We start from the raw sequence: 144,179 nt of genomic DNA on the forward strand, positions 1-144,179 counted from the left end.
TTTACCTTTTCCTGTCATAGCCCCGACATTCAACGTCCCTACTCTCAGTCCTATACTCTTGGTGTTCCTCTTCTCTCTCTTCCTACGATCACACTTTCCTCCTCTTTTTCTTTGACGAACAGTAGTCTAATTTCCACCGGCACCCTGTAGGTCAACAGCGCCGATGGCGGTCGTTGTTAACCCGGGCCTCGACCGATCCGGTATGGAAGTCATAGGTTTGATAAGCATGTTTGATTTGGCAAAGGTTTTATGCTGGATGCCTTCCTGACACAACCCTCTGTATTTATCTGTGCTTGGGACCGGCACAATAAGACACTGGCTTGTGTCCTCTTGTGGCTACATTATTAATAAAAATATACACAATATGTATAATTATAATAAATAATATTACTATATAATATAAATTGAATATTTTCAATACATTTGCAATGACCATCTTCACATTTTCAACTTCACCAATTGTTAATTCAGTTTTATGCTGTATTGCTGCGCCATTAATAACGGATTAAGTATGGGCACTTTGTGTAACGCAGAACACTGAATTTTTCAAGAATAAACTGTGAACATAAAAGACTACTGTACAGCGCTGTCGTGTATACCCTGACGTGATTTTGAACGCAGGACTTGAGATTTGACAATATCATGATAACTGATTAACTTTGGCGTCTGATCCGACTGGCAGCAGCCGCTTCGCTCATTCAGAACGACTACGACTACGAAGCATACCCCCAATCCTACGTCATCACCGTGCGCCAGCTGTGTGACTCGCGCCATTCTCAGGAGCGTGTTTCCATCTCTCATTACATTGTCATTGGCAGAGGCTTGGTGGTTACTGTTGTAGGCACATACTGTGTTTTGCTACCGTCTGTCATTCACGTGAACGTGAGTCTGATTTCATTTTTTTTTTTCGAGACCGAGTTTCACGAATTCCGTTATTTCGCTCCCAGGATTCTGTCGGCCAGTGGTTTCACGTTGAATAAGTTTAGCTTGTTGGCTAGCCCAAACTTAGCTTTAATGTTTTGGGTATCCATTATTTTTCGCGTGTTTCGATGAGGCAGCATGACTGGGATAGTTAATTATGAGTTAATTAAAGGACTTAAATGTAGCCTCGATGGTGCACTTGCTGCTCCCTTAGACCCCTTCATAATGAGCTTGTTTTGGTTCTCTGCTCTTAAAAAAACAGACTAATGTCATGGACTTGTTTGTTATCACATGTGTGCATTTCATCGTGTCACAACATAACCACTACAACGTGTCTACCCGGTGAAAGGCCCGCCGTTAGACGTAGTGGCATCGTTATTATGTTTTTGACCCACGCAGAGGATAACGTGACTTTAGTTTATCTTGGTCAACATAAATATTGTATTTAGTATAGGTAACGCCTTTAGCTCACTTTAGCTCAAGACCTTTTGGCTGAATTGGATGACTCGTTGACGTTTGACAGCTAAGCTAACGTTAGCTACATTTGTAAAATATCCATCAGTTGTTACCAGTTTCCACATCTAAATACGATCAGTTTAAATAGTACAATAAAAGAGATATTGCCAGTTTCCACAAATAGTCTAACAATTATTTCATATGAGAAAAATCTCCAGTATATCCTGTGTCACCAGACAAGAAGTCTAGTCCAGAGGCTTTTTAGTTTGATAAATGCTAAAAGGTTAGATGTTTCTTTGTTCAGAAAATGCACAGTTCTATTGAAAATCTTCTTTACGTGAGTCTCTTTTGGATTTTGTATCAACGTGATTATTTTGTAATTTGACTTTTATGAATAAGCGTGATGTTAAAAAATCAAAATCTCTCTAAAATTTTGCCCGGGTTAGTTCCTGTCTAAAAGCATTAACTACTGAGGTCTAAATGTTTTGCTATTTGTAATCAAACAAAAAATTGCCTTGTCGGACCTTCATTTGCCAGGAAGTGCATCAGGGCATTATTCATGTAAGAATGGTGGAATACCTCAGTGGGTTAAAGCTTGGTTTATCCTCTCCACCCCTCAGGATAAAATTCATTAAGCAGAGTTACAAATGTAACAGTTACATCACGGTACTACAGTATTTTATTTAATTGTAAATTATAGATTGAAATTTAATAAGTAATGACTTACAAACAATTCAGTTTATGAACAGTGTCTCTAAACCGGTTGTGTTCATAGGTTGAGGACTACCGGTATCTTCAAACAAGACAATGGAAGAAAAAATGCATTTGTGTTTTACACATTATTTGAATATATGTATCTTATTTGCATATCTTGTTAGCATATAAATAATATTTAGGTTTATTTTTTTTTATATTTTACGGCAGCGTAGAGCTGCCACACCAAGAAAATAAAAACCGGGACGTGTCACGTTATTTCGTGATACGTATCACGTTATTTTGTGATAGTATCACGTTATTTTGTGATAGTATCTCGTTATTTCGTGATACGTATCACGTTATTTTGTGATAGTATCACGTTATTTTGTGATAGTATCTCGTTATTTCGTGATACGTATCACGTTATTTTGTGATAGTATCACGTTATTTTGTGATAGTATCTCGTTATTTCGTGATACGTATCGCGTTATTTTGTGATACGTATCACAAAATAACGTGATACGACTTTTTAAAGTGGTTTCATTTACTGTCTGCTGGCCATCAGTAAATCATGGCTCCTTTACATGATGCCATTGAATTATATTTCATGCTTGGCTTGAGACATGGTGAGATTTTACAGTTATTGGGCTCCGTGGATGACATTTATATAAGCATGCGTACCCTAAGACGACATTTGAAAAAGATGGGGCTATACCGGAGGAATAACGAGTGGGACCCTCTTGAGGTAGCGTCGTTCCTCATTGATGAGCTGGAGGTACACGGCCGGCTGCATGGATACAAGCTCCATCATCTCAACATAACATTCATTCATTCATCTTCTAAACCGCTTAATCCGCAAACGCAGGTCGCGGGTCAACATAACATTTTATCACGAAATAACGTGATACTATCATGAAATAACGAGATACGTATCACGAAATAACGTGATACTATCACGAAATAACGAGATACGTATCACGAAATAACGTGATACGTATCACGAAATAACGTGATACGTCCCGGTTTTTATTTTCTTGGTCTGGCAGCTCTACGCTTCCGTAATATTTTGCATGAAAAACCTCTAAGAAAATTTATATTTTTGCTCCACCACAGCACTGCATGCAATGAAGTTTGTGGATTGAAGTGCCAGCCTTCTGACAGATTGCAGCTTTAACCACATAAGCCAGAGTTGTCCGGCTTAAACTGTTGTGTTCACAACATTGTAAAATCCTTGCAGGAGAGTTATTGCAGTGGATGGAGAACAATCAGTCTCTTCTTCCTTTTAAGTCTGAATTTTAAGATTGTATTTATGCACTTGCAACCTGGCCAATATGTGACAAGAATTACAGGTGCGACATATTGGGCTTTGATCTGACCGGACAGTCTAAAATCTAACTACAGGCCTTTTTCACGCAGGGATTTATTGGAATCTTCTTTATGTACGTAAACCAGTAAAGAAAAACAACTGTTTGCTGAAAAGCTAAAGCTTCACTGAACTGTTGCCGTTTCAAGTTAAATGAATGCCCATAATGTATTTAAGATGTGGAACATTAAATTTGAAAGGGGTTTTGTTCTCAAATTAAAAGTTGATAAATTTATTAAGTATAGGAACAAAAATGGTTTGTGACCCGAATGCTCCCGATTATTAAATATGCACTAGGGTCATGACCGCCTTTGGTCCAATGAAAAACAAAATGATTTTATTTTTACAAGTTAAACCCGCAAATTGGTGTACGACAAGGCGAGGACGATCGATCGAAAGAAATTAAGAATCTAGTGTTATATAGTAGAGTTTGTGTTAAAATCCTAATTGAACAAGAAATGATGAATGCTGAGAGGGAGGGGGTAGGAGTGGTGACAGACCGATCAGAAGGTAAATGAAAGATATTATCAATACTTTTTTGTATTCTTAGACTTGTAATCCCTATGATCTGCAGAAATAACCAGCGATGCATGTAAATGTGTATTCACCTCGCTTGCTATTTTTCATGCCTTTTTAAATTGAAATGAAAAATCATATTATGGAATTAAAAAAAACAAAACTAAACTATGGCATACCAATGGTGTTGGTGGTGGTCAAAGTTAAAATGTCTTCTAGTCCAAGTAAAACTTACAAGTAAACATTGAGTAATATCAAGAATCAAATTTATTAAAGTCAAAGTGTGTGTGTGTGTGTGTGTGTGTGTGTGTGTGTGTGTGTGTGTGTGTGTGTGTGTGTGTGTGTGTGTGTGTGTGTGTGTGTGTGTGTGTGTGTGTGTGTGTGTGTGTGTGTGTCTCTGTGTGTGTCTCTGTCTGTGTGTGTGTGTGTGTGTCGGTGTATGTGTCTCTGTGTGTGTCTGTGTGTGTATCTCTGTGTGTGTGTGTGTTTTCAATTGTTGAATCTCACATTTATACCTGCATAAAGTAGGATAGACATAAAGATAGTTAAGCTTGAACAATTGATTTTTAGTGTATTTTTGTAGGTAAACTGAACAGAAGATTTTGCCCTCAGAATGCAGGAAAACAACCCCATTTTATAAAAAAAATTCCCAGGGGAGGCCCCCCGTACCCCACCTGTGGGGGCGTACCCCCCCCCCCCCGGACAAGCATTGGTTGTCAGCGCACTGCACCGCTGTCTTGGACACAGAATGTGGCTTACTCCATTATTTTACACTGAGCCACAGTGGCTTGGTCATACTACCTGCTAGTGCAAGCCCAGTTAAGTTGTAAGTGGAAGGACATAAGGGTAAAGATAGAAGAGTGTCCGATTTGCCTTCAATTTTCCAGCGCCACGTTAACTTTAGGTTACCTCACATTTTTGTGTTATCGTGTAGTGTTGATCCTCAGTTCATTATTAAGCTGGTGTGGGACTAGTTGAACTGTAGATTGATCACAGTCTAGGCGATCAATGAGAAACTGACCCTCTAGCATCCTTGGGGAAGCTGAATCCAGGCAAACATGATTTCAGCTTCTCAGTGTGGTGTTGAACACGTAGCACATGGAGAACTCAAGCAGATGTATCATCCCTTTGGATAGTTAATTTTGCATAAAATGAATGAAAGAAAAATCTTCTATATAAAGAATATAGCGTGTAGTTTGTATAATATACTGTACTAAAATTTAGTTGCTTGTTGCCACACACATTTCTGATGTTGGAACTGTGCTGGAAATGACCTTCCTCCCTATAGTGGCTTCTAAAACATGCTAGTTGGTTGAGTGCAGTGTTTTAACTTTGAAACATGACTAATTGTAAAGCTCTTCGTCTTTCCTTTCAGCTTTCCCCTTCAGGGGTCGCCACAGCGAATCAGTTGCCGCCATCTAACCCTGTCTTCTGCATCCTCTTCTCTCACACCAACTACCTTCATGTCCTCCTTCACTACATCCATAAACCTCCTCTTTGGTCTTCCTCTAGGCCTCCTGCCTGGCAATTCAAAACTCAGCATCCTTCTACCAATATATCCACCATCTCTCCTCTGGACATGTCCAAACCATCTCAGTCTGGCCTCTCTGACTTTATCTCCAAAACCTATAAAATGTGCTGCCCCTCTGATGTACTTATTCCTGATCCTATCCATCCAGGTCACTCCCAGAGAGAACCTCAGCATCTATATCTTTGCTACCTCTAGCTCTGTAAAGACATCATTACAAAAAACAAGTGTTAAATGAACAAATTCAACTGGAGTTACTGCACTCAGAAAAGTGTGACCAGTCACAGCCTACTGTTGGGTTCCCAAAGCTGGAACCTATGCTGGTACAGAGCCGTATGTTTTATTTACCGTCACTCACAAAAATGGAGCAAGGCATCTAGAATCCAGGATCTGCAGGCATTCACTGAATGACAATAACATTTTTTGATGTTGTCTTACTTATATGAGTTGTTAACCGAGTCTTAACTTTTATCAGGAGTACTAGAAAAAGTCTCCCCTCAGGTAGTTTGTAACTGCTGAGGACATTATTGCCAGAAAAAAAAATAGAATACAAGATTTTTATTACTGGATGTAAACATGAACTAAGCAGATTAATCATTAACTGATTGTGTAAAAACTTAACGGCAATACGTGATGCTAAAAACCAAAATGCTGGAGTTCATGTGCATTAAATACAAGTCCAGTTGTAGGTTCCATTAAATCTTAAAATAGACAAGTGTTTCAATAGTCTTTCTTATTGATTATTTTCTGAATCAATAATTCAAAGACTTTATCAAAAGAATTCATCCTGGCCAAAGAGCTGCTGCTGCGTTTTGTTTTTGTAGGGGCCAGAATGCACATTGTTAAACAGACACACACTGGATCACTCTTTTGAAGATTTATATGTGGGCTGTAGATGGCAGCCTTGCTTAGTGGTTTCTTCACAAACGCAACCTCACTTGCACCTCGTATCCTCTGCTGGCCTCACAGGTGACACTTTCTCCAAATAGCCGGTAGCTGGGTTGAAGACATTCTTTAATAGGATCATCTTACTTTTTTATGAAGAGATTTGACTTATGTCAGTGGTATGTTGACTAACAAACAATCAATTTGTTCTGTAGCTTTGTATTTCATGCTTGTGTTGACTGGCATCTTGATAGATGATTTACTAGTATTGCAAAAACCTCTGGGCTAAATAAATATATAGATACACTGGGCTTGCACGAGGAACTAGTATGACTAAGCCACTGTGGCTCAGTGTAAAAGAATTGAGTAAGCCACAAAAAGCCACACTCTGTGTCCAAGACAGTGGTGCAGCGCTTGGATGACCAACGCTCATCGTGGGGGGGATCCGGGGGGCCTCCCCCGGGAGATTTTTTAGAAAATGGGTTTGTTCTCCTGCATTCTGAGGGCAAAATCTTCTGTTCAGTTTACCTACAAAAATACAGTAAAGTCAACAGTTCGAGCTGAACTATCTTTATTTCTGTCCTGCTTTATGCAGGTATGAATGTGAGATTCGACAATTGAAAACTTCCATTCACTATGTGAATATACAGTCATACAAAATATTACTCAATGTTTACTTGTAAGTTTTACTTAGACTAGAAGACATTTTAACTTTGACCACCACCAACACCATTGGTATGCCATAGTTTATTTTTTTAATTCAATAACATTTTTCATTTCAATTTAAAAAGGCATGAAAAATAGCAAGCGAGGTTGATACACATTTACATGCATCGCTGGTTATTCCTGCTGGTCATAGGGATTACAAGTCTAAGACTACAAAAAAGTATTGATAATATCTTTCATTTACCTTCTGATCGGTCTGTCACCACTCCTCCCCCCTCTCAGCATTCACCATTTGTTTATTAATGAGGACTTTAACACAAACTACTATAAAACACTGTTGTACACCAATTCGCGGGTTCAGCTTGTAAAAATAGAATCATTTTTTCATTGGACGAAAGGAGGTCATGACACGAGTGCATATTTAATGATCGGGAGCGTTCGGCTCACTTCGGCTATTTCAGTCGGCATGCGGAAATAGCGGTGCTATTTTCGCTAGCGCTGCTCCTGCTCGATAGCGGAGGTAGCGCTAGCGCCGCTCGCCAGTGGAAGTTGCGGCGCCAGCGCCTCTCGCTAAAGGAAATAGCGGCGCTAGCACCGCTCGCTAGCGGAATTAGCCTAGCAGAAATAATGAGTGCCGCTAGCGAGCGAAAAAGTAAGTTTTAGCCTTTTTTCCGTAAAAATAAGAACGCTACTGTGGCTACACAGTATAAAAACCTTGTAGCCATCTGGAATTTACTTCGCCTATGGCAAAGTGGCGAATGGCTAGCACAAGCCCATACTTTATTAATAAATAACTCATAAGGAAGGTTTTTACTTCATTTTTGTAGTCAAAGATGTGACAGACTTGGCGTTTTTAATTTCAAATCAGAATAACACTTTTGGAGACAACAAACTTTTCTTTCGATATTTCTTTGTCAGTACAGTATATTTGACAGTGATTTTGATTCATCATAAACAGGCAGGCCAAAGTTAATCCTCGACAATGTTTTTTTAAAATTATTTTCTTGTAGACAAACTTAAATGTTTATCTACTGCTCATTCTTGTCAATGGAGCACATCTGTTTCTTCCTCCCCACCTGTCCCCCTTGTATCCCCCTGCAGTGATATCCAGGTATGGATATGGATGGTGCCAGTTCAGTGGTGCTGCAGGCCTTAACCCAGGCTACTAGTCAGGACACAGCTGTGCTGAAGCCTGCAGAGGAGCAGCTCCGACAGTGGGAGACCCAGCCAGGATTCTACTCTGTCCTTCTGGTGAGAGATGACATGAAATATTTGTAAAAAATACATTGGAGAAAACCTGTTAAAACCTTAATGACTAAATATTAACGGATGTCCTGAAACTTAGTTCAGACAAATAACGGAGATGTTTGTAGCATATGTATGTAGCATACAAATTAACAATATCAAATTGGGCTTTCTCAGAAGATGTGGTTCGGCTCTAGGAGTGGAGAGAGGAAGAGACTGAGACAGAGGTTTGAATTTGGTACCATATATTTAAAATAAAAATCATAGAACACAAAGAATGGCTATTCTCACAAAGGAAAAACAAATGACATTTCTAACTTAAATTAGCCTCAAGGAAAACAAAACAAAATCAATGCCGTCAAATGCATACATTCAAGTAATACATTCAAATCTGAAGTCCAATGAGCCCACTTAATTGGGTCTCAGTCCATGTGCGCATTACGCACAACAAAAGTTCAGGTTGTCCACAACACGGGGTTGTACCAGTGTTGACTCGAGCAGGATCTCCAGAGGGGTAGTGTGCAAAGTGAGGGAAGGGAATGTGTGAATGTGAGTGTGGGACAGACCGCAAAATTCAGTTCACAAGGATTTTGTTTTCCAAGTTCTTTCTTTTCTTAGCTCGCCATCCAAACCTGGCCTGAATAAAAAAGGAACAGGACCAGTTTCAGCTCGGTGTACACCAAATATATATATACACAGTATATATATATCAATCAATTAATCTAAATCAATAAATAATGCAGTTTGCATCACAATACTGTACAATATTTACTTTGTTCTTTTTTAAAGTGTATAACCAAAGATACTTAAATACACACATTCGGAGAAACGGGCATAGTTACGCTCGCTAACCCCATTGTATGCATACAGCCTAAAAGCTAACTTAGCGCAGCTCACCGGTTCCGCCGTTTCACGAATGTAGTCGCGCTGCAGTTGGCTCTCACAAGTTGACATTTAGGCAATACGTCAAAAACCTTTCAAGTGTTGTCACCGTGAAATGAAAACTATGAATTCGGCGTCCGTCTCCTCACGGCCCCTCTCGCATCACCCGACTCACTTCCTGGGACGCCGTTTTATGGGCACCGATAGGCTGCGTGGGGTCATGTGACGCCCCGACGGTCGCTAGGAGACGACTAGAAACGCCAAATAGATTGTTTCTTCACCTGGGTTACATGTTACTTTGTAGATCATTTTTATTAAGAGGAAATATATTTCATTCTGACTAACAAAATTAGATTAAATAAGATAAATTGGGAGATTGTGTAGCATAGACAGATCGCTTGGTATTAAAGAAATACAGTACACATATTTTCAGTTGAATAATTTTAGGATTAAATATTTTCCTTTTTTCCAAAGTCACAGATCAGTTGTGTACAGGTCAGTAGTAAAATCCAATATTTATTAGTGTGCAGTCATCCTCTCTGACCAGCTCTTAGCATTTGATATATATTCACCACAAAGTCTGTTTGGATAAAAAAACCCCAAACATTGTAGAAAATTGTTTTACTGTCGAGGTGTGGCTTACACAAGAAGATAGATTTAACCTTCAGTTCTGTGTATTCAGTAGAGAAATCGGCTGGGATGTGTTCTTCCTGGCCAAGCACAAACACTTATTCCATTCAATGGAAAATTTATTATTTTGTATATATTTACAATGAATACATTGTGGTGAAGAGTGATAATGAACTATAATTGGGGGCGGCAGCAGCTCAGTCAACTAAATCTTGGGCTGGGGACCGGAAGTTGCCAAATTCGAAACGCGAGTGGGGCAAAACAGTGTGAGCTGGCAAAGGGAAGCGTCAAGTCAACCCCCAGAGCACCGCCAAGGCGCAAAAATGGCAAGCCCCCCCCCCCACACACACACACAAAAACACACAAGCTGCTCATTAGGGCACACCTCAAAGTAGCTGCCCATCGCTCTGCCTCCTCTGTATGTAAATTGCATGCTTACAGGCCCCTTGTGTGTGTGTGTGTGTGTGTGTGTGTGTGTGTGTGTGTGTGTGTGTGTTTCTAAGGCCTGTACAAACACACACACACACATATATATGCATGTTTAAAAATTATAGCAAGAGTGAAAAAATAATTTCCCCATGGGGGCAGTAAAGTGCGTCTCTTCTCGTTCTTCTATAAATAGTCCTGTCTAAGGCTAAGTATGGCCCAGTAGATATTTTCCAATAAAATGAATGTGGATTGTGTTGCAATTTCTTAATCTGGCTTTTCTGGTAAACCACACAGTTTACATTTTCAATTACACAAGTAAAGGGGTTTGTCATGTACTTGAGTCTGGCTGTGCTCATGAGTCAGACCTCTGTTACGCATTGCAGTGAGAAATTCTAGATGGAGTTTTTAGCTGCTTGCATGTTTCTTTATTATGAAAGGTCCAGCGTGTAAAATTTAGGAGCATCTTGCAGTGAGATTGCGGTTTTCCAGCCTGTGATAATGCAGGAAATAGTAAAAGTGCTGTAGTTTTTGGTTTGTCATATTTGGGCTACTTAGAAATACAGTGTGGTGCAAAACGGTGGCAGGATTCTCGTATTAGTTTTACCCAGGAGTCAAATCAGCACCACAACAGGTACACAGCAGGAAAGGGGTCTCGTCAGGCCTCATGTAATATCCCTGTCCATAGGAAACATTAAGGCTAATTGTCTACGACAGCAGTGACCATAACAAGAGTCAGTGTGGAGGACAGTTAATACAGAATGAAAGGGAGAGATTTCCTGTTTGTCACCTTTTCATATACGAGGTTAAATGTCACAATAAGAAAACAGTACCTTATTCTTAGCCTCAGTTGTTTTTCCTACATTGTGATTGCAGTCCTGAGGCCCTAGAAAAAGATGTGCATCAGAGTGACTGTGTCTGTTTTCACGATTCTTGATAGTTCGTTTTAGAAACAATTAGTCATACGTTGTGGAGGAGATTGTTGTAAGTAGAACTGCAATAGATGTTGCTTTTAAATCAAGCCTGGGGAACAGCACTGATCGAGAAGTCACTCACTCCAATATCCTTGGGTTGTGCTTTGAGCAAATCAGATGTTCCCATCTCCAAGACCTTCATCTGAAGAATTGCTTCATCAAGTGAAGGCAGGGAGGTTTTTTTCTTTTCTTTTTTTAACCTCTACAGTCTACTGGCCATCACCTGAAACAGAGGGAGGATGTCTCAGAAAAAGGACAGTGTCACCTGAGGGTTTATGGGAGCTATGCTTCGAGATTTTCTGCCCATTTTTCATGAAATCCATCCTCACTGGACTCATTATTGCCATAATGTATATGTAAAAATGGAAAAATAACTGGAATTTATGCAGCGGAGATTTTTTTTTCAATGATTCTAAAAGATAATCCAAGTCCAAGTTCCTAAAACATTTGTGTTATGCCTAATTTCATTTAGCTTCATTTGCTGATGGGGTTCATGCTGGGCTTGCACTAGCAGGTAGTATGACTAAGCCACTGTGGCTCAGTGTAAAAGAATTGAGCAAGCCACAAAAAGCCACATTCTGTGTCCAAGACAGTGGTGAAGCGCACTGACGACCAACACTTGTCGCGGGGGGTGTAGGAGGGATACCCCCCCACATGTGGGGTACGAGGGGCCTCGTCCGGGAAATTTTTTTAGAAAATGGGGTTGTTTTCCTGCATTCTGAGGGCAAAATCTTCTGTTCAGTTTACCCACAAAAATACACTAGAGTCAACAGTTCAAGCTTAATTATCTTTATTTCTATCCTACTTTATGCAGGCATAAATGTGAGATTCAACAAAATATTACTCAATGTTTACTTGTAAGTTTTACTTGGACTAGAAGACATTTTAACTTTGACCACCACCAACACCATTGGTATGCCATAGTTTAGTTTTTTTAATTTGATAATATGATTTTTCATTTCAATTTAAAAAGGCATGATCAATGGCAAGCGAGGTGAATACACATTTACATGCATCGCTGGTTATTCCTGCAGGTCATAGGGATTACAAGTCTAAGACTACAAAAAAGTATTGATAATATCTTTCATTTACCTTCTGATCGGTCTGTCACCACTCCTCCCCCCTCTCAGCATTCACCTTTTGATGTTTAATTATGATTTTAACACAAACCCTACTATATAACACTAGATTCTTAATTTCTTTCGATCGATCGTCCTTGCCTTGTTGTACGCCAATTCGCGGGTTTAGCTTGTAAAAATAGAATCATTTTGTTTTTCATTGGACAAAAGGAGGTCATGACCCGAGTGCATATTTAATGATCGTGAGCGTTCGGGTAACTTCGGGCTATTTCCGTCAGCATGCTTCGCAATTTCCATTGGCTATTTCCATCGGCATGCTTCGGCTATTTCCGTTGGCATGCGCCCAGAGATTTTCGCGGGTCCAAAAAAGTTGTAAGTTTTAGCCTTTTTTTCATAAAAATAAGAACGCCACTGTGGCCACACAAGCTAAAAATCTTGTAGCCCTATGGAATTTACTTGACCTATGGCGACGTGGCGATGTCATTTAATTTAGGAGCATTGTATTGGCATACTTTGCCTCTTTGATGCACGGTAGGAGCACTCATTAAATTAAATTTCGATGGGGAAAGCTGAATTCAAGTGACACTGATATGTCTCAAAGGGTGGAAACACAGATTTGAGACAACAAGCAGACTTTGCGCTCAGTAAGTCATTCTGTTAATGTGTCCCCCTGCATCTCCAAAACAGGAAATCTTGGAGCCAAGATGCCGATCTCTGATAACTTTGAGCTGCTCTTTGGGGAGCTCCAGCGCAGAGACTAGAAGAATAATTTTGAGAAAACAGAGTTCTCAAAACTTCTGAAGTTATGCCTGGACTATAAAACTCAAGTGTTCGTATTTCAGACGTATTAAATTCTGTGCACAATTTAGATGCATTTTGTCATAAAAATCAGTTTGCTTTAAAGTTCCTGACGTCATAGACAATGACATTATCCTCCAGTTGGAGCTGGAGCTCATTTTCTCAGTCCTGTGTGCCCTGACACACTTTAAGCAAAGTTACATTGCAGCCCCGCTGTATGCAAACTGACTAGGAAGAAGAGAAATCACTCATTCACTGCCCAGCAAGCCAGCAGTGCGACACAAAAAATTAAAGGGTTGGAACAGTGTTCAAATGGAGCCAATGAAGCCAGGGTCCCAGTGACTTGCTGAATGTCTGGGTTTACAACTAAGAAGTACCAAAGCAACACTAATGATGTAGTTGATCATCTTAGTCATTGGAAACAAGTTTCTCATGTAGATTTGAAGCCTTGAGGTCAGACCATATGTTTTTAGTTTGCTGATATGCTCTTACATATCACGTTTGCTGATAAACGATGCATGTCTTTTTGTTTTCCTCCTGCAGAATATCTTCAATAATCACATGCTAGATGTGAACGTCCGGTGGCTGGCTGTGCTCTACTTCAAAAATGGCATTGACAGATATTGGAGGAGAGTAGCACCCCAGTAAGTATCTGCTCTCTTCTTAACTTGTTTTTGTGCTCTCTGCCCCTGTTCATTTTACTTTCATTGTCTCATTCAATCTATTCATCAGTTTTAATGTCTTTGCCTGTTTTGAGCTCCTTTTTCAGATTTGTAGTAATTTTTTTCTGTGAGGTTTATATTCACTGCCTTCATCTTCACAATTGTCTTTTTTAACCACTTCTCGCTTTTATCTGGAGATGTTCTTCCCTTCTTTTCCCACAGCTTTTCGCTTTTTTTTTGTCTTTCATTCTGATTATATTATTACGCTATGATTTTATGCTCAATTCATTCTTTTGTGTCTGCTTTTGTCTGGTTGATATTTCGGCTTTGATTATTCATATCCTACTGCCTGTCCTTGGCAACCTGTCTAGATGGCTTTTGTTCGATTTGAATTGAACATTTACTCTTAAATTTGCAGGACAGGGGTTTGCTGGATATAATTTCTTCTGCCTCAGCACTCCATAGCCACTTTTTACTCACTTCAAATTATTGCTATTCTTTCTTTTTAAAGTTTTGTGCTTTTTACTGAAGTTATTTCATTGTTTTCAGCAATAAACTGAATTTCATTTGCCAGACTGCTGTGCAAGGGGTTTGGTCTTTGGGTTGTTTATCTGATTTACTTCGGTCCATTGTCATTAATATAGGGGCTAGGTGTGTGGGACAGTACGATGCATGTGGTGTCACTGTACACCACACACACAGAGCAGAACAAAAGACATTACATAGCACTTTTATACAGTTGCTTATCATTCCTGTAATTCAGATTTTATTTCGTCACAAGAATTCATTAACGTAAAATACTGAAATATATCCAAAAACAAGTGGCTTGAATGTAGAACCCTTTTAAGTGTATTTTTTCATGACTCCACTGAAGGGGTAAAGGTAGTTTTTAATTGTTCTATGTCTGTTTTCAATAGAAAGTGGTCTGCTCTCATCTCAAACTGCTGGACAGAAGTGAATGACATTTCATGCAGGCTTTGCTTCTGCTCTAAATGTGTTCATCTTTAATGTTTTCCTCCATGTGCTTTTTTTTATTATTTTAACTTACTTTGAATTTGGACTGGTTTCTGCGTCAGCCTCTTCACAATAAGCTATGATGGAGGTTATGGTCTGTCCACATCAGCATAAATTGAGTTTTTCCACTAGCAGGGCCATCTGTCCTTGGGCACAAAACTTTTAGTTTCTTTTATATCTACGAGAAGCTTTTCAGGTGTAGCTGATATAACGATATTGATGGTTAATTAATTATATCCTGCTTTAAAGCGGTGATGTATTGTAATTGTCAGTGTTTGTGTGTGTCCGTCCGTTAGTCCACCAAATATATTTGCAACCGTTGCAGATATAAAGATGAAACAAAAAGCACATTACTCTGGCGGCAAAGGGGACAAAAATGAGAGGATGACCTTGACCTTGAGAAAACTAGGTAACGGTCAAATTTTAACTTTTGTACACTCAGGAACTGGATAAGATAGAAAGATGAGGGTGAAGGCCAGTGTGAGTAAGAATGTAGAGCTAAAGCTACTGCTTTGATCTATGAAAGTAGGTCAGAGCACTAGCTTTGATCTTTGACCTATGCAAGTAGATCATGGTAAAATTTTGAATTCAGGGGTGTTGCGGGATGTTGTAGTCTCTTGACAGCATTGGTTCTTGTTACTTTTGTTTTCTGCTGCAATAAGTATCAAAGGTTTTCTCTAAATTTTTAATTTAATTTTAATTTTGTATACTTTAGTAATCCCCGAAGGGAAATTAAGAGCACACTGTAGTTAGTCAAATCTAATCACATGCATAAATTAGTGTGTACAGGCCCTGAACAAACAAACACACACAGGGGGCCTGTACGCATGCAGAGGGAAGAAGGCAGGCAGCTCCTGCTTGGTGTGCCTCAAATGAGCAACTTGTAAGAGGGACAACGCCTTGCTCAAGGGCGCCTCGGCAGTTGTTTTTTTTTTTTGGGCAGGAGCAGGAATCGAACCGCCGATCTCAGAACTTTGGACGACCCGCTCTACCACACGCTTTACCACTCAGCCACTGCCGTTTTTCCAAGGAATACACTGAAATAGCTATTTCACAAGTTCAAGAATGCTGCCCATCAGGACTTTTTATTCGTTTTATCAAGGACTGTGCTCTTATACGTCATATTTGTCATGAAGCTGGAATTCTAAAAAAGTAATTTATTTTAAAATGATTTGGTTATGGATGTTCCTAAATAAGTTTAACCCATCCAACTGGCCTCAGTGTGTTTTGTATATATATACAGTACGCACGCACGTACGCATGCACACACAAACACACTCTTTTTCTTAATGTATGTGGTCATGTTGGGACCGAGGGTGCTTGACAGAGTTCCAGCAGGAAGAGACGTAGACACTGCATGGGGCGAAGCGGACAGTGTTGGTTCTCCTCGAAATGATAGATAGATAGATAGATACTTTAATAATCCCGGAGGAAATTGCACCAAGGAAATGGGCAACAAGTCTATTTTTGTAGCTTGACCTGATATGATTGACAAACTATGTTGTGGTGTTGTAGCATTGATTTCAGTTCATTATTTTAGATGGCGCACGCACCTTGGCTACTGACTAATGCCATGTTCCTGTCATTGACATGGGTTTACCAGTGTCTCATGCGTACAGGTCCAACCTGGAAGGGGTTTACTAGACACCACGAGTTTAAATAAACCAGGTTCAGTTTATAGGCATAGTTCTGTGAAAAGGCTAACAAGCATGATCTTTTGTTTGTGCTGGGGTGTCTTTGTCCTGAAAGTTTTTTCTCTACATTTCATTACATTGTTTTGAAAGGCCTGAAAATGATGACATCAATATAAACTTTGTCCTGCGTAATGGGTTAGTTAAGGGAACTACTGTAACTGCAAAGAATATACAGTATACTATGAAATTCACTCTGCCTGTGGTGTGAATATATTTTTCTGAATTATGTTGTATACTTATGTGTGTTTTGATTTTAAATGAATAATTGGGGAGTAAAAACTGCACAAAAAACAACCGGCTAACTTAAAATAGGATCTCTGATAAAACACGAGGGTCTAGCTATTTCCTCTTCTTTCATTCAGATAGTTTAGTCAATATGAACTGTTTTGCGATTGCTGGCAATGCAAACACATTGTACATCAGCTCAATATAAAATTCATGAAAATCTTATGACATTTGATTCAAAAAATCTTATTAGAGCTGTAACATAAACCGTCCATCATTGCTCACTGCGTTTTAGCCTTCCTCACCATCTATCACTTACACAAGCACTGTAATTCATGATTTTTTTTAAATATATAAACAAATTATATATAAACAAACCTGTATCAGCTGGTATAAATATTTAGTGTTGGTCCCTAGTGACTGCTTTGGTTTGCTTTTCCCCTCAGTCATGAGATTTTGCAGTTGCTTTTGCTTACAAACCAAAATGTGGTTTAAGCACACACTGACTTATGTTAATATATCATTTAATCTCTCATCCTTACTTCTGTAAAGTTTGGCTTCATCCCAGACTCCCAAAGTGTGTGTGTGTGTGTGTGTGTGTGTGTGTGTGTGTGTGTGTGTGTGTGTGTGTGTGTGTGTGTGTGTGTGTGTGTGTGTGTGTGTGTGTGTGTGTGTGTGTGTGTGTGTGTGTGTGTGTGTGTGTGTGTGTGTGTGTGTGTGTGTGTGTGTGTGTGCGCGCGCATCTTCTTTCAATAATTCCAACCCCCACCCAGTGATTTGTCTTGCTCCCATATCTTGTCTCTTTCTGTCCAAGGTTAGAGCATGATTCATTCCCCACATCAAACACTCTGCCACTCCATCTAACTTGAGCAGCAGTCGAAGTAGAACAGGGTAAAATGGGGGAAATGTATTTATTTATTTATTTTTGCAATCCAACTGTCAGTCTTTTGCACACACCTTTTGTTCATTCAACCATTCTCTTTGCAAAACCCTTGTACTCCTATTGTTGAGTACAAGATGTGTGACTGAAAAGAGCAAGAGGTTTATCATTCAGTTATTGATTAAATCTGGCAACTGCAAATGGTCTTTTATTATAGCATGTGGTTCAGGTATTCCATGTAGCCTATATGAACATATTTTTATCTAAAACACACACACACAGACACACATACACACAGACACACACACACACACACACACACACACACACACACACACAAACACACACATCATAATGCAACACGATAGCTCCGCGGATCTCTTGCTGTGCAGTCAGAGAGTCCTGCTTCCAAAGCCTGTTATTTTTATTTGTCAATAACTTGCACTGTGCCACCCTGCATTTCTGTTTCAATGCTCTCTGTCCTTTAGTCTTGTTTCTGTCTCTCTTTTTTGGAATGAAATATTTAATCCATTTTACAAAGCTAACCCGTGTAATTTACAGCTTTAACTGTGCAAACCAGACACAGGCGATGCTTGCAATGTTTTGTAGTGATATTTGATGCTTAACATTTTCATCAAGTCTAGTATTTGTAGCTATTGAAATTCTTTTTTATAAAGGTGTACTGGCTGATGTGGTTTAATTTGGTGTATCATTATTAAACCCAGATTTTGTGTTGCCTCCTTCTTCACACTTTTTCGGCCCATTCTCAGTTTTTCTGGTTGGTTTGTTCACAGTGCGTTATCAGAAGAGGAGAAGACGTCATTGCGTGCTGGTCTCATTACAAACTTCAATGAGCCTATAAATCAGGTTAGTGGTAAGAAGTCGAATGCACTGTGTCCTGATTTTGATTAATTTACTGAAATTCAATGCATATTATAGTCCATTTCATGTATAATTAACATTTTCTTTGCTGTATTTAGGTTGATAGACTTACAGCATAAAAATACTGTTGCAAAAGCTTTGAATGAGCTTAAGATTTGGTCATCCATCATACTGAGCGCTAGGTTTGCAATTGCTGCTATGAAAATTACCTTTAGTATCGCTTCGGTAATTACATTTATAATTCAAATTCAAACATTGCAAATAAATGAAAGTTTCTTTTGGATGTACAGTTTTAATCATACATCTCTAGTTATGGAACTAATTGTAATGAAAAAACTGCATTGCATAGGGGTCAAGACATGCTTTAAGAACGTTCAATTAATTTGTTGAACAGAGATTACAAATAACACACAGAAAAATCAGAGGTCTTTTATGTGCTAAGTTATAGACAACACAGAAATTGCGCTTCACCATTATTATACCTGTATCAATGTCAAACTGTATTGAATATTGGTCAGTATGCCTTTGTGTAATTTACACAAATGGATTCTTAAAAAAAGAGGTTGTGTTTCCTAGATTGCCTTTTTGTGCATTCAACTGTAAAGGAGAGAGACTTTTAGCAGTGTATTTTTTCCAATTACAGATGGATGGTAAGAGAGCTGATGTGAAATAAATTGGCAGCATTTTCAAAATCAGACCAGCTGTTCCAAACAAAAAGTCATCTCATCCCAGAGGAAGAGGGAAATAAAGTTGGCAGAATTTATTCCATCCATTCATCCATCTTCAACCGCTTGTCCGTGATCGGGTCGTGATGGCAACAGTCTCAGGAGGGATGCCCATACTTCCCTCTCCCCAGACATTTCCTCCATCTCCTCCGGGGGGATTCTGAGGCGTTCCCAGGCCAGCCGAGAGACATAGTCCCTCCAGCGTGTCCTAGGTCTTCCCCGATGTCTCCTCCCAGTAGGACATGCTTGGAACACCTCCCGAGGGAGGTGTCCAGGAGGCATCCGGAACAAATGCCTGAGCCACCTCAGCTGGCTCCGCTCGAGGCGGAGTAGCAGCGGCTCTACTCCGAGCTCCTCCCTGGTGACTGAGCTCCCCACCCTGTCTCTAAGGAAGCCACTCTACGGAAGAAACTCATTTCAGCCGCTTGTATCCAGGATCTTGTGTTTTCAGTCACGACCCAAAGCTCATGACCATAGGAGAGAGTGACCGATAAACCGAGAGCTTCGTTCGAGACTTGGCTCCTTCTTCACCACGACAGACCTATACAGCGACCGCATCCCTGCGGAAGCTGCATCAATCCGTCTGTGAATCTCACATTCCATCCTTCCCTCACTCGTGAACAAGACCCCAAGATACTTAAACTCCACTTGGGGCAAAGACTCTCCACAAATTTAAGAGGGCAAACTACCCTTTTCCATATGAGAACCATGACCTCGGATTTTGAGGTGCTAATCCTCATCCCACTCGCGTCACACTCGGCTGCAAACCGTCCCAGTGCACGCTGAAAGCCCAGGTTTGATGAGGCCAACAGGACAACATTATCCACAAAAAGCAGAGATGAAATCCTTTGGTCCCCAAACCGGACTCCCTCCGGATCCTGGCTACGCCTAGAAATTCTGTCCGTAAAGATTATGAACATAACCGGTTATAGAGGGCAGCCTTGCCGAAGTCTAGCATGCACCAGGAACAGGTCTGACTTGCTGCCAGCAAATGTAACCAATCTCTGGCTTCAGTCATACCGTACAGCCCTCAGCAAAGGGCCCCGAACCCAATACTCCTGAAGCATTCCCTGCAAGATACCGTGAGGGACACAGTCGAATACCTTTTCCAGATCCACAAAATGCATCTGGGGCAAACTCCCATGAAACCTCGAGCATTGGATGGAGAGTGTAGAACTGGTCCAGTGTTCCGGGATGAAAACGGGATGAAAACCCAATTGTTCCTCCTGAATCCGCGGTTCGATTATCAGTCTAATCCTCCCCTATAGTACCCAGGAATAGACTTTCCCCGGGAGGCTGAGGAGTGTGATCCCCCTGTAGTTGGAACACACCTTCCGTTCCCCCTTTTTGAAAAGAGTGACCACAGCCTCGGTCTGCTAATCCAAAGGTACTGTCTCCGACTGCCATGCGATGTAACAGAGACGTGTCAACCATGACAGTCCCTGCACATCCAGAGACTTGAGGTACTTCAGGCGAATCTCGTCCACCCTCGGTGCTTTGCCACCATGGAATTTGGCAGCCACCCCGGTGACTTCAGCTTGGGTGATGAACAAGTCCACCTCTGACACCTCAGCCTCTGCTTCCTCTGTGTAAGACATAATAGTGGGATTGAGGAAATCCTCAAAGTATTCTTTCCACCGCCCGACAAATATCCCCAGTCGAGGTCAGCAGCTCTCCACCTCCACTGTAAACAGTGCTGGCTGTTCACCGGTTTCCCCTCCTGAGGCACCGAATGATTTGCCAGAACTTCTTCGAGGCTAACCGATAGTCCTCCTCCATTGCCTCCCCGATCTCATCATAGACCCCAGTTTTTGCCTCCGTGACTACTTGAGCTGCAGTACGCCTGGCCTGCCTGTACCCATCTGCTGCCTCGAGTCCCACAATTCAACAAGATTTCATAGGACTCCTTCAGCTTGACGGCATACCTTACTTCCGGTGTCCACCACCGGATTCGGGGATTACCGCCGTGGCAGGCACCAGAGACCTTTCAACCACAGCTCCGAGGAGCAGCTTCGACAATGGAGGTGGAGAACATGGTCCAATCTGACTCAATGTCTCCAACCTCCAGCGGAATCTTAGAGAAGCTCTCCCGGAGGTGGGAATTGAAGACCTCACTGAGAGGGTTCTTGCCAGATATCTTATCATTATTCGCAAAGTCCCAGAATGTATTGAGATATAAGTATTTGCCTATACTTCACCCCCCTGCTGTGGGCAACCAGAAGCACAGGAAATACAGGAGATTTAGCATTACAAAAGAAATAACAGCTTGTCACACCGCAATGACTTTGACAAAGCTATTTGGCATTCCAAACTATGTGTTGCGAAAGTGTTTTTCCGAGATGATAAAAATGTTTTCATCCTCCAACAAAATATTTTCAGTTCCAAACTACTTTTTTATCATTGTTGTACTTTTGTTGGAGCAGGTTCCATTCCCTTCAAATACATCAGCAGATTTACATTTGATGATGGTGATGGTGATTTGGTGACTAAAATAAGTCTTAATTAGCTTGGAAGGGAACAACATTCTGTAAGTTAAGAGTGAATGCACTGCTGGTTAATCAGTAACAATGTGCACCATTAAAGATTTTGTAATTCATGCTGTGTAAAAAAAGGTGGAAGTACTATATTTTATACACAATGCTCTGCAATATATGCCATTCAAACAACTTATTTAAAATCATATGTTGTTAAGCGATGTTCTAAATGTAATAAAAATCATCTTCCTCCAAGCCACCTTCTGCTGTGTCAATGCTTTGCTTCTGGTCATATTTATTTTCTTTCTGTGTTTTTCTAACAGATAGCAACCCAGATTGCAGTACTGATAGCCAAGGTGGCCCGCCTGGATTGCCCCAGGCAATGGCCAGAGCTCATTCCCATTCTGCTTGAGTCCGTAAAGGGTCAGGATGGCCTCCAGCAGCACAGAGCATTGCTCACCTTCTACCATGTCACAAAAACCTTAGCATCCAAACGTCTGGCGCAGGATAGGCGGCTTTTCCAAGATGTAAGTGCACCGTTTTACCCAGTTGTCATTTCTCTCTACTCTTCTTACAAATGGAATTTCATTTTTCTTTTATGATTAAAAAAACAACCTATGTATCAATCTTTTTATTTTGTTTGATTGATTGTCTTTTTTTGTAATCCACTCTATTTTCCAGCTTTTGTTTTTGATGTGAATAAAGGTGACTTTTGGTCAATCACAGCTTTTCTTCCATTTGCCACCTGTCTTTTCTGCTCTCTGACTTTGTCTTCCTGCCTTTTTCTTTTCTGCAGTCTTTTTTGAGTATCTCTAAATAGAAAGATTATGTTTAATTGAATGTTTTTCAGTTTTCTCTTTTGGCCTGAGGGAGATGCTGTTTAGCTGCTGTATGAAGCATGTGAGAGAAGAATTTTATGAGCAACGTTCCCTGGGAATTTGTGTGCGTCATCCTTCATTCATGACACGAACATGGTCAACTTATTTGGGAATGCATTTTCTATGTCTTTACCTGTGTGTGATAGACGGTGTATCAGAGGGAGGGTTGTTGTGTAAGTTAATGTACTTTCAAAGAGGTATGAAATCAGAAAATTCTGTTTCTTCCATCAATAACATTCAAACAGTGCGACCTCGATTGACAACTATGGTAAGAGCCTCCAACGAGCCCATGCAGACATTCATAGTTATTATTGCTGTGTGCTTGCGTATAAACGCATGCACGCGCAGACACCCACACACAGAGTAATACACACTAACAAGGCAAGTAAAATAGATTAACACTTAACAAGGTTCATTTTCAATCTTGCTGATTGAAGTGCTTTTATACACTACACTCTTTGACATGCAATTAACATGGGTTAGACACTTTGGCATTCTGAAATACAGAGAGCACATTTGGATCTTGTGAAGCATGGACTTTGCTTCACAAGATCAGGCGATCATATGACAATTTACATTGTCAGGGACAAAGAAGTAGAAATGGGAATTTTAAAGTATTCCACATAATTGGACAGGATTGCTTGGCCTTTACAGTTATGGGGGGAAACTGCTTAAAAGAACAGTACTGCTTCATAATTACAAACACAAGGTTTTGAGGTGAAGGAAATAAGATGATCAAACAGACCATCAGAGAGATAAAGCGAGAGAGTGACAGAGCCATATGAGTGGATATCAGAGGTGTTGACTGAGATCAAATAGTTGGCATCACGCAGAGGCAGCCTCCATGCCAAATTGTGTGCCCTTAGGCACTATGAGGAACAATTGTAGTCTGAGCCCATTAAACAGTGCAATTTTTAAATGATGCAATAAATGGCCCATGCAATGCCCTCTGCTCAGGGCAACGCTACACTGTTAATTCCTGTTCCAGTGCCACCATTTGTCTGTACGTAGTGTTGTATAATCTGTTTGTAGAACGTGTTAATAGATTTTAAACCCTTCATTTCTGTATATGTATTGTTCATGCTTGTCATTAATCTGCAATCAGCACCACACCTGTCCTTGCTGTGTCTGTTGTCTGTTTCTTCTGATAAGACTGTTCATCATGCCAGATATGACACCTTTGCTTGTTTAGTCACGGGCTGAATGACGGCACAAAAAAGTCTTTATAATGGCACAAGATCTTTTTAAAAAAAAAAAATCATAGCAGCAGGGGATACACATTTTCAAAAACAAAAGTTCTGGCCATTCAGTGCGTCTCAGCATACAGCAGGTATGTCAAGCCCATGTCAAGTGATTGTTGAAGTCACTTAATGTCATTTATCCACAGTCTCTGTTTTCCAGAGACTTGTAAATTATATGTGGACGTGTGTGCTGTATCATCCACCGTTTTGTTACTTAATAGAATTTAGTGAAGTAAAATGAGCTAAGGATTTAATCTTGTCACTATTACTAATTGCTACTGAATGGAATGGAATACACACTATGATTGCATGAAATTTCATTTTGGCAAATTTACATTTATTACCTTTAATGACACCATGTTCTGCGTGTATGGGTGTTGACAGAAGTGTGTGCAAACATCATAATTGTAGTACAGATCAAGGCTGTTTCATACTTTTTAATACTTTATAAAATCATGTTTTAAGAACATTCCCACTTAAGGGTGGCCGTATACACAACATGTTGCTGTGAATATACTGCATTGACCTTACAGCAAGCTGGGTATTTTTATTTTTTTGGCTCTTAAACATGCAGTTTGTTTGGAGATGACTCGGGCAGACAGAAACCAGCGCCTGGCTCCGTGCTTTTGAATAGCAATAGGAGGGCAATATCCCACAAGATTGGTATTCATAAACAGATTGTAAAGTGAAATGAACGTTTTCCTTGAATGGCTTTTGTTTCCACCTACTGGAATAAGGAATCAGCTTGTAGAAGATGGAAATGGTTTGCACTTCTTGAAATTATTGTCTCTATTGTCCCTGACTGCACTTGTGAAATGGAACCGACACACAGATTAACTCGAGTTGCAACTGCAGAAGTTTTCAGAGCTCACGTAAAACACAGAGCTCCTGTACCAAGTGGGTGGTGAAAGTAATTGATTTTTGGATGCTTCAGAATTCTCCCTTGAATTGGCAACAATTCACAGATGCTATTAACTGGAGTTCAGATTGTTCCCCCATTCACTGGCAGCCAACAAAATGCGTCACTGCTTCCCTTTGTTTGACTGATTTTTTTTTTTAAAAAGGTAAGTGTCTCTTCAAGTTCATTATCAACGGAGTTTGAGGGGCGGACTGTCCACTGTTATTAAGTTAACATGATGTGGGGAGGCACTACGTTCTCAGGGACATGACTAGTTTGCACTTTGTATTACTTTTTCAAGTGTGGAAATCTGTACCTGTACTGTGCTGCTCAGTAATGGTTTTCAGTGCAATGATCCAGCTGAGTTCATGATATAGATTGTAATCTTGCTCTGTGAATTGAATCAAGGACAGAAAAGCCTCTCTCCAAGACTTGTCAAATAAGTCTTTTTATATTAGATCATCTAAAAAGATGGTATTGGTATTTAATATGTCCTTGTCTGTTTGATGTTGGTGAGCAGGTGTGATATGTTGGTGTTCCATGTGACCTTATATACTCAGGTGCCTGCGACTGACATTTTTGATGACAGAGCTTTCAATGTGTTATCTTACATATTGCATGGGGTGCAGATTCTGTTCCTGGGAATGCTCAAGTTTAGATTTGTCTATCTGATAATATATCCATTCATCCATCTTCCACCGCTTAATCGTAGTCGGGTTGCGGGGGCAGCAGCTTCAACAAGGAGCCCCAAACTTGCCTTTCCCCAGCCACATCCACCAGCTCTGACTGGGGGATCCCAATTCGGTCCCAGGCCAGTGTTGAGATATAATCCCTCCACCTGGTTCTGGGTCTGCCCCGAGGTCTCCTCCCAGCTGGACGTGCCAGAAACACCTCCCTAGGGAGGCAAAGTTTATTAATATTGTTTGTAAATTTTCTGGTTTAAATAATTTTCCCAACAGAACATATGAGAGGAGAAAACGCTGACTCAATAGGGCTAACTTATTTATTACATACCTGGGCCTTGACTTGCGTCAGAAAAGACCCCAGAACTTACAGAAAGCAGACCAGTATCAGATGCAGGCCTTTATTTCTGCAAGGCTCCCTTTGTGTAGTATCTACTCCCCCCCCCCCCCAGGAACATCAGCTTTTGTAGTTTTCTTGGATCTTAGAGGCCTTTATTCATAGGTCAGCTAGGATACAGGGAGAAGAAATTGTCATTGGAAAGAAACTGTGATGTTAAAAATAGCGAAACTTAATTATAGTAATCCCTCGCTTACTCACACTTCAAGATGCACGGCTTCACTATATCGCAGATTTTTATTAGTAAGTCATGTGTTACCGTACGCGCATGCTATTCGCTGTGTTCCGAGACCCATGGTTCCTCCTGCAACTTTCCTTTAATACAAAAGTGCTTTAAACAGTTTAAGGGTGTCGGAAAAGGTGATACAGATATAAGGTAGTTTAATATCAGTATGACAGTGACGTGCGGTGAGTTTCATGGCGGTGAGGCACCAACGTCGAAGTCAGTTCTATGAGTCAGAGTGTCGCATTTAACAGTTAATTTTCAGCTTGACATTAAAAACTGGTTAAAAATCATTTAGGACACACAGTGTAGTAGCGAGCAGCTGAACCTTGTGTCAGATTGTACTACCAATCAATCCGAACAAGATTTAATTAATAAAAGAAGACTAACATCGGAGCATAAATATCTGTTTTGAACTTCAGATCAGGAAATAACCCACCCCATTCAAACTGAGTGGTACACTCGTAATGCATTTAACCAGAATTTAATGGCAGACTGCTAATTTAATGGCAAATACGCCACTCCTTCTGGCTCGTAGAACTGATTTTAACGTCAGTCCCTCACCGTTGCAAAAACTCACCGTACGTCACTTTAGTATGGGGAGGGTTCATAAACGTTTAAATTACCATAAATAATAAAATAAATATGTGGTCACTATATCACAGAATATTGTTTTTTTGCGGTGGTCCTTGATAGCATTAACCGCAAGTAACGAGGGATTACAGTAGTGTATCTTCAACATGAATTAGGCATTTTTTTAAAGTTCGTTTGCAAATATAAATGATGCACATCTCAGCCCACATCTCATCAACATATGCAATCATTCTCCAGTCACCTGGTACAGTAGAGTACAGTATATCCTCTGATATCAGCTGACTGTTGTTGTGTAAATGTTCAAGTCACACAGTCATAGTTAGCCGAATCTTCCATCGAGAAGGAAGGTGAAAAATTGAAAGTTGGTTTACAGACATATTAGATAAATTGATCATATTTTCTCCAGCATCAGTTGGTGGTTAGGCTTCAATAGATATGACCTTTGCAAAACACTATGGCGACATGTAGTGCATTATTTGAAGACATATCCAGTTGCACAGTACAGTTTCTACTGACCTTCTATACCTAGTTGAATGCCAGGGGCCTCATGTACAAATACTTGTGTGAATTTCCTACTGAAACTTGGCGTCAAATCCATGAAACGTCAAGCAAAAAATAACCATATGTATCAATCTGTGCGCACTCACAAATCCAAGCACATTTCCTTTGTACATCCCTATTGATGTGGAATTGAGTGTACGTGTTGGTGTACCCAACCCCTCCCTGTCCATGCCCCCATTTATATACACAAATCATATTTAAATGAGCCCTGCGCCTGAGGTTCCCCTCTCTGCATGATCAGAAAAATTAAAAACAGAATGAATAAGACAGGAAAAAAAAGGAATTTCACGGAAAGCAAATTGGAGGCGCTACTCGTGGAAGTGGAGGCATGCAAAAAATGTGTTTTTTGGCACGCTGTCCTCTGGCATAAGCAATAAATGCAAGAGGAGTGAGTGGGAAAGTCTGTGTGAGATTGTCAATATGGGGGGGCTAGAAAAGTGCACACAAGCAGAGGTTAAAAAGAAGTGGTCCAATATCAAGGTGGATGTGAAGCGTAGGATGACTACCCACCGCCAAAGGGTGCCCAAAAGGCAGGGGGATAGAAAACCATCATGATTTTGTGCGTACACACCCTTTGTACATGAGGCCCTTGGTGAGTTACTTGAAATCAGAATTCCACTGTAAGGAAATTAAATGGAGAGGTTGACATTATCTCTTAAACTTCCATCTTCACTTCAGCAACATTTTTTGGTTCCATTCCCTGGATTATTTTTGGTATGTATTGAATAGAAAGTGCTAAAATCTTTGAGGGAGAAATGTGCCACTCTTGCAGTTTTCTGTGAAGAATCTATGAAACCCTGTGGTGTGCATTCAAAGAAGGGATTTCTCTTCTTACAGACATAAATCACCACCAACCTAAGCACTAGTAGTCCAATTTTCTCTCACAGAAATGCATCACAAGTTATTCAGATGCACTCGTATCAATGGGAATGTCCATAGACTAATTTCAGTTTCTGAAGAGTCTTTGAATATCAAATTTAACAGTGTAAAAATATCTGACTGTGCAATGTTCTTCAAGCGCTGTCACACAATGTTGGCATATTTCCACAAATGTAGTGCTTACCTCTCTTCCGTTCTGTTGTGTTCTTTTTAGGAACATGTCAGTCAAAGATTGGTTTGAATTGCGTTGGGAGGGATTTGTTGTACCGTCTTAGCTAGTGTGCTATTGGCTATATACTTGGTAGTTAATTGGACTGAGTGTACATATGTGTCTTTTCCATGATAGGAGAATGCCTTCACTGGAAAAATGTAATTGGTTTGGGTTCAAATGGTGTTATGGCAGTAACTTTAAGAGGGAGTTCATTTGGAGCAAAATTAGTCCAGTGACTCTGAGGTCTCTCTTTCTTCCCGTTGTGCATTTGTTTTATATGACTATATTATGTGGAAGTGCTTCCCTATTTGTACTGTCATTGGAGTAAGAGGTTGTGAATGTCTGCTTTTCTCCACACAGACTGTGATAATTTAAATGTTTTGATCACAATCACCTCACAAGCCTTTTGTTGAATGTGGTCACTGAGCCGTTATAATTTTATCTGTGTGTGATTGACTGTGCTGTCTATGTGTGTGTGTCGGCAGCTGGCGTTGGGCATCTACAGCTTTGCTTGCTCCCTGTGGAGCCATCACACTGACTGTTTTCTACAGCAAATCTATGCCAGAGATGAGGCCACAGCACTCGGCTCGTTGGAGAGGACGCTGCTCTCCCTTAAAGGTAGCAGCACTTTCAGACAGAACACCGTAATTATGTGAGATGTGCAAGGATTTATTAATTACAAATAAATAGTGGCCTTGACTAACTATGTGTTTATAATAGATGTGTATTCTTTTTAACCGAATTCCATGTACGTATTGACAATGTAATCAATGAAATGTAAATGGCAAGATTTAGTTTTCAACTAAACACAATCCACCACGCTGACTGTTTTTGATTTCCCGTCTGCATCCCACAGTACTTCGTAAGTTGACGGTCCACGGATTTCAAGAGCCACAACAAAATATGGAAGTAATGGTGAGTCTCCCCTTATTTAAACAGAGGTTGCAATTTTGGAATAGCGGATATTTTGTGTGAGGTGTTTTGAGTTGAAAATGTCTCTACACACAGTGTCAATTTTAAAGGCCACAAAAATTTAGAGTGTTTGAAGCTTTGTCTCGGTTCCAAGAGTCTAGAGTCCTCCAAATCTCCAAACGTTAAGAAAAACCAACGCAATAATAATTGTTTTATTTATTTTAAAGCTCTTTGGTTGAAAGTGTTAACCTTCTGTTTGTGTATGGCTTTGGTTCCCCCATAGCTCAAAGTTAATGGACTCATTTGCCCAAAATGTCTTTGTTCTTTTATACTTCTATCTGTAGATTCGGATGTTTTTTTTCTTTTAAAGCAACATTGGGTGGAGTAACGGGAGAAAGTAAAAATATTGTTACTCGTGATTAAATAACTTTGGGATTTTATACTTTTTGAACTGTGTTGATTCTATACTCTGAGCAATGAATTAAAATGAGGACTTTATTCTTATAAATTGAAATAAAAATAGTTATATTTGCAGGTTTTATTTACTTGGTTGAACCAAATCTGCAATTTTGAGATATACAGTAGCTTTTGCAGCTTTACCTGGTATAATTTATTATTTGGCTTTTGACAGAAATGATTCTGTTTGCAGTGCTCCATTATTTTACTAATGAGACTGTTTTTAGCTTGCAGGCTGAAGGTTGTATAATGGTTGAAATAGTCACATTAAATTATCATTTGCCTTCAGCTCTCCCTGATTATTCCAGTTCAGCGAGCAGGTGTAATTGTTTGGAGTTAATATTTCATGTTTCGGCGTATTTGCTGTCACTATCTCTAGTTTGCTATTTTGATACTTTTCATTTCATTCATTATATTATCCAGCTAATGCTACGTTAATAGAGAACGATGCTTCCTGTGTGCCTAGTTCATTTCCCAACAGGTGTGGCTGGAAGTCATGCTACTTTATGTTAATTCTGTTTCTTTTTATATTAATGGAATTTTCTTCATTATGTGTTGTTGTCACGTATGTGTGAATGTTGTTTTTGTATTGGGCTGTTTGTCTGCCAGTGTGCATCTTAAATTACACTGTGACATGGAACTGAGGCCCACAGTGAACTTACAGTACATTGAGCAAAGAATCATCAGTGAAGTAAAAAACCTCTAGTGTTTCAAATAAAAATGCAGAACCACACAGCAGTGTTTTCATTCAACGAGATTCTAGCGATTCAGTAAGGAAGTAGTAGAAGCTGTTTTGGGGTAGAACTCATTAGTGGACTATATATGTTCAATGTTTTTCCATTATTGCCTGGACGGCATAGTTAACACTTACATTTTTGGTGTAATCTTGTACACAAAAGAAAACTTGTGGCTTTTTTTTTTTGTCTCTGCCTGCTTTAGACACATCATGCACCCAATAACTCATTTTCAAACTGATGTCATATTTTATTGTGCTTCCATTTATTTCTCTTATTTTCCTCCTGATGATCAAATCATCTCTGTTCCAAGTGGAGTCTGATCACCTGAGGATTTATTTATTCTCATAATGAGACGTATTTTTGGCTTTCCCCTAAGTACCTCATGTTGCAGTGCTACATTATTCTTCTTTTGACTGAATACCTTTGAATCACCTTTGAATGAGTCATTTTCAATTTTAAACCTGCATGTGTCTGACATCAGCTAACATGTTTGACCAAATTCAACTGAAAGAAATTGAACTGTTTTTCATAGAAGAAAGTGAGGTGTATTGCCCAGGGCTAATAGTTAATCAAATGCTATTAGATAGATAGATGTATAGATAGACAACACAACATATGCTACACTAAAATAACATATACTACACTAACAGAACATATACTACATTAAAATAACATATACTACACTAACATAACATTTACTACACTACCAGAACATTTAATACACTAACAGGATTTTGAATAGATTGGAGGTACAAAGAGTATAAGATAAAATAGAGTAAAGCAACACATATCAGGAGGCCCACCTGGTGGGCAAGGTATTATTGATTTTCATTGAATTAACCAACAAACTAGATTATCACATCCCATATTTGAAATCATTGAGTTGATCCTTTTCAACTCAAGACAAAGATTATCTTAATACATCACTTTGGATTTTCTTAATTACTTCAAGTTATATAGATATTTTTGACATGCAGTTTCTACACCTTTTTTTAAATGATGGTTTCAAAGTATTATTGCTCTAGCAGTGGTGATGGGTGTGATGCTGAAACATTAATAAATGTTAATAAAATTTGATTTTTAAATAGGCTTGTGTTATATTTCTGATTTGGACTATAGGATGCATATTCTCTGTAAAGTGAGTAATTTAGAAACCTGCAGCCAACTGCAGAACTGTGACTGATTCCCCTAAAAGCATTTATTTTGCACCTCCATGTATTTTCTGCTTACTTTCCTGAAGTATTACTCTTCCTTTTATTTAAAATTGTACGTTCCTTCCTCCTCTTTTAAAATCAACTATCAGCCTGACAAATGATTGTCATCAACATTGTTCTCCGTCATGGCCTACCCTCTCTTCTATGTTCCTCTTACAACCTCCCATCTTCACTACATTTGGAAGGAACTGTAGTTGCTGGCTTGGTTCTGTAGTGTGATAAATGATAATGCTGTTGACCTCATGGTTGAACATTAATACAGAACCAAACAAATTGCATCTCCACCTCTCAGCTAGTTTTTCAGGCTAAGCTGCATCTAAGCTCACAATATTATCAGAGCACACATGCACACCCAAATAGGAAAGTTACTCCCTTGTTAATAAAGCTGCGTCTAGGCAATTCTGATGAAGCAATCATTAATTATTCAGCTACACAAATGTCAGAAAGATGGAACTTATTCTCACCTCTCCTGATCTCCTCCTTTTTAGGGTTTCCTGAATGCAGTCTTTGAAAGACTAAAACAGTTCTTGGAGTGCTGTGAGTACTTTTCTCTTTTGCTGTCCTGAAATCTAATCCTTAGTTTTAAGTAAACGAACACAATCCCAAATACATGCTGTGGATTCCTATGGCACATTAAATGCTAAAATACTTGACTTTATATTAGAATAATCTGCGTGTCAAAAGTGAAGCATATGCTCCCCTAACTCTTATTTGAAAATATGGGTCTGCAAATGTCAAATCTTGAGAGGACAGGTTAAATACACCATGAAATGTGTCATCTGAAAAATCTTTTATGGCGGCCCCATTCTGCACTAGCAGGCTTGAACATAAAATGCGAGCAGTAAAACAGTCAGAGTGTGATTAAATAATCTCTCGCTACCACCAATTACTCCCATGAAATCTAGTGTGTTTTACCTCATATGAACATATTCTCTGACATTTTTACTTTAAGTTTTCTTTCTGGTGCTGTTAATATGGTGCCCAAGTTGTTATAGGCATTAACATTTTAATAGATTAAAATGAGCTAAGGCTGACCGTTTATTTCCTGGATTGGATTGTAATACTCCTTGTAGGGTACTTCCCATTACTTTACATTCAGTCCATAGTTCCTGTGGTTGAAACACTGATTACTTGAAAGGTTCTTTTGCCTTTGGGGATGTTCCTTCTTTAGACATACCCAATGAGTGGCAGCCAACCAGCTCGGTACACTCTTGGCTCACTTTCCCTGTGTAATCACGGTATTCAGTCGTGCTTTTTGCTCTCTTAAGAGCAGTGGTTCTTAACCTGGGTTCGATCAAACCCTAGGGGTTCGGTGAGTCAGTCTCAGGGGTTCGGAGGAGATGGAGTTCGAGTTGGTGTTTTTGACGAACATTCAAGAAACACAGTGTACTGTTTGACACATCGTGTCAATTTGTGATGACACGCCCCCCTTAGTCATCACTAGCTGCAGGTGATCACGCTACATTGATCAGCCTACCTGTGCTACATGGGATTTTGCGCACTCTGTACTCGATTTATGCCTGTCTTGATGGTATATCATCTGATTGCGTTCTTAATATTTTAATTCATAGTAACAATGTTGAGCAAAAAAAGAAAGTGGTCGGACTGATACGTGCAACGTGAATTTATGTGTACTTTATAACGGAACGTGAAGGGAGTCAGAGTTCTGCATGATTTGCAATGTCAAGTTGAGCAACTCGAGTCTCGCACTGGCAAAAATAAAGGAACACTTCCTTAAGCTGCAGGAAAACTAAAGAAAAAGACTTCGCTGTGAAAATGATAAGAGTTGCACTTGCCAAAGTGAAGGCACGCACATCTGAACTGGTCTCTCAATAACAACAGCAGAAGTCACACTGATTTGAAGGTAGGTAATTTCTTGTGAGTTCATGCACTGTCTAGGTTTTGTTCTTTGAAAAAGGTGACATTAATGCACAATTCATTAAATACACCAGTAAAAGATATACTTATGTCTTAAATTTGAAATCTTTATTTAAATTTTTTTTACTAAAGAAGGGTTCAGTGAGTGAGCGTTTGAAACCGGCAGGGTTCGGTTCCCCCAACAAGGTTAAGAACCACTGCTTTAGAGCTTCATCATAAAAATACCTAGCACATGGGAATTAGGTCTCAAATAGTCCATGAGCTGCCATGGTAGCAGCTGTTTGTAAAAATTATCAATTGAAATATCAGCTGCCAGTACCCCGTTTAATGTTTATTCTGCTGATGGCAATAGAGACGGGGTCAGGGTCCCGTTTTTATTTGGGCCTGACAGATAGGGGAAATGGCAAGGCAACTCACATTTGGGCTGTTAAGAGATATCAGCTCTGCACAACATGATAAGGTTGCCTATGTAAAGTGGTGCTTTTGGGACATTTCTTTGTCCCTTTAGGTGCTTGTCCTTAACTAAGTTCATCTGTCTATTTCTATCAGTCACTTCAGTATTGAATACATGCTCTTCAAGCCACATGTCTTCCATGAATGATGAAACCAGTGATGAAAATCATCAGTAGTTAGCTACTTTTTTCCTCTGTAAAATATTTCATAAGGTTCTAGAATTTGATGGATTCCTATGAAGCTGCTAATGCCGTGAACACAACGTCCAGTAAATGAAATGAAGTTCTGGTCTTATCTCACCCCAGACCAGTCCACGGCAGAAAGAAAAGTTAGGCAAAGATATGTTGAGCCATTTATCCTTTTTTAATCAGTTCCACATCACAGTTTACACTTGTTGGTAGAATTGAATGTGTATAAGAAACAGGAACCAGTGCCATAAGGAGGTTGGCATTTCACAAATGATTGGACGGATACCAGAGAATGTCATGGTGCTTGACCATTCCACTGATGAGATTGTCAAGGAAGTAAACTGCATGGGACATCTTAAGTGACCCTAGCATCATATGGGATTTTATGGAGCCAAAATGTACATCACAGTGAATGAGCAATTTATGAGCATTTTTTATGTCTTTTATTACTGTATTTTATTATCTACACCAATGCTCGTTCCTTGGGACTTTCACAGTGAACCAAGGAGAAGTGAACATTTAACCTTAATATGGAAGGAAAGAAGATGGAAAGTTTGTCATTGTTCATTAATTCAAGATGAAACCACTTTTCTTATTTTCTTTCTTTTCTTTCAATCTTCCTCCGCATTCATTTGAATATCACATAAAGTGTCTCCTAAATAGACAATATGGGAAAATAATTTCTCATCTAATGTTCCATGTAATCCTGATAAGGCTTCTCTGAATGATCTGCGACTCATTTTAAAATTTCATTATCAACAATGAAAGTTGTTTCTTATGGAATCGTATGCTTAGTGCCTTTTTATGAGGACATATACATAATATTTTATAAGTTTATAATTTCATGCTGCTGTGAAACGACTGTGAAACCATTCGCACTAAAGCACTGTTAACTTGTGAATCCTTGAGCAGTATGGAAAAACTGTCCTGATTTTCTCTTCTGTCTTCACTATTTTATGAATCATATTTTTCTTAAGTGTCAAGTCCTATTTCATCAAAATAATTTGTATATTTGGCAACGTTCTCGTTGCTGTCAAAAGAATAGTATTATATTTTATTAAGTTTGATTTCTTATGTAGTTTGCAGAGATGACTGATGCTACAGGTGTATCTTTCCTTAAGAAGCCAGAAGAAGGTTGGCCTAGTTTCCCCATTAAGAGTGATTTTTTTATTGCTTGTTATACAATTGAAAAATAATTACAATTATTTGTACTGCCATGTAAATTTTAAAGCAATGTATTTCATCATTACTTGCTACATTAGCAACAAACTGTGCAAAGTAATTACTCAGATTTAAAGTGCATGATTAATTGTCAACATTATATTGACAACTGATGACGGGGATGATGGAAGCCATTGATGGTGTATGCCAGAGGATGGTGTATGTTAAGTATATTTCATCTGTTAAAGTTTAATTTAGGTATTTTGCCTGGACCCTAGGTTCCCAGGGTTTTGCATTGGAGTACGTAATGAAGGCTACAGGGTTTGAAATTGGAACACCATTTAGTTAACTGCTACAACGGGCAGCTGGGAAATGGACTGCAATATAACTCTTTAGAGCAATTTTGCACTGTCAAACTACTTCCATTAAAGTGCTTATTTTTTGCCACAGGCCATGATTGTTATTGAGAAGACAGAGTAATAAGGTGTTTTTTCTTACCTTCACTTGATATGGTCTGGGTGTTTTAGTGTTTGAACAAGTTCCCCCATGGAGAATTCTTGTTCTAATGGGTTCATGAAATAACGTCTCCTGCACAGCCTCTTTGATCAAGATGAAGGGATTGTCTGATACGCTGACATTGCATTGTATAGGGTTGAGGTATCATCTCCTCATAGTTCAAATCCACGCATATTCAGTTGTGATAAATCCCATTCTATACAACATAAGCATTATTCATCATACACAAAAAAAAACACTCATCACTCACAAACACTAAGATATATTTTATGTATTTCAACAAAACAATGTTCTTGGATACTCCTTTTCAACTATATTATCACTGGACATTTTTCATGTGAGCAGGACTGAAACGCGAAAGATTCAAAAAATATGAAGTTGAAAAGCAAAGACATACGTTGTTGAAGTTGTGAAAAATATCTGTCATGTTTAAATTAACGGTGCAATATGTTTGTATTGCTATCCAGGCCATGAGGTTGGTCCACATAGCACATGCAGAGAAAAGCTGGAGAAGATTATCATACTCTACACTAAAGTTGTGAGTTTACTTGCATATTATAAAAATCATTATAAGTGTTTTTTAATGTCTGCTTAAGTTTTCTTGATAGGATCTACTGTATACTGTATTGTGTTTGCCGATGAATTTGAATTCCTAATGACTTTTTATCTTTCTATCTTGCTCTTTGCTCATGGAAATTTTCTGTACCTTTCTTTCATTCATTCTAGTTGTTGGATTTCTTGGAGTACCACCCATGTGCATTTATACCACTAATACAGCGGTCCTTGGAATTTGCTGTCAGCTACGTGTTCACTCCTGCAGGGGAAGGATTGACCTTCGAACGCTTCATAGTTCAGTGCATGAACCTCATCAAGATGATTGTAAAGAATGATGCTTACAAACCTGCCAAGAACATTGAGGGTACATGGGTTTCTTACAATAGTAGTAAGAATGGTTGAGAATATGGAATAAATGAACATATAGTGCAAACTAAAAAGGCGTGGTAAATAAATGATAGCGATTTCAGCAAGGGATGAGGTAAAAAAAAGTTTAAATGAAGGCTAGAGCATTGAATCTCAATTTATGGTCTACAATTTTGAGGTTAACAGAAATCTATCTGGGTTTTTTTAAGGCTAATAATTGACACTTTCTAAGAAACAAATAACGTCTGCATCACTGTACCTGAACAGGGCTCATGTTTATTTCACAATCGTAGGCCTCCAGTGCTTCATTAGCTGTGGATCAGAGCACTCAGTCTTTGCACTGCCAGCTAGTTTGGTCTTTGGGGCACTCTAAGATCTCTTCTCCTAGGCAATTGTTACTTTGCCATGTTTTTGTGAATCTTGTTTTAATACCTTGGTTTTATTTGAATGTTTGTGACACAACACCATTTTGCTTTCCTTACCTTTTTCCAAACAGGAACCTCAATTTCTAGTTGCAAAGTTAAGTAGCTGCAGGTAAAGCTCTACCTTGACAGAGACAGCTCAGTGCAGAGCAGCCATTTGACTTATTTATTAAACCAGTGCTGTCAGTCACATAGACAGACAGGCAGGAAACCCATGTGTGTCTGATGCCATTGGAGCAGGGCTCTTGGTACTGCATGAGTAGTGAGACCAGGGTCCAAGGCCACAGGTGAAGCAGAGGTCTGAAAGTAAGATGATAAGAAGTCTCTCATATTTAAGACTCAGATGTATATAATTTTTTTTCTTTTAGATTGTTTTTCTGCATTCGAACTTTTTGAACATGAGAACAAAAGAAGAACTTTGTCTTCCTTCAAACTATAGAAGTAGGGCAATTACCATTAGCATGTAGACTATGGAAGATGGCTCATGCATTTCTTACTTAAACCTTTCTTTTTGTAACAACTTTTTTTATTTTTACTGTTTCAAACAAAGATTTCTTTCTGACATCAATGCAAAGATACATTAATAGTGCCCTTTAGAGTATGGTGCCTTGTTTCCTAGTTAAAATCCTTTATAATGATGCACTATGTACTTTTGATATTGATGTTCAAACCATTATGAATAAATTAACAGCTGGAAAGTGCAGTGAAATTACAAACAGACTACAGCAGTATAAGTCTGTATGGATTGTTAATTACATTAGAATTTTGGTGGATTAAAGGACAATACAGTCTTTTATTCTGTTTATTCCCTTTAATTCTCCTCCATCTCCTGTCCCCCAGACAGTAAACCAGAGAGTCTAGAGGCTCACAAGATCAAGGCAACATTTTTCTCACACCCGACTTTGACAGAGATCGGACGCCGTCTCGTCTCACACTACTTCCTTCTAACAGAAGAAGAGCTGGCTATGTGGGAAGAGGATCCTGAGAGCTTCGGTAATAACACGACTCCAGACACATGGGCTGAATCCAAATATCCAGACTTATCTGCACCTGCAGACTTTTGGGGTTGACAGGCATGTTTTAGGAATGGTCAGAGTGTTGAGAGTCGACCAGGTTTATAGTTCATGCGGTTCATGCTTGATCAGATTTGATTGTTTAGTCAATGATCCATCCATCCATCATCAACCGCTTATCGGGCCGGGTCGCGGGAGCAACAGTCTCAGCAGGGATGCCCATACTTCCCACTCCCTAGACACCTCCTCCAGCTCCTCCGGGGGGAGCCCAAGGTGTACCCAGGCCAGCCGAGAGACATAGTCCTTCCGGTGTGTCCTAGGTCTTCCTCGAGGTCTCCTCCCGGTGTCAATCATAGTGATTTTAATTCAAAAATTTCTTTAATGAAGAGTAATGGAATTATGAATTTTAAGTGATACCAGTTTTGATTTAGAAATTCCACCCAATTCTAACAATTGTTCAAAGCAGCAGAACATTTATTACATTATAGACATGATCATGTATTCCTTCCTCTCTTCTTCTAGCTGTTGAAGAAACAGGTGGTGACTCTTGGAAATACAGTCTAAGGGTAAGTAAGGACAGAAATACATTCCATGAAACATTACTGATGCATTGTCCTTAATTACCCGAGAGCTGCGAAACGAGCTCAGTCACAGAATACTCCTTTATGGTGTGTCTTAGTGGTTGAGCTAGTAGGTTTGTTAAATACTTCCGTGTTTATAGTTGCCCACCTATAGTGGTTGTTGACACACCTAAATCTCTCCCAAAAACAACTAGAACTAAGGCAGTCACTGACTGCAACGTCCTGCGACACCCCCGAATTCAAAATTTTACCTTGACCTACTTGCATGGGTCAAAGATCAAAGCTAGTGCTTTGACCTACTGTCATTGATCAAAGCACCAGCTTTGATCTTTGGTATTACTCACACTGGCCTTCTCCCTCGTCTTTCGATTGCGAAGATGCAGTATTTAGTGGACAAACGAATGGACCAATGAACGAACAGATGAACACACAAACACTGGCAAGCACAATACATCACCACTTTGAAGCGGGATATACTGTAATTATGTTCTCCATGCTGATATCACAGCATGAAAACAAGGAGTAGTGAAATAGTAATAGAATATTAAACTTCTGTGTGTTATAGCCAGCGTAAAATCATCATAATAATTTTTCGTAAAGACAAACACGACCAGTCATCCAAGTTTGCTAAATAGAAAAGTGAATTTAAAGGAGACATAACTGAACGATTTTTGAACTGAACTGAACTGAACCGAAGGAGTCTTTGAATTAAGGTGAAACTTTTTTTTACTTTAAACCTCAAAATATTGGTTAAAAAAACATTTTTTGACACTGCAGCAGAAAACGTTATGGCATTTGCGATCCAAGAGAACTCAAGTAATTACTGTAGAATTTAGAAGTGGTTGATTATATATTGCCTTCACCTATCAAGAGGACTTCCTATGTGCAGTTTAAAATGAAAACAGAATAAGATAGTTGAGCTGGATCTGCTGCCTACATGACCTTTTGGAATAGACAAATGTACATGTAACCTGGAGCACATCTATGATTTGAGTTAGTTTATGGAATCTGATTTTAACACTTCATTTGCTATTGATTTTTTTATGACAGCTAAAACCAATAAACCAATTAACAGCTGAAGGTGGGTGGCAGAAACCCCCAACTGTTATATTGATTTTTTATTGAACCCAGAGCTCAAGGCATTGTTACCCATTGTTAACCTATTTGTATATATTTCCCTTTTTGTGTTCAGAGAGAATGTACTAATGTAATTTATTCACTTGGTATTTCCTCTCACCACCACTAAGTGCCAAACAACACAGCAGGCTGCTGAATAGGAAATGCTGTGATATCGGGATAAAAACAAATGATGGTGATGCCTTTTTCACAAGTGTACCATCTATTTCACCAATTAACTGTTTTCTCTTGTGTGTTCCTTTGTTTTAGCCTTGTACAGAAGTGTTGTTCCTGGATATTTTCCACAACTACAGCCAGACACTGACGCCTGTGCTACTGGAAATGGTTCAGAATCTCCAGGGTCAGTTAAATGTTGAATTTAAAAGTCATTACATACTAGCGTATGCAGCTCAGCTTATTCTTCAAAAAAGATTGATTCAGCATCATCCTGTACTGACTGTCCTTCTTTCTCTCCCTCAGAAAACCTTTTGACCTTTGTTGATGGGCTGTATTGAAATGTTGAAAATTTTTTCTATAGCTGTCAAATATAGTTTTTTATGGTATCTTAATAACCTGTCTACTATGTAATTATACTTCTTTTATCAAAAATAGGGATGAACTCCCAAAAGGTAGCACATCTAAAAAATTAATCAAGGGAAGACAAAGTACTCACATTTCCACTTTTTTTTATTTTGGCACTCACCAAAAATGAACGCTTACGCGTTTCGGCTATGAGTCTTCATCATTTCGGCTATGAGCCTTGCTCATAGCCGAAATCAGAGCAAACCGTTCACCTAGTCTTATTTTTTCTGGGTTATTTTGACGTGACGTGACATTTTGATCTCTGAGGTGTTAATGTTACACTGCTCAGACTGTGTTGTGGAAGAAGGGTAAACTACAGTAGTCGGACATGGCGGCGTGCAGTTGTTCGTGACTATGAATGTTCGTACGTTGAATGTTTGTATCTGGAAGACTACTTGTATGTCTAATATAAAATCTACAAAATACACATCATCAATGATTTCCCTGGTGACAGCATTACAACCACTTCAAACTCTCTAGTCAGACACTCTCATGTCACACTGCCACTGGTGGAACAGGAGTTCCTCCTCTGTGGCTCAATTAGCAGTACAGTTGTTCAAACGGACAAATTCCTTTGGTCCATTTCAGCTTTCCTCTCAAGCTGCTTTTCCTTTTCCAAAGTAAGTTGAAATGAGTTCTGCCAGAACAAGGAAGAAGGGTAGGTAATTCTGTGGTTGAATAGCCAGCCAGCTATTGATTAAGACTTGAGGACTCCATAGCTAATAGAAAATTAAAGAACAGAACAGAAGAATAACTGAGACAAGGCTTATTCATTGGATGTATGTTTTAAGTGTTTAACAATCTTAAGTTGTGGGTACTGGCTTTGTTGTTACCAAACCCTGGCTGTTCTTTATGGTTGCAAAAGTTTTGTGACTATAAGCGTCCAAATGCAATCATTTACTTACAGGTTGTTTATCTGTTTCTACAGGTCCAACCAATGTGGACGACCCCGTTCAGTTACTTATGAAAGATGCTGGTGAGTCCAAAGGAGTATTGACTTGTACTTTAAATGACATGTCTATGTTAATCACATAAAAATGGGAATATGGAAACATTCAAATTTTTCTTGTTATACTCTTTTCTGTAACCAGTTGACATTTGATTTCTCACATTTTTTTACACCCTTTTATTCTTGCCTTTCAGGATTAGTCTTTGGCAAATCATTGCTTCAGCTTTGTTGTTTTCATGGTATAAACAGCTAAATAACAGTTGTAATTGCTTACTTAGTGGGTCTCTGTTGAAGATAGAAGCCTGTTGAAATTCCATTCTATTGAAAGTGTTGACAAACAACAAATGTCACAGAATGATTAAGTTCTACTGTTGCTGCCTCAGTAGCTCATACTTGATTATTGTTGGATGACGGACCTAGGAAGCACTTAGTTAGAGAACGTTTTTGTCCATTCAAATAAATCAACAAGAATGGCACTCTAATGAGTGTATCTTAAACATGTGCCAAGACTAAACAGTCTTCCCCATCTGTTTAACTTGCCTGAACTATGGTCCCACTCCTCCATAAAGTTTGACAGAAATGTTGAGAAATGACCACCATTGTTAAAAACATGGGAAAACAATTCTGGATCCAGCCAATATCAAGATCCAAAGTTTTATTTTCTGGCTCATGACCAATCCTTCTAAATCTCATGGAAGGCTGCCCTCTGGTTTTTGTGAAATCCTTCCAACTAGCCAACCTGCCATTCAATGTTACATCTTACAATATAACCTCATTTACAGAGGTAATAATTACAATGATGCTTATGCAATTATAGAGTATGACTTTATTTATACTGCTGCAAAAAGTTTGTGGTGGGTTTTTTTTTGTGGCTCCAACTCAGCAATTATATTGCTGAGCTTGCTTCAGTAAGCTGACAATTGGAAAAAGTACCAAAGTCCATCGAGTTTCATGGGAAGTCACAATATTGCAAATGTAATTCATGTTCTAAGGAACATGAATTACATTCCTTGCATTACATTCCTTAATACAAAAGTTTGAAATGACATTTTTTCTGTTGTAGGTGATTTAATATACAGTATTTTCTGCACTATAAAGTGCATTGGACTATAAGACGCACATTTAATGAATGGCCTATTTTAAAACTGTTTTCATATACAAGGTGGCGCAATGCCGGTTTTTGAGAAAATTACACTCTGAGGACTTCGAAATGCCGATATTCCAACCAGACATCGGCTGTTCGATTCCCGCTCCCGTCAGACATCCGACATCCTCGGAGTGTGAGCTGACTTTGGGAGTGTCAGTTCATCTCCCAATACAGACAATTAATTTTGTGACCACAAAATGATCTGTGAATATTCATGTCTACTTCCAGCTTGCTATTCAGTGCAGAATATGCTTCATAAAAACCAGAAATTGGTAGGTCAAGGGTAGCCAATGACATCGGTGACTGTTTATTCTTTTTTTTAAAGCTGTTCTGTCTTTCTGGCTGCTTTTTCCTTGTTCACTACAGTTTTTTTTATACTTTGAGGTTTAGCATTTGCAGCCCTTATACGAATTGTGTGTTGTATTTCTGTATCTGTCTGTTTATATATCTATTCATTTTTGATTGTGATTCTTGGTGTGCAGTATACAATGCAGTGGGACTGGCGGCCTATGAACTGTTTGACAACGTGGATTTTGACCAGTGGTTCAAGAATCAGCTTCTTAATGAGCTTCAAGTCAGCCATCACAGGTAAATCTGAGAAGTGTGATATGTTTTTCTTTGTATATGTCACAACACTGTTAAAACGTAAAATAATATAACAAACTAGAGAATCTTGAAGTACAGTGCGCCCTCGCGCATTTGCACATCAATGCTCGCGACTTCACCTCATCTTAGATTTTTTGTAGGCATTCATGTGATGATACGCACATTCTGTTGGTTGACGGCATCGAGAAGTGCACTATGTAACGTTTAAATCTTTGTGGAGATCTCCAGGTAAAGCAGGCTCAGTTGAAGATATGAGTGGTGTTGAATGGATTGACTTGCAGGTATTAACCTCTGTCCAGATATTAATTAGCACAGCAGCACAGTTCATACATACTAAAAGTCGCTGTCTATCTTAGTCACATTAACAACTGCCTGACTCACCATCACTCAATGAGCAGCAGTCACCAGAGTTCAAACAGGCTGTTAAATAAACAATCTAAAACACATGCAATAAAAATAAACAGATGAATGCATTTGAAAAGTTATGGAGAGATACCAGGTGGGGAAAGCTTAGGTGGTAAGAGTGATAGGAAGAGGAAGTGCCCGGTTCACATCGACCCCAAGATGATCGAAAGAGGGAACCCCTGCAACTCTCCAAAGGTCGTCCACTCAGGATGCTGCTGACGTAAAAGTGATGATCGCCTGACTCTTTCCAGATAGTGCAGGTGTGAATAACCCCTCCAGTTTGTTCCGGGGAAAGCCGTTGGTTTATATTTATGTATGTACATTTACTTTTGATGCTGAAAGCAAATATTTTCCTATTTGAACAGGCTGAATTCATAAAGAGGAAATAATTGAGGATGCATATTAGGCCTCACCCTAAAATGTGCATGACTACAGCTGAAAAATAACAATGAGCAAATGACTCAAGGATAAACATTTATTAACTTTGCTCCTTCTAACAAAGAATGCAACAGAAAAAAGTAATTTTTGAAGAAAGAAAAGTATAATGGAACCTATTTCTTATTTTCCTTCTTGTTGTTTCTGTTGACTGCTTCTTTCCCCGTTTCTTTCTCTTGTTCTGGTTCTACTGCTTCAGCTTCTTCCTGTGCTTGAAAATATATGTGACGAGAGTCCTTTTGTTTCATTTTCTAGGTTCTTAAACGCATATTCTGAAGCGCAATTGCTCCAATAAGCATTCACAAGAAGTTGCAGTTAGATATTTTTAAAAATAAGACCTTTTTGTTTTGTTGATGTTCAAAGAAGGATGTCATCCAGTGTAACAGTCTGCCCTTAGGCAGAAGTGATAGGAGAAATAGCAGTACTCCCAAATTGATATATCGTCTTTTGAGTGCAAAGAGCTCCTTAGATTACAACCTATTGCTTTGTGCTAATATGATTTAGCTTTACTTTTAATAAAGGCTGATTATATAAACTGCAACAGATAAACTTTTCAACTCACATTGATTTTCTGTGCTGAATCAGACTGTGTCAGATTTTGAGACATTCCCACAGTCTTTTGAAGAGACGTTTGCGATGGGAATATAGACTCACTATGGATGTTACAGAATCATCACTTTTAATGATATCATTTAAAGGGGCAATTAGTGGCTTGCTGTTTTTCCTCCTGTCTGTGTCAGCATACATACTGTATGATTGCAGACTTGGTTGAATGCACCTTTGCCTAATTATGCTTTTATCCACAACGTGGCTATGTCATCATGTTTTACCTCACGTCACAATTCTATATCATTTTCAACGCCTACTGGGATACATTAGTCAAAAGAATATTTATCCTCATGTTAGAAGAATATACCTGCTGAGCTAATTAAGTTTAGACAGTCATCCAAAGACGTTTTGACATGCAATTGCGGTCTTCAGATGGTGGAAGACAATTTAAAGATCTGTTGAAGTTCTTTTTATTGATCTCAGCACAGTGCACTTGCTATATACAAAATGCACCTTCACCTGCTACATAAATTAAAATTTCCTACTGAGTCCAGACCCGTTTCCGCTACTTCCTGTCATATACCCATGGATATTTTCTCCAAAACATTTCATTTAGTAAAGCATCAAATCGCTTAAACAACTCATTTCATATCCATATCTCTATTTAAAATTACTTAAGTGCAGTGCAGGTTTATATGCTTGGGAACTGAACTGCACATATTTTTCATTCATTCAAAAGAAAGTTCAGAGCCCTGCTTCCATATTGCACACAATTTGTACCAGTGGCGTTGTCGCAGCATCTGGGCTGACCATACAGACGTTATGTTTTTATCAGCTGTTCAAGTTGTCAGGGTAGATGATTTTTTCCACCAGCGCCGTTGTTGAGTTTACTCCAAAATTAATTGTTAACAAGGAATTATAGGTCCATTAATTAAAATAATGTTTGTGGCTACTTTTAATGACCTGTGCTAGCTGACTTGTTCAAGGGCTTTTTCCTCTGATACTTTTAGACTAATACCAATTATGTGCAGTCCTCATGCATTGATCCTGGCTCACACTTTTTCAGTCCAGGCAATATTTATTTACACAGTGTCAACATATTCCATACAATCTCTTTACAGTGGCATTTTTATTTATTTATTTTTATATACAGAATCCCCACAGGGAAATTAGTGGCACACTCTAGTCAGTAGACATGCTTATATATACAGTGTATGTATATATGTGTGTGTGTGTGTATATATATATATATATATATATATATATATATATATATATATATATATATATATGCGGGGTATCTCAGATATCCCGCTGGGATCATAAGCTGGCCAAAGGAGGAGATAGAAGCCACAGACATCAAGACGAGAAAGCTCCTCACCATGCATGGAGGGTTTCACCCCAAGTCCAGCATCCTGAGGCTGTACACTAAGCGGAAAGAGGGAGGCCGAGGACTAGTGAGCATCAGGGCCACTGTCCAGGATGAGACATCAAAAATCCAAGAGTACATCAGGAAGATGGCCCCAACAGATGGACTGCTCAGTGAATGCCTTTGACAGCAGAAGCCTGAGGAGGAAGAGGAGGAGGAGACGACATGGAGGGACAAGCCCCTACACGGCATGTACCACCGTCAGATAGAGGAAGTGGCTGATATCAAGAAGACCTACCAATGGCTGAATAAAGCTAGACTGACAGACAGCACAGAGGCACTGATCATGGCAGCACAAGAACAGGCCCTAAGTACAAGGGCAATAGAGGCCAATATCTACCACAGTAGATCTGACCCAAGGTGCAGGCTACTTAAAGAAGCCCCAGAGTCAGTCCAGCATGTGGTAGCAGGGTGTAAGATGCTCGCCAGCTCAGCATACATGGAAAGGCACAACCAAGTAGCTGTGATAGTGTACAGGAACATCTGTACCCGGTATGGACTAGAAGTACCCAAATCCCAATGGGACATACCACCGAAGGTGGTTGAGAACGACAAGGCTAAGATCCTGTGGGACTTCAGCTTCCAGACCGACAAACAGCTACTGGCTAACAAACCGGACATAGTGGTGATGGACAAAGAGCATAAGAGAGCAGTGGTGATAGATGTGGCGATTCCAGCTGATGCCAACATCAGGAAGAAGGAACACGAAAAGATTGAGAAATATCAAGGGTTGAAAGAACAGCTGGAACAGATGTGGAAGGTTAAGGTTAATGTGGTCCCCGTGGTAGTAGGAGCACTTGGGGCAGTGACCCCCAAACTGGAAGAGTGGCTCCAGCAGATTCCTGGAACAACATCTGAAGCCTCAGTCCAGAAGAGCGCAGTCCTAGGAACAGCTAAGATACTGCGCAGAACCCTCAGACTCCCAGGCCTCTGGTAGAGGACCCGAGCTTGAGGATGACACACAGATACCACCCTGAAAGGGTGAGAGGGACGTTTTTTTTTTTAAATATATGCACACTGTATATATACTGTATATATGAGTGTGTATAGGCCCTGAAGAAACAAACACACACAAGGGGCCTGTACGCATGCAGGGGGAGGAAGAATGGCCGGCAGCCCCTTTTTGTGGAGCGGCCAAATAAGCAGCTTGTAAGGGGGACGGTGCTTTACTCAAGGGCGCCTCGGCAGTGCTCCGAAGGTGAGCTGACACCTCCCACTGTCAGCTCACACTCCAGGTGGTTTTGGGCGGGAGTGGGAATCAAACCACTGATCTTGAAACATTGGACGACCCGTTCTACCAACCGCTCTACCACTGAGCCACTGATCATTACATGTAAGAAAATGGATCTCTGCAAAAATATTAAAATTGATGCTTTTTGCCTGAATCGGCCAGTCAGTCATTGTGTTTGATGACAGCAGCTGGTAGGCTGCCAGTGTCTGCTTTTCATCACCGAGAGAGAAGACCATGCCAGCAGATAACTGGACCAAGACGTGTGTTTGCAAGCAGGATAAGCAGGAAAGCTAATATGGATTGTTGTGAAGTCTGTGGCTTTGGTGTAGCAGGTCACTATTTTGTCTGTCACCTTTTGATGTATAACTGTATTTTTGCTATTTACAAGTTTTCAGTTAGGAAAAATAAAATCTGATCAATTAGATATTGAATTTTTTATCAAAACCAACTTTAAAATGGAGAAAAAGTTTCTATAATTTATACAGCATGTTTTGAAAACTCAAGTACACACATGGTGTTCATGGTGTTTTTTCTTTTGTGGAAAAAACTAAGAACAGGAATCCATCTCTCAACCTCCATCCACATTGGGAACAAACTGTGTGTTGACCTTTTCAACAAAGCCACACAGAGACCAGCTTCTAATCAGAGTAGTTAAAACACAGAAGTATTGTGGCAGAAATATGTGTTGGCTTCTTCTCACAAGAAACTGTGACAGTTCCTATAATGACATCTGCCAGGAGACACACTCAGAGCAGAAGTTTCTGGCTGACAGACTGGTGAACATTTGTTGTTACCAGAGAATTCCCACATCATGCTGCACTGCCTGGCTGGCTGATTGCTGGCTGTTAAAATGATTACTTATTGAGATCTTGATTTACATTTTAAAGAATAATTCTGTACTAAATGTCTACAATATGCTTTGTGGAGCGATGCAGTAACAAATGACAACCTCGCCTCATTGCAGCAGGTAATTTAATTTTGAAAGTTTCTGGCTGTTTAGACAGCAGGCCTTCACTTACCTGAAACCATAACTGCAGAATTTCTTTTAGCCCCAATTAGTCTGTGTCAGTTATCACGCTGTTTTTTGTGGGTAGTATATCATTTAGATTTTAATTGATCCTGTTTATGTTTATTGATCCTGGGTTTAAAGGAATTCCTGGGACAAACTGTGGTAGTCTTCCATTCATTTGTCTTGTGGATGGCAAATATTTTTTCATTTGTTCTTCATGAAGTTTCGATCTTTCACCAGCTTTCTGTAGAAATGATGATAGTGAATGACATTTGCTGTGTGTCTTGTTGACCTGTTGGCTGTTGTTCCGCATGCAAACCCCTGTTTTTGAAAAACGAATCAGATAAATTAATCTACATCCAGATAAGAATTCTTCAAAGGCTTACAGAAGTTTGATTGATACCTATCAACACAATGGCAAAATTTAAAAAAAAAATTGTCCTCTGCTCAAAATATTCCATTTGATTTCTTTGTTTGACAATCAGTACGCCACAACTGGATCGACAAATGTATTTAAGTTCATGTCTGCAGTGCCTTGGTAAACAATCTGAGTTAGCTCTCTTACGTTCTTATTTTGAACATGTTGTTTGAAAAACATACTGGTGTTTGGCAACACAAATTTAAGGCTGTTGACCAGCTGTATCTTGTCCCCACCTATGTTTTTCCCTTTAAATTACACCCAACTCTTTTTAATGACACTGAACTGCTAGTTGCAATCAATGGACTCAGACTTAAACAGCTTTTGGATAACCATGACCTGGATGACTGAGAACCTACACAGACAACTTTCGTAACTCGAAATTTCTTTCGTAACTAAAGGCAATATTTTCCTGTTGAGGCGTTTCGTAAGTAGAAAGTTTTGTATGTAGAGACATTCGTAAGTAGAGGTAACACTGTATTTTAATACCACAGTTTAGTAGAAGGAGGAACATCTGCATTATTGATGGCATTAAAGATAATATTTTACCATTTCTAAATAGCTTAGCATACTTTATTACCTTGGTACCATCTTGTAGATGTAATTAGTTCTTTGAACTTTGGTGATGTCATCATGTCCCTAGTTTTAGCCGTCACTAATGTCAGTTTTAGTCTTGCTGAGGTCTGTAACACTTAATATGAGGCAACAACAGTCACAACACTATCTGTCAGCAAAGCTATTGTGTGATTTCAACCGGTGGCTGAGCCTCAGGCCACCCGTAAGCGGCTTTTACAAATCAGTTGGCTGTCACTTTTTGGCATGATGATTACACAAGCAGTCATACTTGGGCACTTACTGGCACATGCAAGTTCTGACTAGCTGTCAAATTCTCCTCTTCAAACAGTAACAAGTTTCTTAGCTCTGACAGGTTATCGTGGTTGATAGCACAGATACACACAAGACACATACAAAAATCATGACTCGTACTTAGAGGCAACCTCCTCCCCATACCAACTCAGAGTCGACAGACCTTTTTTTGTCGCCTAAACAAACAAAGATACAGATACAGGGGGTGTTCATCTTTCTGCTGTCAGACTCAGTCACTGTAGAAACACTTTGACATCCTGACATTGTGTTTATTCCGCTTGACCTTTTGAGTTCAGTTTATGAAGAAAGTAAGGGAACCTTTTTTATTTCTAGCGGTTTGTCAGTATCCTACTAGATTTGTTACACCCTAAAATGGAAAATATGTCTGGAATAGAAACAGGAGAACAGTGATTTGTATGATATCCTTCAAAGAAGGTGATTTGATTTTTTTTTAAGTTAATTTTTGTCCGTAATTGTCTATATGGTTGTCAGAAAGATGAGCAGGTTTTGTGTGGATGATTCATGCTCAACCTTTGACCAATGAACAAATACCCCTGTCAACCCACCTGTCCATCTGCCTTCCTGCTCACTTTTCCATCCTTTCCTTACACTTTTCCAGCATACTAATAATAGACACAACAAGCTGTTGTCTCCCCAGCTGAAGCAGATAATCTGTATTTGTCAGTCACAGACATGCACCCATGCACCGCTATCTTATATTGCATACATACAGAGTTGGGAACACTAATCTCTTTGTCACTTCAGCTAATGCCATGAATGAATAATAATCAGCATGGATTATGATGTCAGAAATAATTCTCACCATTGTCAGGATTTGTTTTGCTTTTTTTTTTAAGTCTCCTAAAATCTTTAACATATTTTTCAGTTGCTGTCTATTGCACCTTGTATTAAAGAACAGTACACTAAATCCACAACTGTCCTGTAGAGTTCTTTTAACAAGCTTTAATTTGACAACAGATAATCGTTTGTAATTGGATTATTTTTTTTGTGATATTGCTGCCTTGTTATCTGAGTGCCAGTATATTGCTGCCAAGCCGTTATTTGGAACCTATAGAAAGAGCTTTGGGAATGTGACTGTGGCCATTGTCGACTGGCACTGACATAGATGCTCTATCATGCTGGAACCAATCCATATGTTGATGCTTCCATGAAACTTAATGAAAATCAGATTGGTCTGGCCTTTGTTTCCCTTTAAAAGTAATTGGAAGCCAATGTGTTCTCCTTCGTGCTCCACTGCCTTTGAGGTTCAGCTCAGGAGTGTCTAAGTCCCATCATGCGCTTTTAAGATAACAAGAAATCAGATTCAAGTGGCATCAAGTTTGCTGTTTGTGATGGGCAAATTTCAAACTTTGCACTAAAAACAAAGAAAATTTTCTTTTGAGCTGATTTCTCCAAGCAAGCTTGTTCTTTTTTTTTCTTCACTTCTCTCCATTCACAAACACAAACAAATGCAGATCGTTCTTTGCCACCTCCGAGTCTTGAGTCATGCTGTTGTCTAGTACCCTCTGGCTTGTATCCTAGACTATGGTCTCTGGCTCCCTGCGGATATTTGACAGGACGCCAACAAGAGTGTCACCCCTCTATCCGCCGCCTGTCGTCTCATGCCTCCTTTCCTCAATCCCCACCATCACCTAACTTCTATCAAAGGCTCTCCTCACATACAGCTTTTGCCTGAGATACAAACAAGGGCAGCTGCTGAGGGAAACTTATGGCCTGCCTGCCTGCCTTGTCTAGCTTTTTGAAAACCAAGTGTCCGACAAGCTGATATTGCATGGACACATGCAATATCAGGTCATTTTAATTCATATCATACAAAACTCATCTTGCGTGGACATGCGGTCATCCTTTTAGTTTAGTTTATCTGACACTGGTCACCAAGTCCCTCTTTTATTTTCTGACATGTTTTTACAAAGATATAATTGATTTACTCATTCTTAACAACCACTTGCTTCTTGTAGTATTCTACTACAATTAAATAATTGAGGAAAAACATGGTATCTATTACGCTTTCTTTTACTCTGTTTCTTCGGGGACTTAAATCTGGTGCTTCACATTTTCACAATGAAAAGTGAACTGCCAGAAAGAGGGCTAAATTAGTTTTACTTCTGGAGTTAGTCATGAACAATAGGACAGTGACACCATGCATATTGCACAGGGTACCACAGGGCTCTGTGCTTGGCCCTCTGTTATTTTCTCTATACAGTACTTACTCCCACTTGGATCATCTGAGAAAACATGGCAATTCTTTTCATTGTTATGCTGATGATAGTCAGATATATGACTCTCTTAAGAAGTCTTCTACTTCTACAGTCTAAAGCCGCTCCTTGATTGTTTACGTGACATTACCTGGTTGTTACTGAATTTTCTCAATTTTAATTAAAAAAAAGAGACTGAAGTCATGGTTTTTGGTAGCACTTCTGAAACCCCCGTAATCAATCTTGATTGGTACAACAAGACAGTTGTGAACAACTTGGGGGTCAAAGTGGATAAGGAACTTAAATTTGACAGCCAGATTAAAGCAATGGTGTAGTCGAACTTTTTCCAGTTGAAGCAGTTGGCAAAAATTAAACCAATTTTAGGGAAAAAATATTTTGAGACAGTAATTCAAGTCTTTGTGACCACTCAGCTGGATTACCGTAACAGACTTTATGTGAAGGTTAGTGGGTCCTCCATTGCCCGCGTTCAGCTGGTCCAGAATGCTGGGCTTTTAACAGGACCAAGGAGTACAAGCACATCTCACTGATTTAAGCTGCACTGCACTGGCTGCCCATAGTTTTTAGGATTCATTTAAAAATCCTTTTATTTGCTTTTAACGCCGTAAGTGGCCTCGCTCCCCCCTACCTCTCTGAGCTTCTTCACGCATACACGCCCAGTCGCTCTCTCAGGTCAGCTGACAAGCTGCTCCTCACACAGCCTAAAGTCAGGCTGAAGCTCAGAGGGGAACGCGCATTTTCGGTGTCAGTTCCTAAACTATGGAATGAGCTCCCACTGCACATGAGGCAGTCTTCTTCACTGTCGCATATTACATCTCTTCTTAAAACCCACCTCTTTTCCCTGGCGTTTGACACCAATTAGTGTTTTGTATATTATTTTACATTATTATTATTTTTTTATCTGATTTTATTTCCGCTTTTAACTTATTTTAAGTTATTTTATCTGATTTTTATTTGATATTTTATTTATCTGCATTATGTTGATGGTTTTATGGCTGTTGTGTTTCTTATCTATTGACTGTGCAGCACTTTGGAAGCCTTGTGTTTACTTAAATTGTGATATATAAATAAAGTGGATTGGAAGCAGGGACACCAATTTCATTATTTGAATCCCTGGCCCAGTGGTTTTTTAGTAAAAGCAAGTGATGTAGTTACATTGTTGCGATAAACTGATTCATTTTTTGTGCATTGCAATTTGCATGGAGACAACGGAGTAGATATGTATTAAAATATTTCTTTGTCGCTCTCCTGTCATCCTCCTCCTGTCCAGGTACAAGTTGATTCGCAGACGAGTCATCTGGCTGATAGGACAGTGGATCTCTGTCAAGTTTAAATCTGACCTTCGGCCTTTACTCTATGAAGTTATCCTGAGCCTCATGCAGGATCCAGATTTGGTGGTAAGGCAGTTGCAGACACAATGTCTTTTTCATTACAACTGGGTTTTCAACTTCCACACAAAACACAAGAATAACAGTGACTGAAGTGGGTCATTTGTAAATGTGCACAGTCAGTTCTACAAACACAGCATGAAATCGCAGCTATTATGCTGCCAATGTTGTGCACACAAAACCATAATATTAAGTGAAGAGCCATGGGAACATTGTTTGAATCTCAATATACAGTTGGAGACTGTTTTTGTACAGGGGAAATTAGTTATGTCTGATGAAGAAGCGATTCCTTTTATTTTGTCTTAAACAATTTTTCAGCTATGGCCTGAGAAATCTCCTTTGTGTGGAAAAGTAGCTATTATTATGCAATACCCATCCTCAACTCAATTTACATTTTAGTATCCTTAGGTTTTGTGCCTCATAAGTCATTCACTTGATTGATGTGTTTGCTTTCACCAGAATTTATACGAGGGAAAGTGAAGTCAGTACATTATTTACAATAACATCTCTGCATTAGGTTGAACCCTAATGAATAAGTGGGTTCAGTCTCTGTATGGAATTGACTCTCGTATCATTACAAAATACCTCATGACATCATTATTTAAATTTTGAAGAGGAACATTTTGCAGGCTTCTTAGTTATCATGCACACATGTGATTTCAATGTAAATAGAATTACACTGTATAATGCAGTTAGGATAATACTACGTTCTCGTCAGAGCCCACACAAACATGGTGCTCTGATATTATAAATGTCGTGTAAAAAATAATTCAGTAACTTGTTTCAATCTGGAGTGTAAGCACACCTGTAAAAACAATGTAAAATTACATATATAAATCTGCAGCTTCATAAATTTTGAAATCAAAATGTAACTTTGAATTTTGAAAACACATAGGAAGGGAAAACATGTTCCATTCTCATGTGAAGTTAGACTCAAATCATAATCCCAATTCATTGTTCAAAGTCAAATTCTTGAGTGTAAATACATTATTCTAAATACCAGAAGTTGATTTTCAGTCAAAGAGAGTAGTTAGTATAACTTAAACTGAGGCAGATCCGAGTAAAGCAATGTAATTGCGGCGACAGAACTATAGTTGATTATCTCCTCTCAGTCATCCATAATGGAGTGCACACCTTCACACTCACAAGAGCCTCATTTCCTATTTCAAAGACCTAAATGCTTCTCGAAAACGCCACCTCAATACCAAATGATTTGCTGCCAAACCAACCAACCAGCGCATGTTAACATAGACTGTTTTTAGAATTAGAATTCCTTTAATTCATAAGGGGGATAATGCGTCCTACAGTTTCAGGGGTTGTTCTTCACATACTGTGTTCTTGCTTTTATATCACTGAGCAACACATTTATCATAAGTTCCTCCTTAATATTGTCCTGCCCTATTATAGCCTCTTTAGCGAATTTACTGTTGCTCATGAACATAGAGAAATCTATCAATCTAACTGGTTATCAATATCTCTACTGCAATTTTCTGGTCCCATTTGTTCTGATGGATAAGAAGGTAATAGTTTATGTCTGACATTTCAGTCTTTGCATTTTACAAGGAGTTATTCACCAGAGCGATTTATTGATTGGTGCAGTGACCACAAGGCTTGGTTTATTCTATTCTGTGGTACTCATTGATGAGAAGAGGAACAGGAGAATGTAAGAGGGTGAAGAGGACAAGCTGAGATAATGATGCCTTCATTATTGGAAAATCTGTCAAACGAGAGTGGAGTAGTCTTAATACTTGTTGGATAAATGGTTTTTCGTTTCAGGTTCAAATCAAATTCAGTGCTCGTGTCCAAATAATGTTAGTCAGCCAGCGATCAAATGTTGTTTAAACCGATGCGTTGTATTTATTTTATTCAAAGATATATACCAGTAATCTCTTTTTCTCCTTCTCCCCTTCCTCATTTTCAATTCCTCCATTGAGGAGGAGCAGCTCTCTCTGTATGAGATGCGAATTAGTGTGAAGCTACAATCTGCTATGGTGTATAAAGTGGCAACAATTTACATTTGAACTGTACAGTCTTTTTCAAATACATTAGATCAAATAAGATATTGTGTTTTGTGTTCATGTTTTGCTGAAGAAGAATTGAAGAAGCCTCTTGGATGAGAGGCGAAACGTCTTCAAGGAACTTTCTTAGTCCAGTGGATTGATTTAAACAGTTTTGGATAACCTTGACCTGGATAACTGAGAACCTACACAGACATCTGATATATAGTATTAAGGTGAAGAACTGATGTCTAGGCGTAGGATTCCTGGTACCAGAAGGAGGTGTTAATATCTCATTGTGACACCATAGTGTTAGGTTATGCCATGAGCTCAGTGATACAACAGTTGAGGATTATTGCAGGAATTGTTTTGACACAGTACCAGGAAAGACTTGTCGATGTTTCGAGACTTTGGTGATGATGGTGTTGATGGAGGTATGCACTCTGACTTATTTCTAGTTCAGTACTCATTATTGAAGACACTAATCAGGTGACTCAAGGAAGATCAGTTTATTGTTTGATAACAAAATGTTACATTTATCTTTCCTCATTAAATTAAATTGTGTTGCTCGTGTGATGGGTTTTTCATATAACTGACAAACAACTGGAATAAAGGCGAATGCAAAAATGAGATGGCAGAAATCTTTTGAACTGTGTCTTATTAAACTTTTTGTGGGTTTGTTGAAGAATTAAAATAAATTCCCTATGAATCATCTGCATTTAAAAATGTTTTAATGTTTGATTTTCTTTAATTTAATTTACAGTACAAGTAATTTTCAGATATGGCTGATAATTGCTATATATATTTGTTTTGCATTTAAAAATGCAAATGTCTGTCTAATACAGATATTTTACTCCACATGTGATGTTTGCCATTGACCCAGACATGCATGCACACATCAGCTATTGCATCTACCAGTGGTTTCCACTGGTAGATGTAATAGGAATCCTCTCTTCCTATAATAATACAGTATATAATACTGTATATATGTGTAATTGACTATAAGTACATTTGTCTCTGACATTAACTCATAGTTTGAAGTAAAGGTCAAAGTCCAAATACATTTTCAGTAATAACTTTTTAAATTCACTATTAACTCAATGATAACAAGATGTAATGTTTGCTGCTTTCACACATGATAAGTATAGACTTGTATCTTATGTGTCACAAAACCAGGATTTATACAGTGTGAACTCCATTTACCTCATACAGTACAACATATCTACATCATATGTTGTTGCTCAGGACATTGGTTGTGGTTTGTCGATGTTGGTCTGTCCTCTTTTATCTCTGTGTAGTCAGAATTTAGTGAAATACACCTGTTCATAGCTTAATGCTTGCTGATACTCATATCTCCACCTCTACAATGGGGTGCACTATTCACAATGCTGATATCAGCAAACTGCTTTCCCATACATTGCCAAAATCACTGTCTGCCAACTGCCCAGTGCAGTGTAAACTGGAGTTCATCCAGAAAGAAAACATTTCTCCAGAATGCCAGATTACTGCAAAATGAATATTTTACAATACCAGTTGATTAATTTGTTAAACTGGTATCAGGGCAAGACCCTGGTGAAGATGACAAGCACACCGATTAGCCTATTAGAAGGTTCTTTGGTTGTGCAAGGGTACTAGTGCATCAGCTGCATGGGGTCCTGGTGTCCAATGGTCATGCATGTGAAGAAGCCAGATGTTGTATATGTTGTCTGTGTTTGTAATTCCAGTTGGATGTACTGCCAGTTTCTCTGAACTGACATTGAATAATGCTAACATTGAAATGAACATTCACTTCACAGGCAGCAGCTCTTGTCATCCCAGCAGCCAGCAAGCCAGTTGAACACAAAACTAGCCACATCTGCGGCATTGTGCTGTGTGATAAAACTACACTATGAGAATGATTCTTTTGTGTAATTAAAAGATCTTTTTACTGTAAAATGTTAGAGCAGAAATATATTTTTGATTGCATATTGCATGCAGTTGGGCTGGATATAGATGCATATGTTGCTTTTCATCACTGACTTGTTTCCTAATTAGATCTTTTCTATGCTACTTTTAATTCTGTGAGATGGTTAAATGGGATATTCACGCAGTGTGTTTTTTCATTGCAATTTGCATTGATCTTGCTTGGTGTTTAGGAATTTTGAATTGAAACAATGTAGTCGTAAATAATAAGTAATCAAATACATAGTGTACTTACAATACAGTACAATACAGTGTAAAGAGTGCACACACCCAAATTCACAGTGTTATCCTCCTGTAGAGGCGTGTGACTGGTGCTTAAAATCTGTTATGAAATGGTTGGAGAGCAAGGGCCGGCTGTAATGGAATCACTGTTCTTCGCCTTCCAATGTTTACGTTCTTTAATCTCGTCCATCAAATAACTTTCTCCGTGGTGGATATTTCCACCTCCGTCTCTCTGACAGCCCTAAATTATGCTGCTAAATCTAGAAGAGCAGGAGACCACTTTTTATTACGATGGACAGCTTGTATTTAGGTGTACAGGCATACACTTGTATGGAGTGTTTAGTGCTTTGTTGTCTTTATGATGCAGCTAATAAAGAAAAAGGAAAGTATAGTAACATATTACTGTACATCCTACTTCAAAGCGGGATGTAATATGTCAGTGTAATTGTGAGTGTAATTGTCAGTGTTCGTCTGTTCGTCCGTCTGTTAGTCCACCAAATATCTTCGCAAGTTGCAGATACAAAGATGAAACAGAAAGCACACTCGGGCGGCAAAGGGGATGAAAATGTGAGTCATGGATTTAGGCACTAGCTTTGATCTATGGTCAAAGCTAGTAAATAGCTTTGACCTACCTTGAATGGTCAAAGCTATTAACTTGTCAGGTACTACTTTCAGGTACTCTGACCTACCCTGGATGTAGGTTAGGGTAGGTTGCGGGATGTTGCAGTCTCTGACTGCCTTGTTTGGTAATTGTGTTATACGTCTGGTTATGGAAGTTATGTACTCTGTTTCTCTGTTTCTATATACCTTTTGCTCTGTCTTTATTATTTTACATTTAGTTCTTTCAAACTGCCTTATTTTGCCAGCAATCAATATACATTTATGATGTATTAAAAGGGCAATTCCTTATTTCTTAAATGATTTTCTAAATAAACTGTGTTCTTTTTTCCTCAAAGGTTCGGATTGAGACTGCAACAACCCTGAAGCTCAATATCCTCCCATATTGAAGCCATCATTTATGCTATTATTTTTCAGACAGGTCATAACAAGACATTTATTGATTTTGTTATTTTGCTCTTTTTTGAAATCTCACTTCATCTAACAACATAAAATCTTGCAGTCCTGAATGTCTCAAAGCTCAATAGCATTAAGCAACACTAAAAAGCATAGCTTGGCATACCTATCCTCCAACAGTTTCTCAACAGTTTGAAATGCATCCTTAACCCATGATCACCTGTGGATGACTTTGAGTTCCGAACAGAGCAGTTCCTTCCTGTGAGTACTTTTGTCACTGGACATTCTTGCATGTGCTTTTAGTTCAATGACCAGTGGAATCACTGTTTTTCTAATGCTTCAATTCTTGTATCTCTGTCCAGTACCTTGAGTCGATATTCGGCCTACTTTTCCAGTTGTTGCAACAGGTGACGGAGTGTGACACAAAAATGCAGGTCCTCCATGTCATCTCCTGTGTCATTGAGAGAGTAAATATCCAGGTGAGGTTGTAGATATCAAACAGATATGTGTTGATAATCATTAAACAGACTACTTTTCTTAATGACTGAAAAGTGAACTTGTTTCAAATTATGTGTCACTACACAAATTCTAATCATTGATTGTGACCTGGGCAACACGGAATCGCGAGCTTCTGTGCAGAAGCTCGCGCTGTTGCCTCACAGCAAGAACATTTGATTTGATTCCCTTTTGTGCGTAGTTTTTATGTTCTCCCCGTGTCTGCGTGGGCTCTCTCCCTGCTCTCCGGCTTTGTCCCACCTCCAAAATCACGTAGCTAATGTAAATTGGTCACTCTAAATTGTCCATTAGTACGAGTGTGCATGTTAGTTTGTCTTTCATGTGGTCCTGTAATAAGCTGGCATCACGTTTGGGGTGAACCATGCCTCTCACCTTTGTCAAAGCTGCTCCAGCAGACCAACTAACGATTGCAATCGTCTTTTAGACAAAAAGATGGGTGGATGGACTTTGACCTTGATTGTTGGATTCTATTTTTCTGTGCATTCAAAGACCTGTTCAGATTCACTTAACTTTTTAAACATTTTGAAACCAGTTGACTTTCGTCTAGCATTAGGACAGTGGTTTAAATACAAGGTAGTTTTATGCTCTATGGTTTGGTTGTCCAGCTCTCAGAAGTGAGTAGTCACCTGCTGACTTTTCCTTTTTTGGTTAACAATGGCCAAAATCTGGTCAAATACTTTCTGATTAATCTAAAAATAATTTCTCTTTTTCATATATAGTAGGAGTTCAGCTCTGTTGTTTCTGCAGCTGCCGCAGACCTGTACTCACTTCATATATGAACAAAACTGGTTTACAGTCTGTGAGGAGATAAACATTTTCACTGGTGTTAAAAGAAATTACTGCTGTATATCTTTTCATCAGTTTCTATGCTTCATATAGTTTTTCCATTAAAACATATTTTTAAGCAAAATGCATTGAATTCATTTTGGTCAACAGACAAAGAATTTATTCTGAAATGGCTGGCTGAAAATAGACATTTGGGAATATTTCAAAGGAAAGCATTCTGCCATTTAATTGGTATAGAACTTTTTTAAAACTTTAACTTAATATTAATTCCCAATTTTAGCCAAATAAGAGTTTTCGTAAAATGTGGTGATGTACCTAATCAATAAGCATCTTTTCTCAAACAGGAACAATTTGTCACAGCTTATCATCCCATATGAACTTTTTTAAATTCAGCATTATCCACACTGAGATAACTCGGTGTGACTTTGTCAGTGTTTCATGACGTTTTCTTTTTGTTCTGTTTTAGATCCGGCCATATGTAGGCTGTCTGGTTCAATACCTACCCCTGCTCTGGAAGCAATCTGAAGAGCACAACATGCTTCGATGTGCTATTCTTACTGCATTTATCCACCTAGTACAGGTATGGTCCAATCTTTTCTAATCATTCAGAGCTGCTTCCTGTCTTGGCTGGGATTTGTTTGATTTTTTTTTTTTATCTTACCAGAAAATATTTTCAGTTAAGTAAATGTTCAGTAAACAAACAAACAAAATTCCCCGTTTGACAATGTTTACCATCGTGTTTTAGTAAGATATTCTTAATGTGTGTAAATGTTTTTTAATCCAAAAATATTTTGGCAAGTGAATGTTTATTTTTCTTGCAGATGTAAAGCATAATTTTGACCAATATTTTAACTCTGTCATGCAAACGTTTGCAAACTGTATATTTTTCAGAAAACAAACTTTAGCCATTGCCCTACCAATCAGACTGTTGGTTTGTTCCTTTTGGCAAAAATTGATGTTGGCCGAAACATTATTGCCCTCTGCAGGCAGGAAAAATACAGCAGCAGTTTAACTCATTAAGTCAGCAGTCAGTTAGTCATCTTCAGATTACCACCGCTATATCCGCCGCAGCGAGTCACGGGGAGCCGGAGCCTATCTCGGCTGCATAGGGCGTGAGGCGGGGGACGCTCCGGGCACGACGCCAGTGCACAGGCGGAGCCACACACAAAGACACACAACCAGGCACACACACACTCATTCCTACGGGCAATTTGGAACAGCCAATCAACCTGAAGCACATGCTTTTGGGGGTAGGAGGAAGCCGGAGAACCCGGAGAGAACCCACGCAGACACGGGGAGAGCATGCGAATTCCGCACAGAGCGGGACTTGAACCCGGGTATGCCATGTTGTGAGGCGACAGCGCTAACCACTGCGCTGAACTTGACTGAACCAACTTTTCACTGAAATGAAATAGTGGAACTCATTTAAACACAATATCCACCAATAAAGGTAAACTGCTTGACTGAAAATGCCATCCAGCCATTGACTGTAAAACAGCAAAAGTATTGAAAAAGTGCATTTTCATATTTTTCTTTTCTAATCGTCTGTGAATGTTGCAGAGAATACTGAGGTTTAACTGATTTAAGGGTCTGGTAGGTTGAGCTCATTTCATTCAAAGTTTATATGTTTATTGTTCATTCATTGGGGCATTAACATGTTCTACAGTGTGACAGTTGGTGTTTTTCAGTCAATCTAGCAGTAAGTGTGGTGTTACTGGCCCAGCCACGTGTTTATGTGGATGAGGTAAAATGTAGTGGATGGAGACCTGGGTCAGACCTGTTTTTTTTTAATTATCTTGCCTTATGGTTTTTTCTGGCTAAAGTAACCACAAGAGCGGAACTGTTTTCCTGCTTATCCTCATTTCTGATTGATTTGTTGACATAAACACACATTTTAACCCCAGATTAGCGTGATTACCAAGAAAGACCTTTTTGACTGTGCCAATGGCTATTTTTGTTTTTGGCCACTTCGAAGATGTTCGGGTTTCAACTGTTTATTTCAAGATTTTCTGTTAACCGAAGTTAACAAAAAAGCCTCTGTTCCTCGACAATGTCACAGCAGCTTGTCTCATTCTGCAGATGTGAACTCCTCCTGGGACTGCTGCTACATCATTTGACAGTGGGAGATGAAACATTTAGTCATAGAGAGCGTCTTCAACAGAGTAACACAAGTACACATCTGAAAAAGGAGCCACTGAAGGTTTAATGCAGAAAGGACTTAGATTAGAAGATTTTTTGTTTTTAATGTATAAAATACAAAAATAAATGCGTGATTGAGTTTTTGATTGTTGCTCGTGACACGATATTCTTATTAGCCATATGGAGACAGTTTTGTGTGAAATGTCCGAAAGATAGATAAAATAATTATAGAAAGCCATTGCATGTGAAATCCAAAATGCTAATGGACATTTTGAAAAATGCTGGCCAAATTTTTTAATTCACATTTAGACGTAATGCAGCTGAATAGATGGAGTGAAAGCTGGTTTTCAGTATTAAGATCAATGTGGAGAAACTGTGCCATTGTGTGAGTTGCGTTAAAGAGAGTTTTTTGGCCTGGGGATGTGTTCTCAGCAGGACTGTCCTTGAGCTTAATCCTCCATTACTTAAACGCCATGGAATGCTATAGAGGTCAGGACTGATTATTTCTCTTCCTGTCCCGAAATTACAGACACAGCACCTACGCCAACTCCATCTGTCACAAATGGGTTTGTGTTCTGTCCTCTTAATGTGATTTCCTCCTCAATCACATTCTGTTCACTCATGTTACCTGATTAACTTGTACGTGACCACCGCATGGATGTTGACTTGGATCCTTTTGGGGTGGCTGTGGCTAAGATGGAAAGAGTGGGTCTTCAAATAATCTCAAGGTTGGCTGTTTGAATCCCACGCCATTCCAGTCATTCTCTCCATTGTGTTCTTGAGCAAGACACTTTACCCTCCTTGAGTGTCTCACACTGGTGTTTGAATGTGATGCATTAATTTCAGGTTGTCATTGTAAATGAGAACTGGTTCCCAGCTGACCTGCCTGGTTAAATAAAGGCTTTTCACAAATAAAGAGGCCTATTCCCAGAAATTACATAAATGTTGGTAACTCTTGCATCTTAATGCATGTTTTGTATCCATACCGGAGTTCTTTATGACACCATCTTTAGCCCACTGGTTCAGGCAATATTTGTTTAACCGTATTAAAGTTTCATGTTGCATGAAGCGATTGCAAGTGTAAAGACAAAATTTTCAATTCATGCTATGACTGTTCTAATTATCTTATAACCGCTCTTTCATCTTTTTCATTTGTGGATATCTCTGATCCTTGTAACAGTCACACTGTGTCGAGTGTTTTGTCAGAGTAATTGTTATCTGGGATGCTTTAACACTTTTTGTAGATTTATTGTCATTCCTCTCATCTTCATGTCTGTTGGTCTGTTATAGTAACCAAACATATTAGAGCAAAGTAAAGTCAAAATTGGTAAATGTTGTTTATTGTATAATATTTTTATAGAGCCCTGTAATTAAATGATTTATCTCAAGGTGCTTCAGAGCATTTCTGGATTTTTTTTTAACTGTGCCAACATCCTCTCCATGAGCAAACAGTTACAGTGTCAAGACCAACACATTTGTTCATCCTGCAGTTGCTTGCAGAAGGAGCACTGCATCATATCGCTTCCTGATACAAGCCGCAACAGCTTGAAAAGGAGAAAAATATTTTTTCAGCCCTACTCAAACTTCTAATTTTACATGCACAAGTGACACCAGTGGAGGAAGAATCAATACTGCCAGTATTTCGATTTTTTTCTTGCCCCCACACAGATCCCACATAGACCAGCTGTTCCAGCCCCCCTTTTTGTTTCAGCCCTCTCTTCACTCAGCAATGACTTCTACCCTGTGCCGACATTTTTGCATTCAGTGTTTTCTTTGATAACATAAACTATCTAAAAATACAGTGAAATGCAAAAAAAACATGAACCTTTGCTTCTGAAGAAATTCCATATCATCTCATCCATAAAAACCATCTCAGCCTGGAAAATAAAACCACAAACATTGCAAGTCTGCTGCCTGAAGATTCAATCAAAAATGTTTTTGTATAAGCCATTGGTTGATGTAATAGATAAAGGCTCCAGTAATATTTAAACAGCAAAAGCTGATATGGAAAATCTGATGCTTGGCCACCTGCACCAATCATAGCACTTTGCCGCTTAGCTAGTCAATTCAGTCAGTCCGTCACATACATGACCTGTGGTCCAACCACAATAAATGTACAGTATTTGGTGCAACATGGGAACAACATGCTATGTTAAAGGTATACCTTTGTTAGAAATGATGAGTTAAAGCGGTGATATCATTCAATTTCTGTTAGTTTGTGATTTTCTTCTTTGACCAAACATTAAGCTAAAGCACAAGAAAAACATCCCTAAAGCAGTCTGTGTGCATTATCTGCTTTCCCAATCTGACATTGACTCTCTGTTTTCCCACAGGGCCTTGGGGCAGAGAGTAAAAATCTTTACCCCTTCCTTCTTCCCGTTATCCAACTGAGTACTGATGTTTCCCAGCCGCCACATGTGTATTTGCTTGAGGATGGACTAGCGCTTTGGTATGTAAACACAAGTTCTACACACATATTAATATACTGCATTTGTAAGCTATAAAAGCAGATATTTATGAAACATACAGTGATTTCATTCTCTCCTTCACATTTCAGATTGTACTTCTGCACATGTATGCAGTGAATAAGAGTTGTCTTTTTTCTCTTTCTCATCCCTATTTTTCCTGTACTTCAGGTCATTGTAGTAGTATTTTCAAGGCCCCATTCACAGGCGTTTACACGTGTATGAAAATTAAATGCAAACCCTTTGCAGTTAAGTAGTGGCAAATGATTGAGAAGTGGCATCTTGTTTTAATGATGTCGCACAATCCCTACTTTTATTCTGGCTACATGCTACCTTAAAGCCATATCAATAGTCTGCTACAAAACAGTATGCTTGTTACGATCATCTGTTCTATTTTTAACTTCACTCTTAATCCCATACACTGCAGCATTTTAGGAGCTGTAAAGCCCTCAGACCAAGGTTTTCGTTCTATCCGTTAATGTGATTGATGTCCCTTTTAGTTATTTACTTAATTATTCACAACATTAATGCAATTTTCTTGTCTCAGCTTCTTTTCCTTCCCCTCCTCATGTCATGCTTTTTTTCTCCTATTAATTTGGAGAGTGTTTACAGTACCTCATCAAGGTAGTGTATGTTTTGATGAGTCCTGAATGCACCATAACTCATCAGAAAGTTTTGCCATGGTACACACTCTCAGCAAATGTCAGTAGATATTATTACATGAAATTCTTTGACCGTCTGTCACTACATGAAATCGAATCAAGACCACTCTTGTAGATTTAGGCCATTCTATTATAATGTCCAGAAGAGTTTAGCAATGTTTTCTTATTGAAGCTTATGAAGCTACTAACATTACTATTATCTGCTTTTCACATTTACATCCATACATTCTATTGTCTGTAATTTGTCTCACCTGAATTCTCATCACATGTTCTTTTATTCCTGATCTTATGTTCTGCTCTTCTTCATCCATTTCCCTTCATGCAGGTTGGTGACTTTGGAGAACAGTCCAGCCATAACTCCAGAGCTGCTCAGGATTTTCCAGAATATGTCTCCTTTGTTAGGTAAGCTGACATGAGATCTTTGCTAATTTCTGTTGATATAAGTTTGTGTAAATTAGGCTGCTTACATGCTAATTAACTTTATTATTTTCATTATTGTGTAAAATAGTTGCAAGGTAAGGCCCCGTCCACACGATGACGGATTTTTTGAAAACGCAACTTTTCTGTTGCGTTTACGCCTTCCGTCCACACGACAACGCAGATATCCGGAACGAAAACGCAACTTTTCAAAACGCTGGCCGAGGTGGATTTTTTTAAAAACGCTGGGTCTGCGTTGTCGTGTGGACAGCCTATCCGCGACTTTTTAAAAACGCTGACGTCTTGCCTGCGACGAAAACCGCTGTGACGTCATATTTATGGGCCCGTGTGTTGTGACAACAAAACACGGAGGATTCCTATTGGATAAAATTTGACTCAATACTGCTACCACATGGTTTGGCATGGTTATAGCCATCTTCGAAAACACACTGGTGCGTGTACGTGTAGACGGAGATTTTTTAAAAAACACTGTTGTGTGGACGCAAATCGTTTTCGATGCGTTTTTAAAAAGTTCCGTTTTTTTAAAAAATCCGTCATCGTGTGGACGGGGCCTTAAGATTAACATATTTTTTGAGAGTAGAGGTGGTCTCCAGTCATTAGCATTGCAAATTGCAGTGTAAATTTGTGCTGCTGGCTGAAAGTGTAGCAACCCACCATGGATAAATATCCCATCATCTCATCATGCAGGTCTGATTTTATTTTTTTAAGATGACAAAGTGTTGATTTTTGGTATTTATATAAACATTACAGTTTAGTTCAAGGTCAATCAGAGAATCAGAATCAGTCTTTATTTGTCATGCTGTCATGTTTACATATGACAGTACAAAATATGTCTCTGAAGGTCCCAGTAAGCCCGGTCGATAAATAAGATCAGTTAAGTAAATACAGGTTAAAAATGTAAGATAAATAAGAGAACAGAGAAAAGTTAAGAATGCTAGATATATAAAGTGTAAATTGAAAAGTGTCTGAACAGCAAAATCTTATTTACAGTGTAGCAGCTTAAGTATGTGGGTGCTCCATCTATTGCACCTGATGAAGCACCATATTGCAGCAAATCCCCGTGTGTCTGTGGTGACACTCGGAGCGTCGTGAGGGTGACTACAGAGCACCACAGGAGTTCAGCTTTCTAACAGCCTCTGGGAAGAAGCTGTTCCTCAGCCTGGTGGTCCTGCTCCAGATGCTCCGTAGTCTCCTGTCTGAGGGGAGGGGTTGGAACAGACAGTGTGCTGGGTGGGTGGGGTCTCTCATGATGTGGGTGGCCCTCCTTCTACACCTACTTGTGTAGATTTATGTGGTGATAGGTAGGCCACCCCCTACAGTCCTCTGTGCAGCCTTCACCACCCTCTGCAGAGCTGTCCTGTCTGCTGTAGAGCAGCTGCCGTGCCACACCGTGATGCTGGTGGTGAGGATGCTCTCTACTGCACTCCTGTAGAAGGCCTCCAGGAGGGCACTCCCGGATCCAGCACGCCTCAGCTTCCTGAGGAAGTAGAGCCGCTGGTGGGCCTTACTGAGCAGGTAGGAGGTGTTACAGCTCCAGGTGAGGTCCTCAGTGAGTTGAACCCCCAAGTACCTGTAGCTGGAGACCACCTCCACAGCTGCTCTTCCGATGTGCATGGGGGGAAGGGAGTGACTTTTCCTCCTGAAGTCCACCTCCATCTCCTTGGTCTTCCCCATGTTGATGCAGAGGTTGTTGTGTCTGCACCAGTGACCAGGTGCTCCACCTCCTCTCTGTATTTGGACTCATCGTTGTTGTGGATGCGTCCCACCACTACTGTGTCGTCTGCGAACTTTACAATATGACAGCTCGGGTGTTTTGCTGAGCAGTCATACGTCAGTAGGGTGAACAGGAGCGGGCTGAGCACGCAACCCTGTGGGGAGCCGGTGCTGAGGGTGATGGGGGAGGAGACCGTGTTTTTGATCCTGACAGTCTGTGATCGGTCTGCCAGGAAGTCTAGGACCCAGTTCCCTGTGGTTGCAGACAGTCCCAGCTCTGACAGTTTCTGCACAAGGGTCTGGGGAATGATGGTGTTGAACTCGGAGGTGAAATCCAGGAAGAGCAGGCGTATAGGGAGGGAGGCGTGGACCACAGAGGAGATGGCGTCGGTGGAGCGGTTCTTCCTGTAGGCATATTGGTGGGGGTCCACTGTAATGTCTATGGAGTCCTTTATGTGGGCCATGACCAGCTTCTCAAAGCACTTCATGACTATCGGGGTGAGGGCCACTGGCCGATAGTCATTCAGCTCCTTCAGTGAGTGGCCTTTGGGGACCGTGACGATGGTGGTGGACTTCAGGCAGCTGGGGACCGTTGCTAGCTGCAGTGAGGTGTTAAAGATGTCTGTTAGCACCTCTGCTAGCTGGTGGGAACAGTCCTTCAGCACTCTCCCTGGGATGCTGTCGGGGCCTGCAGCCTTGCGAGGATTGATCTTTTGCAAGGTCCTCCTCACATCCTCTGTGGTCACACTGTGGGGTGCGTCGTCGGGGGGGGGGGGGGGGGGTTGGTACTTGGGGGGGTGTTGGGGTCCTCAAAGCGGGCATAAAATTTATTGAGGGCATCTGCTAGGGAGGGATCTGTTGGGCCCTGTGCATTCCTGGTGTTAAAGTTAGCGACGCACTTGATGCCCTTCCACATACTCCGTGGGTCCCCTGAGGTCAGGTGATCCTGGATCTTTTGAGCATAAGTGGATTTGGCCTCCTTTATTCCCTTATCCAGAGCCCCCTCGCTGCCCTTAGTGCCCCTGCCTCCCCCGCCCTGAAAGCAGCATCCCTGGCTTTCAGCAGAGCTCTCACCTCTGCATTCATCCAGGGCTTCTGGTTCGAGTAGACGGTGATTGTTCTGGTGTTAGTCACATCGTCCGCACACTTGGAGATGAACCCGAGGACAGAGGAAGTGTATTCCTCCAGGTTCACCTCTCCCCCCTGTGTGGCTGCCTCCCTGAACATCTGCCAGTCTGTGTGTTGGAAGCAGTCCTGGAGCACTTTAACGTGGTTGAAGTCTCCAGCTACCACGTCAAACGCCTCCGGGTGCCTGGTCTGCAGTGAGCTGATGGTGTATTGCAGCTCACTTAACGCTTCGTTACCGTTAGCGTTAGCATTAGCACCCGGCGGGATGTAAACAATGGTGACGAACACCGCCGTGAACTCAAAAGGCAGATAGTGCGGCCAGCAACAGTCACGTGTTCTATCGCCTGGGAGCAGTAACTCTTGACCAGTTCACTGTTTGTGCACCAACCCCTATTCACGTATGCACACAGTCCTCCCCCACGTGTCTTCCCGGATCGATCGTCCCGGTCCGCTCAAAACAGTTGTAATCCATCGATCTGGAAAGCAGAGTCTGGCATGCTGTTGTTCAGCCAGGTCTCCGTCAGGCCGACCACACAGCTACTCCTCATCTCCTCCCAGACCCGCAGCTGGAGGCGTAGCATGGACATTGGCCAAAAAGAGTGAGGGGATTGGTGGTCTGCTGGATTCTAGCTGGGTTAGCCAGCCAGCCCTCTTTCCTCTTTTCTGCCTCCGGGCACATCGCTTGCTCTTGCCGGTCCGTCTTCGGGGCCCCCCGCGCCTCCTCCTGCGTTCTGAGTATCCCCAGTCTGCCGAGAGTAGCTTTCACCTTTGGTGAAAGTGATGCCGTTGGGTTATTTCTGATGAAGTACAGTTCGGCTGGGCTGTACTTCACATTTGTTGTTAAGCTGCTGTTCAGATTATTTCTTAGAAATGGGCATTACAGCGGGAGCTCCAGAAGCCGCTGCAACCCTGTGCGCCAACATTATGGACAATCAGAAAAAGAACAATTTTAATGCCTTGTAGCAGCTTGAGTCTCTCATCAGCAAAACAATTGCCTCTTTTTGTTGTTATAAAAGTAATTTTGAGGTGTCAGGTTATTTATTGTTACAAAGCCTGTGCATAGTGACTTTATTGCAGTTGTATTCAAATAGTCATTTGATGAGAGCCTGCAAACACTGGCAAATCACAAATTTTAAATGTTAAAGGTTACAAAATACATGTGTCATTTGAACAAAGTACAAAATACATTTGTCATTTGATTAAATATTAAGACCAGTACCATCAGGAATATGGTGCATTTTTGATAGTTTGGTTAGCGTGAGGTCAAGTAAAGACCATTTGAGTAAAGGTGTGTGTTTGAACCCAGAGGAGATGTGCAAAAGATATTTCACACCAAACAGTGTGTGATGAAAAGTGCAAAGAACAGCAGTATTACAGGATGAAATACTTTTAAATCACAAGGAAACTTAGAGTTTCTGAAAACAAAGTTGATGTAATCCATGGACATAGATTTTATTTTCATAGTTTTATCCCTCCAGGCTCATGTTGCATGTAAAATCACACTCGTGGCCTCGCAGTTTGCCTCAAGGCAACACGGCCAATACTGTTCATCTGTAGACAGCTGTGACTGGTGGCACATTGAATAGAACTGACTGGATGATTTATCACAGGCTTGGAGCAATGGGACACTCGCCATAGTGTGTATGTGTGTGTTTGTACCATTTAGTGTGATCGGTAACGGTATTGATTTGATGCCTCTGCACATAATGAGTGAGTCAGACTAACATGAACGCTTTTGTAGCCTGATTGGCTCCGTGGAACATTTAATCACATATAGTGTGTGGGAATTCGTGAGACAAAAGAGAATTGATCTCAACCAGATGGTCGAGGATGGAGTCAATAGAGGAGGAAGAATTCAAAGAGGATCAAGTAATGGGGGGAGATCAGTGAAATGTAGCAAGGAGGTTTTGGATGTAAATTTTTTTTTATTATAAATAATTAATGAAATGAAAATTTACTGAAGTGACAAAAAGGGTTTATATCAGAGGTACACTCTGAGAAATTAAACTTGCATGGATGGAAAGACAAAAAGGGCTGTTTTTGCTCTTATTACATCCCACTTCAAAGCGGCCATGTATTGTAATTGTCAGTGTTTGTGTGTTCATCCGTTCGTTTGTCCATTAGTCCACCAAATATCGTTGCAGACGTTGCAGATAGAAAGGTGAAACAAAAAGCACATTACTCGGGTGGCAAAGGGGATGAAAATGAGATGATACCCTTGACCTTGAGAAAACTAGGCCAAGGTCAAATTTCAACCTTTGTACACTCAGGAACCGGATAAGATAGAAAGACAAGGGAGAAGGCCAGTGTGAGTGAGACCATCAAAGTAGGTCAGAACACTAGCTCTGATCTTTGACTTATGCAAGTAGGTCAGGGTAAAATTTTGAATTCAGGGGTGTCGCGGGATGTTGCAGTCACTGACTGCCGTAGTTCTAGTCTTATGTTGAAGGAATAAATCAAGCCAATAAAGAGGCTTTGATAAAACAGCATAACCAGTTGGAGACCAGTGACTCACACAAGCTCCTTTGCACAAAGGCATAAATGAGCCCAGCGTTGGTAAAAATACAAAGTTCTTTTTAAAAATTTCATTTATTTTCAATTTAATTATATGCTGTCTGCCTCTTTGTGTGACCAAGGAAGCTGAGACCTATGTAAAAAAAAAAAGGCAGTAATAGTTAACAAAAATAACAATAATTTAACTCTTAGTCCGTTAGTAAAATTAAAAGAACATCTGTCCTCATTGCCTCAACATAATTAATGGGTAGGTGTTACAGAGCTGCTGTAATGATAATGACTGCTGCATCAAAGAAGGTGAAGCAAAAATGGAAAGAAATTTTAAGATTGAAGGAGCAATAAAAGAAAAGCCAGACAGCTGGATTGAGGAAATAGAAGATGGTTATGCATATGATGGTAGGTACACCGCTCAGATCTCAGATCAGCTTATCTCTGATCTGTAACACAGACATTTAGATTAGAGCTAGAGTGATTAATTGCAAGTTCATTGGTGACTCTATGAATCATTATATCATTAAATTATTTTTGAATGTAGATGTACTAAATTGAAAGGATTTGCCTTGTCAGATTATTGAATTGGCCACTTATTCTTGTTTTACTTTACAGTTAATTAGATATCAGTGGGTTTTTGGCTGTGGCTGTGTTGTTTTGAGTTTTAAATTCCAGCACATCCTGTTTTGAAATTCCATGTAATTTGTGTTTTGTCTGTGATACAACAAAAGCCAAATGTGAGTGTTGCCTTCTTTGGCTGTGATAGACCCAGTGCAAGGAAAAGGGAAAAACTTTCAAACCTCCACAGGTACATTGTATAGTGAAACAAACAGTTTTCCAAACGTTTTGGTTTGGTTAAATATTTATGAGAAAAATTTAAACTTCAGCATCTTCCAGTTTGGAAAATTTCTGATGCTGCTAACATGTCAAACATATTCTGCTTCATACTGTTTTACTCATTTTCTTGTGTTTAAATGTAGTGTTGTGTCTAATATCTATTGAACTCCAAAGTGTCTTTAATTGTTACTTTGACAAACCGTCTGAGATTTTCTTCTCAGTTGCTGATCCAAGGTTGAGGAAGATCTTCTAACTACACAGACTTAAGGACACCTTGATTTTCTGCCTCTGCCACTAAACTTAAAGCTAAAAATACCTTTTTCATGCCTTGTTTTTCTTGTCGTTCACGGCTTGTTGCCCTTTATTACAGCGTCATTAGTTGCCATCACGGGGTGTTTTTTGTTTGTTTTTTAAGCATAGTGTCAGCTTTTTCTGCATTCTTTTGTTTCTGTTTAATAATAATCAAACAAAAAATTTCTTCAGGTTACATTTGCACATTTAAATCACATCATTTGCATATAGTGTAGGGTTAGATAGACCTTTAGACCCACAGTGGGGAAATGTGTGTGATTGCAGCAGCAGAGGGGAGGGAGTTCATACATACATAATACTGTACATGCATTCATATTAACATATGTAACATGTGATATACATATTAACAAATGATATATTAGCAATTTTCAGTCACCAATTCACATTTCACAACTACAAACTACAGGCTACAAACTACACTGGTCAACCGGATTGTGTGCATGATTGGCAGTTTGTGGCCGGCTGGGCGGAGTGTGACGGAGTACAGTCTGATGGCCGTGGGCAGGAAAGACCTGCGATAGCGTTCCTTCATTTGATAGGTTGCTTTCGGGTGAAGCAACCTATCGCTGAAGGAGCTCTCCACTGATCTTAGCATGCCCTGCAGGGGGTAGGAGCTGTTCTTCATACAGCTTGCCCATCATCTTTCTCTCCTACCACATCCACTGAGTCCAGGGGGCATCCTAGGACAGAGGGTTGTCAATGTAAGCAAAGTTTTGACAATCCACATCTGCAATCGAAATTGATTGGTTTAAAAGGACACAGTTGTCTTTTTAGTCAAGTCAAAGTAAGCTTTATTGTCGGTTGTGCTACATTCGTATACATATGGAGAACTGGAATTGTATTTCTCCTAACACGAAGACATAAAATATTAATAGCTAAAAAATTAAGATATAGTCAAACGTAAAAGAAACCGAAAATGACAACAACAGTCATTATCTACATTAGGACACAGATGGAGACTATTGTTCAGACTAACTATAGTGCAGGGAAGACAGGAATGCAAATTTGCATTTGGGAGGAACATAAAAGTGACATTGTGTCAAACAGTCCATGTGCTTTGACAGTCTGGATCAGAGTTTATTGACCAGAGTTGTGTAATGCTCCAAACATATAATTTGATACATTTCCAACATTCATGCTGTTATTGACATGAGTTGATGAATGATTTCACAGAGTAAATTCATTTGGCTTTTTGTCTTTTCATCCAACTTTGGTCAGTCATCATCTTTGGCCGGTGTTTACCAGAACATCCGCGGTCTATTTATTCAGTCCACGGAGAGAATTGTAGGGATGTGGGGCATTGAGAGTGTCTGGAATGGGCATGGCATTGCAGCTTGCCAGGTGCATGGCCTGCTCTGCCTGATAAAGAGGCCCACTCCATCACTGCTAAACTGGAGCAGCAAATTCCCTAATTAGAATGTCAAGAGCCCTGCTTTGGCTAAATTGTTAGGCTAGTGCTACACTCTGTATCACTGCCACCACGCTCCCAACTAGGACAAATTTCAGCTGAGTGTGATGCACTGGCTAGTGATGATGGAAAGGAAGGAAGAGTTCTACTTGCATTACACCGATGAGAGGAAGAAATGATAGGAACAAAGCACTTGTTTGTTGAAAATATTAGTTTGATTAAATCACCACATTACTTGTCTGAATTTGCTTTACTTAAATAAACTAATTGACTCAATTGACCAAGACTCATACGCCAGAATGCTGTTCGACTTCCACTCGCAATCATCCATCTGCAGCTCATCCTTAAACTGGACTAGCTTGGACTCAACACCTCCATACGCAACTGGCTGCTGGACTTTCTGACAGGGAGGCCACAGGCAGTTCGAGTTGGTAGCAACACCTCTAGCACCATCACGCTGAACACGGGGGCCCCAGGGATGTGTACTGAGCCCCCTCCTCTTCACTCTGCTGACCCACGACTGCACACCAATTTCCAGCTCCAACCTCTTCATAAAGTTTGCAGACAACATGACTGGGGTGCGTCTCATCAACAACAACAATGAGACAGCCTACAGAAATGAAGAGAGCCACCTGGCTATGTGGTGCAAGGACAACAATCTCCATCTGAATGTTGAGAAGACAAAGGAGATTGTTGTTGACTTCAGGAGAACACACACCCAGCATGCTCCACTAACCATCGACAGTGCTGCAGTGGAAATGGTCTGCAGCATCAAGTTACTTAATGTGCACATATCCGAGGACCTGTCCTGGGACTGCAACACGGCATCACTGGCCAAAAAAGACCAACAGGGCATCTACTTCCTCCACAAACTGAGGAGAGCAAGAGCCCCACCCCCAATCATGCTCACCTTCTACAGAGGCACCATTGAGAGCATCCTGACCAGCTGCAAGACCTTGAGAGCAACTGAAAAGATCACTGGTGTCTCTCTCACTTCCCTCACAGACATTTATAACACCCTGCTCACCCACAAAGCCATCAGGATTGCAGGTGATCCCACCCACCACTCTCACAGCCTTTTCAGCCTGCTGCCATCAGAGAGGAGACTGCAGAGACTGCGGGCCAAAACCAGCAGGGTCAAGCACAGTTTCTTTCACCAGGTGGTCAGGAGTCTCAACTCCCTCCCTGTTCTGCCCCCTCCCAAAGCCTTGAACTCTACCCCTCCCCCCCCCAAGCACCTGACTAAGTCTCCCCCCGTCAACTCAGGGACTGCGCACACGTTACTTCCCCTACGAGATAGGAGAGTGTATAGAGATGTTTACCGTCCCTTTGTGTTTCGTATTATACTTTGTGCTGTACTGTCTGTTGTACTGCCTGTGTTTTACTGCCTGCTGTACTGCCTATGTTGTACTGTCTTTGTTGCACTGCCTGTGTTGTACTGCCTCTTGTCTGTGGGTCTGAGAGGACTGCAATTTCATCTGTGCTGTATGTCGTGCATATATAGTACATTTGACCATAAAGCTGACTTTGACTTCGACTAGTTGCTTGTAAAAACAATTGATTGTGTATTTTCAGTTATTCAGTTTATGCTTATGGCCTGCTTCCTTGCATTGTAAGGTAAATGGAATAACAATGTAACAAAAATATTGCTTCATGAATGTCCTTCCACTCTGCAATTTTTGTTTGCTTCAGACCCATATCAATTCCTGTTCACAAGTGTCAGTGACACTATACTGAGAAAACTCTATTCCTTGTCATTTGCTAGTGAACCCTGGGTATGTTTACTGTAGTACTTTGAGAAACGAGGAGCTGAACATATGAGTTATTTGAACTACAAGCCATCATGCTGTCCATATTTTATTTGACATATGAGAAAAATCTGAGATATGAGCTGTGGGACACTAATGCTAGTGGGCAGAATGAAACGACATCAGCGGAGAACAGATCTCGTTTTGTGGAATAAATGTAGCGTGCCTGTGCTTGTGAGTTTGGCTTTTCTTTTTATACTTTATTATTGTTTTTGTAACATATATAATTATGTATAGGCAAAGTATACATGTCTATTGGTTGTTTAAAAAAAATTTTTTTCTTTCATAATTAGGGTTTTGGGATTTTTTTTTACAAGGCTTGAATGGATTAAAATTATTTTAGTTATTTTATGTGGCACACCAAGGGCTGAAATACTTTTTAGGGCATGAAAGGACACACTCATTCATCAGTGATCAGCACTGGACTTTATGCAATGTTACATGTCCATCCATAGAGCTTTACTTCACCCATGTATTGTCCAACTGGCCTTATGGCATTAATATAGCACCCCATATCTAGTCTGTTGCTTTTCCTTCCAATGGCAAATGCCATCTAATACTGTAAAGGAATAATTAGGTTGAAATTACCGAAATTTAAACAGTAACTATCATTATAGCCACACCAGAGGCTGTTATCACAGTCAGATGCGAGGCTCATTTTCCTGCTAATGTTCATAAACGAAGAGGATTGTGCAGCAAATGCCCAGAGCTATGAAGGATGTACTGACTAAGTCTTAATCAGTCCTTTAGCAGCTGGTTTTTGTGGCTATTTGGTTAGAGCAAATGATGGTGTTTGCGTGTCGGGGGTTTGTAGAAGGGTCAGTTACGTCCTCATATACCCTGTCTTTGTGAAATATGAAATGATATTTTATTGTATATATTTTGCAAAGCAGCCACATTACTATAAAAATGAGTTGTGACTGAGTCTGTAATAAAAATAGTACTTTAATAGATTTCTGTATAGTGTGTAATTTTTTTTTTGTGCATTTTTGCAGTGGGTGTTTGGACACATTATTTGTGAAAATGGAAAAAACCAGTCACAACCCACTGCATGCTGTGGAACAACAAATACAAGACCAGTATTTATGGAATACCAAAGTTGAGGAGAAAAACAGTAAATCTATGTCCCCTGTTGCATTAGTGTCACACTGAAAAAAGTCTAGATGCGAATGTTGAAATGGGAGTGAAATTACTTCCAATAACCAGCTGTACTATGTTTCTGTCGGGGTGTTTGTATTCAGACTTGGACACTTGGGGCCCTTGGGATTCATTTGCAATCACGAGGGTAGGAGTTGATGAATTCAACTCATTTTTTCTTCTTCGTAGGAATATCCTCTTTTGTTATTGTTGTTCCTAAAAAAAAAAACACTCCTTCAGATAATATTGCTAGAGTATGTGCACTTCTTATTAGAAATGCATGTAAAGACAGTTGTGAAGGGCCAAAGAATGGAAAGCTATCAAACACACACTTTTCCCTTCTTTTTACTTTTGGAATAAAGGAAAGCAAAGAATGTGTAATTGCACTCTTAGAAAAAGATGAAGTAGTTTTGAATGTAATCTTGTTTCCTCTCTCAGATGTGATAAAATAGTTGGCAGCATTTCCACAGGCACCTCAAAAAATATGCTCTCAGAGCCCTGTTTGCTTCATAATCACAATGCCTTTGTGGAGGTTATATTTGTGTAAACAGAAATTATGATTCAAGTCAGAGTTGAGATTAGCCTACCTCGGCTCTGACTTTTGTAAGTTGGTCCAACGTTTGGGGAATTTTAGTTTTGAAGGCTGTTTCGTCTATGTTGTTTCCTGGTCCATTCTTGTACAATGAGATGCCACCTAGAGGGCCCAGCGGCTAGATCTTGTAATGGTCTGTCAGTTTTAATCAACAATTCAGTTCTTGACTCGTTTGATTATACGGCTAGTCCTCAGTATACAAACATAATTGGCTTCGAAAGGTTGTTCGTAATCTGAATTGTTCATAATTTATTAAATTCCAATTTATAATCACTATTAATTCCATTATTATTATTATTTTTTGTTTTACATGCTGATTTTAATCCCCTAGTTAGTCAGTAATCGTGTGTGTGTGTGTGTGTGTACGTGTACGTGTGTACGTGTGTGTGTACAGGCCCTGAACACATGCACAAGGGGCCTGTATGCATGCAGAGGAGGTAGAGTGGCGAGCAGCTCCTTCGTGGTGCACCCAAATGAGCGCGCTACTCTAAATTCAAAAGTAATATTCCCCAAGACTTACCAGAAACACTAACAGGACATAAAAATAACACATAATCAAATAAAACAGTACTGCGATGTAACTTTTACATCTCTACAGTATATCTGCTGAATTACTTTTATCTTCGGTGTCGAGGCTAAGCCAAGCTTTAAGCCACTGAGATATTTCACTGCACTTACGTGAATAAGGTGCTGATAAGCTTCCTGGTAATCAAAAGTTAGACATGCTACTTTATCCTTAATTACTCAGTTTTTTTCCATTAAGTTTCTGAGTTAACTTGACCAATAGTTAACATAGCAAATAGCAAAACATTCTGGGTACAGTGTTAGCGTCAGTTAATGCTTCCAGGCCAAAACCTAACCCGAAAGCATTGGTTCCTACATCATTTACATCCTACAGAGTGCAGAAAATTAGAAATGATCAATATAATATAATTCTGTGCATTTGTAACATAATGACATGGATATTATGTTATTAAATGTTTGACTTAACCATAGCCTCAATTTGAAGTGCTGCTTAACATAAAAATATATGCTTGATCTTGAATGTTTGTCAGACCTGCTTTATGTTAGCCATGTATAAGTAAAGACTTCACAAAACATGCCATGATGACGGGGTTTGAAGATTGGCAGGATTTGCAGGGTTATTGAGGAAATGGCCAATAAGCAATCAAGGATATATCCCATCTTAAAACATTTTGACTAAATGGCTGAAATGCAAAACACAAAACCCTTGATCATTCATTCACCTGCTGTGCAGACATGTTGGGCTGTTGTTGTTCAGCACTTTGTGTTCCTGTTCACCCACTAAATCAGTCTGATGGCTTTGACTCATTCTTCACTCCGACTTGCTGGCCTGACCTGACAATGGTAAAACATTTATTATGGCTGAACTTTAATCATTTTCCTCAGGAAGTTGTACCCCCAGCACACAAGCTGCAGTACAGTCCACCAAATGACAGTGATGTGATTCCTTGACTGCACAGCTGATGGCTCTTTGACTTTTTGACCATGTGTGTTTTGGTTTTTTTGTCCTTGTTTGTTTGTTTTTTGCACGCCGTCATGGTTGCTAATGTGCTTATGAAAAGCAGTCGTTGTCTTCTGTTGATCTCACATCACCACACAGTGCAACTGTTCAGCATAATTTTTCTCCAAATTACGTTTGCATTTTTGAATATTCATGTAACTGTTAGACTGACTAAATAGGCCCCCAGAATACATTTTGTACCTCTGCAGATGACAGATGGCTGTTTGCATTGCCTTACTGTAGCTTGCAGATGGTTGGAGAAACCATATTGTATATATCTGCATTAATATCATCCGCATTGACCAACACAATCAGACTGGACCTCTTCTTTTCGCCACTGACCTCTAACGGTGTCCATTCAAAACTCAATGACGGTACCACTTAAATTTTATCAGTGGTTTAGGTCCAAACTCAGAGACAAATTATACAAGTTTTATTATACAAATTTTTATTCTGTATTATGTATAGTATAAGTTTTTTTTTCTGCAAACACACATTTCCAAAAGCAAATCTTGTGTCTAATGATTTTTCTCCATGAACTAAGCCAATGAGGCCATTCATCCTGCAAGTAACGCAGTCTAAACATGTTCAGCAGGACCATTCATCAGAAAATACCTTTTCCCTCCATCATTGGCAGCCTTTTTTCCCTGTCTCTGTCTGCACCCATCACTTCTTCGCCCTTTTCACAGTTTGGTGAAGTGAAACATCTGATATTCTCTTCCAGAGTTGAGCTCAGAGAACCTGCGCACCTGCTTTCAAATCGTTAATGCCTACATATACCTGTCTGCCACAGAGTTCCTACAGGTGAGACACACAAATACATGCATACACACACACACACACACACACCCTTAGATTTACACTACTTTTTTCTTTTACAGAACTATGCTGAATCATTGTGTCGCTCCTTCTGTGATTTGCTAAAAGACATTACAAATGAGGGACAGGTTCAAGTGCTCAAGGTACTGTCGGCTCTTCCCGTTGATTATCTGACTTTGTTTTGTGTTAAGTTGTTTACTCCACCCCTGAACCGGTGACTGTTGTTTCAATACTCGATTTGGCATTCTAATGCAACATTTTTCTTTCTATGCATGACACATTTTCTCACACCATGACAAATTTTCTCACACCATGACTACTTGATAATTGTAAAATTATCCAGATTCATTGTTCATTCATTCATCTTCTTGTACATTTTTACCACATATAAGAAGATGACGCCCTATCGCAGCAGAAAAAAGACACTCATGGTCACACACTTAGACAATTTGGAACCCATCAATTCACTTGAAGTGGATATTTTTGGAGGTGGTGGGAAGATGGAAAATACAGACAGAATCCTCTTAGACACGGGGTGAACATACAAACTCAGCAAAAAAGGCTTTGAACCCAGAACCTTCTGACTGTGAGTCGACAGAGCTACCCATTTCGCCACCATGCCATTCGTAAAGATTCATTAGTAAAATAAATTGATTAATTTATTCCCACAGTCCTCTATGCATCAAGCAAGAAGATAAGTAGGTGTGCATGTAGCAGTATGCAGTAATAAATACATAGCTCAGATCTGTCATCAGTAACTAAAAATAAATCTTTCTGAACGATCTGCCATTCATCTACTGTGTTCTGCAGTAGCTGAGCTTCATTTTTACCTGGATTATCTCAGTGATTGTTCTTGTTTGGAGCACATAAGGTCCGAGCTTCCAATCAATTGAGATAGCATGAGATTCTGTGTCAGTGGATATCCACAGATATCCTACCTGATTTTTTGCAATAATTCCAGGACTTCACTTCTAGTCATGTTCTATTATGTCAGGATCACTGTCGGTCAAAAAAATGTTTAAATGTGATGTTGTATTTGGACTCTAAATTTGGCAACATAGGACAGAAGCCCTTGTTGTCACAGCTGTACACAGATGGAAATCCTTGGCAGTCAAAGTTTCGATGGAATTACGGTCTTTCCAGGCTTGTTATAGTCTATCATTTGGTTGGTTTTTCTAGTTAACAGTAAGTTAAGAAAAGATGTATGATTTAAAGATGAATCCAGGAAATTAAAACAAAAAAATCAAATAAGTCATGCCATAATGATATGCCTTCACTGTTCAAAGCATACATCCACTTAGCCGTTGATTGTTTTTCATCCAAGTTTTTTTTTTCTGACTTCAGATTTAATTCTCACTAAGGAAAATTGAAAATTCTTGGGAAAATAAAACTTGAGGGATTAGTTTTGTCTACCTCATGTAGGTTACACCCTTCATTTAAAACAATATTTTCTGCAATTCTTTGCTATTTCTGAGGGGAAAAAAAGAGGATTCCATTAACTCCCTATTGCCCCATATGTCCTCCTTAGTGTTCATGTCATCTCATATGTGACCTTTGCTGTCTTTCTTTTTGGACGTTTCTTCACCCCAGGTTCTCCCTGTCAGTTCTTCTGTTTCTCCTTGTTACATTGTCTGAGTTGTACAGATCTTCACTCTTCCTGTTTTTATATCTTTGCAGGTGGTAGAAATAGCTTTAAAGGTTAGCCCCATACTGGGAGCCCACATGTTCCAGCATTTGCTTCCAGCTGTCTTCAGAGGTATTGTGGATGGTGAGGTGAGTTTCATCTTCTATGGACATATCTGGGGTGGGATCGACAAAAGACTCGTGTTCCTCAAAAAATGTATTATGTGTCATTGTAGTACTTTGTAATACTGTACCTGTGGGGAAAGTGGACTCTTCCCTCTTCTTGCTAATTGATAGAAGTTTTAACCTTATGAAACCTTACATACTTAATAGGAGGATATTCTTTCAGTTCGCCCTTTTCTGTCATGTAAGCTTTAATTGTTAGGAACACTATACAGTGACAGCTATCGATCATTCCACTTTGTTAAAGGTCATGTGCTGACGTCATTCTGCTTTGTCAGTGGATCTGTCTTCTTTCCCCATATCATGCTTAATGACCTGTTTAAATGTGTTTGCGCTTCATTACATTTCTTCAGCTGCATGTGTGATCGCGTATTCATTGTGTGCGTGCGTGTGTATGTGTACAGAGATATCCCGTGGTGATGTCCACTTACTTAGGAATCATGGGCCGCGTCCTGCTCCAGAACTCCACTTTCTTCTCCTCTCTGCTTTCTCAAATGGCCTCTGAGTGCAGCCAGGAGGTGAGACTCACTGCTTTTTGTTTCTGGTCTCTGAGCACGGTTTCTTTGAACGTCTATGAAAGACATGACTGCATAGTGCCTGTTAAAAGGGAATCATTCTGGATGAGGCTAAGCGTAATGACCCAAAGAACTGCTAATGGTAACATTCTCATGCCCTAGAGTTTAGTCATATCGTCTTCACTGTTACACACTTTTTTTTTACCCAGAGGTAAATTGATTTGACATATTTTTGACATTGCTTTCCTCATCTAAATTAACAGCATAGAGACATATTTCTAGACTGTCTTTACTTCATTTTTTAATGGTTGAGGAGAAGGCAGGGGGTAAATGAGGCAGAACCAGCAGAGAAGGTCAGTCTTTACTGATTTAAATAACAGAGCTTTGTGTAAATTAAAATAAAATCAGTGGAGTTTGTCTTCATCAAATGCTTGTAACTCTTTCTTGTCAACTTGTGATTTATTTTTCCTGTTTCTTTTCCCTTCTATTTTAACTGCCTTGGTTATGATGTGTTTCATCAGATGGACCAGTTGTTGGGCAGCTTGATAGAGATGTGGGTTGACCGCATGGACAACATCACACAGCCTGAGAGGAGAAAGTTATCATCACTGGCTCTGCTCTCCCTCCTACCATCTGACAACAGGTAAGAACCATTCATCATTCATTTATGTGCGGTTTTGAACTGTAAAAAAATATGTATCATCCACCCTGTCAGTCATGTGCAGGCAAAAGGGCAAGTAAGGGGAAACTGAAGACAAATGAATTAATCAGCTGTTGTTTATCTTTAGAGACTAAAGCTGTGTGAAGTGCTTTTTTCTCTGGATGCCTGTGGTGTTGAATTTTTGTCACTAACAATAAAGAAAATTAGCTTTTGTTAAAAAGTTACAGAAAACAGATTTTTGCCCTGCAGCCATAATGTCCCAATATGGACTAAAGAGACATTCCCGCTCCTGCCCAAATAAAAACACCCGGAGTGTGAGCTGACAATGGGAGGTGTCAGCTCACCTACTGAGCACTGCCAAGGCGCCCTTGAGCAAGGCGTCGTCTCCCTTACAAGTTGCTCATTTGGGTGCACCACAAAGGAGCTACCCGCCACTCTACCTCCCCTGCATGCGCACAGGCCCCCTGTGTGTGTGTTAGTGTGTTCAGGGGCTGTACACACATACAAATGCATGATTCAGACTAACTAGAGTGTGCCACTAATTTCTCTGCGGGGATTAAAATCAGTATATAAAATTTTAAAAAAATTAGTATGGCAGTAGTAAAACCCAAACTTATATGCATCGTGTTGGACCATGGAAGGTGGTGAGGTTTTCCGACATGCCTAATATGACACTCACATGACTTAGTTTGTTTTGTGAGTTTATGTTAAACAGAATAAGGAAGGGAGATGTACAGCGGGAGTATGGGGCGAGGGGGCCTTTCCTCAGGGCCATCCAATCCCTGTACGCTGAAAGTGAGAGTTGTGTTCAGGTTCTCGGCAGTAAGTAGGACTTTTTCCAAGTGGCTGTTGGCCTTGGCTAGGGCTGCGTTTTGTCACCAATTCTGTACGTGATTTTCATGGACAGGATATCGAGGTGTAGTCACGTTGACGAAGGTTTACCCAAAATGGGTTTTCTCAGGCGGGTAGCTGGTGTCTCCCTTCGAGATGAGTGAGACACACTTTTTTTGTTTGCAAGGGGCTCTGAGTAGAAACGCTGTTCCTTTGGGTTGAAAGGAGTCAGCTGAGGTGGTTTGGGCATCTGGTGGGGATGCCTCAGGGCGCCTCCCTAGGGAGGTGTTCCTGGCACACCCAACTGGGAGACCTTGGGGCAGACCCAGGACCAGGTGGAGGGATTATATCTCAACAGGCATGGGAACACCTTGGGATCCACTAGTCAGAGCCAGTTGATCTGGCCGGGAAAGGGAAGTTTGGGGCTCCCTGTTGAAGCTGCTTCCCCCCCCTTGACCCGAATCTCCCTAAATGTCATATGTTTGCTTGTGTGTGCCTATATCTGAGAATGAGAGTCTATCTCTAACTGTGGAATTACATGAGTTGACTTGTTAATAATTGTAACTAGAACCAAGGCAGTAACGGACTGCAACATTGTGCGACACCCCTAAAATCAAAATTTTACCGTGACCTACTTGCATAGGTCAGAGATCAAAGCTAGTGCTCTGACCTACTTTCGTAGATCAAAGTTGGTGCTTTGAATTACGGTCTTACTCACACTGGCCTTCTCCCTCGTCTTTCTATCTTATCCAGTTACTGAGTGTGTAAACGTCGTAATTTGACCTTGAACTAGTTTTACCAAGGTCAAGGTCATCTTATTTTCATCCCCTTTGCTGCCCGAGTAATGTGTTTTTTGTTTCATCTTTTTATCTGCAACGGTTGCAAAGATATTAGGTGGACAAACTAACGACGGATGGACGAACGCTGACAGTTACAATACATCACCACTTTAAAGCGGGATGTAATAAGTTATAATTAATATATTATATAAATTGCTGTTATAATTATAGTGGTTTGCAGTGCAGAGAGAGGCCATCATTTCTCAATCTCATGCTCAGTGAAGCAGATCTCAGTGAAGAAGCACACCTGCATAGAAGACAAATCCTCTTAGACCAAATCTTTTATTGTGTGTGTGTGTGTGTGTGTGTGTGTGTGTGTGTGTGTGTGTGTGTGTGTGTGTGTGTGTGTGTGTGTGTGTGTGTGTGTGTGTGTGTGTGTGTGTGTGTGTGTGTGTGTGTCTCTGTGTCTCTGTGTATACAGTATATGTGCATGTGCTTTTTAGGCTGTTGCCTCCAGTGCTTAAGAATTTCCACTTAGAACTTCATTTTTAACCAAAAATACACAATTCAGACTGTAACTGAGGTGTTCTAGTACAGTAAAGTACAGTAAGTACAGTAAAAGACACCATTAAACTTGCATTAAGCATGAATAATCCCAGCCTGGTGTAATTCATATATTTTGATTATTTGATTATTCACGAGGGAGTCCCACAGGGGATAAATGTTTAACTCTGTTGTGATGTTCTATTTGGTCGTGTTGGGAAATTCAGGTTTTCTGAAATCCAGATATGCTAATCATAGATGTAGACAAGCATGAAATCCTTTGTTACGCCCTCATCCCTGGTCTCCTACAGCAAAGGATTATGACAGTCCCATCTGGTTAAGTGCTGCACGACAAATCAGCTCTCTCACATTTTTTGCCTCAACTCCAGCGACAGCCGTGGCTGCTGATATCATGTTTTTTGGCTTTTCTGTCCCATTCTCATGAACTCGGGATCTCAAGAACACCTTGAGGAAATGTCTTCAAATATTGGGGATCAAAGGTCACTGTGACCTCAGCGCAACTGAGAATTTGAATCAAGTCATGAAGTACAAATATGCTGCTACAGGGCTGTGATTCAGCTGCAGGCTTATGATTATTTGGAAGTACAGTACACCCTGGAACCACACGACTGTCGCGATATTCCCTGATATTGCGACAAACTATTTATGTTATTATTTAAACGTTTATGAACCCTCCCCATACTGATATTAAACCACCTTCTGTCTGTATTACCTTTTCCCACACTCTTATCGACTGTTTAAAGCACTTTTTTGTCTCACGGAAGTGCGCTGCCTTCCGAGACTGACAGAACGTAGCGCATTTCCGGATGCTGTCAGCCAATAGAATGCGTGTACAGTATCGTGACTACCTACTACGTGACTATCTACTAAAAATCTGCGTGAAGTCACACATCATCACGTGGGAATGTGCAAAAGATTACTGTATTCATTTTATTGTTACTCATTAGTCATTTTCACACAGCAAAGTAGCAATGAAGACCTTTTTCTGTGAAGCCTCTGTTTGTTTTCTCTGTACTAAACATTTGAGGAGCCAATGTGGTTCCAGGGTTTGATGGGAAATTACTGTGAGCAAATATGGATGATGCTCCATCTCACCTGTTCGGAGACATTTTTGTTTGATTTTTTGCTTCTCTGGTCACCAACTGCAACTAGCTGCTACTAGTTTTCTAGTGTTAACTTTCCAAAATGTCAACATCTTGTTGTTCTGCCTCATATTTACACAGATGTCTGATTTGCCTTTGTTGCTACCTCCACAGCCATCTTACAGTCAGAACAATATTGAAAGCCATCATTTTGTTTGTCAAGAACAGCAGGGTGGAATAAACACACACCAGTCCCGTCTTGAACATGGGACGTGAATGGGCATATATTCAGATGACTTACTTCCTTCTGTTGGCCCAATTAAGAATATGACATAAGAAAAAAATAAAGTAATTTATTCATTACCTATTATGGTATCCTATAACACAGTACACAGTAGATTTAATCATTACCATGACATGTTTGCTGTTTTCACTTGATTGAATTGATGTTGAATTATGATCAGTGAATAACTTATGACAGATATTAAGTTATCAATTTTTATTTTATTAAAATCTATTATCTCCCTTTTTTGACTCACTTTATTTTTAATGCATTCATGTCCAGTTTGTCTTTCATAAAATGTAATTTCTTTGATACTTTTGAGCAATCTAGAGACATTAATAATTCATTTTGTATTTAACATGCAAAGCCATGAAGTCACAGTACACTGCTTAAATCATCAGAACCTCTTATTCAGCCCTTTTATTTTGCAGTACCACTTCATCATCCGTGACACTTTGCTTTTCTGATGGCAAATCTGTTCAGACATGTCAATACAGAATAAAAACGAAAATGTCATTCATATCGCTGTCACAACATTAAAACTTGTAGCCATGATATTAATTTCTTACTGTGCTGCTTGAATTTGCTTTTGCCACGAAGTTGGAAAAGTTTCATGTCGTTTTTAGTCCTAGCATTTGCTATGCCCTCCGCACGTGTCCCTCAATTTTTGATTGATGCGCTATCGGGATGACAGTTGGGTGCAACCTTCAATGTTCAGCACCTTCCTTCAGCCTTTTTTTGAAAGAGAACGACACATAGATGCATGATTCTGTCAGGGCCTTTTTATTTGTTGCAGCTAGTTTGCACTTACCCTGTTGGCTTTCAGATCAAGCTTCCACTTGTGTTGATTTGAATGACAAGCACGAAGCAGCAGCACTGGTCCACCATTAGAAAATAATCACTGGAGAGCTGGTGGGATTGATAGAATTAGAATTGACAGACATGCCTAAATATGTAATAAGGGATAGTTAATATGACGCTTGGAACCAGTCACTGCTATGGCTGCCAGTTTGAGACTGCTATTAAGAAATTCATTGCGGAGTTGTTCAGTGAGGTATTTTAGTCTACCTTGATAATAATAGTAAAATGTTGCTAAATTAAAAGGAGCAAAATGGAAGGGGCGGATAATTATTGTCCTAACATGCGCATTTTTTTCTTATTCCTGTATATACAGGGACTTACATATACACTGCCTGTGTATGTTATTATGTACGCAATTACCTTTTTGGAATACATTGAAGAAATTCTTGGATCCCAGTGCAGAAAATAGGACTGTAGAGTACAGTCAACTATTACATCCTAAGCTTCAACATTATTTCTGTCTTGGAGGCAATTTCTACAGTATGGGTTTATACGTCATTAGTTATTCCCACTCGTACAAAATGATAGAGGTCTATATTAACTGCATGGGTACGTATTATGTCCTAATTTTCCAATTTTGTTTCCAGACTTCATGTTTAGTGAGTTCATGCAGCATTTTCTGGAGTCTAACACTGCCACATAGTTGAACCAAGGAGCCTTTGATACAACAGTGCCCACACCTACACACACTCAGTCTGTGTGTTTTTATTCTTTTCTGTCCGTGTTTATTTATTCTGATTGGCAAGGGAAAACCAACATTCTTTCCAGTGTTTTCAAAGAATGACTCAAATAATTCATCAATGACTGTAGGCCGTCTTTATGCTTCTGGGTGGGTTGTGTGAGCTGTCATATGTTTAAGATGTCAGCTTCACCAAGCCAGCAAGCCTGCATTATACAACCCTTTACCTCCTGTGATTAAAATTGTATCAAATTTATGTTTTACACTTCTGCGTTTTAAAAAAGCGTTTTGACAGCAGGGTTAAAACTAGGGTTGAGCCGGATACTCGTTTCATACGAGTATTCGGTACGGATAACGTATTTTTGACAAGTACGATACAAATAAAACCCGTTAATACTCGAGATCGGACTGAAGGGAAATCATCCTGACTGTTTTCATGTTCTGTGATTGGCCAGTCACACATACTTCCCGCCCCTCCCTACAGATTGCAGCTAGAGCGGGGCTTGTCCCTGTCCCACTCTCTGGCACACGCAGACAATTACTGATCTCTCTGTTGGTGGCTTCACCGAAGCTCACGTCTTTCTTCTTAGGTTTTCTTCAGCTTGCCTCTATGTTTGGTTACCTGGTGAACTTTCTTGTTTTTTTGTTGCGCGTACGCGTGCATTTAACCACCGCCTCCACTCATCTTTGTTTTACCTGTTTGTTCTAAACTCTGTTCAAATTAATAATTCTATACTTTCAATACTGAGACATAGCGCGCGCACACACACACACACACACACACACACACACACACACACACACACACACACACACACCGCAATCAACATTGTTTAACTTTATGTGAAAAATAAATGGCAAGAACATTAGGTGTTAAAAATAAATAATTGAAAAAAAAAGTTTGATTATAAAAAAAAAAATTAAACTGAAAAAGAAGAAAAAAAATTAAAAGTTTTTGTTAAGTATGGCAATTCTTGTTCATGCATACTTCGTAGTTGATAATTTCCTATTGCATGCACTTCATTAATGCATTTTGTGTTTACTCGTTCTATAGTTCCTTTACTATTTTGATCAAAAGCGTTGAATCTCAATTCTGAGGCTCTTCGGTAAATATTCAGTCAGACTTAAGAATATTCATGTTCCGATTCAGTTCCATAAAAAACTTGTTCTGTAAATAGTTGTCTTACTTTTGTGATCAAAAACATTGAAACATTGATTTGAATCTCAATTCCGAGGCTGTTCAGTAAATAGTTTTAAAATAAACAATAAATATAGCAACTTGTGATCAATCCATATCGATTTTAGACTTAAAATAATGTAGCGAGTTAAGCCCCACCCATTTCTGGTCAAACCACACCCACTTCCGGTTTAAGCCCCGTCCATTCCGAGTACAGATACGGATACAGATAATGTAGTTACTTGAACAGATACAGATAGTGGTGTACTCGCTCATCCCTAGTTATAACCTTCACCTTTTGTGATTGATCTGTGTGATAGAAATACATTTACCTATTTAGAATCATTAGAGATAAAATTATGCATTGCTATACCTTTCTTTTTTATGCCTTCCAGCCTGCCTATAGCTGTGGCCAGAGGCATTAAGATTGTAGCAGCAAGTGCATATGTATTTCTGTTCCATTCTTGTGCAAATGAATAACTGAATAGTTAATGTAATCAGATTTTGTACGAATGTCCAGGATGTCTCAGAGATGAGCTGAATGTCAAGGTTTGTGAGCCCACAAAACATTCTGCCGCGTAACTCAGGAACAGAAGGGGAGACTGTGAGCACATTTCACATTTGGTCGCAAACCTGACTGGTGATGCTAATCTTGTGTGACCATCTTATACCTGGAGATTGAATAGATCTGTACCTTTGAGGTGAAGACATGTGTGAAGCGTCAACATTTTTTATGTTCTCTCAATGAACCTGTTCACTAATAAAACATACAACAGATCTATTCAGTACGCTCATTGGTTTTGCCGATATTCAGCTTTGATGAACATTTTGGCTAAGGTCTATCAGTCCTCTGGGAATATCATTCTATATATGAGTCTTTTGGAGCATTTCTTGAAAACTACATGTTATTGCTTTCCTGGCCTTTAAGCATGAATTAATCATCATGGACATTTTAGAAGATTATTGTAATTTGTAACCCTGAATATTGGTGATCTTTTCAACATCATTTATCTGATACAGTATACAGTACACTCCAGGTTCACTGAAGCCTTGGAGGATTCCATGTAGCAATGCATTTTATACGGTTTTTTTGTCAGGTCTTGAGGGAGATATGTTATCTTCTGATGACTGTGTCAGAGAGGCTGTCACAGAGTCAGGCTTGCTCTGGCATGTATTCATCACCAACTCAAGTTTGTGTAGTCACGAGCACCATTTAGATGGAGTGTTCATTCCACGCCTGTTGTGCCTTTATTCCACTCCACGTCTGTCTGACTGCAATCAAAGTATAATGGGGTGTCAGTTCGTCCCACCTCTGTTCCTCCTTAGTGACGATTCGGCAGGTGGTAACAGCACCAAAACAAACGTCTATCTGAGTGAAGTGCATCGGTGTTGAAATCAGGTATTTTATGAGTCTGTAGAGACTTATATGTAAGTATCTCCGCTGGTTTACCGAGCCATAGTCAGGAGGCCGTAATTGTGTTTGCATGATTATGTCGTAAAACGTTCCAATGAAGTGTGTTACAATCTAGAAGTTAAAGGTGAAGTGATGACAGCAGGATACTTAGAGACATGTGAGATGTGTGTTCTCTGAGCTGAGTTAATGGATGGCATAAATGTCCCTTTCTCTGGACAGCCATATGCTGCTTTGACAGTTAATTTATCACTCAAGAGTTCTGCCAGGATCTGACTTGGACTGTTTGCTCTCATCGTTGTTCTCCATGACCATTTCTTTCTTTGGGTAAATTTCGTCCCTCTCTGTGAATTTCTCTCTCTGTCAATTACATGCAAAAACACAACACATAGCTTTCAAATCATATGTAACAAGCCTGTGTTGTCTGTGTGTTATCAGTGTGATCCAGGACAAATTCTGTGGAATCATCAACATTTGTGTTGAGGCGTTGCACGACGTAATGACGGAAGATCCTGATACTGGAACGTTCAAAGAGTAAGTGAACATATCCTTATCTTTTAATAACAAACTATCTTAGATGTCCATTACTTTCTGATGTTTTTGAAAACTGTATTATGACCAATATCACAAACCTTTTGAATTTAGGGCTATGGAAGCATTCTCTTTCTAAATGGTCATGACAGGCTTCTAAAAGAAGCCAAATGGGATTGTTGGTTTGGACACATTTTTCTTGAGAAATAATGGGCTGTGAAACTGGCCAGAAAGCACTTTCTGACTGGAAAGGAGACAAAACCACAATCATAGCCCACCTTTGAGTCTGAATCTGCTCAGCTTTCTCCCCTGTGGGTGTCTGTCCAAGTGACATGGTACTCATTTCTTGGTAGATGATAAATGACATGCAGATTTTTACTGCCAAAGCACTGCACTTTACCAAGCTATGAACTAAAAACTTGTATGTAAAGAATAGTCTAATCTTTAGTCATATTTTGGATTGTTGTTTTGCTTCATGAGAGACAAAACATATTTGTGGGAGCTTGTTTCCTGTGTTTTATTTTCCATTTGTAAATTAAATTAGCAGAAACAGACAGCAGTGGGTATTGTAATCTTGCCGTCTGTATTTGGAATTCGTTAAAGTTTCAGATAAATAGACTTTCCTTTTATTTCTCTGTTGTCATAAGTGACTTGCAGGTGTTGTGTGGTTAAGAATAAAAATGGGAGTCCTTGTTTCCAAAGATTGCGCTCATTTAAAAAACATCCAAGGTACTAAGTCTATTACCAATGGGACTAAAAGTACTGTTGTAGAATTCCAGTCTATCTCTCTGTCCCAAGACTACTTGAAAATAAATAAGAAGTTTAAATGTTTTCCGTACTGAACATAACAGAACTAAGAAAAAAATTCTAATTTTTATTCAAATGTTGGCATTTTGGTCTTTATTTCTGACAGAACATTAAAACATTGCTTTAAACCTATAATAAGAGTTTTTCTTATAGAAAAAAAACAGTTGTGAACATATTGACATATCATCTGTAGTGAAATTGTTTAGCAAAGTTGATTATTTACACATCCAGCAGTGACATTGTCATTAATTTCGACCCTTGCTTGCGGCCGCTTGATGCATTAATGTATAATATTCATCTTCTCTGTTTTGGTCACAAACTCTTTAGGGAGATGTCTGGCTCTTTAGCTGCTAAATGTTCCAATATTCTCCCAGCTAGTTGCTAAATGCATCTGCCATTTGGTGTTTTTCCAATGAAAGCAGCTGGGTATGACAGCAACAAAGTAGCATAATACAGTATGTGTGTTAGTGATAAAATGTTGTAATAGCTTCTTTACAAGCATGATGTTACTTATCTAAATACTATTTGTTCTTTCTACAGTCTTTTTTTGCTGTGTAGGTCCTTGTTCACTTTTTACAGAATTTTGTTGAAAATTGTGATTACAAGTTATCAAACGCTGCTGATCCACATCACAAAATGTGACATTCCTCTTGTGGCCTTATATCATCTCTTAATATGTTAAATAACAAGGACAAAGAAGACCATATGGAGACAGCGCAAAGGTTTTAATTGCAATTCTCTCTGCATGCAGATGAACCAATATGAATACCAGACAGAGCTGCAAGAGTTCATCCTTTTTTGTGTTTTTTGTGTCTCCGGCAGGTTTATATGTGGTTATTAATATTGAGTTACGTTTTTTGTGTTTGCAGCTGCATGCTGATAAGCCATTTTGAGGAGCCTAAGCTGAGTGATGATGAGGAGCCGCCAACTGAACAAGACAAGAGAAAGAAACTGGTGAGTTGAACACACACATCCAGCACCAATAGGTTCAATGTAATAATTTATGTTTTACTTAAGTTTCCTGATCACAAACACTACTTGCTGTCACTTCATAAACTTAATAGTGGTTAGTTTTTATGTACATGCAACGTAATCAGTGAGAAGTACAGCCTCTGGATTCATGCGTGTCTGCATCGCAAGCTTTGAGTCAGTTCAGGTAAGCTGAAAGTTGTTCAATATAGTGGTATGAAAAAGTTTGGGCACCTCTGATTATTTTCAAGATTTTCCTTTATAAATCATTGGTTGTTCAGATCAGCAATTTCAGTTAAATTCATCATATAGTTAGCAAAAACAGTGATGTTTGAGAAGTGAAATGAATTTAATGGGATTAACAGAAAGTGTGCAATAAAGTACTAAAGTAGGCAGGTGCATAAATGTGGACACCACAAAAGAAAAATTACATCAATATTTAGTAGATCCTTCTTTTGCAGAAATAACAGCCTCCAAACTCTCCCTACAGCTTCGAACATGGGTCTGGATTGTAGTTGAAGGTATTTTTGACCACTCTTCTTAACAAAACATTTCCATTTCAGTCAGGTTTGATGCTTTCCGAGCATGGACAGCCCGCTTTAAATCACACCACAGATTTTCAATAATATTCAGGTCTGTTGACTGAGATGGTCATTCCAGAATGTTGTAATCGTTCCTCTAACATGAATGCCTTAGTAGAGTTTGAGCAGTGTTTAGGGTTGTTGTAGTGTTGGAAGTATCCAGCCCCGGCACAACTTCAACTTTGTCACTGATTCTTGAACATCGTTCGCAAGAATCTGCTGATACTGACTGGAATCCATGCAACTTTCAATTTTAACAGGAATTGCCAGTACCTGCACTGGACACACAGCCCCACAGCATGGTGGAAACGCCACCAAATTTTACTGTGGGCAGCGAGTGTTTGTCTTTGAATGCTGTGTTATTCTTCTGCCATGCATACAGCCCCTTGTTATGTCCAAATAACTCAATTTTACATTTATCAGTCCACAGCACCTTATTCCAAAATGACGCTGGGTTTTCCAAATGTGTTTTAGCATACCTCAAGCGACTCTGGCATGTGTGTAAAAAAGGCTTCCGCCGCATTATTCTCCCATACAGCATCTCCTTGTGCAAAGTGTGTTGAATAGTTGAACGATGCACAGTGACACCATCTGTAGCAATATCTTGTTGTAGGTCTTTGGAGCTGGTCTGTGGGTTGAGTTTCTGAGCTAGCTTTTTGCATCCTTCCCCTAAACCATGATGTTGAACAATCTTTGTTTTCAGGTTTTTTGACAGTTGTTTTTAGGCTACCTTGTTGCCATTCTTCAGAGAAGATGTAAAAAGGAGAACAACCTGGAATACCCTTTCTCATGATTCATCTTTGTATGAAGGTCAAGGGTCAATGAGCTTAGCAAAACAAACTTTGTATTCAAATAATTAGTGCTAAAGGTACTCAAATCAATAAAACAACAAGGGTGCCCAAATTTATGCACCTGCCTACTTTTGTTTAGGTAATTATTGCACACTTTCTATTGATCCTATAAACTTCATTTCACTTCTCAAACATCACTGTTTGTCTGCTATATGATGTATTTAACTAAAATTGCTGATCCAAACAACCAATGATTTATAAAGGAAAGTCTTGAAAATGATCAGGGGTGCCCAAACTTTTTTATACCACTGTAAATGGCCCTCAGGTGGTGTGTACGTACCAGTTAAACAGTAATGTAATGTGTATACATAAGGATGCATTGTGCATGAGGATGTTTTCTTCTGCTGCTCATCATGCTGTGAAGGCTTAGAAGTTGTAACACCATTTCATTCTGAAAACACTGTTTATGATGATGTGTGTTTACAGTATTCTGCAAATGAGTACTCGGGCAAAATGAAAGTTTAAGCGAATTTAAATTCATTGGTTTTTGTGAATGTAGGAATACAGCTACATTTATTTTCTAGGGTGACTTTGTATGACATTTTCCTCTGAGTGTGAGAATGTGTGTGTTTGCTGGGCGGTATCCCAGTGCACTTATCACCTCAGCCCAGACCCTGACTTTTTGCTCCGGGGAATAGAAAAGAGCAGACTTAAAGTCTCGCCTCTCTTCGCTTCTTAACGCGTGTGGGTGTATGTATTTGTGGATGTGCTTGAATGCATGTGTGCCTGTGACGAGTGTAACCATGTGAAACAGTTTTTGGTTTGAGAGGAAAGTTAATGAGGAAGGAAACTCATGGAATTTCTGAATATTTCCTGACTCCAGTGGGGCTGTGGAAGCCTTCTCATCCTGGAGGTACATGCATGACCATGTAAAAGCATTTAGGTGTATAAAAGTGTCGGTATCTTCCAGTACGGGAGGTAGAAAGAGCCAGTGAGCACTTTCCAAATAGTAATTGTATTCGTCTTTGTGCAAAAGAATAGATTCAGACAGTTTGTGCAAAAAAACAAACAAAAAAATCTAAATGAGTTGAATGCCGTAATATCCACATACTTGATTTGTTTTATTTATTTATTTTTTTCCAATGGTGATTTAGTTTAGAGACATTCATCATTTTCTCAGCCAACTCTCATCTTAGGGTTGTCATACAGTATGTCTGCCATCTGCTAGGTGATTTGTCAAGGTCTGCTGAATTGCCAATCAAACAGCGGGTATTTAATGAGCTTTTAAGCTTCAGCGGTTGGGGGAGGTTAAAAAATATATAGATAGCTATTGATGCAATTTATGGACAATACTGGTCTTCTGTCAAAGCAGGGTTTTCCCAGAAAGCCGTTCAGTTGCAGTGACATTAAACTAAATATGGCCTATGTGCACAATTTCCTCAGTGTGATTGCAAATCCATGTTTTCAACCCTTTCCACCTAATAACTATGCAATATCTACTGGTCAACAAGTCAAAACTTCACAAAGGATATATCATGTTAATACAAAGGAGAACTCAGAATTTTTATATTGCACACAATATTTTCTGTAGCAATCAATACATTTATTGGAGCTATAGTGCCATTTTTCCACTGTATATTCAGTTTGAACCCAGATGAACTTTTGCCATGGTGCTAATTGCCTCCCGTGGCTTATCTCATGAAAGACCACGCTTTAAGATGACAGTGACTGTACTTTTCTCGCAAATGCCTCCAGCAGGGATGTTTCTAGGTTTAAGCTCTTTGAAGGCAGTGGCTTCCATCTCTCATGGATGCAAATAAGCGTTATTGCATATGTGAATACTTTGTATTAAATTGGACCCTAGAAAAATTAAACTCTTGCTGACTATGTGAGAAAATAGGTGGTTTATTAACAGTCAGTACTGCAAAGGCAAAAAGAAAATTCACAATTTACATTTAGAAGTTAATTTTCATTATGAGCAATTTCATGATAAAAGGTTCTAATTCATGTTCACTGATGTTGAAAATACTTAGAGAAACAGGTAAGAGAGTGGTACTTTAACTGCATAGCACTAACAGGAAAGTAACATAAACACAGGCTTCTGTTGCTTCCCTATTGGTCCATCAGTGTGAAAATATTTATTTAAAAATTAAAATAAACATATACCGTATATTTTTTAGATGGATGATAGGAAATTGAAACATGGAAATTGAAACGTTTTTTTCTCCAATTGCAGATTTACATTCAGGCATAGCAGAAAATTACCAGTTAGTCATGAGCCAGTGCCAAAATTATTACCAACAACTACTAGTATAAGCTATTGAACGCACTGCACTTAAAAGGTTTATACTGCGTACTATGTTGTGCAGGAGTTGTAAAGACGTGGTACTCAGGTGCTCTGTATGTCTGCTGGGAAAATCAGTCAATCCAGTGGAGTTTTTATCACAGTACCAAAGAGAACATTCATGGTTGCTACTTGCCGAGCAGTTATATGTGAGAGGCTCGGGGGTGTATGTATGTATGCCTCTGAGAGGTTGTCAGTACATGAATGTAGCTTTGCTGTTTCTCAAGGCAAACATTACTCTTCTTCAGCGCTAAATATATTGTTCAGTTGTACATATAGCGCTCCTATCACGGGCCCATGTGTTTAGCTTACTGCCAATGGAAAGGAATTAATCTTTTTTTCATGTACGGCACCATCTGTCCTCATATATTATTTATAGTAAAGTTACCTAGGAGTTTATCTGATTTTTGTGTCGAGGTTGCAGCTTTAACAGTATCCAGATATCATTGTTTTAACAAGCTGAGAAAAAAATATGTCAATATCTATATCTGCGTTTGTGTTGAGAAATAATCCTGAGCAGGTCATCATTCTGCGATACTAGGTAGGCAAACTCTGGACACAGCTCTTTGTCCTCCGTTATTGCATGTTATTGCTTGAACTTTGAATGTATCTAAAAATGAGATCCAAAATATTGTCACTCATACCAGCAAAAGTACAGCAGTGAGGATGAATTCATATTTCACTGTTGTCTCAGGAACCTTGACTCTGTCTGTTTGTATAAATGACACTGCTTCACAGTTTGTCAGTTCGTTAAAAAAATAACTGAGTCAAGATTTAACACCTCCCTCTCTTTCTCTCTTTGTCTCTGTCTCTCTCTCTCTGTCTCTCCCTCTCTGTCTCTCTCGTTAATTTCACTTAGCCACTTCCTTCTCACCATGGCTCATGCAAATATATAATAATATAATGTTATCATGCAGTGGCTTTCAGTTTTTTTCTTATTTTGACCATATGTTGTGTGTTTAACACCTCTCACTCTTTCTTTGTCTCTTTGTCTCTCTTTCTGTTTCACACTCATGATAATTTAGTTGGTTGAACAGACACAGTTAATGGTGTACTGCCTCCTCTATAAGCACCATCTCCAAAGACTAGAACAAAACCGTGTATCACTTTCCGTAGATGTCTTCTAAATATTTTTGGTCGCTAATATCTTAAAAATTGAAGATTAAAATTTATGACTCAGTCCATAAAGACCCAGTAAACTCTTTGACTCTGAAAATGTTTCATGACCCAATGGGAACTGTCTCAGATCGTTTTCAATCCAAGCTAAAATATTTCATTAAATATTATCATTATAAATTTGGGAAAGGCTTCACAGGTAGGAAGCCAGACAGTCACCAAGGCACTGTTATTGAAATATTTTTCCTCTGCTGGAATTCCTGCTGTCATTAACTTTGAAAGTGTATTGACTTGCAGTGTCAGTTTGTCGCTCGAGTGCTTGATGTATAGATGGCACCACTGTTTGCATGTCCATAAAAACTTGGACTCCAACTTTTTTATGCCATGATTATATATTGATTATATAGTCATTGATATTGACTGAGTATTTGAACTGAACAATGGATACAGTAATTTTGTGTGTAATTTTGTGTGTGTATTTGACTTCTCCTGGTAGGCCTGATATATGCTCTGCTTGAAAATCATCCATGCTGTTGCTATCATCTTCCTGCCTGTCTCCATATTAAAATGGATTGTTCTGTGTTCTGACGTAGGGAGGTGCAGTTTTGGGGATTTTAATGATTCAGGTTCCAAATTTATTTAGGACCCAATAATAAAAGTTGGGTTAAACATTTCTGAACAATTTCCATGGAATAAAAGTTTTAGAATTGATTCCAAATTCAAATATTCAGTGTAATTCTTATTTTTACTTGTAGATTAAATTATGGCACAGTTTTGATTTATATATAATTGCCACTTCTGGCAATTATAATCTCTAAAAAGATTATGACTCTCAGCTCTCAATGCTTTGTAGTTTATCACATTATTAACTACAGTAATCCCTCGTTACTCACGGTTAATGCATTCCAGGACCACCTGTGAAAAACAAATTCTGCTATATAGTGACAAACTATTTATTTTATAATTTATGGTAATTTAAAAGTATATGAACTCTCCTGATATTAAACCACCTTATATCTGTATTATCATTTCCCACACTCTCACAAAGTGTTTAAAACACTTACGTACGAAAGAAAAGTGTTTCTTTAATACACGGAAGTTGCACTGCATTCCCTGAGTGTCGGAACGCAGCGCACACACGGATGATGTCAGCCAACAGCATGCGCGTACGGTGTCACGTGACTACTTACTAAAAATCCACGACTTAGTGAAGCCCTGCATGTTGAAGTAAGAGAATACTATATTCAGTAGTCATGAAAAGAATCAGAATTGCTCTTATCTAAGCAAAACCCTATTTGGACTGTGGCAAATATTTGCCCACCCTCTCCTAATCGTGATTAAGAATTCTAATCAGAGGACTTCCTCCAGTAAAACCTCAGCTGATTGAATGGATCTTTGAAAGCATATCCCATTACATAGGCATGCTCTGGAAAATTAAGAAAAGGAATATCAAGAATCCTTCTTTGACGTTGTTACTCTATGGCTGGCAGTGCTTTAAGTTAGTGGAAACATTTTCCCGCACATTTGTTTAATTAAATTGTCTGTTAATTTACATTTTTTTGTAGATTAGGAGTGAAGTCTGATTTCCCTAAAACAACAATTTGATTAAATGTGTATGTTTTCATTTTTAAGGAAAGCATAAAATTAGAACCATTACATTGTTACCCAGTGGACTTTATTGCAATGAATTTGTGATGCTTGGATGAATCACTGATTAATCAGGAAATTGTTTTTGTCATTCAACAGTTTTTTGTTATTTCATTCTAATGAACAATCAACTGACTGCAGTGGTCCCCTAGAGGTATAAATTTATAGGAAATGAGTTTCAGTATGTTATCAATTCACTCTGGGCCAAACAAAGCATTGGCAATGAAGACTTGCCATTCTTGCTTTATTATTGCTCCTAGTCTCAAGGAGACCATCAGTGTCAGCATAATTTGGTTTTGTTGAATAACAGACCTCTCTGACAGTGTTATTTTGCAGCATGAGATATAAGGATTCTCCTTTGTTCTGCCTACGGCACACAGAGCTATCAAAATTAGTTTCTATCAGTGTCTCTCCTCAGCTTTACAGGCATTTGTCCATTACCTATTGGGATTTGTAGGTTCTTAGAGTGGCAGGATTGCAAACATGTTGCAATGATCCAATGAATTCAATAAATGTTTACTACACTGGCTGTAGCATGGTAGTTGGGGTACTCAGAGAAGTTGTGTACACTGGTACATGGATGGATTTAGAGGTTTGTGTCTTAGATATTAAGATTTAAGACCAGCATTAGAGTTCAATTTACTTTCCCAGAAGTTATTTTCAGAAAATATATTTCAATGCCAATGATGGAGCAAGTCTGTGGATAACATACACACGATGTACACATTTAAAAGGAAGCTTTTCCAACAGTACATTACAATTCTGTGTGTTTCATTCCCATTTCTTATTAGCAGATGTGACAAGTCATAGCAGACATACAGTAATATATTCTTTTATCTCAGGGATGGATCAAACTGTAAAGTCACTTTCTTATTGTGTGCTTTTAGTGTGATTTGGTGCATAAAGTTTCCATTTACATTATTTAGCTGATATTTAGATCAATATGTTCCACGTTACAGAAAGCCTCACTCCAAGCATTTAGCAAAGGTTAACTTACTTTGGATTCATTATTTAGGATTGGGTGGACATAAATATAAGATGATGAATTTCTCTCTGCGTGTTCTGTAGACAGACTGATCATTTTCAGTCAGACTTTCATCATCACTCACAAAACAGATAAAGAAAAAGAGCAAAAAACAGTTAATTACTTTTAGTCAGTAATTAGAATAACTGCTCTTTGGTTGACATTTCATCATTCATTCATTAATTGCTAGAATTTGTATTGCATATGTCTTGTTACAATTGTATGTGCAGATACATATTTTCATTTTCATTTAAATTTGATCACAGCACGCTCAGCATGAATGAAAATACTGCATGTTTTAAGTTTGTTAAGTATTTCCATTTCTTCACATTTAAGGAATGTTGGAGGGATACAGCATGTAGTCTCGTACACACACAAACACACACACACACACACACATACACACACACACACACACACACACACACACACACACACACTGTACACACACACAGTTACATGCTTTACTGAGTGCATTGTACCTATCTCTCTCTCTCTCTCTCTCTCTCTCTCGCTCTCTCTCTGTCTCTCTCTCTCGCTCTCTCTCTCTCTCTCTCTCTCTCAAACACACACACACACACTGCAAAAGTCATCTGCTAGATTTGCATAAAATGACACAGTGTAAACATAAAATGCATTCACAATTCACACCTTAAAAGGTAGCATACCAGGTGAGTGTTTGTTACTACACTGATCAGACCTGCTAAATTTAATATACACTGGTGTAACCAATGAAAATGTGTAGGGTACACAAACTGTATGTGTGTTCATGTTCAGGCATTAATGTAAGTGTTTAGTAAAAGCCATTTGTTTGACTGCCTAAGGGCTCTTATATTTATGCCCCCACTATACAAATTAGTTCTTGTATTACAATTTATGTTTCCTCATTTAGTGAGTAAAATCTCTTTAATCAAGTTCTAATCCTCCCTTTTCATCAAGATACAACACACTGATGAAATATCAGGACAGTGTGCTAAAAATGACATTTGATGGAATCTCTCTCTGTTCCTCTTACTGTGGCTGCAGCTTCTCCTGTCCAATACTCTTTAAATTCCCCTTGTGTCTTTATAGACGACTATTTATCGTTGTTGTCTGTTTACTCTAAATCTGATCAATATTTGTCCCAGGATGCAGTGTTGCGGACGAATGTACATGACCTTATCTCTTAGCTGACTGTTCTTCCTCACTCTGTTTCCGTTGTCTTCTGTCTTGTCAAAGAACTTTAGAACCCTCTTGTTATTTAGGCCATGTCCACACAGAAAAAGTTGTTTACCTTTTGAATTCATTGCATATACCAAAAATAAGATTTTGGGCAATTCTTTGAAAACTGGCACAGCACACCAAGTTATCAACAACCTGTATGTCTTAATGTGTTAAATAGGGCTGCCACAAAGGGTTATAGTCGAGTAATCACTGATTATTTTCTCAATTAGTTGACTAATCAGATCATACGAACATTGAATCTCAAACATAAACCTTATTGCACCAGCATGAAGCTGCTCTTACATAACCATCATTAGTTTTCAGTGTGAAGTGTTTAAGGTACATGCTAACTTAAAATACAATAGAGACAATTAAGACGATAGTCATTAAACCTTTAATGAAATATGCTTGTAGCAACAAACAATTATGTAACTGTAATGCTTGTGCATCACAGTTGTGCTGCTGTGAAATGTGTCTTACAGATATTGAATTGCACACCTCATTTGTTTTCTTAAAATGCTTGAACATGTTTGAGCTTTGTTGCCGCCAGCCAGCCATGATAGCAGAGTCCATCTGGTACAGCTTCCTGTGTCATCCCAGCTGACCCCGATTACGACTGCTGCGCAGAAAGGCAGAAGGGGTCGTGTAAGGTGCAGCAGCAGTTTCGAGAGAAAAACAAAGCTTTAGAAAAAAGTTGTATCGACTATTAAATTGTCGACAATTTTAATCGTCGACATAATCGTGACTAATCGACTTATTGTGGCAGCCCTCTTAAACTTACTGTCCACAAAAAGCACAGTTCGACAGCAATTACAGGTGCGGATTGTGATATTGCCTTCAGTTGTTTAAGGATTGTTTCTTTCTTTTTATTGGAAAGATTACATTTTTCAGTGCCATTCCCGTATCGCCAAATGTCACAGACCTGGCAATAAGACAGAACAACAAACAAGCTACTTGTACTGAGCTACCAATCCTTTAACATGGATTTAAATATGGCAGCCACAGACAAACACAAAAGCATGGATCACTCAACAGAGAGGGAATTGTTTTGTTGCATTTCAATGTGAAGGACAGTTTACCGCACCCAACCTAGTACTCTTTTTATTTTTTATTTTGTTGCTTGGCTTCAAATGAAGCTGAAAATTCACAATGTATCCTGACTGTCAGTATTAAACATTCCAATATGATAGTACTGGCCAAGAAAGTGGCTAAACTAGAGCTGTTCAGATCTCTTTTGCCGTGTATGTAAAAGTTAAACTGTCACATTTATTAATCTTCACAAAGGCTGGAATCCCTTGTGTTGTCTTCAGGTCAAAAAAGCCCCTCTAGCATGTTCAACAGCAGAGAAATCTCCCTAAATTATCTTTTTTCAACTTGATATTTGGTGACTTTTGTGACCCAAACATTAGACAAAAATGAAACTTTGCCTTTGCTAATATTTCCTTGAAGGTGGTGGACCAACAGAGTATGAAGACTGTCTTTGGGTCCTTTTTGACTCAGAAAATTTAAATCACAGTTGCCATCACTCACATAAGTAATTGAGGTTATATGTTTTATAGGTGCAGCAAATATGTTTTATAGGTGCAGCTTCACTCTTCCATGATCAACCAAACGCGTCCCTTTTTCATGCTTTTCTATTATCTCTTGCTTTGTTTGTATGGACAAAAAAAACTCTTCTTCTTTTCCTCTTTTCTCCAACACTTTCTTGGGGTCCATAGTGATTACTCAAAAAGTAAATATACTGTATTTACGTAAAACTATCAGAACATGTCGTGGGTCAAGGGCCGAATGACAAGGAACACTGCATAGACACCTATCCAGCTACAAATAGAGGTCCCTCTTAGCCAATGTGATGCAAGGATGCTAGGTAATAACCAATGGCAGAGCAGCTATAAGAATGTTGCGTTCAGGAACTTTGGGAGTTGTGAGTAGCAGCCCATACTGTATTTTAACCATTTTTTATTATTATTGTATTACAATAATTTAAATGATCATGAACACAAAAAAATGGTCATGAAATTAAATCAGATATGATTACAAATCTTTATAATGTAGCATTGTGCTTAATGTTGCTGAGAGTTGAAACTCCATTTATTTGAGACTTAAATGAAGAGTACTGCTTAAAGTAATTCTAACAATATTTTCTTTCAACAATGTGTAATTACATTATTTTTTAAAGTATTTATACACCGCTACAGTCATAACAATGCATTAAAAGCTGGATGACATTTGTGTAGTGGCCTCACCAAAGAGCGTACATAACGTACCAGAACATGAACACCTTCCTGATATTGTGTAGGTCGTTCTATTTCTGTACACTTTCTGATTTTTTGTATGGATTCCACAAGACCCCTGCTTTGTAGGTACTTAGCTGTAACTCTTCCATTTTTTCCCTTGCAATTTGACAGGCAATAAGCCAACTGAAATCTTTAAGTGTAATCGTTATTTTTGTCCCTCAGTAACATTCCTTGGTTTTAGAATCGGTGTCTGGTATGGCAGTTCATTGCAAGTCACATGCAGCACCTTTCCTTCTGAGTGGTTCCCTGTGGAGTTTTAAGTACAGTGCCTACCAGTAATTGAATTGTACTGGATTTATTTATTTTTTGTTGCTTTTTTCCCCCTTACTCTCTCATAGTGATTGAGTCAATGAATCATCCTGTTTCTCTCCTGAATGTTTTTGGTTTAGTGCTGTACTTTCCCAGAGTGAAGTTCATACAAAATTCTGACTTCATTGCTCACCCTCGATGGTCCCAATGTGTGTTGTCTGTTTAAGAGTGACTCAGTATACTTGTGGATTTGAGAGACTGCATTTTTATGCGAAGGGGAAAAAGAATGACTCGTACCATGGTAAGAGGTCCTCTAGCCAAGATGCTTTACGGTATGAAGCTCTTTTATGAGCATAAAAGTGTATGGTGGGCAGCACAATGTTGGAATTGGATTGCTCTCTACCTGAATGTTAATTCATCTCAGGTGTTTTTTTTAGTCTTTGGTATAAGGGTGGAGTTGGCCTTCAAGAGCTGCATCAGGTAAGGGATGCTTATGTGACTCCTATTTTTCAGCATTCAAATGGATAGTTATCTCAATAAATAAAAAAAAACTTCAATCTCTTCACACACATATACAAACGCGCACACACACTTCAGTGTAGCTGCTCTCCTGTATTTCATCCTTGTTTCTCCTCATCTGCTCACCAGGCAACCACCGAACCCTTTGCACTTTCTTCACATGCCATTTGTCTCTCTCTTCTTTTCATTCTGCCTCTCATTCATCTTCTTCGATCTTCAACGCACAAAGAGCAGCGCTTTTTTATCATTCAGCCACAGCAGGGGGCATGCCACTCTCCTCTATTCTTTCCTCTCACCATCACTCCATTTCTCTTTTCTCAGGCCTTTTCTGGCTTCAACTCTCCTTCCACTGCACTGTGTTTTGCCCTTACTTGATTATTTGGTTTATACACCATCAGGGTGACTTTCTACTCCATGCAGTTTGCAGTTGATTATAAGGCTGTGTTATCTCTACAAGACACTATTCTTTTCTGGGTTCGGTTTAGAGGCTTCATTTTTACCGTATGTTTCTTTTGTCTTTTTTAAAACTCTGTCATATTAACATGCTCCCATCACTCTACTGTTTCATTCTTGCTCTCCAGCCTTTGCAACATAAAATTGTTATCTTGGATATCTATCCTATAATATAAATCAAATAAATCTTGCACAATTAACTCAAAGCACCGTTAATAAAAAGAGCTTATACATTCATGAAACACATGCATTCTCATGCGATCTGAAAACCCACAAATTTTTTTCACCTCTTATTTCCTCAGTTACATTTATTTGAGTTGGATGATTCAGAACAGGACCTGCTGCCAAGATCATCTGTGTGGAAATATACTATATAAAAAGGCCCAAATGCTAAACTAATGCATTCAGTCCCATTTCTCTTTTGAATCTTTTCTGTAGCTGCCATGCCCTTTTGAACTTGTAACAGAATAAAAACAAAATTAAATGTTCACATACCTTTTATTGCTTACACATTATTTAATTTCAACTAAGTAAAAACAACTGAAACAGCAACATTTCAGTGTGCCGTTAGTTGTGTGTGTAAAATTACAGCGGAATACACCTTTGTAACTTCAGATCCATCCATTTTCTTGTAGAAAAGATGATGGCAATCACCTTCGTCTACAGCTGCTTACCCATCTTACCAGGGACAGGTATGCTAGAGCTGGTCCCAGCTTACTACGGGCAAAAGGTGGGGTACACCCTGGATAAGAAGCCAACTCATCACGGGGCCATTTACAGACAAACACACATGCACACTCACACCTGCAGACAATTTGATATAACCAGTTCAAATAAGTTTTACAGGGGGACACATGGGGTAAAAACTCCGTAACTCTACATTTTAAAACTTAAAAATTTTAAAACTTGGAAGAGCCTTTGAAAAACCCAGGCTGAGCAAAGATCTCAGGGGAAATGACCATTGTAACCATGGTATCCATGTGTGAGAGCAGCAGGTTTTATAGGTCACAGTGTCTTTCAATTAAGCTATTGATTAAATGCTATGTCACAAGAAAGTCCATTTATAGGACATAAATAGAATCCCTGTTCTGGCTCTTTGAAATGTTATCGATCACATTTGATTGGTGCTTTGGATGTGTGTACAGTGCTTTTAATTTTGTAAGAACTAACATCAGACCAAGTAAGTAGGTATATACTATAATATTCGGATGATTGAGCACACATGTACATAAGCCAAACTTGTCTATAAGCCCCACATGTCCAGGTGTTGTAACATGGGATATTTTTATTGAGTCGTGTCTTTACACTGCAGTCTGTAACGTCCCACCATTGATTCATTAATGCCAAGCTTACGTGCAGCAGCTCTACTTCCTATTTTTACAGCCAGATCAATTTCTTTTAACTTCAAAGCTGAAAAATGTGGCTTTCTTTGTGTGTTTTCCATCATAAGGGGTGTGCATGATGTGCAAAAAGTCTGTTCAAAACACAGTCAATCTACTGTAGCATCTTCCAAATTCGCTTGTCTCTTCCATGAATCAATAACTCTACTTTGCCAATAACTGTGGATGTGATCCTATTTGTGTCTCTCTGTGTTGGCCATGTGAGGCTCCTGCCCCTCAACAAGGATACAGAATAAAGATGGACAAATAGATGAAATTAATATTTGCTATGAGTTTCATTGCATTCATTGCAGAAAGGTTCTTTTCCTCTAAACCTACATAAATGCAAAGCAAGTCCAGCCCAAATAACAGCTACCAACACTTGAATCACCTTTAGGTAGTTTGTCTCAGTCTTCACTACAAAATATTAAAGTCTTCTAACATTCACATTTAAAAGTGCATCCATTGTAGCTTGCGTGGAGAATCAATTTTCTTGAACGATATTTTAACCAGAGTTGCATTTTACCACTTGAGAGCAGCTTGCGCATCTAGTTGGCATTAGCCAGGGGCAACTGGCCAGCGATGCCTACAGTAACTGTGTCATAAATTAGCTGATGACATGGACATCTTCCTGCTGTGTAATCCTCTGAACCCCACAGCGTTATCATCCCCTTCATAGTCCAGTTTTTAATTTACCATCATACAGCCCCACAGCTCATTGCATCACGCTGTGAATGTGAGCACATACACAGTCCTGTACTGTATTTTTGGGTTTGGAGTTAGAAATGACGCTCAACGGGATATGAGATAAAGGCTGGGAATGTAGAGGTTGTTTCATCATTAACTCCAGTTAGCGGTCTGGGTTGATTGTTTGCCTTGATGTCTTTTAATATCCTCTGCAACAAATGTGGTTTTCCATTTAATAGAGGAGCATTTAGATAAAGATCTTTGGTCATTTTTATAATTTTTGTTTTTGTTAGCTTAAGATTGCAAACACCTTGTATGTTGATAGCAGATTCAGACTCCTTGTTTGTGTGCACAAAGTTTGCCAAGCTGATTCTGACTTTGAGAATGTTTTTTGTTGTAGAAAGTGCTATGGAGAGATAAATGAACAGTACAAGAGCAAGATGCTAAAAAGTATAAGCGCTATATATAATATATTATATATATATATATATATATATATATATATATATATATATATATATATATATATATACATGTCCCTCTCACCCTTGTGGGGTGGTATCCGTGTGTCATCCTCAAACTCGGGTCCTCTACCAGAGGCCTGGGAGTCTGAGGGTTCTGCGCAGTATCTTAGCTGTTCCTAGGACTGCACTCTTCTGGACTGAGGCTTCAGATGTTGTTCCAGGAATCTGCTGGAGCCACTCTTCCAGTTTGGGGGTCACTGCCCCAAGTGCTCCTACTACCACGGGGACCACATTAACCTTGACCTTCCACATCTGTTCCAGCTGTTCTTTCAACCCTTGATACTTCTCAATCTTTTCGTGTTCCTTTATCCTGATGTTGGCGTCAGCTGGAATCGCCACATCTATCACCACTGCTCTCTTCTTCTCTTTGTCCACCACCACTATGTCCGGTTTGTTAGCCAGCAGCTGTTTGTCAGTCTGGAAGCTGAAGTCCCACAGGATCTTAGCCTTGTCGTTCTCAACCACCTTCGGTGGTATGTCCCATTGGGATTTGGGTACTTCTAGTCCATACTGGGTACAGATGTTCCTGTACACTATCACAGACACTTTGTGTGCCTTTCCATGTATGCTGAGCTGGCGAGCATCTTGCACCCTGCTACCACATGCTGGACTGACTCTGGGGCTTCTTTACATAGCCTGCACCTTGGGTCAGATCTACTGTGGTAGATGTTGGCCTCTATTGCCCTTGTACTTAGGGCCTGTTCTTGTGCTGCCATGATCAGTGCCTCTGTGCTGTCTGTCAGTCCAGCTTTATTCAGTCATTGGTAGGTCTTCTTGATAACAGCCACTTCCTCTATCTGACGGTGGTACATGCTGTGTAGGGGGTTGTCCCTCCATGTTGTCTCCTCCTCTTCCTCCTCAGGTTTCTGCTGTCTAAGGCATTCACTGAGCAGTTCATCTGTTGGGGCCATCTTCCTGATGTACTCTTGGATTTTTGATGTCTCATCCTGGACAGTGGCCCTGATGTTCACTAGTGTGTGTGTGTGATCCGCATAATTATCTTTAGTGTCAAGAACCTGTAGTGTGTGTGTGTGTGTGTGTGTGTGTGTGTGTGTGTGTGTGTGTGTGTGTGTGTGTGTGTACACACACACACACACACACATACATATAGAGGAATAAAGCTGATACAGAGGAATAAGGCTGATGAGCCATATAATGAAGTTATGGGTAGTGGAAGCTAGACTAAGGGCAGAAGTGAGCATTTGTGAGCAGCTTATGACAGGGTTCCCAGGGAGGAACTGTGGTATTGTATGAGGAAGTCTGGAGTGGCAAACAAGTGTGTTAGAACGGTGCAGGACATGTATGAGGACTGTAAGACAGTGGTGAGGTGTGCTGTAGGTGTGACAGAGGAGTTCAAGGTGGAGGTGGGACTGCATCAGGGATCAGCTCTTAGCCCCTTCTTGTTCACTATGGTGATGGACAGGCTGACAGACGAGGTTAGACAGGAGTCTACATGGACTATGATGTTTGCAGATGACATTGTGATCTGCAGTGAGAGCAGGGGACAGGTGGAGGACAAGGTAGAGAGGTGGAGGTTTGTCCTGGAAAGAAGGGGAATGAAGGTCAGCCATAGTAAGACAGAGTACATGTGTGTGAATGAGAGGGACCCAAGTGGAAGAGTGAGGTTACAGGGAGAAGAGATCTAGAAAGTGGAGGATTTTAAGTACTTCAGGTCAACAGTCCAGAGCAATGGAGAGTGGAAAAGAGGTGAAGAAGCGTGTCCAGGCAGGATGGAACGGGTGGAGGAAAGCGTCAGGTGTAATGTGTGATAGAAGAGTTTCAGCTAAAACGAAAAGAAAGGTGTACAAAACTGTGGTGAGACCAGCGATGTTGTTTGGTCTAGAGACACTGTCACTGAGGAAAAGACAGACAGAGCTGGAGGTAGCAGAGATGAAGATGCTGAGGTTCTCTTTGGGAGTGAACAGGAAGGATGGGATCACGAATGAGTACGTCAGAGGGACAGCACATGTTAGAGAGGCCAGACTGAGATGGTTTGGACATGTCCAGAGGAGAGATAGTGAATATATTGGTAGAAGGATGCTGAGTTTTGAACTGCCAGGCAGGAGGCCTAGAGGAAGACCAAAGAGGAGGTTTATGGATGTAGTGAAAGAGGACATGACGGTTGTTAATGTGAGAGAAGAGGATGTAAAGGACAGGGTTAGATGGAGGCAACTGATTCGCTGTGGCGACCAATGAAGGGAAAAGCCAAAAGGAAAAATAAATATATATATATATATAAATATATATATATATATATATAAATATATATATATATATATATATATATATATATATATATATATATATATATATATATATATATATATATATATATATATATATAATGCAATGCTGATGTTTAGACATGAGGCTCTTGGTTCGCTTTAGAAAAGTGGCTGCAACAGTCCAGGGATTGTTTGATAGATGAGGGCTTTTATGTTTCTCGTCATTTCATCTGTCTTTCTTCATCTTTGCATCCTCTCACACTGCCCACTCCTGTCTGTCCTCATCTCTGATTGCTCGCTCTCTCTTTGTACTGCGTCATCTTGCTTTCGTCAGGCATTTCTTTTCTTTGCTCTCCACTACAACGTCATTGTGACTCATCAAGCCCCATCTTGCAACATGTGTCCTTTGTTCTCTCTACCCTTCTGTACTATTCTCATCTGCATTTGATCATCCTAACAGTGGATTAGGTTTATTGTTCTCGTTTGCCGTTTCTCCAGTGCTGTGAATCTTGTGTCCTGACAGAGTGTCTACCAGTAACTTCCTGTTTGTATTCTGCTGTTACTGTCAACTTTTTTACAACCTTTTATTTTTTTTTTAGTTTTCACAACTTTTTGCACAAACCTTCTTGCAGATTCTATTCATTTGTGTCATAGTTTAAGTGCATACCATAATGTCTTCTTAAACTGGACAGGTTGGAGCCTTTCGTTCCCTGTATACAGACACTAAGACATTTTTATCTCATATATTTATTGATATCATGCAGCTATGTAATGTCACTTTTCCAATTAAATACTCAAGAGGCTCATAGAACAAATTTACATCAATACACACACACACACACACACACACACACACACACACACACACACACACACACACACACACTCACACACACACTACAGGTTCTTGACACTAAAGATAATTATGCGGATTAGATGACAGGTTTTTCGTAAGGTTACTTTCCAAAAGCCACTCTTAACTAGTTTGATTGTTCTGTGATGACAAACAACTAATTAGCATGACAAGTATTCTTTCCAGTGTATTGTGCTTCCCAAAGGGGCCATGTTTCATTTAGATTTTTTTTTTATCTTAAGCTTTTGGTAGGACTCTTTTGGGACAATGTGATTAGGCACATTAGTTTGCTCAAATGTCAAGTTTGTGTAAATGTAAGTAGGAGATTCAGTCACCGAGAGTCATGCACTTCAGTTGACTCATGCTTGAAAAGATGGAGGGAAGGAGGATAAAATAACATAGTGTGAAAAAGATAATTAATCGATGGGGAAATTAAATCAACTGAGGTCACAAGTCAACACAACACAAATATTTTTAAATCTCTCAGTGATTAACTGTGGCATGAAATTAATTTTTGTCACCAAACAGATTGTTTTGAAGGTGAATATGATTTGGAAAGTTTTGACTATACATGTATACCCATCCAAATTATGTGCAATGCAGGCTTTCGTGCTTTTGCCACTACCCCGTGTCAGGCTGTTCGAAACAGATGCCTGTCTAGAGAAATGTTGTGGCTCGGGTCAGTCATCCTCCTTTGCCTTCCTGTGCTGTTTTCTGCTCAGGGTGAATGGCAGCAGTTGGTATACGGTGTCATTTTCTCCAGCACAGGATGTACATGTCAAAGTTGGAACGTGACTCTAAACCAGTTTGAAACTATTACTGCTGAATGTCAGGTCAAATAGTTGTTGAAATATTTCAGGGATTTTGCCATTTTGTTGAATAGTTTCTTATTATTTGCTTTTCATTTGTTCCTTGCATCTGAGTCCTTTTTTTGCACCAGAGTTGTCTTAAAATTTTCGTTGTACATTTGTGTATGATGACATTAAAGTCATTCTATTCTTTTCTATTCTTTTTTTCAAAATTAATCTGAAGTCACAGTCAGTATCAAATAAACTTACCCACATGTCAGTTGTACCACGAGTATTAAACATGCATCTTACTAGAAAGGTTGCATTGAGAATATGTAAAAAAAAAAGATGAAAGATGGGGCCCATCAGAACCACAATTATTATAAAAGACAATAGAACTCCTCTAAGTTTCAGTGTGGAGTGCTAGGTGTGGTAGAGAGATCACATCATAAAAAGATGTCATCAACACCTAAATCAAACCTGAAATGCTTGGAAATGAAGTGTGTAAGCTGATAATGAGCCATCCAAAACCAGAATTGAGGGCCTTCAGATAATATCTCAGCATGAAAGAGATTGAACAAACTACAGGTGAGGAACAAAATAATTAAAAAAAATCACCCAATGTAGTGAGACCCATATAACAGGAGGCTTTAATTCCCACCAAAATACTGAGTATCACTATATTTGTTCTTGAGAGAATGAAAGAAAAACCATTCATGAATGAAATCCTCTGATTTCTTTCCAGATCTTAGTCTAGTTCAAGTGTTTTTGTTCAGACAGTGTGTGGAAGAATGTAAACAGCTCATTTACTGTGTTGAGTTTTTTCTCATCGGTAAAACCATCTGTACATACTCTATTTCTTTCACAAAAGGCTGACTTTGTGGTATCCTATCTGTAATACTTCCACTCTTTTGTCTTTGTTCCACTACAGTTGGCCCTTGAGGACCCCGTGCACAGTGTTTCTCTCCAGCACTTTGTCTATGAGAAGCTCAAAGCGCAGCAGGCCTTGCTAGGAGACCAAGGGTTCGGGGTCCTGATGGAGACCGTCGACACAGAGCTCGTCAGGCAGCTCCAGGATTTCCTCCAAGGACTCTGAGTCACATCTATAAAGTTTCACTACCTGAAACTAAAAATCTTTGCCCAACACTACCCTTTCTCCCATTTTTGAACATTTACTGAAAAAGATTCAAATTCTGCCCATCTTGTTGGCCCTCTGATCCAAACCTTCCCAACCTCTACCCGTGCTATGCCTTATCTATATGCAGACGTAGCCTTGTCTACTGTTTTCAGCTGAAACCCCAAGTTGTTTTCTTTTATATATGAATACTTGTTTTATATCTTGGTGAGGTCCATGTGGGTGCTTAAAAATGTCCTTCACATTTTTAAAACTGCCACATAAAGCATCACGACTCTAGAGCTTCCACTCAGTTCTTCTTATTTCTTTTATTTTGGGTGTTCAACATGGGACAGGTAGAAAAATGGACAGGTAGTATGAAAGTTGAGAGGGTTGAGGGGTATGTGGAAAAAAATAATCTCCAGGTGCCAGTGAGAGAACCTTGGACTATTTTCTATTAAAAAAAAGAAGCAAACAACCCGATTGTAGCAGAAATGTTGATGAACCATACCTAAAGGACCTAAAGCAGTGTTTACAGAATCTATTCTTAAAAAGAGAAAAAAAAATGTAATTTTGTATGTATGTAAAGTACAGTACGGATGATATTCTGCATGACTATATTTTACTATTTGCTTTGTTGTTGTTTTTTATTATTTGTGGTCGTTGCTCTACCATTTTAACAACTAAGAATAATTTTGGAACAACTAGAGATTTAGTCAAAGTAACTACTGAGAGAAGTAGAAAGTTTTTCTGCCTATTTGATTTGAAATTTTTTTTTTTGGGTTGTAAAATGGGTGAATTTTAAATGGCTGTTTTGCAAAACTGCTTAACCACATTTATATGTATAAACATACTGCTGCTAATTGATGGTGTGTCAGAGCACTTTAATAACCAAAAACAATTTCACCTGTTTCCATCTTTTTCTCACATCATTGTACTTTAACACGTTGCTAGAAGGCCTAGGAGAGCAGGTCAACAAGGATTAAGATTGATTGATTTTAAGTTGTGTTTACTGTTCTAATAAATTGCATTGTTAATGAAGTCACAGTGTGTCAAGTCACTGTGGCGGAGCCAGAATACATTTGTCTCTTGTTTTTGATGTGATCAGATTTTAGTGGTCAAGAAGAAACCTTTAAATATTTGAGCCAATAACCAGTTCTTCCTGTGGGTTCTCAGAAGATTTTTTTTGGATGTTGTGTCATCTGAAAATGAGGAATTACCACGTTTTGGCTTGAAAAGATCACATGCATCCTAAAAAATGATTTCAAGACATTATTTTGCCCTTGTTTATGTATATTGAGTTCGCAATTGTATTTATGGTCTATTCATCTAGATCTTTTGAGTTCATTTGGTTGTATTTGCTCTCAGTTGCCTCCTGGCAAGGAGATAATCCTGACACTAGCTCATTTGACACTGATAGAGTTGAGTAGCAGTCAGAATTATGGCCTTATACTTTCAGCCTTACCTGTCTTTGAAAATGATGACCCTTCTTATCTTTGAACAGGAAAGGATTTCTGTACTTAAGTTCTGTTAATGGTAATGAAGGTTAAACCTGAATACTAGGTAGAGAAATGATTTTGGATTAAAGGTTTGGTTGTGTTTTGATGGAAAATAATGTGTTGCTTTTTCCAAAGCCCTCAATAAAGTGCAGTGATAAGCCAAAAACATCAGTCTTAGTATTTTCTTCACTGATTTTAAGATTCCTCTAAACTGTAACAAACCACTCTTATCGTGTTGTTTTTATTTGAAGCTGATCAGACGTGGGACTGACGCTGCTGTCAAGTTTAATGACTCTGACAGACTTTTAGTTTGGTTGTTGCACCACTGAGAACTGAAATATAACATAAAGGGAAGGAAGAATGTCCCTATGCTAAACGAAAAAGATCATAGAAAGCCAAAATGACTGCTGCATCCTTGACATGGAAGTTATGAGCAGTTTGGGAGTAACTCACGACAACAATCAGTAGACATAATTGGAAGATAACCACAGAGATGTAATTGCACAAAATAAAGAGCGACAATTAAGTACCTCAAAACAGGAAAATAAAGTGAGAATGGGGAAGCCTGGGTGGAAACCACAGTTATGTGAGCAGCGCTGCAAGGCTGCACAACGGTGCTTCTGACTAAATATCTGTTAAACACGCTCATAACGGCAGGATAAACATTTCTATAAAGTAAAGCTGAAGCAGATAGTGATGCAATTTTTCCACACATTTGGTCAAAACAAAAAGTAATTTTGATGGCATTATCGCAGAAGATGGTACATTAAACCATTTCTTTTTAAACTGTAGACTCAGTTGACAAATGTTTATGGTCCTCAGGTTATGATGTATAGTTAATGTTACATGTGAAGAGGACACTCAAAACTTCAAGTATGCATTTCAAGGGCAGAAACAATGTAATATTCATGTTTTTTTAATTCAATTATAATCAACTGATTCTGTGTATTGTCTTTTTCTTAAGATAGAATGTCTTTTCCATGCAAAGAGGAGCCACACCACCTTCAAACCACTGAGTGTCATAGCCATTGTTTCTTTGTTTTTGCATAGTTTGTGACATATGTCAACTTTTCACCTATCTTGTCGTGATTAGGACAGTTCAACAAATGTTTGTGAATCAACACCAAAACATTATTGGGTTCCTGTCTTGCACTGCAGTGTTTTCCATCCCAAAACATTCAAACCAAAAACACTGACTGGGGAGATGACCTTTTAAGTATTTCTAGCAGCCAGATAAGGTAAAATGAAAGTTTTTTTTCTTGGAAAATGCAAGTGCAACCTCTGCAACGAAAATATTACACTTTGCTATACTGATATGTCAATGACAACTTCTCCCATAAGTTTTGCTTCAGAGTTCTTTCTCTTGTCAAAGACAAGAAAACAAATGAGGCAGTAGTGGCCACCGAGCCATTTATCTTAAGTCTTCTTCTCCTTTCGGCTCAAGGATAAATGCACCTCCGGCAACTGGTCACTCCAGTGGCTTACAGAGCACAAAGAGACAATTAAAGGTCCCAGATTATGCTTTTTTTATTCATAGCATTCAGCTGCCAGATGTCCAAATAAACTGTATTTGAAATGTCTTGCTCCAAAGTGATCCGAGGTCCTCAATATCTTTGATTCAATATTGATAAAATCTCTTCCGCCATGAAAAGCTCTGTGTTAATGGGGCATGGGTCTCAGCTCCCTATCTCCACTCCCCTCCCCCCAGAGCTGCCTCTATCAACAACTCCTTCCCCCCTCGCGTTCACGAGAATTTTGTTTGCATGAACCACTTGAACGCGCGCACCAATGCTCCCTCTGGAACTTTTTTAACTTTCAGTAACTTTGTTACTACGTTTTTCGCTCTTATTTTTCTCGTGTTTGTCTCTTGTTAATAACTGTTGATTTTTCTGCACTGACCCCTTTATCACTCAGCTGAACGTTGTCAATATGTAAACACTACATGGGCTGATCTTATTGAGGCCACTGGTAAGCATCGCGAAGAATTTAAAACACACATGACGTACTGTGTACTAGTTGCCATATCAGTTAACTCAAATAAGAAGTGTAGTCTGAGTCGAGACTGTAGAGAGAGAGACCTGACATGATAATCCATGTTGCCTAATGTGCAGTATATTGTTCAGTAACTCAATGGTGTTGTACTTGAGGTTTTGACCTTTCAACATGTTTCATTTTATGGACCTCAATGAGTTACTCTCAAGAAAAACAGCTACAAACTGAAGAAATAATCCAGAACCCTAAACCCCATGTACCCTTACAATGAAGGTTATATACATAAACATGACAAGACACATTTATTCAATACACGCTATACACTTTATAGAAACATATATATATATATATATATACAGTATATATATATATATACTGTATTTATATAAAGTATACACACAGTATATAGTATATGCATTTGTGAGCTTTCATTGAACCTATAGATGTACTCTGTTACCTTACTCTTAACTCTGATCTCTGTCATTGTGCTAATCTAACGTTTTGATTAATGACTATAACACAGATGGTGGAGTGGTCAGTGGAAGGTCAGCGGTCTTTGCCGCCCTCATGTTAAAATGTCCTTGGGGAAGATGCTGACCCGTCGTTGTTCCACTAGTTGACTGTGCTCCTGATTAGGTGCCAACATTATATGAACGTGAATGTGAATGTCTGATTGCTGGCTTGTGTTGTAAAATGCTTTGAATGGTTGGTCAGCCTAGAAAAACACTATAAAGCACGGTCCAGTTGTCACGATAATGGCTTCAATGAAGCTGTCAGTGCTCAAATAAGCTTGTTCAGCATTTGCAGATGAGATCAATTGAATCATAATGCTTGCCAACATTGCTTGCAGATACAGTACATTAATATAATAGTCATGCATGACCTGTACCCTAACACTGACAATATCTCTGCAGAATGTCCTTCACAGCAGTTGGGAATATCTGCACTATTTTTTTACCAACACATAGCTGTTTCTTTATTCTCAACAGCAATTTCCTTATGTGCCTGAAATTTAAAATAATAAGAGATTAAAACATTTGCACAGTAAATTCTGTTCCAAGAATGCGCCTTTCCGTCCCTGTGCTTTTGCAGTTCTCTCATTCCAATTGTGTTAGGGCTTCTGCAGCAGGAGAGTATCAGTGACAGGCTGTGTGTGAGTGCCTATTAGCTTGTGTATTGATTCTGATTAAAAGTGGCAGCTCTTGCCGTTATATGGAAACCTGTAATTAGAACCTGAGGTTCCAAGCATGTGTAATCATTACATGACCATGCTCCACACCTTTCAAATATTAGCGCTCAGGGGATTCCTGCTTGAATACGTCCTTGAGTGCTTCTGTATTTTTGATATGTAACATCTTACGCTTGTTTCAGGAACGTGAAACATTTACTTATTAATGGACTCCACGGAGTAAGTACAACCATTGTGTGTGTGTGTGTGTGTGTGTGTGTGTGTGTGTGTGTGTGTGTGTGTGTGTGTGTGTGTGTGTGTGTGTGTGTGTGTGTGTGTGTAGGTTAACAGACAGACAGTTGATAATAAAGGGTAGATTTTAGAGCTGATTAGTCTGGAATAAAGAATAATATGTGCAGACCAACTCAGAAGCACTCAAGATTAAATTGAAGTCCTTAAGTATTCTTTGGCAAATAATTGATGAGAAGAGACTGAAGTGTGAAAAAGAAAGTCCTCTCTCGTAACTCCATGTGGAAAAAATGCTGTCACACATCCCACTCATAGCAGTATAGCCATCAGCAGCATGTTAGCATAACCTCACGTAAATTAAACATCAGGAAGATGAGAGTGAGAGAGCAAAAAACGAACATTGTAGCTCGATTCTTTCAAAGATAGTCATCAGGAATACAAATGTGAATTTCCTTCTTGTCACAAAATAATACTGTATTTCTTGTGCTGCACGCTTCCTGGCATGAAGGCAAAGCTAATCATATGGATTAGCAGTTGTTTCTACTGGTGTTAATAGAAAATATATTAAATATTTATCATGCACAATAGCTAAGCTAACCCAATGGTAACAGCAACAAACTAACCTACATTTCTAATTTCTTACCATGACGCATTAACAGAAACAGGTCATCAGAAAAATTACTAGCTTTTCCATCAGTCTTGGATCACCTTGGAGAAGAGTTATTGCAACTCAGTGGGACTATTCCAGGCTGAATTAAGGAATAAATGAATGAATGAATGAATGAATGAATGAGTGAATGAGTGAATGAATGAATGAAAATTTCTTGAATTGCACCTATTCATTCAAATATGTGTTGAGTGTCTATTTTAAGTTACTCTTTAGCTTTTTTTTTAATTTTTGAGTTATTTTCTTATTTAAATGTACAGTATTTGTTTTTGGCAAACCAACATTCTTCAGATGGTGAAAATATATCTAAAGAACCAGTAGGCCTCTTTTAAACAAATGGATACTTGGTTCTTGTGAAATCACATGTACCTCTAACTCACTGTGCAACCTAGCAGCTTACGATGTGTTGCGAAGAATAATGTGCAAAGGTTTTCACTTGGCATAGTGGTGTATAAAATTGAGCATTCTGTATTGATCGCCTATTAAGCTCCTGGTGACCTATGAGCTATCCACGACTGATGCCTTTAAACTGCTAGGTTTCTGGCCAGAAACCAATCATCCCTCCTTTTGTTTTGCAACGCAAAATGACAGGTCTTTTTTCTTCCAAATTGAGTTTCTTATTGTCAGCAATGCTTTTGTTCACAGGAGTGCCTTAAACACAATAATCCATTTGTTTTGTCCTGGTATCAAAGCGATAAGACCTGTTACACCAGAGTTCACCAGACTGGGTCTGATATTGATGAACTAGTCTGCCTTCATTAGTCTCATCTATTTATCTTCCAATTTCCTGACTTTAAAGGAAGCTTCACACATTAATGAGGTGAGGTGAAACAAGTGAAAATATCTGTAGTCCATATTCATTGTCAGTATTTATTGTGTGGCTAAGTGAACACCGTTCAGTTTGTTAAAAAGAAAAGAATATTCATGTTTAGTCTTTGAATTACTTGTGATACCGTAAAATATACTTCATTTAACATTTCCATGTTCTATATAGCTGCATATCATTAACAGAAACAACCACAGTCCCTCATTTATCTAATAATTCTACAAATTTTAATTAAAATGCCTTTAATATGTTTGAGTTAAATGATCAAGTTTCACTGTGTGAAGAACTTTGTTTCTGGAAGGTGATATTAAATAAAGTTATTACTAAAGATAGAATATTTATAGATATGGTGATGGGCAGGCTGTCAGACGAGGTTAGACAGGAATCTCCATGGAGTCTTTGATGTTTGCATAGTGATCTGTAGTGAGAGCAGAGAACAGGTGTAGGAGAAGCTAGAGAGGTGTAGGTTTGGTCTGGAAAGGAGAGGAATGAAGGTTAGCCGCAGTAAGACAGAGTACATGTGTGTGAATGAGAGGGACCCAAGTGGAAGAGTGAGGTTACAGGGAGAAGAGATCATGAAGGTGGACGATTTTAAGTACTTAGGCTCAACAGTCCAGAGCAATGGAGAGTGTGGAAAAGAGATGAAGAAGCGTGTACAGGCAGGATGGAACGGGTGGAGAAAAGTGTCAGGTGTGATGTGTGAGAGAAGAGTTTCAGCTAAAATGAAAGGAAAGGTGTACAAAACTGTGGTGAGACCAGCGATGTTGTTTGGTCTAGAGACAGTGTCACTGAGGAAAAGACAGGAGACAGAGCTGGAGGTAGCAGAGATGAAGATGCTGAGGTTCTCTTTGGGAGTGACCAGGAAGGATAGGATCAGGAATGACTACATCAGAGGGACAGCACATGTTAGAGGTTTTGGAGATAAAGTCAGAGAGGCCAGACTGAGATGGTTTGGACATGTCCAGAGGAGAGATAGTGAATATATTGGTAGAAGGATGCTGAGTTTTGAACTGCCAGGCAGGAGGCCTAGAGGAAGACCAAGGAGGTTTATGGATGTAGTGAAAGAGGACATGAAGGTAGTTGGTGTGAGAGAAGAGGATGCAGAAGACAGGGTTAGATGGAGGCAACTGATTTGCTGTGGTGACCCATGAAGGGAAAAGCTGAAAGGAAAAAAAGAAGAGGAAGAATAATAATAATATTATTTATAGTACATTATTCATTCATTATCTCTGCTGCTTACCCTTTGCAGGGCCGCAAGGGGGCAAGACGAAGGGTTCTCCGTGGGGAAGGTGGATGTTCAACATAGGTCTGACACAATGAAGCAAACAAACAACCATCCTCATCCATGCTAATTCACAGTCACTAATTCAGTTTCTTTACTGCTTAATTTACGAACGTGGAGGAAATGTCACAGACACAGAAAGGCTCCAGGGATTTCTGGATTCTGGATTGGAACAAAGATCCTTCTGGTTTTTGAAGCAACAGCCCTAACCACTGCTTTACTGTGCTGCTCAAAAGAGAACATTACGTTGTTGGCAAATGTCCAGTCCAATCAGATCCTAGATCAGGTTAGTGCCAGACATTTCCCATCGTACCCTGAAGTTTCATACTCGGTTTAGATTAACTGCAGGGCTTCAGCCGCCTCATTAGATTATCGATGCTTATGTTTGCATGACATCAGGGCAAGTTGTAATCAAAGTAGTACAGAAACATGCGTGCGTTGCGTGGTGATCTGTGCAGGCCTGTCTCATTTAGCAGCTATTTTAAGTTGATTTTACATAAGAGTCCTGAAGTTTCTGTGACGTCATAAAAACCACAGCCAAGATGGTAATAAGGTATTCATTGTTTGGAAGATGCTCTGGTTGTTTTGGACAAGAACATTCATTCATTTCATTCTTTTTCCGGACCGCTTATTCTACTTTCGTGGCTCATGCGGGTTGCTGGAGCCTAAACCAGCTGACTTATGGGTGAGGAGCAGGGTACACTCTGAGCGCAATGCCAGTGCACTGTGGATGGACAAAAACATCTTCCAAATAATGTACAGCGCAACAGGTGAATAAAAATACCCACCTCTCTTAAGTTATACATGTGCTTCACTCGGGCCGCAGTCCACACTCGGAAGAAATTAACCATCAACCCTTTGAGGGGAAAAGGGTTAAACTGGTGTCATGTTTACATGTGAAATTGAATGGATGAATGTTAGCCATAAGTATAAATCCATCTATGTTCCCGGTCCCACAAATAAATATTTCATCCTGCCACTGTTATCACATCATCCCTTACATGATTGGGAAAAAGGATGGAATTCCGGAAGGGAAATAATCCAAGAGGAAATCAGGACTAATCCCCTGAAATGTCTGAAGAAGAATCATTGATAAGCAGTAGCTATAAAGGAAAGTAGATAAGCCCTGTTTCTAAAAAGGCTACAACAGGCCCTTATCAGCAGTATTATAAAACTAAAATGTACTCTTATCGGGTATTCACTGTTTAATGGCACCCAGTGCAAGGTGAATAAAGGAAGAAAGGAAAACGCAGAGCAGATAAAGCAGGAACAAATTTAAAGAAGGATGGATTTGGGAAGATATTAATGTAAATACAAGACAGAGTGACTTTGAGCATAGAGATGAATTAAGAGAAAATGTTCTTCAATTAATTGGACAAAAGTACAGAAACACAAAAATACAGAGTTGTTTCCCTCACTTAACGTTCAAATCTTCAATACAGAGATACCCTAAGGGTAAAATGTTCAAATCATGATAAGAATAGAGTGTCATGTTGGTCTGTGTGAGATTTATGATGCTGAACAACATCCAAAATGTGACGTTGCTGAGCCAACATGAAATAGGCTGCAGTGATTGGTCCAGATGTCACACGGGATAGCAGCTATCAGTTTAACAGGGGAGCAGAAACCTGGGCTCAGGTTAATTTCTGAAGATTGCATTTCAGAATCAAAGCTCATTGAAAGCATGAGTCAAGCATTCAAATCTTGTCCGGTACTGTATATCGAAAATTTTCACACGCCTACTGTACATATGGATCAGTAATTTATAATCCCTTGGAATAAAAATGATAGCTGATATAGTCAACTATTTGTCTATATTGTAGCCATGCCAAACTTTACACATATATATACACCATGATATGTAGTTCTGTCTTTAATTTTAATGCTCACCAAATGTGTGGAGAATGAATCACCTGTATTTGTTCAGAATCTGCAGATGTGGGGTTTTCTTTCCAGATGATTCGTGTGAAATAGAGAAAATGTTTACTGGCCAACACAAATGAGCGGTGCATCTTTAAATCCTATAAGTGCTTCTGCAATGTGAAACAGATTTAGATATTCCTTAGAGTTTCAATAGACCATACTCTCAGCATGCTATCATACATACATATACTATGCAACGATCCTAATTCCACATGCAATAATAGAAACAAGTAAACAAGCTAGATTTGGACACACATTTGCATCAGAATGACGTCTCCACGGCAATATTGCCCATACATATTTACATCCACAAGGTAATTTCCCTGGAGCATGCTGTTATCTGCAGGCCTTAAAAACATGCAGCTCTAGGAACACCTTACACAGCATGATAAAATGAAATCCCTTCCAACCAAAATCAATAGTGGCTTGCGAGTTGATCTGAACAAAAAGTGAGCATTAGATGCATTAGTTTCATCTGCTGTGCCCTGCAGTTACTGGATTGAATTATACCACAGGGTTGTTCCTGATATTGCATCCCGTCTGGTTTTTTGATGATGGGGGCTCATGCTTGTAAGGGTCATGCCTGAAATCTATAAACATGTACTTTGTTCTTTACATGTTCACCTACAAGTGACATTGGTCACACCAGATGACAAACCCATCTACAGCTTGTCCTCCACAAGTGAAAGACTCAGAATAAGCATCAGCAAATTCAAGTATAAACCTGGTCTCATTTTCACTACAGTTCTGCACATTTTTGTAGAAAATATAGCACAGGTGGAAGATGGCAGTCTTGATGGGCCTGTAGATAAATATCACGTCAGATCACTCTTTTCTTGTGTCCTGTTTGTCTTGAAGTCCAAGATTAACTGTGACAGATTACAACTGCAGTTAAATTGTTTCATCAGTCTCTGGGATAAAATATGGGGTTGGATCACATCGAGGACCAAAGAAATCAACATTTAAGGATGTGTTTTGTTGCCTTGTAGATGTTTCAGCCACATTCATTAGAGTGATTATGGCATTCCCAACACCTTTATGTGCTCTTCACTAACCTTTATAAGAGGATCGAGTGCCTGCTCACTTTCCTTCACTGTCTGTTTTAACAAGCCTCTCAAAGGTTTTCATTACGATAGAAATGAGGGCAACTGGTCTAAAGTCATTAAAATCTTTGGGACTGCAGTCTTCAGGCACAATGGTAATCACAGCCTGCTTCCACAGGTTGGTCCGCTGGAAAACAAGAGCATGAGATTATTAGAAAAGATCTAACTTACAAATAATTTCAGTGGTTTTCCCCTGGCATCGGCGTAATGGTGACTCTTGTTGACCTTCTTCTCAATTTGGATAAAGTGAATGTTGCTGTCTCCGTTTGGGTTTGTTAATTTCATCTCCGAAGTCAAATCTCATCACATCTCAGGAAAAATGTTGATGGCACCGTTCACATCCGAAAGAATTTGAATTGTTCAAATGTGGATTTACTCTCCACTTGAATATCCATATATCTGTTATTAGTAATTAACTGAATGACAGCCACTAAAAACTCAGATAAAACTGTTAGTGATTTAATAATATAGGATTTATCATGTTGTGTTGTTGTGTTTTGTCTCATAATCATCACACTATCAGCCTCTTGACACATGTTAGACAGTGTGGCTAAAGGTTCACTGAAGTATCTGTTACTGGAGCGTTTGATGAGAGAGGGGAGTCGAGTGTAAAATCATTGTCACACACAAACACAAACATCCCTCCCTTCGGCCTCTGTCTCATTTCTCTCTACTGGTGGTTGATTAATATTGGATAACAACAGAATTTCTTTCCTCTTGGAAAAAAATAGATCATATGGTTGCACAAATGCTTTGCACACATTTATTTTCTCCACAAAAGGTGTCCACAGCATGAACAACATGTTAGAACCAATGCATTATTAATATCCCATTGTAATCGCTGCACTTTGAAAAGAGAAACTTGGTTACAGTGATGAAACAACTCATATTTTCACCCCTTTTTATTATAAGGAACAACATGATAGCTTTCCTATTTCCTCAGGATAAAGGAAAGAGCTCTAACAAAACTGTTGGTCGCCTTCAGCTCGCACACGTTGGTTGTCAGAATGCCACAAAGGGGAAGGGTCCTCAGCAAAAGATTTATGGGTGTCCCGGAGCTACAGGAAATATATTACAAAACCTGATTGCCTGTAGTTTCAATTTTACATCATATGAGATTAACAAGTCGGGAGAGGTTTTGGCGCTGTATGTGTTTGATGTTATGGCTCTAAATCCTGCCTATTTGATGTGCGGTGCATATCACACAGTAGGGATGTCATTAAGCCCAGATATATCTTTCAGAATTTCAATGCAAATTGTCATTTGGAGTATGAACTCTGGTTTGTGGCGTCTCGTTGTCTCATCTGGGAGTCTGGGGATTCTGCAAGGATGGCACTGTTTTTGAAAGAGACCTCAGATGTTGTACCTGGGATCATCTTATACTTTCGGCTTTTCCCTTCAGGGGTCGCCACAGTGAATCAGTTTCCTCCATCTAACCCTGTCTTCTGCAACCTCTTCTCTCACACCAACTACCTTCATGTCCTCTTTCACTACATCCATAAACCTCCTCTTTGGTCTTCCTCTAGGCCTCCTGTCTGGCAGTTCAAAACTCAGCATCCTTCTACCAATATATTCACTATCTCTCCTCTGGACATGTCCAAACCATCTCAGTCTGGCCTCTCTGACTTTATCTCCAAAACCTCTAACATGTGCTGTCCCTCTGATGTACTCATTCCTGATCCTATCCTTCCTGGTCACTCCCAGAGAGAACCTCAGCATCTTCATCTCTGCTACCTCCAGCTCTGTCTCCTGTCTTTTCCTCAGTGACACTGTCTCTAGACCAAACAACATCGCTGGTCTCACCACAGTTTTGTACACCTTTCCTTCATGTTAGCTGAAACTCTTCTATCACACATCACACCTGACACTTTTCTCCAGATTTTGTACCTGGAATCTTTGGAGCTGATCCACAAGAAGACATACACAGACTTATAAGACAAAACACAATAAGGAATTAATTAAGGAATGTAATTTCATTTAAATTTAGTCAGAGATTACAAATTTGTACATTTTCGAGAAAAATCTCTGAAATTCTGTCAATGACAAAATACACATGGGAACTATTTTTTACAATTGAAAAAACAACACAAATTTATATGATATTTACCTGAAAAAAAAAAAAAGTGTATTGTGATTATAAAGTTGTTCAGTTATTGACAAAACCTTCTTTTTTTTTTTTGTTTTTGTTTTTCAGTCACCATGACATGAAATTAAGCAAAATTAAATAAACTTTATCAGTCCCCCGTAGGGGAAATGTTTTGTCCACTCCTTAGTTTGTAGTCACACATTTACATATGTAGGAACAGCCACACACACACACACGCACGCACGTACACGCACACACACACACACACACACACACACACACACACACACACGATTATAATGACATGCTAATTATTTTTAATCAAGATGGATGGTTCAGCCTTACTTTTGAAATTTGTTGCAACTTCTGACTGTTCTGTGTCACTGTTAATTCTTAATCTTCTTGTACTCTCCTCTCTCAAGCATGTGTCAGTGTATGTTGATCCACGTGTTGAATACTGATATCGTTCATCTTATGCTCTTCCCACCTCCCTCCTGCATTCATTTGTCCTCCTTGTCATTGTCTCTCCCCTTGTCCCTCTGTGTAACTATTGTTTATTTTGAAGCCTTTTGATAGCAGAAATATTAATTTGGCACGTAACTCCATGCCACCCACCTTCTGCATGTGACTGATGTGTTTGGAGGGCTGGTGCGGTTGAGGTTCTTGCAGAGAATCGAGGTAACAAATCAAGTGATCTGCATGTTCTTCTTCCTCAATTAGCAACCATACAGTCCTTAAGTTTTCTGACTATATTTTAAATGCAATGATTCATTTCCACACCTCTACCTCTTCTCCTCCTCCTCTCCTCACACTGACAGCACTCTGCAAGGCGAGGACAGAAGGCAAAGTAAGTTGTTAGTGGGGAGTTCATTGGCAGTCATCTGTGATTCTGTGATGAGATGCAGGCGGAGGAAGAAGAAGGAGGGCTGAGATAAGAGGTGAGGCAATCTCAGAAGTGAATACATTAAAAGCTGAAACACTTTGATGAAAGTTGTCAGAAGCTATGAAATACATGACAATGAACGGCTCAGCAGTTGGAGGTCTTTGTTCTGTATAACAACAGATTCATCAAAAAACAAACACAACAACAACTGTGTCATCCGTAATGCATCTTTTTGTGATGAAAACATTAAAAACTGTAAAGTGATTCCTGTGTTTTTGAAAGGGCATATTTGACCCTCTGCTGCAATTTTTAGTATAATGATTCAGATTCTTCACCAGTTCAGCTGCATTTAGGCTAAAGAATGCATCGCTGTGCCAGCTGGCATTGGTCGCAATGATGCAGGAGACTAGATTTCCCTCCTTCTCTCTCTGTCATGCATCATGTTTGCTCAGGCACACATAATCCCCCTTATCAACATTCTCCTTCCATACTTACACAACAGTCATGCACAGTGGAAAGACGGCAATTTGTTGTTCCTGGTCAGCATGGAGTCAAATCAGCTTTAGAGGATTTAAGGAACAATCCAAACCTAAGCCATTGAGGATGACACTTCAGTTCGAAGACACATAAACTGCATTCCATCCGTTGTTGTGTTTGTTTGTGTTCACCTGAACTCACAACATCTTCAAGAGTGCACATGCTATAAATAACCGAAGGGAGGCGGACATCCCATTTCAGGTACAATGCACTCAGTAAAGCATATAACTTGTGTGTGTGCAGTATGTGTGTGTATGTGTGTGTGTGTGTGTGTGTGTGTGTGTGTGTGTGTGTGTGTGTGTGTGTGTGTGTGTGTGTGTGTGTGTGTGTGTGTGTGTGTGTGTGTGTGTGTGCGCGCATTCCTGGTTGTGAAATAGAGTGAAATTTTATATTGATTTTGAATTAGGCATGTTTTCAGTTTGTGGTTATCAACAGGAAGTGGAAGTTTCCATTTTCATGCTTCACAGAGGTGGAAATATTATTAGAAATAAATATCCACGAAGACACACACACACACACACACACACGCACGCACGCACGCACGCACACACACACACACACACACACACACACACACACACACACACACACACACACACACACACACACACACACACACACATACAGACCTATAATTGATAACTATGGTGGATGGCTTTGCCCTGCATGTAGGCCACCACAGGTAGCAGCCATGTGATTGGTGGGCAGAAGGATAGTCAGAAATCCATTTGGCATTGAAAGCTGTTGGATTCTTATGCTCAACAATGCTGGAGCTGAATGTTGAAGTATTGAATCTTTCTCAGTCAAACAATATTTGATGATGAACCAGTGTTGAACTGACAAAGCCACCATAGCAAAAAACAAAACAAAAATACCCCACAAAGCATAGAGCATAGTTTGAATCAGATTTCACATCATCCTTATTAACACTATCATCATTATGTCAGTTCCATAAGAGAGGAGAGAGAGTTGGTCTATAATGACAAAATCACTGATCTCACAAAATACACTTTTGTCTATATTCCAAGAACTCACTACAAACATACATACATCCATGTTTGGACGGATTGAAGTCAGCTTCACTGTGACATTATAATGATTTGCAGTCATTATTTAATGCTATAAATTGGGAATAGAAGGGATTGTTGTGACTATATTTCATATTTGTTCAGATACTGTATTGAAACACTAATCCAAGGCTTCAAAGTGTGGTGATTTGATTCCATTCTCTGACATATAATGACAGTAAACTGAAAGCAAAGGTATTTTACTGGTGTTTTACACATTGTGATTTTTGTTGGTCCATGTGACAAAGCTCTCAACTTGTGCATTGAGGCAGGTTTTGCTATATGAGCAGTCCATTCCACATGTATGCAGGTGTGTTTGTGTGTTGCAACCCTTCCTCATGGTTGAATGTTTTTGTACCGCATGGTAAATTTACTGAAGGGACAATAAATCCAGTTTACACTAGCACAGGTTTGATGCACACAGCAACCAGGGATTTGAAAGGAATCATCGGCAGATAACAGTGTATGTGGTATCTATTCATTTTTATTCTCTATTGGATTTTCCTCTGTTCTTTGGGAGGATATGGGACTAACGGGACCATCCACAGACAGAGACTATATTATAGAGGAGATAAACATGCTCTGCTCTCAGATAGTGAAGGTCTTCTTGACAGAAATTTTCTGTCTCATAATTTGTTGTTTTCATATAACCATTTAGTTTGTTTTTCATTGTAGATCGATAATATTCAGGTCACTCCGTGGAAGTAATATTGCTCATTTCTACTTCCTACAATAACGGCCTTTATTACAAGATGTCTGTCTATCACATATAAACCACCTAATAGCTTAAAGGAATGCGTGTGGAATGTAACAAGAAACAATAAAATGTCAATCATACTTTTTTTTGTTTTTTGCAAAATAAAATTTTTTGGATGCTTTATTTTTTAGGATGTTTAGGGGCAGCACGGTGGCACATTGGGTAGCGCTGTCACCGCACAGCAAGGCGGTTGCGGGTTCGAGTCTCGCTCTGTGTGGAGTTCGCATGCTCTCCCCGTGTCTGCGTGGGTTCTCTCCAGGTTCTCCAGCTTCCTCCCACCTCCAAAACGCTTCAGGTTAATTGGCCAGTCCCAAATTACCCGTAGGAGTGTGTGTGTGTGTGTGTGTGTGTGTGTGTGTGTGTGTGTGTGTGTGTGTGTGTGTGTGTGTGTGTGTGTGTGTGTGTGAGTGTGTGTGTGTGTGTGTGTGTGTGTGTGTGTGTAGTGGGATAGGCTCCAGCTGTCCGTGATACGCGTGAGCGGATGAAGCCGATTGAGAAAATGAACGAATGGATGTTTTTGTCAACTGTGCATAAAGTACTCAGGATTATCATGACAGTGGGAGAGAAATTTTGGTTTGTGTCAGAGAAAAAAACATCATATTTCTTTGAGAATTTGAATTGAGGGATGGGATTTGAGGGTCAAAAAATTATAGATCCCAATGTGATTTTTGGGGTAGTCTTTGTGAACAAGGAGTCATTCCATGAGGATCAAACTGTCTTGAGATGCAGTGACAAGGAGAAAATGAGATGACGAGCTGAGGTGGAGGTTCTCTGAGTGCAATCAGTTATTCATTTGAACTGAAGGTCTGTACTTTCTCCCTTTGCGTCAAGTAGTCTAGCGTATCTTCAATAAAGTGTGGGAATACCCATAGGAACTCTTTTCACCCGAACAAAATTGGAAATCCAGAGTCAAATATATGAGCGCACAGATCTTGTTGTGGAAAGTGCAGTAGTGAAAAAGTAGTGAGCATTTTTGAAGTGTTTATCATTGCAGGTTAATATTTCCTCTAGACTGCATTTCTTCTGTGTTTATCATTATGTTTTGAGAAACCCCAGGCAGGCGAATGTCTATCAGAATAATTAGTTTCATTGTCTTCCATGTTTTTGTCTCTTGCTGTCCGTATCTGGCACAGCTGCTCCTTCAATTTCAGCAGCTGAAAATGCTTCCGTGGATGGGTGGGGGCTAGGTTTACGATCACACTAGTGGGAGCCCTGGTGTTTTCTTCTCAAAAAATCACAGTGCCTGCATAGTGGTGTTGTTCTATTGCTCTGAAATGAAAAGGTAATTTACATTAAGTTAACACACAGTATCTAACAAGTAAGAGCGATCTAAAATCCTCATGTAACTTTATTTTTTCCCCCAAAACATACTCTTTTTCTCAGATCACTCTTGCCAACAAGCTCCATGTACAGTCACTGGATGAGCAGTGACTCTCAGTAAGTATGTGATGCCTATACATTGTGAATTGTATGTCCACTGGAGTCAAAGCACACTGCAGCTTCTAATTTGACAATCCAATCTTACCTTGTGAGTAATCATGGCGCAAATGTTAATTTGAAATGAGCAGATCAATTTAAGCTACAGATTCCCTTGAGAATGGATCAATTTCCTGCTTTAGGAATACAAGGAAGTATTTGGAGTGGAGCAGTTACTGGCAAAAGACGCCTACTGCATCATGATGGCAGGGTGTGAATAAGTGAAGAGACCTTGAAAGTCTGGTCAGTCTGTTTACTCCTTGCCTTCTCCATTTTTAAGAAGCCACCAGATGCACACATGGACACAGAATTTTTGTCACAGTCATCGGGACTAATGGTAATGGAAAAAAGGCCCTGTCATTATCATTATCAACATATGAGACGTGAGTCCATGTGGTATTCCCACTCCTCATTCTCCATCTGCACTTTTTCCAGTTTGCAGAGTGGATGGCACCATTAAGGAGGGTGAATCTTCAAATATTTAAGACGGAGACGGCTCAAACCTCTTTGACCTTCAGTGGCTGATAAAGCATCTTTACTCTCTGAGTGGATTGAAGAGTTTGTTGGCATTCAGTCTAGCTAGATGCAATTTCAGTCCACTGTGTTGGATTCGTATTACTACCAATGATATATTGCAGGAAAAAAAAGCACATTATGGGAAATACTCCATCATCTGAAGACAGCAAATGGTTTCTTTATGTTTCATGGTTATGCTTGTGTGGCTGTCTGCTGCTCCCAGGATAATGAACTGTATCATTACTTCTTTCCATTAAAGAGTGACATATTTTAGTACTTTTTCTTCTTAAAAACAAAACAAAACGGATTATAACATGCTAATATTTGTGAACGTATGCTGTGGCAGTGTTGAGTATGATGGTGATATTTTCCAGATCCCTGAGTCAGACATTTAGCGGAGCTGCACAGTAATGTGCAGCACAGACAGTGATGATCTATTCTCCTCCTCCTGGTCCTGGGAACCTGGAGTCATTTATTAACTGAGACGCATGATCCCCCCGTGATGCACTGTTTATTCTAAATGTGTTTTTATGTGTACTTAAAAATGATGCTTTCACACTCAGGGACCAGGACCTGTTCCATCTGACTCTCTCTGACTCTCTCTCTCTCTCTCTCTCTCTCTCTCTCTCTCTCTCTCTCTCTCTCTCTCTCTCTCTCTCTCTCTCACACACACACACACAAACACACACACACGCACAGAGATATGCACAAAATATACACACAACGCTTTTAAGAGGGTGTGTAACTCAGCATTAATCAACAGTGATGATTTTGATTCTAGCTTGTCTATTTAGTGTGTGTGCAGAAGTTTGTGTATATATTGTTGTTGTGCACATAAGGGTATAGCATCTGCACCTAAAGCAACTGCACCAGAGCTGCTTTTAAACAAATTGACGCTCTAATAGTCACAGAAATGGGAACCACTCTCACAGATGTACACAGCATTAAACCGTATCCTCTAGTGTAATTGCTTTCAACACATGCAGTACCACAAAGTCCGTGTGTGTGCGAGCGTGTTTGTGTGTGTGTGTGTGTGTGTGTGTGTGTGTGTGTGTGTGTGTGTGTGTGTGTGTGTGTGTGTGTGTGTGACAACGATGCCCTTTAATTTCAAGACAGACACAAAAGCCAGCATTAATGTTTATGTGCTTGCAGTGCCACTTAAATGTTTTCGTGTCTGTTTGGTTATTTCCAGCCGCTGGTGCCAGATCGAATGAAGTGGTGCGGCTGAGGATGCGTTTGTGGTGAACCAGCACAAATCCACATGTTGTAGCTTCAGATGGTGAAAGTGCACTGCCATATATAAGATTACACGTGGGTTGGTTTTTTTTCTTGATTTGTGTTGCTTTCATGCCGATACACTTTTGAAAAATGCAAATTTAGCTTATTTAATAAACAGCAGCAATTTCTTGTAGAGTCGGATCATTTATTTTAATTGATCAAAGCCCATAGCCATCACGCAGCAGATGAACGCTGCTGTCCCATCCTGGTGACCCCCAGCTGTTCCCTCTCAGCATGACCTCCTATGTGTTCCTCCACTGATCCCTAATGCAGGAAAGGGTTTCCATAGAAATGATGCATGGACAGAAAAACTGAGATCAGACCACTGGAATTACAGAAGTGTTAACATATTCAGACTTACATTTACAATTTTTGGATGAAAGAAATTACTGCAAAACACCATGCACAGATAGCCTGGTCATTTTGTGCTTTAGCTATTAAGTTTAACAATACTTCCATGCTATTGTGTTTCCAGACCAAGCTAATGAATATTCATGCATGCACTTCTATGTACCCTATCATTTTGAGTACATCTGTAAGCTTGTAGATTATAGGGTTTAAAGCAGTACTCTACCCACCTGAATATACATAGTCTGCTGAACCATATAATGACACCTGTGGGATCCCACAGTAAAACGAATTGTTCCTTTCAGGCAACAGAGACTATTTCTTTTTAGGATTTGCAGATAACATAAAGAAAACATGTTTTTGACTTAATCATTGGTAACCTTGGTGCTTTAGGCTGGAAAAAAGTTTTGGATCAAACAATTTTTTAAGGTTTTAAGATTGCACATTTGATTTTTGTAGAATGTAGATAAACAAAATGTTTTTGAAATTTAATTTCCTCTTTCTTCTGGTATAATGTGGGGAATACGCCTATGACTGATTGACTACCCTCTAATTTATAAAGTTAAATAAAATTACACAAGGCTGTCATAATTGTAAAATGTTATTTTGGTTCTACATTTATTGCTGTGTGTGACAAATATTACCAAGATAGAAAATAGATATAATTAACACAGAAAATTCTGTTTCAAGGTTAAATTTGCTAGATGTTGTTTGTCCTGATCTACTTGAACTTGTGACAGTAGATGACATGAGTTTAATCTCTTATCTACAAAACCTTGTTGGCTTTTTGATTTAAACTCTAGATCTTAATTCAAAGCCTTTCCAAAAGTTGTGTGTATATGTATGTATATACATGTTTGTATGTACAATATGTATGTATGTATTTACTGTATGTATGTATATATGTATGTACAGTATGTATGTATGTATGTATGTATGTATGTATGTATGTATGTATGTATGTATGTATGTATGTATGTATGTATGTATGTATGTATGGGAGTATTTTGTTTTTGTATGACCTGGCTGCATCCCGGTTGCATCCTGGTTGCATCCTGATCATACACAAGTCAGGATGGGAGAACACGAGTAAAGAAAGGAAATGACTATAAGGGTTCTGGGATGGTTTGTAAAATTATTGTTTGTAAACTCACTTTGTTTGCAAAGAACTTCATTCTGTTGCTCAGCATCAAAATATTTTTTAAAGAAGGTTGTACATGAATGCTAGGAACCCATTCTGTTCCATTCTTTTTTTGGTTGGCCTGGTGTTAAATCTAGTCAAGTGAACCCTGGTGTGGACTGAACAATGCTTTATTGACCCCTTGAATCCAAGGGTCTCAGCTGCTTGCAAGTTGAAAGCGAGGTGCATGTTTGAAAATAAGTCAACATTGAATTTTTGGTTTCCAACCTGTAGTTTTCTAGGTGAAGTCCTGTGAAAAATAACACAAAAGTGTTTCCTCCATGTCATTTGTGTGAGAAAAGAACAAACCCTCAATCCATAATAAATCACTAGAGAAATTATGTGACATAAAAACTGGAAAAACAAGTACAAATGTGCTTAATGACATGCTAATGGACTGTCATTCAGATTCCTCATTCCAGATTCCTCTGAGCTTAAACACAGCCTCCATCATCAGGGAGCCCGGAAGTCAATCCTATAAAGGTTACAAATCCGAGGAACTTTATACTAGTAATTAATGCTCCATGAGTACAGTCCACATGTCAGGGATTTCTTTTTTTATTTCGGTCAGTTAAAAGTACGATGAACTTGTTTTGAACTTTTTCAGCTTGTCACCTTTGCTCCCTCCCCCTTACACACTATAATTGAGGCTTTAAAGCAGAACGACTGTGTTATCTAATTGTAGCAGTCCCTGTGTCAGAGAGCCAAAGGGACATGATTATTAAATCTTAACTCAGGCATTTCATTTCTATTCAGGAAAGTGTGTACCTACTTAAAAGTTAGCCTCAGGTACTGTAGAAACGCAGTGTGTCCACAGTTGACTGCCATTGATTCCTATTTATTTATTTATTTATTTATTTAACCAAGGCCTCTTGTACAGCATATCCTCGTTTCAAGACATATCTAGAGCTTTGTTTTGTTGTTATGTGTCTCCGGGAGGGCAGATTAGATTTGTATATGAGTTCCTGTGGACTTCAGTGATTTACACGTGAAATATTTGCTGTGGGGGTCAGTAAGAAAAACACATCTGTCATTCACTGTATACATTCTGTTTCCCTTTCTGAATGAGCGTCTTTACTTTGACTCGTCGCTGTCTGGCATTTGTTTCGATATCTTCTGTTTGCATGTGTGTGCATGTGTGTGCGTGTGTGTGTGTGTGTTTGTCAGTTTTACTGTATGGGCGCTAGTGCTAGTTGTATGTAGAGCCATTCAGTTGCAAAGATGAACCTGGAGACCTTGCCAGACAGACAGAAATGATGTGATAAAATGTCCCAGGTCGTCTTTTTTCCTCACCCACCTCCATCATCAAATAATGACAATCAGCTGCCGGTGACAGGGGATGAGGCAGGTTTTTGACTGTCCTTTAAGTTAAGAACGCACAGTACAATCTGTTTCTCATACACAATCCTGAAGGATTTAATGACAGAAGTGAAAAGTGTCCCACGCAAAGGTCAGATTTTAATAATATTTCAGGGTGTAATTCAAAACAGAAACATGACAGACTTGAAGTTTTTATTACATGTTGTGAGTGTTATTACCTCACAAAGGATGAGATGCACTCTTGTTTTAAATAACTGTGGAATGCATCAAACCAATTGACATGTAGTCAAAGTTGTAATTAATCTCATATCTCAGGATCCTGACATGTCTCTTAGCCAACACATCAAATCATGTTATGTGACAAGCACATGCACTTGAGCGCTGATACCATACAATTAAAAATGTGTTCTGTGTCTCGACCACCTTTAAATTACAGACCATCCACAGTTGACAAATGTTACACGACCACAGTGTGGCGAGATTTCCATCCCTCTGATGTACTATCAGATTTACACCCTGTCTCTTGAATGTAATTCACAATGATTAAGGCTGTTTATTAGTCCCAAGTCCCTGACTGTCCTCTAGTAATCAATCAGATACTTTACAAGTCCACCACATTCTGGCAAGGTAAATTACACCTGATTCCTCATCATTCTCACTTTAATATCTCTCATATATCACACATTGACTAGAAGAGTAAGGTGTTGTAAACCTTGTAAAAGGAAACTCTTACATACATAATGTATGTGATTCATTCAATCTTTTTTCTTATAGATGATAGTAATCGTCTCTTTTGCAGCCACTTATCCGAATACATATGTGTGTATTTGCGTGTGTGTATGCACATACACACGCACGTGCGCACACACACTCTATACTACAGGTAATTTTCTTGTGAATCTGTGAATACTTCTCCACATTGGTGCTACACTAACACATATTGTTATGTCCTGTAAACTGACAATGTTTTCTTGTGGGACACAGAGTCAAATCATTTTTGATCTCGGCCAAAATTCCAATCCAAATTATTGCAAGAGCCAAAATTTGTAACGGCGTCAAGTCTGAAAAAATGCATCCTTCCTTTTCCTGTTATCATTAAGAAAACTTCATCCACATCCAAGAGTATTTTTCCAATGTCAGCTTGTTTTCAGTCACTTTTGTCAAATAATATTGTTAATAAAAAAATAATAACAATAAATTGTTATTACTATTATTGTACTAGTCGTTGTTATTATGGTTTGAGGTGTGCCTGTCAGAGCCATGCAACAAACAACTTAATGGATAGAACTTTTTTCTTGTATTTCTGGCGGTCGACTCTCCTCTTAGATATTTGGAGCAGTGTTTGGATCCCTTTTAATTGGATGATAGTTTATCACTGTGACTTCTTCACACACTTTGACATCTACCTTTCTCATGGTTGGAGTAACATGTAAAGAATCCCTGGTCGGTTAATTAGATACAGTGCAGTTAACTTGATTGGAGTTTAATAATGTTGTTCATTGGATTTCACACGAAAGCCAACATACTGGCAGTTTTACAAATGGCAAAGTAAATCTGTGTCACTAGTTCTTATGAGATTATAATGAATTTTATTCAACCGTGCCTTTTTGTCCATCCTTACAGCGTTCATCCCTGATCTCTGACTTGTAAATGACTCATTTTGTACCTTTAGCCTTTTGGGTTCAACACACACATTTTTGTGCCCCAGGCAAGTATGCAAATTAACACACTTCTAATTGCACAGCGTAGAATGTAATTATACGCTTTAAAATGCTGAATCCGAAGGTTTTTGCTTTTAATCTATTCATTTGGAGTCTATTATTAAAAGCATGAGGAAATCTGGAACCACTTAAGGCACAGATAGATCAGCATTTTCGAGGAAAGATGCGAATCAAAGAGTAGGTACTGCTGTTTAAATCTTGCTGCAGTCACTCTTCCTGTTTTTTTTAAATTAAAACACACTCAATTAATGCACCGGCCGAGGGAAGCGGCAGCAGTGCACCCTCCTCATTTCTGCCCTCATTCTCTGCATCTCTTGCTAAATGTCTGTTTCTGTATCTCATCAGCAAAGACTCAGCTTTCATATCTCCAACAAACTCCGAGGTGTGTGTGAAATAAAGTGGTAATTGTAGATGATGCATTTGAAGTCAATAGTCCTCAAAAATAGCTGCTTTTTTCTTTGATTTTGTCTGTTTTGATTTGAAACCTTTGATCAAGTTGAGTATATCAGTCTGCCCTGAAATAAATGGGAGGAGAGTGGGAGCTCTTGAGTCATAGACAGACTTTTCATAAAGCTTCCAGTGCAAACACCATGGCACAGAACAAAGCAAAGACCCAGGCGTTTGAAGATTGGTACAATCCCTCATTCATTTTTTGAAAAATTGCAGAGACACACACTATCCATCTCCCTCTTGCCCCCATTGCCCCTTCCTCTCTCTTTTAAGAAGAGATTCATTTGGAAAAAGAACTTACTGACATTTCCTCTCTTTTTGCTCAGAAAAGGAAGCAGTATAGATGAGTCGCCAGCCTTGTCTTTTCTCTTTGTCCTAAAATTAAACACAAGCCAAAATATTTCAGCAGATTAGCTATTCCTACCTTGTGATTTCTTAATTTCTAACAGCCTACAGAGCCCATGTAGTAGATCCCCACCCTCACCATAAATACATACATTTGCTTGTATCTCACCCATAGGATATCCCTGCAGGATGCTGTAGTTAACTAACTACAAACACCAGTGTGCCTCTATGATCCTTTTGTTCCACTATGACTAGAATTTGCCTCAGGTCACTTTGTTCATGAAGGAAACACTACTCTGTCGCAGTGACAGGCTACAATCTGCTATTGGTTTCAGTATTCATAATGGATAGTTTGGTGAATAATGTAGATCCTGGGTTAAGGGCGGATACAGAAGAGCAGGACAGAGAAAAAAGTGTGATTACAAATCTATGTGGTATTTCGCTACTATGGATTTACTAAATTACAGACCACAATGAGGCTGGTATTGTTTCACAGCCATGTTTTGATCCTTACATTCAAAGCTGCATAAACTTAGGTCAGAGAAAGCATCAGTGCATTGGGCAGTTCAAAAGAGTTGCCTTTAAAATCTGTTTAATCATAAATTGCCTTTTAGGCGGTGCTTGTGCAGAACTTTTATTTCTCCTGATGCAAAAAGAAACAGACGATGAGTTCTCTCAGACTTTGGCCGCAGTCTGTCACACTCAAAGAATGATGATTCACTCGGAATGATGGGGGTTTTTTTAGAAAGAGAGATAAATATGCAATTAATTACAGCTGCAGAAAGAAATCTGTCTTGACAGCTGTATGTACTCAAATGTGTTGATAATTCAAAGCAATTTCAATATCACCTTTGGCTATTCAAAATACTGTACAGTACTGATATTCAGGGCAGAAAATCTGAGGAAAGAACTGTTAAGATTACTTTCAAGGCTTCAGCGTTGAGGTATTAAACGCTTGTGTATATATTTATTTAGAATCTGTTTATGAACTAAAATGCATGACTGAATAATTGATGTTGATTAACTTTGGAACTGATGCTGTCATTGCAATTATTGTGATCTGAAGGCATTAATAAGGTGTAATTTACCACTATTCTAAATCAGTGATAGAAAGATCATCTCAAATATGAGATCTGTCAAAAGTATGCAAGACAGATTATGACGACAGCTGTTTGAAATAAGTGATGGGGATCTATTTAAAATCATGTTCAACCTTGTCTACTGAGTCATGTTTTGCATATGCGTGAAAGGAGGTGTTATAAAAAGTGCACAAATAGCATTTATTTCAGCCAGATATTTATTTCCACATAAAGCTTAGTCACGGCAGATTTGCCAATCACAAACCCACTGTAGATACTGTATATAAAGATGCATGTAAGTGTATTTAATAGAGAAAAGTCTTAAAAATTAAATGCAATGTAAACTTGTAAATTCACATTCTAATTCTACTAATAAGTTTACTTTGTGGAACTTTCTGACTTTATAGTTTACTTATCAATACAGTACAGTCTGTGTATGTAGAAGTTTTGACCCTATGTTTTAAGTGCTTTTTAGGTGTTTATGTAAGGCCCTGGGGAAACTACACACTTCCAGATATGGCAACAGACTGTAATCAAAAGGTGGACAAAGTGTTTTCCTCTTGGGGGCAGTTAATCTGAAGTCTGCACAAGTTCAGAAAATGTCTAATCCTTAAAACAAAATTTGGAACAGACATCTTTGATTGATATAATAAACCATAATCCTGAAGTGACCAACAAGAGTAGACTGTGAAGATGTGGTGAATTTTCTGATGAGGAAAAAACATCATCTACAAACGAGTAAGTTCTACAAATAAATCAATGGTTTTTAAACTTCAACTTTCACCAATCACTCATCTATCATCAATCCATCCATCCATCCATCCATCCATCCATCCATCCATCCATCCATCCATCCATCCATCTGTTTTTAGTAACCACGTTCTGTTGGGTTGCCTACTGGGATAGGACAGGATGGCGGTGTGTGCACACGCAGCGGCTCCTCTCTCTCCCGCTAGAGCGGTTCTTTTGTGTAATTTCCTCTGTTCTGTATGTCGTGCATTTATGGTACATGTGACAATAAAGTTGACTCTGACTTTGACTTATCTTTTTGAGTTTCAGGAACTGTGGTGCAGCTCTTGATGAAGGAGCAGCAGTAAATTTGTTTATGGCTTTTATTTTAACATTTTAAAATAGGGCACTTTTTAGCTTTATCACCAATTATGTAAAAATTGATGAATCAATTTCCACAAACTTTTGTGGAGGAGTAAGTCATGAGCTTGGTAAGTTTAACAGTATGATAAATGCTTGTTTAGCCTCCGATGAGGTCTCCACCATGTTCCCCTTGATCATTTATGTCTTTATATTCATTGAAGTACTACTCTTTGGATCTAAACCAGATCCAACAATTCACCAGGTTCTCTATTTCATCTGAGTTTGTTTGACATATAGTAGGTACTGTCAGATGATGACATAAGTAATCAATAATCAATGTGGTGTCATCATATCCTGACAAATCACAGTACACACTTTTAAATATTGAGGTTGAATAATTAGAGGTCAACTAAAACAAAATTTTATCTTTTGTAAAATTCTGTGGATGTAAATGCCAATTCCGAATGCCATCCTGGGTTAACGAACGAAACTGCATTTCAACCACAAGAAACATGTGAATGTAGAAAATATGATTGATTATTACAACAAATTATGTTTTATAATAATGCATTTCAGAATGTCTTGTTCTTATACTCCACAGGGAGAATTAGAGAGCTTGTGGCTTCTGCCCTGAGCAGCACAGAGATTAATCCCCCTGTAGAGCCCAGATGTTGGTTGCGGCAGTGGCCGATGACCCTGCTGAGATTGATGAGGCTGGTGCGGCAATAAAGCTGATGAAGGTGGTGGCAAGTGCACGACAGCCAAGGCAAGTCACTGACTGGTTATGTATGTGTTTAAATGCCATTGTCACAGCATAGTGTTTCTATGTAGAAAGCTAAAATCAAAGCACATCTTAACATAGAACAAAAACTGTTCTGGAGCTTTAACATGGTCCATTCCTTCGTCTTTATCCTCCTCATTTCTTCATTCCCAAAAAACTGCTCGCTTTCATGCATGTTACCCCTCGTTATGTTTGCTTCTCAAACCCATCCAATCTTTCCTCCTTACATTCTAAAAGTACCTTTTCTCTATTTCTTCATTGCTCTGTTCCTCATTTTTCTCTCCATCTTTCCGTCTGTCTTCAAGTGTGAAATGAGAGCACAGTGAGTTGACGTTGAGAGCAGAAGGGCTGAGAGCCAGTTGCTTGTCACAGCAGAATGATCTTAGCAGGTCCGCCTGACCCAAATCCCCAAACCTATCCTCCACCACAACTCCCACCCATGACCTCCAACATACTCACACACTCAGATCCACACAACTCAGTTCATCAGTAACAGAAAAGCCTGTACTGACACGTAGGCCATGGGTTAGCTGGTTATTAATCACAATCAAACCAATCATACAGGTAGCTCAAGGAGTTTCCGGTCCAGTAGACCTCACATCTCACTGAGCGTCCCTTTGAAGACAACAGTGAACAATGCTTAAGCACGTGCGCGTACACACACACACACACACACACACACACACACACACACACACACACAGACACGCACACACACGCACACACGCATACACACTTATGCACTCTTCATTCTCAAATTGGTTTACTCTCCTGACCAAAACTCCAATATCCTGACACTAAATGATAACAAGGAGAAATAATTGGATTTTAAAAAGAAACACTTTCCTCCAAGGCTCTCACTGTGAAGCAATTCATGAAATTAAAGCGGTAATAAATATTGATATGAAGTGCTGACTTAACATATAAAGCCAGGAAACGGTGAGGTTTGGTAACAGAATCCAAAAAAGGGCAAAAGTAAATAAACCTGGCTCTAGCTTCATACTTCTGACCTGTTGTGTCTGCACAGCTAATCAATACGCATGCCTGAGGTGGCAAACCAAAATAATCAACCACACATGAATAGTTTACAATATTTGGCAGATTCTGTGTTTGGCTGCCTCACAGCGAGAGGGTGTTTACTTTGGTTCTTAAATACACACGCACACAAAAGTGACATATCGTAGAGGACAGGTGCATTCCTCAACCCCGACAGAGATAGAGGATCGGTGTCAAAAGCTAATTTGCTCTGAGACGTTACAATCAAAGTAAGGAAAGATGGAAAGAAAATAGAAAAGAGAGAGAGAGCCTCAGCCTGAGAGCAGGATGGAGAGCAAGAGATAAAACTGCAGGTAATCTCTGCCATCTCGTATTTGTTCTCTTATTGACCTTAAAGAGGTCAAACAGCTGCTCTATAAAACGTGCAGCATGTAAAGTTCCTAAATGATTTTCCTTTAGATTGTAAAGTTTTAATATCTTGTGCTAAATGAGTAATATCAGTCATGCCATTAATAAAAGGTAAAGGTTTTTGGTTGTGCTTTGTACAAAGCCCTCATCATCAGCACTATTTAGGTTGTCATATCCTTTTTAAAAGGCTATTTCCACACCTATTTCCTAACCTTTTGATTTTCCTGCCTTCGTCTCCACTTCAGTGTTTTCAGTTGAAGTTCATTCTCTCTTCTTCAGTATCTGTTTTCCTGTTTTATGTTAGCTTATCATTGTATCTTCCTAGAGTTTCCTCTTGAACCCTTTCCCTCCAGTTTCATTCTTCCTAATTTCCTCTCCTAAACTGTCTGTATTTAGTCTGTGCTTTGCCAGTACTGGTTGGTTTGGTCCATATAGATTATCCACCTTCTTTTTCAGTGCTCCTCCTCTGGTTACTTCCTCAAAGATTTACTCAGTTTTGATTTTGAATTTGCCTTGGAGTTTTGCTTTGAATTATTTTATTTTTGCTCAATATTCAGGTTTTTTTAAAAACTTTTTATCCATCCATCCGTCTGTCTGTCTGTCTGTCTGTCTGTCTGTCTGTCTGTCTGTCTGTCTGTCTGTCTGTCTGTCTGTCTGTCTGTCTGTCTGTCTGTCTGTCTGTCTGTCTGTCTGTCTGTCTGTCTGTCTGTCTGTCTGTCTGTCTGTCTGTCTGTCTGTCTGTCTGTCTGTCTGTCTGTCTGTCTATCTATCTATTGGGATTATAGCCTTCGAGTTTTATCATCCACTTCCCTGTTTCCTGTTAGTGTTTGAATCTTTTGTTATAAAAACCACACTTTCCTGTTCCCAGAAATGGACCCAGTCTCTTATCCTTGTTCTGCATTTATTTAATTTGTATTCACATACATTTTCCAAAGGTGAAACAAATTGAATGGAGCAGTACCACTGGATATCATTGGGGACAGTGTTGGCGTTTGACATTTAGTGTGAAAATCCTCTCCTTAAACCAGAGTACACTACATCACTGCCTTCACTTATTGGCTTGGCCCATCATCTCGTCCTCTTCTGTCGTCTGTTTTATTGTTGTAGAAGTATTTACTCTTCTTTGCCCACTTATGGGTGGACTAAAATACTACTACAGTATGTAAATGTATGACAGGATGCACAACAAAAGTGTGTCTGTGGCTGCTACTGATAATTGCTGTTGGTTATACAGCCTGGACCTCTTAGCGCTATGGGAATGGACACCGTGATGGTGAGACACTGCTGAGCAAGTGGACTTTTAATACAGATGTTCAGATTCTCAAGCCCGCTTTATTTTGTATTGCTCACAACGTCAATGTGAAAATGGCACACAGTTATTCTCCTTCAGATTTCCATAGAAGGCGCCTCACAATGGAAACTGTGATCCAGAAACATTTTTGTCCTTAATGGTTGTCATGTAATTGCCAATGTTTAACAACCTTATTTTAGGCACATTAAAAACTTATCATCCAGGATAGATTCAGAGTTGAAATTGAGAGCAAAAGTTTGCCACAAAATTTTCTGTCAGCTGTGGTTTTCATGGTTGAGAAGCCAGATTGGGATTCAGATATGACGACTTGATTTGTTTACTCATCAAAATAGCTTTTGTGTTTGTGCTGCATCCTATTTCATTCACATGCCTGGTGAGGACTGCTAAGCAGATCTGCATTATATATTTATTTCATCCATGTTGTAGCAGTGGTTGGAGAACAGATTGTGTTGCCACTCAATTCAGTGGTCATTTCAGTCTTAAATAATACAGCTGCACCTGTTTGGAATTGCAGCTTTATTCTTAGAATACAGTATATACCCAGCGGTCCTCATTGAGCGAAGCTGTTGGGATCATGTTGACCTTAAATATGACTGCAATCTGTGCCCAGATATTTTCTCCTGGAAATAAGAAACAATCAATGTGAGTGACATCATTCATTCCCTGCAGGAATTCTTCCCTTCCTGACCCTTGGCAGAGTCATGGATTGAATGTTGGCTGAGATTTTTTAAACATACAGTACAATACAGATGTCTAGCTGTGTAAATCAGGACAATGCAGCAGAGGAACCACCTTAGTAACAGCTCATGTTATCAACCAAATACTCTAAAGGCAGTCAGATCCCCAAAATAACACTATGCTCTTATTTGTCTTGAAGTGTTTTGTCCAGGACATTCATCCTGTCTTAACTGTTTGTGATGTATTGCTAAAAGTACACATCATGATATAATTAGTTTCACAACACTGAAGCCAATGACAGCGTTAAAATAAAACTTATATTTTTAGACCAACTATTCCACCACTGACTGAACTTCTTGTTTTTCCTCAAACCTGTCAACCTTTTTACCCCATCTGAGGTGTTGATTTGGAAATACTTCACATCTCGTTTGCTTTTTTCCAGCCTGTCTACACTTATTTTCTTCCACTCAGTCCCATCTGATTTTGGCAGGACTTTGATAATCTCAATAATCAGATGAGCCAGGATTTTGAGCCAGCCTTGAAAGAAAACTATGCCAGTTAATCATTTTCACACAGTAGCAAAGAGGGACGGATCAGCAGCAAAGTTCAAAATATATGAAGGCTGAGATGGACTTATGAGTTTGAAATAATGGAACTTATTTAGAAAGATGTGAGATAAATAAAGACACTTTGATAGGATCTGGTTTTCCCAAAGTCCCACATGTTCATACCACAGTGCTTTCTGTGAACAAGCATATTGTATAGTGCATCTTAATGAAGCTTAGAGACCCCAAGAAACTCTTGCTTTTGAAAAGCTGCATTCTCAGAGTTAATCCACTGTCTGTAAATATTTTATGATGATGTTATTATAGAAGTTCATTCTTGACCTTGGAAACATTGCATTTGGCAGAATGTTAACACAACGTTCCCATGAAGTATTTGAGGTCATGAACCAGGCAGGGAAACTTTCCAACGACTGAAAACTGTTCTGATGTGACTTTGGATTTGTGACATCACCTGAGTGATTTCCTGGTGAAGACTTTGAGTAATTGGCAAAACGTCAAATATTCTAGAAAGGGACTGATTGAGTTGAGATAACTTAGTACATTACACATGAAATTACTGCTCAGTGTTTATATCTCAACACTGGCCTGGGAACGCCTTGGGATCCCCCAGTCAGAGCTGGTGGATGTGGCCGGGGAAAGAAAAGTTTGGGGCTCCCTTTTGAAGCTACTGCCTCCGCGACCCGACTACGGATAAGGGGTGGAAGATGGATGGATGGATGGATTACTGCTGACAGACTATCGCCTCATAATACAAGGTCGTGTAACATTACGTTTCCCCCTCCGATCAAAGTTAAAGTCAGGACCGGTGATGATGGATGTTTTAAAGGCTGTGCCTCCTGATTTCAAACATTAGCTT

The 144,179-nt window shown here is 39.3% G+C and overlaps 1 protein-coding gene across 2 annotated transcripts; it reads left to right on the forward strand.

The window, feature by feature from the left end:
- Positions 1 to 758: 758 nt before the first annotated feature.
- On the forward strand, positions 759 to 113,393 carry ipo11 (importin 11). Of its 2 annotated transcripts, XM_068311733.1 has the most exons (30): positions 759 to 882; positions 8,133 to 8,282; positions 13,609 to 13,709; positions 18,335 to 18,407; positions 21,945 to 22,148; positions 28,672 to 28,804; positions 29,043 to 29,101; positions 31,994 to 32,042; positions 36,169 to 36,239; positions 36,428 to 36,620; positions 37,885 to 38,037; positions 38,580 to 38,623; positions 40,025 to 40,115; positions 41,265 to 41,312; positions 42,915 to 43,020; positions 52,886 to 53,012; positions 58,141 to 58,174; positions 58,419 to 58,459; positions 58,561 to 58,677; positions 59,967 to 60,080; positions 63,973 to 64,088; positions 65,092 to 65,168; positions 78,894 to 78,973; positions 79,051 to 79,131; positions 80,666 to 80,761; positions 81,199 to 81,312; positions 81,831 to 81,952; positions 90,076 to 90,171; positions 91,845 to 91,929; positions 111,556 to 113,393. In XM_068311733.1, exons 2-30 carry the CDS (start codon positions 8,145 to 8,147, stop codon positions 111,718 to 111,720), a joined length of 2,928 nt encoding a protein of 975 aa, XP_068167834.1. In that variant the 5' UTR covers positions 759 to 882; positions 8,133 to 8,144; the 3' UTR covers positions 111,721 to 113,393. The 2 variants fall into 2 exon arrangements, with proteins under 2 accessions (XP_068167834.1, XP_068167835.1); XM_068311734.1 differs by lacking the exons at positions 90,076 to 90,171; positions 91,845 to 91,929; positions 111,556 to 113,393 and having other exon boundaries at positions 80,666 to 80,756.
- Positions 113,394 to 144,179: the final 30,786 nt, after the last annotated feature.

The sequence above is a fragment of the Antennarius striatus genome, chromosome 3 (genome assembly GCF_040054535.1).
Source record: "Antennarius striatus isolate MH-2024 chromosome 3, ASM4005453v1, whole genome shotgun sequence".
NCBI lineage: Eukaryota > Metazoa > Chordata > Actinopteri > Lophiiformes > Antennariidae > Antennarius > Antennarius striatus.

What these genes read in the sequence shown, in the direction of transcription:
- ipo11 (XM_068311733.1), top strand. Translation starts at nt 8,145, where the DNA reads ATGGATATGGATGGTGCCAGTTCAGTGGTGCTGCAGGCCTTAACCCAG. An exon ending in CTTCAAGTCAGCCATCACAG is followed by an intron (nt 43,021 to 52,885) that starts GTAAATCTGAGA and finishes CCTCCTGTCCAG; the next exon opens with GTACAAGTTGATTCGCAGAC. An exon ending in CTGCCACAGAGTTCCTACAG is followed by an intron (nt 78,974 to 79,050) that starts GTGAGACACACA and finishes TTTCTTTTACAG; the next exon opens with AACTATGCTGAATCATTGTG.